Consider the following 144,179-nt stretch of genomic DNA (forward strand, 5'->3'; position numbering starts at 1 on the left):
TGAGAAGAAGTAGACTTACCACGATTGCCTCGAATGCCAACCTTCCGCCTACACCAAAGTGCGAAGTACTTATGGCGTCTTGTTGTCTCCTCATAGCCCTCCTCTGACTCTCGAACATTTCGGGATGGTTCCTGTTCTGCTTCTTAAAAAACTTCCAATCAGCTTTGTCTACACAGCTGGGTTTAGCCCTCCTCTTTGCGATGGAGGTACGCAAGGTTGACCTACTATGCTTCAAGACCAAACCCATGCGCTCTCGTATGTAATTATCATTGAACTCCCAATTGGGGGGGTTAGGGTATTTTGCTTTCAATTCATCAACGACCACTTGCTTCTTTTGATCATCTTGATACCGCCAGTCAGTAGCTATGCCGCTCTTGAAGTGGTGGCTCATCAATCGCCTCATGGTGGCCATCACTGCTACGCTCTTTTTATCTTCTATTATCTCTCCAGCAGCCGTGATTTGATAGGACAGGTCCTCAACCGAGTAAGAAGGACTCATGGTAGTAGCAGAGTCAGAGCGAGTGGTGTTTGTGCGAGCGCTTCCGGAGCGAGGAGTAGCAGTGGGACTAGGAGAGGGCAAGGGACCTAACTGGTACTGGGTCTCGGGACCAAGTGGAGACCTGTAGGGATGTGAGTGTGCTGACTCGTCTACATCTCCCAAGTCATCACAACATAAGCGACCCCTTCTACTCTTCCTTCCCTTACGATGGGCACGCCCAGATGATGACCCCTTAGTCGAAGGGACTAGAGGGGACAGTTGGGCAGTAGTTCCAGCCGTCGGTATAGGGAGGGAATTGTTGAGGTCCTCTGGGATAGCAGAGAGAAGAATCTCACTACCTTCTTATCGGTCATCTGTGCCACAATCTCGTTGAGACTCCTGACAAAGCCATGGGCTGCTAGCAAAGGAGTTCCCCTAGGGGTAGTCACAGTGCTATGTCCGAGAGGAGCCGGGCCAGGGGTAGTCGCAGGGGTAGGCCCTTGAGGTGCCACCTGAGGGGAATCAAAGTCCTCTGGAGAATAGAGATCATGATGTCTCCTCCTACGAGGGTTTCCATACTCGTCGGACATGTGACGTGATCCCATGTCTAACGTAGACACAAACACAAAAACAAAAAACAAAAAACAAGAGCGGGTAAGAAGCAGAAAGCATATGAGGGAAAGCATAAGAAGCATAAGAGGAGGAGAGGGGAAAAGAAGAGAAAGAAAAGGGTAAAAGAGATTGAAAGAGGGTAAAGAACCAAATATGCATAAGAGAAAAAAGAGAATATAAAAATGCATAAGAGAATACATTAAGAAAGCATATGCTTATGCTTATGCATAAGCATATGAGCATATGCTCATGCATAAGCATAAGCATAGGCATAGGCATAGGCATATGCTTATGAAAAGAAGAGAAAGCATATGCTTATGCTTATGCATAAGCATATGAGCATATGCTCATGCATAAGCATAAGCATAGGCATATGCTTATGAAAAGAAGAGAAAAAGAGAGGGAAAAAGAAGAGAAGGAAAGGAGAAAGAGAAGGAGAAGGAGAAGGACATGCATAAGCATAAGCATAAGCATAAGCATAGGCATAGACATATGCTTATGAAAAGAAGAGGAAAAGAGAGGGAAAAAGAAGAGAAGGAAAGGAGCAGGAGAAGGAGACATATGCTCATGCATAAGCATAAGCATAAGAGAAGGAAGAGGGAAAAAGAGCATAAGCATAAGAAAAAAGGAAAGAAAGCATATGCTTATGCTTATGCATGAGCATATGAGCATAAAAGAAAAAGAGAGAAAGCTTAAGCATAGGCAAATACATATGCTTATGAAAAGAGATTGAAAGAGGGGAAAGAGCGGGGGAAAGAGAGAGGAAAAGAGGAAAAGAGGAGAAGGAGAAGGAGACATATGCTCATGCAAGAGCATAAGCATAAGAGAAGGAAGAGGGAAAAAGAGCATAAGCATAAGATAAAAGGAAAGAAACCATATGCTTATGCTTATGCATGAGCATATGAGCATAAAAGAAAAAGAGAGAAAGCATAAGCTTGTGCTTATGCATGAGCATATGAGCATATGCTCATGCATAAGCATAAGCATAGGCAAATACATATGCTTATAAAAAGAGATTGAAAGAGGAGAAAGAGAGGGGGAAAGAGAGAGGAAAAGAGGAAAAGAGATTGAAAGAGGGGAAAAAGTGGAGGGGAAAAGAGCATAAACATAAGAGAAGGAAGAGGGGAAAAGAGCATAAACATAAGAGAAGGAAGAGGGGAAAAGAGATTGAAAGAGGGGAAAAAGAAGAGAAGGAAGAGGGGAAAAGAGATTGAAAGAGGGGAAAAGAGCATTAACATAAGAGAAGGAAGAGGGGAAAAAGAAGAGAAGGGAAGTAGGGAAAAGAGATTGAAAGAGGGGAAAAAGAAGAGGAAAAAAGAGCATAAACATAAGAGGAGGAAGAGGGGAAAAGAGATTGAAAGAGGGGAAAAAGAAGAGAAGGAAAGGAGGGAAAAAGAGATTGAAAGAGGGAAAAAGAGGTTGAAAGAGGGGAAAAAGAAGAGAAGGAAAGGAGGGAAAAAGAGATTGAAAGAGGAGGAAAAAGAAGAGGGGGAAAGAGATTGAAAGAGGGGGAAAAAGAAGAGGGGAAAAGAGATTGAAAGAGGGGAAAAAGAAGAGGGGAAAAGAGGTAAAGAAGAGGAAATAAGAGAAGAGAGGGGAAGAGAGGGTTCCTACGCCCGTCACTACAGCTAGTACTTAAAACGCTAGCTACAGGCCAATGCAAATAACAGAAATAACAAAAGGGAAAAAGAGGAAGCACTTTCTTACCTGGAACACTCCCACTCGGTGTTATGTGGACTGGCCCTAGAAAAGAGAGGAAACATACCATTTTTCAAATAACTAATAAGAGAAAGGAGGAGTTTAGAGAATCAACTTCTCAAGGGGATTGGATTGAGGAGACAAGCATAAGCCTACAAACAAGGAGAAAGAGGAGGAAGAGAAATACCAAAAAGAGAAGAGGTGAGTCTTCTTTCTTTTACCAAATCTTGTTTTTTGTCCTTAACCTCTAAAAATCATAGCAATACAAGGAGAAACATGCTTCAACACTCACAAAATGAAATCTCACAAAAAATGAACCTACATTGCTTAAAGAGACTCACCTTCTTGAAAAACTTCTTTTCACACAAGTAGAGAGGGAGAAGGGTGGAGAGGGAGCATGTGTTAGGAGAGGGGTTGGGTAGGGGTGAGGAGTGGAGAATAGAGAGGAGGAAAGTGAGGTCGTTGAATATAAGGTGGGAGGAGAGATTTTTGCTTTTCTTATAACAGAGATGTCAAAGATAGCATCACACAGTGTTTTGGGTTTAAGCCCCCAGTGTCACTATATAGCGACATTTATATCCCAAAAGCGTCACTATATAGCGACAAAACAAGGCAAAGCGTCGCTATATAGTGACAGAATAGGACAAAGTGTCGCTATATAGCGACGATTCAGGGCATTTATTGTTAAAAGAGAGAAAAGAAGCTCATGGGTGGCTATTTTTTGGATCTTAATAGATTTCCTTACAGCTGATGTTGTGATTTTGGAAGTGTGTAGATGGAAGGAATGAGTGGAAGCTCGCCAGATGATGCGCCAATGCCCGGGAGCATAGAGTGGCTTATAGAGAGGTTGTATTATCATTGCACTCATTGCAAGCGAGAAGTACGACATCAACGTCATATTATCATGCACCACTTGCAAATGTATGGGGAGGAGCCCGAACCAGCAGTACCCACCATTGGTGTTGCACGTGGTGATGGATCATCGGTAAGTCAATGCTATTTGAGTGGACGGTTAATATTGGATACCATTATGACACGAAACCTTGAGACAAGATCTCATATTTACACAAAATCTTGAAACAGGATGAGGAGGGTGATGAGGGTGCACATAACAATAAAGAAGGGACACCTCATGCTTGCACTACTTGTGCCAGGGAAGTATAAGGCTAAAAATATGGACGTGTACATTGCACCTTTGATAGAGGAGTTACAGATCTTATGGAGAGGAGTGCGGGTCTTTGATATTTCCAGAGCTCCTAGACATACCAATGATATTTTGGTCAAGGGTATCTTGATGTGGACCATGCATGACTACCCAAGATATGGAGAGTGTGTAGGTACATGGTTGTGTCTTTACATGTATAATATAGGATTATGCTTTTATGACTCTCTTTTGCACACATGTCTTATACTAACACATTCATGTACGCGTGCAGGACTTGTTACAAGTGGGTACCATGCTTGTCCTGTTTGTGGACCGGGTTTGAAATTGCTTGCATGATACTCCAAACATATGAGGAAAAATGTTTATGAAGGTCATGCTCGATACCTTCTGCTAGACCATCTCATGCGTGGAGGTCAACTTGATCCACCACCACCATATTTAAAGGCAAGTGATTGGCTTAGAGGGGGAATGGAAAGGAACCTCCTCGTGGTATGAAGAGGCTATCGATCTTTCATGAGCTTCCTTATTGGGGTCAGTTACAAATCAATCATCTCTTGGATCCCATGCATATCTTCAAGAATGTGGGGGCTACTATTTAGGCACACTTGGTTGGTTCCAAAGACTAGAGAGGAGTGTGAGAAGACTTGCGTGCTATGAATATGATGTCTCATTTGTGGCCCCAAGTGCGTGCTTCAAGAAAAGTTATCCTCCCAAAAGCAACATGGCTCCTCTCTATGAGAGAGGAGGCAGCGGTCAAGGCAGACATTGCCTCTTTTCAAACACCCACAGGGTACATGCATTGCTTGAAAGGAGCATTTTCAAAGGACAATAAGCTTAGTGGGCTCAAGTCCCATGATTGGCACAAGGTCTTATAGGTATTCTAAGCTGTAGGATTAGTGTACCAATAATCGTGATGCATTAGTGTAATTATAATTATGTTATATTGTTGACATGACTTTTTTGTTGCTTTGATAGTTCATTCTCCCAATTACAATAAAAGGGTGCTTACAAGAAGATGTTAGAAATGCTATATTCAAGATCAGTGATACTATGAAGTATGCTTACTATCAAATCCCATTGATTGCATTTTCTTCAATTTAAGTTGGATAATCTGTAGAGTGATTATGAATATATCTTACATGCGCATATGAAATAGGTGGCTATCTCAAAAAGAGATCTCCATATCGAGCATCGAGAAGGCTAGGGTGGAATCCATCAAAGCCGTATGCTTGCTTGAGAAGCACTTTCCCTTGAGCATTATGACAACTCAAGTGCACTTGCTTGTGCACATAATTGATGAGGTGGCCATTGCAGGTACTGTTCATAGTCGGTGGATGTTTTTTCTCGAGCGGTTTATGAAAACTTTCAAGGAATTTGTAAGACAAAAAGCAAGACCAGAAGCAAGCATGGCAGAGGGATGGCTTGAGCAAGAGTCATTAGTATATATCACGGAGTTTCTTGCATCCATGGACCCCGATATGCCGCAAGCTTGGCATAACAAGGATGATGATCGCATCGTTGGCGAGGTTCCCCAAGGAAAAGGGATTGAAAGAAAGATGAGCGAAGAGCAAATGGAGAAATTCAATAATTTTTATATCCTCAATAGCAAGGAGATGCAGAAGTGAATTGAGAGATATTAAGCGGCCAAACCAGAAAGAATAAATGCAAGGATGAGATTTAGAGTAATGTACAGGCGATCACAACCATATCCACGGAACCTCCCCTTCTCCCCACTCACATGTCACTTAATTGGCTGCAACTGGCTCTACGTAAAGCCGAATGCGATGGAGAGACAATAAACGAGCGCGAGCGAGAGTTATCATCTGGATGTATGATGCATGTAAGTTTCTTACCTCTTGACGTAATTAAGTAATTATTTGTGACAATATACGCGATAAAATAGATGCATTTTCATTGTTTTAATGATGATCTTTTACAGTACAAAAAGTACAGTGCATTATGGTCATATGGACGATATTTTCATATGGAACGCATCGATTTAAAGAGAGTCACATATGATTGTGGAGTCATAGCTAACTTCACACAAGATAGCCGAGCAAGTGCTTCGGATACCAATCTTCTCTCCTCACAGTTGGATTATTGTGGAACCATATACGAAATCTATGAGATTGATTTTAGACGATTTAGTATTTTCATTCTTGATGTAAAATGGTTTAGAACTATTTACAAAGGTCCCCATGCGATAATGAGAAAAGACAGTAGCGGTTTCTTTGCAATAGACTCTACCAAAATTTGGACCGATGAAAGTGATACTTTTGTTCTTCTCGAGCACTGTGAGTAGGTGCATACTAATGACTTAATTAATCAAAGATTTCATTTTTAAAGATCCATTGATACATGTACTTAAGCATAATATCATATATATAATTGATGGCATTTGACACCCATCTTCAATATAGGTGGTTTTTCATCCGGATCGTTTTGATCCAAGATGATGGTACATGATCCAAGTTGCACCACGAAGTAAGCAAATTTTTGAAGATAGAGATGTGGATATGGAGATGCCACTACTAATGCCAAATCCAATTGATCCAGATGGATCTAGTGAAGAAGATGAAGATCACAATATGAGCCAAGAGGAAGATGCGCATAATGACACCGTACGGAGATTCGGTAGAGATCACGATATTGAGGAAGAAGATGACGATCATCAAGAATCACCACACTTTATTGAAGAAGATAATCAAGTACTCTTAGGTGAATGTACGATGCTAGAGTACGATGATGATATAGGAGATCAACTCAGTATAGAGTTAGAGATAGACTTGTTTGGTGCATTAGACTTGGCTCAGAATGAAGCCGTTGATATAAATGCTCTTCATTGATTTTTTTCATCTCAAACTTGGACTTGGACATGAATATATGAGCTTCAAAGGCTTGATGTACATGCTCTTGTACTTTTATTCTCTCAAATGATCAAACATGTATGAAAATGAAAAAAAAATTATCATTGGGAAAAACTATCTTTTAAGGTCAGTATGGGAAAAAAAACTCTATGTAAAATGTCGCTATAGGAAAGTGTCTTAGTGTCGCTATATAACGACCATTACCAATCTAACAAGGGTTGCTATATAACGACTTTAGGCAAGCGTTGCTATATAGCAATGTTTGCCTAAAGTCGCTATATAGTGACCCTTAACGAAGCTCGCTTCCAATACTGACGATTAGCACCCCGCGCACGCTAAACGTCGATACTTAAGCATCGCAATAGGGTCCATGTGTAGTATTGTAGTGGGAAAAGAAGTCAACGAAGGATGCTTATTCATAATGCTAGCTATAATACAAGATTTGCATGCCATGTCAGCTCATCCACAACAGATTCGACTATCCACAAAATGGCACAAGAGATATGGACATGTCAATTTTAAGAGATCGATAGATCTCAAGAATCAGAATATGGCAATTGGGATTCCTAAGCTACAGTTTCTTGGAAAAGTTTGTGAATCATGCTCCTTCGGCAAATAAAAGCAAACCAACTTTCATCAAAGCACCTCTCAAGCAAGAGGTGTCCTTGATTTGATACATACACTTGAATTGAGAACTTTCACATTGGTATTTGGTCAACATCTATGCACAAGAATGTAATGGCAATCATTGAGTGTCTACAACATCGTGTAGGAAAGAAATTACCTTTTTTTATGGTGTGAATCTAGAAACAATGCTGTGTACGTCCAAGAGGAGATATCAATAAACGTAGGCGAAACCGTTAAATGTTACCAGCCATAAAAAGGCTACATTTTTTAGTCATAAAAAGGGTTAGAAATAAACAAAGGTGTAATAGAAGTAGAGAGGTGTGTGAGTAGAGGTGGGGGGGGAAAGGATGTGTCAATAGAGGGTGAGGGGGGTTGGGGGTTGTTTGGCACAATTGGAGAGGGGAAAGTTTTTAAAACGTGTGTGTGTGTGTGTGTGTGTGTGTGTGTGTGTGTGTGTGTGTTCTAGGTTAGAGGGGTTTTCAAAGTTAGGGGGGAGAACCAAGATAGCAGGGTTATCAAAGTCAGGCGAGAGAACTAGGCTAGGGAGGTTATCAAATAATGAAGTTACCAAGAGGGGAGAAAACTAAGTTAGGAAGGTTATCAAAGATAAGAAAATGTGAGGAAGGGAGTCTGTGTGTATATGTGTGTGTGCATGTGTGTGTATGTAAAGTATAGAGAATGTGTGTGTGTGTGTGTGTGTGTGTAATATTAATGTCCAAGACAAAATATTTAACTTTTCTTAGGTTTTGTTGGGACAAAGCCATGGTTGGTCTTGAGGGGGCTAGGTCAGTTTGCCACGTGGACTTCTTCATGCATGGACACTATATGCAGAGATTAGGGCAACTTCTAGAGGTTGTTAGTGGCGATGTTTTCTTCATGCATGGACACCTACATGTAGAGATCAGGGCAACTTCTAGAGGTTTTTGGCATGGACACCTACATGCCAAAAACCCCTGCTAGGGATGGGCATCGGCTTGCCTGCAAATGTCAACATTGGGAAGAAGTTGGCCAAGGCATAATTGTGTACAATGTTGATATTAAAATTTTGGGCATGAGAGGGGAAAGAGGAGCATGTACATATGGGACATGGAATGTAGAGATGGAGACATCAAGGGAAGAGAGTCATGCTTTATTTGAAAGGAAGGAAGGATGGGGGAAATCAAAGTACTAGCATGGTGGCTTTACAAGAATGAGCGTGTCACATCAAGGAATAGCCCCCTCCTTTTATAGCCAAGAGACGGGGTCTCTCCCAATAAATGCATCCTCCCACATGCATGGTGTGTGTGGAGGAATCTCCCATGTGGGCTAGGTGGGTATGCACTCTCAATTGTGTGCGACAACCCTTTGCCTTATTTTTCCACATAAATCAAACCCCATAGCCCAAGTCTAAGATACTCCCTTGGTCTCTTCTTAATTTTATAATACATTCAAACATCTAGGAGGACAAGTGGAGGGTTGGCACAAGGAATCTTACCACCTCATCCTACTTTCCCCATTATTTAACTTGCATTCTTGGACTATCTACACCCCCCCACATGGGCCTTTCCTACATGGAGGGAATAATCCAATATAATATCCATCTCCACCTATTTTATATTACTTCTCCCATGGTCTTTGGGCCATGTCTCACTAAATGGAGGCATGGAACCGCCTAGGTGGAGGGGTGGGACATGGAGGAACCATGCCACCTTAACATTTTATAATATTACTACCATGGATTATGTACAACACACCTATGGGTCCTCTTATGTGGAAGGGTGGCACATGGTCATGCCCTTCCACCTCAACCCTAGGCCCTATGCACACCATATTTTATTATACTATTGCCACACATACAAGCACACACACATATTTATGCCTTTTACCTTGGTCAAATTTATCCATAACAATTCCCCCCCCAGGCAGGGAATGCACACCATTTCCATGCCTTGGACCATCACACACAAAGAAGGGCTTGAGATAACGCTTGTTGATCACCTTCTTGCCATATGGCTCATGCAGCTCCTGAACTTGTATAGACCCATTGCTATGTTCCTTGATGACTTTGTATGGGGACCGGTCCATAGTGGAAGGAACTTTTTATCCATTTGGTGGTCCAATCTGTTATCAAAGCATAGCACAACATCCCCCTCAGCAAAGTGTCTTTCCCATCCCTTGCGAATCTGAGCATCCAAGCGGGCCTTTTGTCAATTCTTTTGAATCTCTGTTTGATGTAGTGCAAGGCATCGGGTTTCATCTGAATTCTCAAGTTGTACCAACCTGGCCTCTACATGTTCATCTTCTGTCATCCTCTATTCTTGTGCCAATCTCAAGGCTCGAATCTCTATCTCTAGTGGTAAAATTGCCTCAGTACTGTACACCAACTCAAATGGAGTGTGACTTGTAGATGTTTTATGGGTGATGTTGTAAGCCCACACAGCTTCAGTGACCTTCTAATCCCACTGGCTCTTGTACCCTATGGCCACTTTTCCCATGGATTTACAAAGGAGGCCATTGGTCCACTCCGTTTGTCCCATGGATGCTGGATAATAGATGCTAGAAGTGCAATGATCAATACCCATGTTATCCATGAGCAACTCCACTACTTCATTTAAGAATAGACTCCCATGGTCAGATACTATTTCCATGGGTGTCCCAAACCTTGTGCAGATATGTTCAAATATGAAATTTGAAACTGCCTTACCATTTGCAATGAGGAGGGTGATAGCTTCAGCCCACTTAGTGACATACTGAGTGGCTACCAAAAGATACTTCTTTTTGTAGGCAGTCATGGGCAGGGGCCTAACAAAATCTAGGGCCCCACTTCTGAAACAGATGGATGGACATCACTGGATGATGTTGCCCAGGATGCAAATCCTTCCTACCAAAGAATTGGCATGGTTCACAAGTTTTGCAATACATAGTGACATCCTTGAACAAGGTCGGCCAATAGTACCCACATGTAAAGTCTTCTTAGATGTATAGTCACCGGCATAGTGGCCTCCACAAAATCCATCATGATAATGCTTCAATACCTTAGGTACTTCATCTGCATCAATGGCATGTCTTAGTACCCCATCCATGCCTTGACGGTACAACACCCCATCAAAGAGAGTGTAGCACCTACTATCTCTATGGATCTTCTCTCTCTCATAGCTAGTACTTTCTAGAGGAAAGGAGAAAGCGGTCGAAAACCTGTAAATACCACCATACCATGGATCCCCAACTTCTATGGCCCCTACAAGGGTTACATCGAGGCACTCCTCTAAATCAATCAAAGCATTCTTCAAGTTGGAACAACCCCCTTTTACAATTTTGAAAGAAAAATCATATTCTTATAGAACTGCCAACCATTTGGCCAACCGGCCCATGGGATTTGATGATTGAAGAACCCGCTTTGCAAGACCATTGCTAGAGATTATAATGAAGGACTTTCCAGCCACGTAATGCTTAAATTTCTCAATGCAGAACACTAAGGACAAGGCATGCTTGTCAACCTCAGAGTAGCGTCGTTCAATTTTGAGCAATTATTGAGAAGCAAATCAAAGGGGATACATGAACCAATCCTCCCCTTGCTAGAGAAGAATACCCGCCAGAGTGTGCTCACCAAACCCAAGATTGATATAGAAAGTCTTTGACCAATCAGGATTGCATAGAATGGGTTTTGAAGCCAGAGCACTCTTGATTTGTACAAACCCATGATCACAATCCTCATCCCAAGAGAAATCAACCCCATCTTTTAATAGTGTAGTCATAAGTTACGTCAAAGCAGCATATTAATCAATGAAGCGGCAATAGTATCCTACTAGATTGACAAATGAGCGTACCTAATGTTTGGTTGTTGGCGAGGAGAACTTGAGGGTAGCTTCTACCTTCTCGGGGTCAGGCTTGATGCCCTCGGATGAGACAATATATCCCAGTAACCTCCCTTGAGTGCTCCAATGGTGCATTTATCAGGGTTGAGACTACCATTCGCATCATTGACCCTTTGGAAGGCCAACCTAACCTTCATGATGTGCTTCTTACATGCCGAGAATATACAAAAATCATCTAAAAACACCTCCAAGAAAACCCCCAAATAAGGAGCAAACACCATCTGCATAAATCTTTGAAAGGTAGCAGGAGCATTGGTGAGGCCAAATGGCATTACTTTGAATGCAAACGTCCCCTAGGGTGTGGTAAATGTGGTTTTAAGCAGATCCTCCTCGGCAATTCTGATTTGATAAAACCCAGAGTAACCATCGCAGAAAGTATACATCTCATGACCACTTACCTTCTCAAGGATGAGGTCTTGAAAGGGTAGAGGATGATGGTCCCTCTTGGTGGCCGCATTGAGTTTCTTATAATCGATGCAGACCTGCCACTTGTTGTTTTTCTTTGGGGTGACTACCACTGGTGAAACCCATTCAGTATTATGAACCGAAATAATAAACCCAGCTTCTACAAGCTTCTACAACTCTGAGCACAAAGCATTGGTTTGTAGGGGCCCTAATCTCCGATACTTCTGAGCCATTGGCTTAGAAGTAGGCTTCAGCTCTATCTTGTGTTCTATGGCAGTCACATGGTGAAGGTGGTGGTAGCTAGTTGCGAAGAGGTCATGGAAACCTTTGAACATTTCTAGGAACTCATCTTTCTCTCTTGGAGTGAGGTCTGGAGAAAGCATAGATTCAAGCTGTTGGGGACTAGCTGTTACCTTTTTTGTGGGTGGCGGGGTCGGAGACACCCCCATCATGTAAACTTCTTTCTCTGAGAACTCCTCCCCCCCGTCTAAATCTTCCATTGACTCAGACACCGAGGATGAGAGAGTATCACTGTCTTGCTCCTCTTCTTCTTCTGGCTCAGTGGCACCTGGTTGCACCGGGATATTTTCCTTTGAAGCACCAAAAGACATGTGTCCCATCTTCAATAACTGACTGCATCACTCTTTCTTAACCACGGTCTCCCGAGTATGGCTGGGTAACTCTTGCCTATATTTTCAATGTCCACTACATAGAAATTAACGGTGGTGGTCAACCCATTGATAGTGACGGGCAAATCCTCAATGAATCCTAGGGTGGTGAGTCATCGACCATCTACTACTTTGATTCAAGTGGAGGAATGCCTTGTGCATTTTAAATTCAACTTCGTCATGATACAGGGCACCATGATATTACATGCAGCTCCCCCATTAGCACACACACTTTTGATATGGCAATTATCTATGATGACATCTACTGTATGTGGGTGCCGATCAACATCTTCAAAGATAGAAGAAATCTCTCTTCAAAGTTTTGACAAAGTTGAGTAGCCTATTGATGGTGTCCTGTCAAGGCTTCACTTCTCACTTTCCACTCACCACTCACTTGTCGGCATACCAATTGTGAGTCACCTCGTACCTCTAGTTGAGTGATTTGATGTTCTTTGGCTTTTTGTAAGCAAAAAATGAGTGTGGAGTATTCGGCCTAATTACAAGTGTCTACTGCCACAAGGCTGCCATACAAAAACTTTTCTCCGTCAAGTGAAGTCAAGGTCACTCCTACCCCCACTACTTTTTTCGAAGGTCTATAAGCACCATCAAAGTGTAAGACCCAAGCCGACATCATATGAGCAACAAGACACGTACATCCCAAGTCTCCCGATAATCTAGGATTGGGAGGATGAGTGGATGAGGAGATGCCAAAACCTCAGCAAGGCATTCTGCCCCAAATAAGCTCACAATTTTCTGTTGAAAATTCACTTTGTGTCCAAACAAAATTACCACATGAAGTTCATGATGCGGAACAAAAGGTTGATTAGGAACAAACGGGTTCCGAGGATGGAACATCTTAACCATATAAATGCATGTTATTACATAAGAACTCGGAGAACCCTAGCTCCTCGGCGTAATCATAGTAATAGCTCCTTGGCTTTTCTTGGACCTTGACCTTTTTCTTGAACACTCTTTTCTTCTTGACCTTAAAAGCGACATAGTTGGATGAACAACTAGATTCTGGCATTTTGTTGGCCACTTGAGAGAATTCTCTAGAAGGTGTAAGCATGAATAAGTGGACCAAAAAGCACTGTCCATGGACACTGCTATGAGGGACTAATTTAGGGTGCCCACTAGAAGCACTATTCTTTTTGCCAATGGAATTTCTAAAAGCAATATTAGGAGTGCTTTTTGAATACTAGCAAAGCAGTAAAAGTGTACCAACCAATCATGCTTATAGCCTAATATATCAATCAATCTTTTAGTGCTTAAACATCATGACTCTTAGATTCCTCACACATGCAAAAGGTAAAATCAGTCATGATTCTTAAGTGTCTAGATCCTATGATATATAATTGTATATATAATATTAATATCCAATGCAAAATATCCAACTTTTCTACCTCAAGAAAGGCTTTGTTTGAACTAAACCATGGCTGGCCTTGAGGCGGCGGGTTGGTCAGTTTGCCACATGGAATTCTTCATACATGGCCACCTACATGCATTACATTCCATCACACCCCTTTAATGGGAATGTCCTTCCTTTGCATCAAACCAAGATCTTGTTGGTGCTTTTAAAAAATCTCTTTACCGAGTCGTTTGGTAAAGATGTGTGCAACATTCTCTTTGCTATCACAATGCTACAGTGTGATGTCACCAAGTAACAGTCTTTCTCTGATGAAGTGCTCTCTAATATCAATGTGCTTTGTCTTGGAGTGATAAACTGGCCAATGCTTGAGCCGATTGATCATCACAGTATAGTGTGATGATCAAAGTAATTTGCTTCTGAAAATAGTCTTCTAAGCCATATAGCCTCACATGAACTTGTAGTGAGAGCTCTATATTCTGCTTCAGTTGAAGACAAAGAGATAGTTGGTTGTTTGTTTGACAACCATGATATAGCACCTTTGCATATCCCTATGCCAATCTCCTGATCTCATGATCTCTGATTGACTTCCTCAGTATTCTATTCCAAATTGTCTTGTACCTCTGATGTATCTCAAGACTCTTTTGGCTACATTCCAGTGAGGCTGTTTTGGATTTGTCTACGTCAAACCAAGAGCTTGTCAGTGTTTCTCGAAAAGCTCTTTATCAAGTGGTTTGGTAAAGATGTTTGCAACATTCTCTTTCCTATCACAATGATACAATGTGACGTCACCAAGTAACATTGTTTCTCTAATGAACTGCTCTCTAACATCAATGTGCTTTGTCTTGGAGTGATATTCTAGATTATTGGCCAATGTTTGAGCCGATTGATTATCATAGTATATTGTTGTTGGCTTTGATTCATCAAAGTAATCTATTTTTTACAATAGTCTTCTAAACCATATAGCCTCACATGCACCTGTAGTGAGTGCCCTATATTCTTCTTCAGTTGAATACAAAGAAATAGTTGGTTGTTTATTTGACAACCATGATATAGCACCTTGACCAAGGAAAAATGCATATCCCTGTGTCGATCTCAAGGTCTCATGATCTCCAGCATAGTCACTATCACACTATCCATGCAACCTTGGATGACTTCCTTGTATTCTATTCCAAACTGTCTTGTACCTCTGATGTATCTCAAGACTCTTTTGGCTGCATTCTAGTAAGACTGTTTTGGATTTTCCATAAATTGTGCTAGTGAACTTACTGTCATTGACCATCTATTTTTTTAAACCTTTTGTAGGTTTCAAACTTTGTTCCATGGGAGTGGTTGCAATCTTGCAATCTACCATATGAAACTTCTTCAAGATACTATCAACATATTTGAGCTGACTCATAAAGGTGCCACCTGAATCTCTCCAAAACTCAATTCCAAGACAATAGTGCATAAGTCCAAGATCTTTCATGTTGAACTCTGCACATAAAATTTGTTTTAACTTTTTAATGACACTATCCTTGCTTCTGGTCACAATCAAATCATCTATGTAGAAAAGTGCAATAGTAATGTCTTCCCCTTGAACTTTGTGGGTCTAAGCATGGTTATGTGACATGCTTTTTGTGCTTTATGAAAGCGCATAGCACATTACTTATAGCACAAATTATGTACCTTAATATATGAAAATTTCTTAATATCAATATTATTTAATGAACTTACAATATTGTAAGAGTCAAAAAGCACATTTTATCATTGCAATAATTTTTTAAGATTTGAAATAGGTGTTCTATACCACTAAAAGCAGTAGATGTCCCGGACAGTGCTTTTTGTCACCTTCCCATGCTAAGACCCTTGTAGTAGAGAGTATGATCTGCATTGGATTTCAAGTATCCTAGATCAGCAAAATACTTGTCGATTCTATTGTACCAACTTTTGGGTGCTTGCTTTAAGCCGTAGAAACTTTTCTTGAGATGGCAAACATGATTCTCCTTTCCTGGTTCAACATAACCTACTATTTGTTGCATGTATACTTCCTCGTCTAGATAACCATTGAGAAATGCATTCTTGACATCAAGCTGATACACATTCCATGTGCTGAGTGTCACTAGTGATCTCAAGAACTGTATGGAATCCATCTTTGCTACTAGATCATAAGTCTCATCATAATCTTGACCATATTGCTATGCAAATCCTTTTGCAACTAGTCTAGCTTTGCATCTTTGAATGCTTCCATCTGGATTGTACTTCACTTTGTATACCCATTTGTTTGCTATGGCCTTCTTTCCTGGTGGAAGGTTGCATAATTCCCAAGTATTATTCTTGTACAAAGCATCCTTTTCTTCATTCATAGCACTTTGCCATTCTGGCTTGTCAACTACGTCTTCAAAGTACACTGGCTCTTCTGTAGCCATGATGGTAGTCATAAGAGCATAGTTGGTGGTTTCAACGTAAATTGCTTTGCCTTTTGGAGCATATGTCAATTTTGTTGTTGGTCCACCTTCCCTAGTAGACCATCTGAGTTGATGTGGCTCTACTTAGGGTGCTTATGGCAATTCTTGCTCTTCTTCATCAACCTTTTCTATAGATGACTGCAAAATCGGTGTGTCTATCTCCTGTGTGTTTGATGTTTTCCATTCTAATTTCTCATTCAAGATTACATCTCTAGAGATAATGACCTTGTGATTGATGGGATCATACAACTTGTATGCTTTGTTTTCTTCACTGTAGCCAACCGTGATGCATTTATGTGACTCCGCATCTAATTTCCTACGATGGTCATCATGTATGTGGGCATATGCCATGCAACCAAATATGCGGAGATGTCCAATGCTTGTGTCCGGTGAATGCTTCATAAAGTGTCATACCCTAAATCGGTTCGAACAGTGTAACATCTAATTCGAGAACTATAACCTCAAAATGAGAACTCTAGGGGAATCTTTCAAAGATTCCCTTCTTTTCATGTATATTTTACATATTTTCTAAAAAGATGGCCATTTTGCACAATGTCTTTTGACAAAAGACATAAAAACCATCTTTTTTTGAAAAAATTTTGACAACGGTTTTTCATAAAATATGCATGAAAACCTTTACTTAGAATACAAAATCCACATAAAATACAATAATGTCTCAAAACCATTACAATATGGATCTATGCATCCAATGCAAATAAAAGGGCCATGGCATTACATATTTCAAAAGTCTAATATGCTAGAAATTACATTTCTTCACAAATATACATGCCATTGATTCTACAAAGAATAGTACTCATCCTCGGATCCTATACCTTCAAATGCACTAGAGCTAAGCTTTGTGGGGTAAAAGTTGTAAGAGCCTTCCTCCTCCAAACTATCCACTAGAACATTCTCTAAGTCAACCTAGCCAAGTTGAGATGCCACCCTCTTTCTTGCATGGTGTGTCTTGGCTTTAGCTTGTGCACTGCGTCCAATCAATGTTTTTGGAATCTTTCGAGATAATGTTATGTATTGCATCGCCTTTGGCAATTGCCCTGCTTGTCTCAATTGAAATGCATATACTAAAATATCAACCCAATTGCTCAGTCAATGATATCATCTACCAAGCTCTACCTTGCTTGCTTTATGCAATTAAGCTATATGCTTTGTCAATGATATCATTGACCGAGTGAGCCAAAACCTTTGAAAGATCTAAATTATTTGCAAAAAAATTTAAAGTTTTTTAGATATATATTTTGGTACTTTTGACATTAGAAATGAGCTTGAAAGACCCCAAAACCCTAAAAACAACTGCAAACATGGGTACCTTCTGATGATTTTTTTTTTAAGCCCAGAGGAAAAAGCATGCGCCCATGTGCTAGGTCGATATCATCGACTTGGCACACGTTTGGTTGATGATATCATCGACCAAACACGTGCCAAGTCGATGATATCATCGACAGAGAGCCGGGTGCATGCTTTCCCATATCGGATTTTCAAAAAATCATCGGAAGGTATCCATGTTTGCAACTATTTTCAGGGTTTTGGGGCCTTTTCAGATCATTTATAAAGTGAAAAGTACCAAAATATGAATCTTTAAAAAATTACTTGTTTTCCTTAAATAATTTAAAGGTTTTGGCTCACTCGAATAAAAGTTTTCCATTCTTTCTATATGTGATTTGAAAAGTGGGTGAAAAGTCTTGTTTGGACAATAATGAGTAGAACATGCTATTAGGTGCAACAAGTTAAGATAATAAAAGTTATTTTTTGATAAAAATACAAAGAGCACAGGAAGGTATAATCTTTAAGACTTTGAGAATATAGAAAATCGAAAGATATTTTGCGATATAGTGGTGGCCCTTTTTAATTTATAGGCATGATGTTTGAAAAATGTATGAATTCTGTAAGTTTTTAGTTTTTGACTATGCAAAATATAGCTTTCTTCTTAAAAAGTTATAATTTTAATGAATTTTTTAGGGAATCTTAAAACGGGTATCAATGTTACGTAGCTAAAATAGATGTTACACTATTTTCGAAAGCTGTTTAAGCAAGTAGTTTGCAGTGGCTATTACTTCTACCCAATACTAATTCAGAAGATGCTTCTCATTGAGCATTGCTCTAGTACTATCTGCTAAAGTACCATTCTTCCTTTCAGCTCACACTCCATAATTTCGAGGACAAATCGATGATGACTCTAGAGATGAAGGGAAGACTAAAAGGCAGATTTTACTTGATTCTATTCAAGTAATAGAGGAATGGATAAGAAAGAAGCAAAGCGGACCACTGGCAATCCCCCTCCCTAAGAGCACAGGCTACGCAGGTTCAACCGATGGCATAAGTAGAGGGGCACCAACCCGAAGAGGCCCAGGAGGTCGACATGGCCAAATAGGATGACGCACTAAAAGGTGGAGCAAATGAACACTGGGGGGATATGATTATGAGTAGGGATGTTTGTAGCTTACATTGCCCCCTGACCATGATTAAGTTGGCAAGGTCTCTTTGTGGGATGGCCACCCATTCAATGTAAGCCGACAAGCACTGTTTTAACAAAAGAATGGATTTCAATTTTCATCAAACTGATTTTTCATTGCTGAATTTACAGGAAACCATGTTACATTTGCACTTAAAATTCTTCAAATCCACGACAAAAACTTTTCAATTAACTCTCATTATGTCTGGGTCGTCTCCATCACCCACTTCAAAGAGGTCGTAATACTGCGAATGCAGGTTCTAAAGATGTTATGTGCCAGTATAGGCAGCATAGTCTATTGAAAACCCAAGGAGATGTGAATAGAGAGTGGGAAAGAACTACAAAGCCCGGGGGATTCACAGGGGGAAACTTATGATATCACGTGAGTGTACAATAGGGGGTTTTTTTGAAATGAGGCATAAGCTTATACATTAGGGGTGGGGGGCCCTTTTTTTTCCCCAATATTGAATTTAAGCTAGGGGGACCATGTGATATTTAAGAAGGGGGGACATAATATAGGTTACCTTGGTTAACTAGTCCAAACAAGTTTGACTTTGTGTATGGTTTTAAATAGTCATAGGGAAAGTAACCTAAATTTGCTTATTGTGTAATCTAAATGCTTGAGAAAGAATGTAGATTTAAGGAAAGGGGGGGACATAATGGAATTTTGGTGGTATCTTATAAGCTTAAATAGGGGTGTCTTATCATCCTACGTGGATCTTAAATAGGGGGTTTTCTTGAAGTTCATGCACGCAGGTGACGTCCCCCTTTAATGAAGAGTGAATCCCCCGGGCTACAAAGCAGGCTGCCACTTTCTAAGATTTTTAATCACGGGACAATTGCGATAGCCTATCTAGTCAAGATGCATTTATGTGTGCTAAAACACGGGCAATCAACCCAATAGTCAAGTTGCAAGTTACCCGCAAATCTAGATTCACGAGTCTTGAGAGTGTGGTAGCATGAAAAGTAGTTTAAGAGCAATCGAGCATGTTTTGGTGCCCTCTATAAGTGTTTGGGATATCACATTGTATTGAAAGTGTACACTAATAGCTTTGAGGTGCGATTAGTCCTTTTACAAAAATTTCTAGTGTTGAAACTTGTGGGGGAGCACGTTAAGATTTGCAATGATGATGGCAAGTTTCCCCAAAAAGACAAGAATCTAGGGTGTCAATGGAGGCCAACCGCCACTAATCAGTAAACAACAAGATTTGGGAGTGCATGTGTTGGCATGGTGGTTTAGCTGCTCAACAGCAGTGAGCAGTGGAGGTGGTGGTGGACTAACCTTTTTAGAGGTTGGCACCAGTCAACCACCTTTTTTAGCACACGGCAGCACACCTATGCATGGTGCAATGCATGCTTGCTCATGTAGCTGTAACTCTGCATGAGAGTCTTGTTGATGACCTGCCTGCTCTGTTCCACCATATTTGCCTCCGACTTTTGCACTAGTTGTTCCACTGTATTTGGGCTCTAGCACATCATCACCGTATCTGGATTTCAAATCTTATGGCAGGTGTCTAATCGATCGATCGCCTTGCCAAAAGGTTGGTTAGCTAAATGTACTGGTCCCTTTTGGAAATCAATTGGACAGCTGAGCCGAATTTGAATTTTGAGTGGGAGCCTAGATACAGAAGCAGATACGGTGGAACAACACAGGAGAGGTGAGGTTGCTCTGTTGTAGTAGGGCAACAAGATAGGAGCTAGTGATCTGTTGATGCAAGGTAGCTCTCATGTAGAGCTAAATGATATGGTGGGAGGAGAGCTACATGCATGCATGGCACCATGCATAGGCTCACTAAAAGGGTAGGCAGGCCTCCAAAAGCACCACCGACCAGTGTTCGGTACCCGCAAAATGTCATCCATATCCTCGTGAGACAACTGGCACTAGTCGCATGCTCCGCCGCCTCCACCATGTTGCACTATCAAATCTTGATCATCTGAATTAGGAGGTCAGCGCATGATCCTAAGGGTGAGAGTGTGATAGTGTGTGGAAAGATTGCGAGCAATCAACTATGTTTTGGCAACCATTATGAATGCATCTTGGTTGTTGCGACTGAAAAAGCATATCGAGATTCAAATGCCTCCTCCAATCACCCATCGTTTGGAAACAACTCTTGGCTGTCTCAACTGGAAATACATGCCAAGGGTCAATTTCCCCGCTCAATCATGTCATTGATGTCCCATCATTTAGAAACCAAAGTGTGGCTAGTGGCCACTGCTCCTGTCACTTGTGGATGCATTTATATGGGTCGCAAGCATGCACCCACATAAGCATCCTCTCGTGTTTGAGTCATTTAGGGTAGGTTTTTTGCCTACCATAGATAGCCTTAATAAAGGTTCTACTTTGAGAATCCAAAAATAATTTTGAGCATTCTCCTCACACCGCGGCTACTGCTGCCCCTTGTCTACACAAGATATAACTTGAATTTTCAAGCAAACTCTCTGCACCTTTTTTAATGGCCAACAAGTATAGTGATTTGGATTAATTCCTTGGTTACCTTGACTCCCATATCGACTCGGAGCTGGCTGAGCATCTTCAAAACCTACACCAATAGTATTTTGATATACAAAATGGCTAGGATGTGGACCTCTATGACCTCCTTGCAGCAGCTCTTATTCCTATGAACAAAGGATAGCTTGACTTAAATCCATATGAAGAAGGCAAGACTAAGAGATAGATTTTGGACAACTCCATTGAAGACATGGCGGAGTTGATATTAGGTGAAGCAGGGACACTACTGTGAATCCCCCCCTCAGTAGCACAGGCTCCAAAAGAGCATCCCTCTATAAAATTGGCATGCAATAGCAAAGGAGGCTAACAAAGAGGCTAGAGATAAGGCCCCCAAAACTTCAAAGTGAGGAAGTAGAAGTTGAGTAGGAAATGTTGGTAGGTTCTCCTGCACCATGGGCACGGAGCAAGTTGTAACGTCTTTTTTGTGGGTTGACCACCCTTTTGATGTAAGCCGACTTTATTTGGGCATCTACGTAAACTTAAATCACTTTAAAATGTTTGAATAATATTTCCATGCGTGATTTTAGTAAGAATGTTTCAAAGATGGTATTCTTTAAGAAAGTGTCATAAGAAAATTTCTATTTTATAGAGGAACATGTACACTCGAACCAAAGAACAATCTATCAATAGATCTAAAGATAATTTTGTTTACAATAGCTAATGCACAAATGATCACATGCTTGCCAACCAAATTCACAAAGATGTCAGCAATCAGAGCTGCTCATGCACAAGGAATATCCTATAGGCAAAATCTCAAACTCTAGTTCTAGCCAAAGATGTCGCAAGTGATCACAGAAGCTCATGGTCAAGGCACATTGTGATGACAAAAGCTAGTGTAGTAACTATCATATTCTCAATCTTAAGTTTGAGCACGCTCCTTTGAGCATGCTTCTTTGAGAATGCACTTGTCCAGCCTCAAATTGAGCAAACATATATATACTTCTGTCACAAACACCCTCTCTAAATCATTCTTTGAATTCTCGAGAGTCTCGATTGTGTCACATGGATTCTTGACTTTTGTTTCTCTCATGTCATCTAATGATCACCTTTCTTTATCAACCTCGTAAACTTCATTGAACTTGATTTTAAAATGATGGCTTTCTTGCAAAAAGTTTGTCAAACCAAGAGTAGAGTACTTTTTGCATGAAAGTTGTCATTCTAAGAGTAAGCTCAGCGGTGAGGAGGAATCAAAGGAGTGAAGAGGGAAGGAGAAAAGGAGGAGTAGTGGGCATGTGGGAAGAGGAAGAGGAGGAGAGGGAAGGAGGAGGCAGAGGAAAAAAGGAGGAGTTGAAGGAAAGCAGATGAGCAATGTGCTCGAGTGGAAGCAATCATGCATTAATTGAAATTATCTCTTGGAAGATTCTCATAACATCCCACCTTTTTGCCTCAACGCTTTCTAGATAGAATAAGCACGAACTTAATTTCAAGCATGCCCTTATTGAGAATTCAGCTTGAGAATGGTTCAACTACTACGTTTCAACATCGCATGCAATGACAAAATTGCTACCATGTGGACTAAGAAAGGTCATGATCACAACACATGGGGGAGATAATATTGAGTTTGACAAACATAATTTGAAAAAAGATGTTGAATACTTAGGTAGTCTATGTTCCAAGGTCAGGGCCCACTCACATGCTCCCATCCAAACAAACTAGGTATTAGAACATCATAGTTACATTTGGGTCGACAAGTAATGCCTATTTTTCTCGGCTTGTTATCACTTTACCTAGGAATATAGACAACCATATGGATTCTTAAATAACTTAAAAAAATTTAAGTCACAAGTGGAGTAAGGAGCGAATGAGTGCATGGGTTGAGAAGGGATTAGAGGAGGTATGGGATGATTAGTGGGATTGGTGTGTGGAGTGGTTAAAAAGAGAGTGTAAAGGGGAGATCTCATGGGGGTACATAAAAGAATAATTCATAGTTGGGAAAGTATACATGTGTGTGTGTGTGTGTTTAAAAAATATAACCTTTTAACAACATGGCACACGAAGCTCAAATAAGGGTAAATTAAACATTGTATTAAGATATGGGTGTACATAAAGTAAAAATTGCTACAAAAGTGTTGAATCTATCAGGTAGTCTAGGCTCCGAGGTCACGGTCCACTTACCTACCACCATCCAAACCAACCATTTGTTAGAACAATATAGTTGAATTCCAATAGACAAGTAATGTGTGTATTCCCTGGCTTGTTATCGATTTACCTAAGAATTTGAACAAACCTTTCACATTCTAGAAGGAAAGTGAAACCACTTATAAGACTGCCAAAATTTTGTTTGAAGGTTTAAGATCAACAAAAAGGATTATTTTAGAGAGGGGAGTAAATTGTGAGGGTAATAAAATGTACCTAAATTAATTGAGAAAATACTTTAAAAGGGGGTTAGTCCATAGCCTTAACCAAATAATTAATTAAGAAAAAAGGAAAAGGCAGGTATTCCACACCCTTAGAAAAATCCATATACATTACCAAAATTATATGACAAAAGAAACCAATTAAATGATCATAAAAATTTGAATGAACTCCTAAGAAGTATTAAGTAAAAAAGGGGTTTTAGATACTTAAGAAATGTTTTTATTTATATAAAAAATTGGTGCTACAAAGAGTCTCCTATGTTTATGTATGTATGTATGTATGTATGTATGTATGTATGTATGTATATATATATATATATATATATATATATATATATATATATGTATGTATGTATGTATGTATATATATATATATATATACATATATATATATACATATATACATATATATATATATACATATATATATATATATACATATATATATATACATATATATATATATACATATATATATATATATATATATATATAAAGAATGAGAAATAAATAACTAGAGAGACATATATTACAATCAAATTTCTTTAAGAACAAGGGAGAATAAAATTAGCGAAGAGAATACCAAACAATTAAAGGATACATATATTTATTTATTTATTTATCTATTTATATATAGAAGTTTATATAAGAAAGTTACTTAGAGGGGAAAAAAAGGTAGTTAAGGCAAGAAAGATATTTTATAATATTCAAGAAAATCACAACTAAAATAAGGAATAACAAAACAAAATAGATTAAAGACTAATGTGTGCTAAAGGACTGACTAAAATACTTGTGTGTGTGTGTGTGTGTGTGTGTGTGTGTGTGTGTGTGTGTGTGTGTGTGTGTGTGTGTGTGTGTGTGTGTGTGTGTGTGTGAAAGAAAATATAGGAGATGATAGAGTGAGCACCATGACATATGGGTTTATAAGGGTGTTTTAACACTGAGTGGCTAAGGTGACACTACATCGGTGGGGTCAAGGGCAAAGGCAAGGTCTTTAAGTGGTGAAACAAGCATGAACAAAAAGGGATGATCACACCACAAAGGAAACTTAGGCTTAACAAATCAGAAGAACCATTATAGGCCCAAGAGAGATAAACTTACATATACGAGTCAAGAGAAATGGTGTAGGAGCACTATACGTAGTGTCAAAAAGTTTCAATGGCTATGAGCGATGTGGTAGAGTCACCAGAGAACCTGGTGAAGGGGTAGACCCATAACTTGCCATCTACTTTGTCACGGAGGGAATGGCATCCATGGCAACGTCAAGTATGAAGAAAAAGGCAGTCAAGAAGCAAAACTAGAGAGAGACATGAGAAGTAGAGAAGTAACACCAAGAAGTACGAGGACCCTGTAAAGAGCAGAGCTCGAAGGAAGGTATGGAGGCGGAAGATAAGGAAGGCAGCCCGACGAGCGAAATAGACACTAGTGAAGATATAATGGTTTCCAAGGGCAGCGAAGCCAACGCAGAAGCTAGCTCTAGAGGCTCTAGAGGCTCTAGAGGTTGGCTAGAATAAGGTGAGCAATGAAACGTAAAGCCAAGCAGAACTATAGCTCATAAAGCTTAGTGAGATCAAAGCCTCATGATCAGAAGAGAGGCGGGTGGTAGCATCAAAGGAAAGAAAAAAGAATGGAGAACCACCTTTTGTCGAGGCTATGAAGGAGGCGATCAAAGGAGCAGTGCCAAGTCCATAAGTGCTTCAGTTTTACGAGATCAAACATAGAGGCACAATTGCGACCCTCCAAAGCTTATGCAGCCATGAGTTAAACAAAAAACGTAGTATAGTTGAAACTACCTTGAGAACTTGAGAGCACACATTTTAATTGCAGAGAGGGAGAAACGAGGGAAATGAAAAAGTGAGAAATTAAGAGGTACCTTTGCTATAAGTAAAAGGGAGGCGAATATAAAGAAGGCAAGCAACGAGCTTATGGGTAGAGTAAGGGACGACTTGCCAACTTGATCTTCACATAGCTGGGAAGGGTAGTAGAGTAAGGTTGGGAGTTGTGAGGAAAGGCAAGCATAGGGAAATCGAATAGAGGCAAGGCAAGGGAGTTAAGCCACAAGTGAGAGGATGCGAGCACTTAAGGAGGAGAAGCAAGCACGTAAGGAGGAAATGTAAGCACGTTGAGAGCACTCACGACCAATAAGGTAGGGTGGCGGTGGGTAACAGAGCAAGTAGTAGGTGGGTATGTAAGACTAGGGTGCCGGTGGTGGGTAATGGAGCAAGTGGTAGGTGGGTAGGTAAGACTAGGGAGTGGTTAAGTAAAGGGGGTTAAGTTAGGGGGAGAAGAGTGATTCCTATAAGAAAAATATGAAGGGTAATAAGCATATAAGAAGGGAAGGAGGTATAAACAAGATCCTTTCCAAAATTCCTTGTTGAAAAATTAATGAAAATACTGCTCAAACCCATACAGCATATAATGCTCATACCAAAAACTAATTTTAAGCCAATACATCAACTTAGCATAAAATGGTAAAGCATAAGAAAATAAATAAAAAGGGGGGTGGGAAAAAAAAGGGGGGAACATTTGTGTAACATTTGACAAGGGTGTGGGAGGGGTTCGGGGGAACAATAAAATTAATAATTTACTTTCAAAAAACTTTGAACCAAGAACCAAACATAGATGCGGAAAAAAAAGGGGGGAAAGGGGGTGAAAATTTTTGAACTAAGTCAATAAAAGCCTTCAATAAAGCCAAAAAAACTCTACTAAGCAAATATTACCAATTATAGGTGTCGTACAGGGGGTATATTAGGAGCTTAAATAAGAGGGAAAATAGAGAGCAATTTAAGAACACTTAATTATATGAAAAAAGAGGGGAGGAGGGATGTGAAAAAAGAGGGAAGGAAGTGTTGGATTTATTATTTAATGGGGGGATAATAATTTCAGGGGGGGTTTTTTGTGTGTGTGTGTGTGAAGAGATGATCAAGTGAAAATGTGTGTGTGTGTGTGTGTGTAGATTAAAAAGTCCCATCAATAATTATAAGCATACAATTAATCCCATCAATTGGATAAAAAGTACAAAAAGAAAAATATATAAGGAAAAAAACTTTGAGACGTCTAAGTTGAAAATCTAGAGTTTGCAAAAATTTCGAACAAAATTTAAGAATTTTTAATAATATTGAGTTTGACAAACTCAATATTGAAAAAAGATGCCGAATCCTCAGGTACTCCAGGTTCTGAGGTGGGGGTCCACTTACTTGCCACCATCCAAACAAACTAGGTGTTAGAACATCATAGTTATGTTTGGGTAGACATGTAATGCATGTTTTCCCCGGCTTGTTATCGCTTTACCTAGGAATATAGACAACCATATGAATTCTTAGATAATTTAAAAAATTTAAAGTCACAAGTGGAGTAAGGAGCAAATGAGTGCATGGGTTAAGAGGGGATTAGAGGAGGTATGGGATGATTAGTGGGCTTGGTGTATGGGGCGGTTAAAAAGAGAGTGTAAAGGGGAGATTTCATTTGGGGTACATAAAAGAATAATTCATGGTTGGGGAAGTGTGTGTGTGTGTGTGTGTGTGTGTGTGTGTGTGTGTGTGTGTGTGTGTGTGTGTGTGTGTGTGTGTGTGTGTGTGTGTGATACATTTACTAATCAAAATTGTTGTGTGTGTGTGTGTGTGGCCCACCCCCAACCTAGAGGGTAAGACCACATTGTGGGAAGTAAGCCCACCATGTGGAGCTTCCTCCCCACCTACTGATAATAAGTGAATAAAAGTGGATCTGTATGATATTTGTCAACATGAAAAAATGATGCCAATAGTAAATGCATAAACCAATTCTGTGAAAAATATATAAAAGTTAGTAAAACATAATGCGGATCACAAAATGACTAGGGATTATCCATGCTAGTAAAGAATTATCCAATGGATGCCAATTAATTGTATGGCACTAATCCGACCAAATGCTAGTTGGGAAATCAATATGTGTGTTTAGATTTAAAAGTACCATCAATAATTGAGCCATACAATTAATTCCAACATTGGATAAAAAGTTTTAAAAAGGAAAAAAATACAAGAAAAAAATGTTTGAGACATCAAAGTTAAAAAATGCAACAATTACAGTTTGCAGAAATTGTGACCAAAATTAAGAATTTTTAATAATATTAAGTTTGACAAACATAATGTTGAAAAAATATGTCGAATCCTCAGGCAATCCAGCTTCTGAGGTCGAGGCCCACTTACCGACCACCATCTAAATAAACTAGGTGTTAGAGCATCAAAGCGCAAGGGTTAAGATATGAATCCCTGTTTTCCCCAGTTTATTATCACTTTACCTAGGAATATAGACAACCAAGTGGATTCTTAGATAACTAACAAAATTTTAAGTCACTGGTGGAATAAGGAACCATGTGCGCACGTGCACGTGTGTGTGTGTGTGTGTGTGTGTGTATGTGTGTGTAGATTTAAAAATCCCATCGATAATAGAGCCATACAATTTTAATTCCATCAACTGGATAAAAAGTTAAAAATGTGAAACATATATGGAAAAAATGTTTGAGACATCTAAGTTGAAAAAAGCAACTAGAGTTTGCAAAAATTTTGATCAAAATTAAGAAGTTTTAATAATATTCAGTTTGATAAACATAATATTGAAAAAAGATGTCGAATCCTCAAGCAGCCCAAAATTTGAGGTGGGGGTCCACTTACCTACCACCATCCAAACAAACTAGGTGTTAGAACGTCATAGTTGGGTTTGTGTAGATAGGTAATGCCTATTTTCCCCAACTTGTTATCACTTTACCTAGGAATATAGACAACCATATGGATTCTTAGATTAAAATTTTTATAATAAAAATAGCCACAAGTGAAGTTTAAGTCACAAGTGGAGAAAGGAGCAAATGAGTGCATGGTTTGAGAAGGGATTAGAGGAGGTATTAGTGGGCTTGGTATGTGGGGTGGTTAAAAAGAAAGTATAAAGGGAAGATTTCATGGGGGTACATAAAACAATAATTCATAGTTGGGGAAGTATTCATATGTGTGTGCTCGTGTGTAAAGAAATAAGTGTATGTGTGTGTGAAATACATTCTCGATACATTTGCTAATCAAATTTATTTTATTTTTATTTGTGTGTGTGTGTGTGTGTGTGTGTGTGTGTGTAAATGCACCAAACACTTGGACATGCTTGAGTCGAAGTATGCAACTTATTGAAGTGCCATTTGAGCATTTTAAGCCTCTTACAATGCTTGGTATGGTATGAGACATCTATCAAGAATCATTTTTTTCCTCTATAAAGAACTTACTTGGACATCATCATGACTCCTTTTGCCAAGCACTCAATGATTCCTTATATGTTTCTTGAACCTTTCTTTACCCTCTCACATCTCTCTTGTGGCTCTCTCCGACTTTACCTTCTCCTTGCTCTCTTTTCCTCTTACCCTCTCTTAACCTCTTGCCCTCTCTACAACCTTACTTAGCCCACACTTAGCCCTCTATCACACCTTTCCCACTTTCATCCTTCTTTTTTATCCTTGTCTTGCCCTTTCTCGGTTCATTCTTACCCCTCCCTCTTAGTCCTCTCTCACCAAGATACACACACATCCATCTCTCCCACTCCTTAAGGATATCGATTAGGAAATTGCGTGTTTCATCACACTGACTTCGCAATAAGAGTTGACAGGTTGAGTATGTGCATACGTACAAAGGACCGTACCTATAGTTAATGCGATCAATAAGAGATTTAGTCAGAGGAGCATTGCGCTTTTCGATGCCCTCTATACTATGAGATATGAGGTCACTATCAATGTCTCTTCAGGGATGACCTTGAACCCCTGTCTAATTTCTTGTCCTACACCGACCAGAGATGCCTAGCAATTTCTTCCATGAGGTGGTCCCACATCAGGAGCATTTTTTTAGAACACATAAGCAAGCTCAGGATGTACATCCAGACTCCACTTAGAGCATGATCACTGAGTTATTCCAGCCAAAAGCCACTAACCAACAAAGGTCAGGGAGACGGTGGATCTGAGGACCAAAGAAAAAGACACGATTGACTCGCCAAAAAAGGTTGAGGCACAGCTCAAACTAGCAGACCTTCTCTCCATATCAACAAATCAAAGGCACGGTTGACGAGAGTGATAGTGGTACTTGTTCACTGTGTAGGTCCATAGCTAGGAGACCATAGAAGACGACATATACCAATAGCCGTCAGTGATCACCACCACAGCTCACACATCGTCGAACCCCCTCTTAGACTTAACCTTTCTGGCAGTTTCCCAATGATCATCAAACTATTGCCAGCCTCCAACTTCTCCATGAGCTTAGAGATTGCTTCTTGTGTATTGGCATATTTACGATTATGGCTTTTTGTGCTCATCATGGATGTTGATGCCTGCATAGAGGCTCCACCCTTTCATCTAATTTTATCATGTTCTTTCAGTCTCATAGACCCTTCAGTCTTTCACAGAATTTTAATAAACTCTCTTTCTTTCTTTCTCTTACCCCCTTTGAACCCGTTCATCCCTTTCTTGATAATCTATTTTTGAATCCTCTCTTAGCCCCCCTACCTTGTTAGACCTCCCTCTTTACCCTCCCTCTTAACCCTGTTTCCCCTCAACCCTCTAAGTTCTCAACATCCCAACCTCTCTCTTAACCCTCTTTCCCCTCAAATTTTTAAGTTCTCAACATCCCAACCTCTCTATCTCAACCTAGTCCTCTCAAAATTCACCATGCCTACACCATCTAGTCCCTATGAAGATTTATACCCCACCTATGTCAACCGCTACATTGTCAACTTTGATGGTAGAAAACAAAGTGCTTTTACAACAGAGGGGAATATCTCTATCAGTTAACTCCTTTGTCGTCTTTTCACATTAGGAGGTAAGGTTGTAGAGACTTGTGAGTTCTCACCAAAAGAAGTAGCTAATAAGATATTGTGAGAGAAGTTTGATCTTCTAGTAATCCCAGTAGCATGTGCTCATAGGCCTTCAACAAAGGTAGAGGAGATGCATTAGATTCCCCAAATATAGGGAGTGATAGAAAGTGTCACCCTACCAAAGAGGGGCCATGGCCCATCCCCATTTGTATCCTCATCAAAAATTCCCAATCATCTACCTCCCTTGCATAGGCCATGTGGTTTATATTAAGCACATATTGCTCTATCTTGAAGGAAAGTGCACATGAAAGTGGCTGAGATGCAAGTATGGAGAAAATGAACTTAGTACATCTTTATGTCCATGTCATGAACACTCATCAATGTCAAAGGATGTTCCCTGTGCCTCTCATTTTCTTGATCTTCTCAAGGAGGATATAGGAAATCTCCCTCGGGTGAGTATAATAGTTGATATTGCCACATGCACCATGAAGTTCTTCAAGACGAAACCCAAGGCTCTAAAAATTTGGAGTGCATAAATCAGAGCTAGTACATTATACGACCCATAAAAAGCAAATTTGCATACATTTCTCTCAACCTAGAGTGTTGCTTCATACATAATAATCATCATAGGAGTATTGTATGATGGAAGCGAATAACATTGGGATAAGTCCTCTTTCCCAAAGAGTAGAACTATGGAATGCCTTTTCCTATAAGAAAATTTTTGGAATAGATGCATTTCATCATCTCACAACTATGGCTCCACTATCTACCTACTTTCAAGATTGACATGGTGGGTTGCCCCCTAAGCTTAGTGCTTCGCTATATTGGCAATGCATGTACGTAGATTGACAACACCACAAGCTTCATCACTATGACATTAAATTCATCACTATCACATACATTCAATTTCTTTTAAGCTCTAAATAATATATTCTAAAAGGGCACTCTTTTAGTCGTGCCACCTTTAAGAGGTAGGAGGCTTGTGCCCAACCATCTCATGGCAAGATACATATGGCTATTCTACCTCTCACCTATGACCACCGACATTGAGGGTTCTCTCATTGGTACTTGGTTTTAGTACCTAGAATCCTACATGAAATGATAAATGATTATTTACATGATGTGTTAATTTCTTATTCGAGCAAAATGAAGGCACGAAGCGACCAATTTGCTTTTTCTTAAGGGGTCCTCCTTCTTGGTTTTACTCTTTTTTTTCTTCCCTATATCCATATTTATTTCTTCCTTACCCTCTTTCTCCATTCCTTCCTTTCAGGGTTAAGAAAGAGAGAAAGCTTGATGGGAAATAGACAACAATCTTCAGAATTTTTGACAACATGCCCTCCAAAAAGGAGTGCATGCTTTCACCTTTGCCCTTTCGTTGTTCTCCGATATTTATGGTAATTGTTTTATTTCTTGCAATTTCATGATATAATGCATAATAGAGTTGCTCTACTTGTGAGAAAAATTAAAGTTCATTTAAATGAAGATTCACAACAAATTGAACACTTGACAATTGGAGAGATTTATCTCCCATGTCATTGCTAAAGAAGCTAAAAAGGCCTCCACAAGACAAAGATGAGAAAGCCTTGTATACTCAGCTTGCTTGGGAGCTACAGCCTATTGGCCTTCATGTGACATGATATTCTTGAAGTCATGCTAGCCATGTCAATCATAGTTCGACCAAAGGAGTTCATGTCTATCAAGCAAGGCGATCGCGGTGGACATGCAACTACTATTGGTAAAGTTAATACATGTAGAGGCATATCTCAAGAGCAAATGAATATGGAAGGTAGATCCCTTCTAACCCTCAGTACAGATCCAAAGGTAGAGATACAGCTAAAGGAGACGAAGTTGAGTCAAAGCAGATTACCGACTATAAGCTTGACGACGAGGGCAATGATGTAGATCACACAGTAATCACAAAAGCCGATGACGAGAGAGATAAGGGCAATACTGAGTCACCTTTTTAAATAGTAGTGAGGACTTTGTGGCTTGCTATGGAAATTTGAGAATCCAATCTTTTTTTATATAATGGACTTCGAGAGTTTTGACAGATCATGTGACATGTACTTGATTTGTGGCACATGCCCATTGCCATGTATGAGGTTGTAGGTCACACTGCACAAGACGTATTTAGTGACTAGAGTCTAGTATTTGTTGCTTTTATGATGGATTCTCTCATCATAATTCATGTATATATACAAATGGGTGCTCATAAGGGTTTGTAAGCTCTTGACTACTATTTATAATTGACCTCTTCCAATCACTGCTAATATTAATCCTCCATCTACTTGAGTGAAAATACTCTAATTTACTTGCATGGATCTCCTATTTGTCTAACCTATCAGAATAGAGTTTGATAGCTTAGATATGGTCGATAATTTTGAACAAACCAAACTTCCTTTTGTTCATAATAATACTTATCAAAACCTCACAACATGTAAAATCTCAAATAATTATTTAAAGCAATAATGGTTTCTCTACATGCACTCAGAACTTCTACAAAATCATAACTTTTTCTCCTCTTGCGATGTCAACCGAAGGGGAAATGTCAATACCTACCTATGTGTAAACTCTTCAATGAGTAATCCATGGTTTGGCCATTGAATGCACATTGTTCCACCAACATTTGGATCTAACAGTTGACCCACAAATGGTACTCCAATATCTTGGAACTACTCATATAACAACTGAAATACACATCTCTAGCATTCAAGGTCAATCAGAGTGAAAGACAATGTGGTTATAAAGAATGCTACAAGGCTAGTTAGACTTGGAAACTATATGTAGGAATTAAAACCTACACGCAAGAATCAACAACCCATCAACTCAAAGGAGTAGCTCAAGGCTACTCCTTTGAGTTCAAGGTCAATCAGAGTGAAAGACAATGTGGTTATAAAGAATGCTACAAGGCTAGTTAGACTTGGAAACTATATGTAGGAATTAAAACCTACACGCAAGAATCAACAACCCATCAACTCAAAGGAGTAGCTCCAAGCAAGCTTGCAATGTCCACTAATCAATCCCTCTTAAGCCAAAACAAGGCTAATCTCAATTAATGTGCCATGGGTAAAAATTTCCCAATGTCTTGCTAATTGGTGATGTTATCACATAGCAACCTTCATGTCTTGAGCTAGGGTCAACCTAATTGAAATCTAAAAATGCACCTGACCCTCTTTTACCATTCCTTTTCTTAACCATATTTATAACTAGGTCAAGGTTCTAACTCAACTCCCAATCAAGGCCTTGCAACATTTTTAGGTTCATTGTCTTGAAGAAGAGCAAACATCTACCATGCAAAGCCTAGTGACTTGGTCTAAAATGAACCTATTAATGAAATTCATTAAAAACCTTGGAACAAATAAATTTTCCTAAACAAGATATACACACAAACAACTCAACAACAAAGTGCACATTCCATGCAATCTAGTAACAATGTACAATATCTTCAAGTGGCCAAGGAACGAGTTAACAATTTATTTGTGTTCTTATCTCACAACTTTATAATCTTGTACGATGATTTGAGTAGCTTAAACTTGTATTGTATGGTTTTTGCTTACACATATATTAGATCTGCGACCCATGCCAATTTTTACAATTATAACAAGCGAGGATCCCACTAAGGCCCTCTCTCTCGGAATGTTATTGTAGGTGTAAGTATTAGTGTGCATAAAATGGAAAGGTATGTCCAGTATGCGAATGAGGTACGTGCTTTGGGTTGTCAAGGTTGCTCCATATATGATCTACATGAGTCGTAAGTTGTTGGTTCTCTATTGAAGTGAGGTAGTCTATCATGGTTTGTAGATTTGTTGATTCTGGAATTCTTTGAGAGGTATCTATGCTCAAGTCACTACTATGGACTTGCTTTCAACAAGGCGGAACAATCACTAAGTCCCCTTTTAGAGAAAATGTAAAGTAGCTTGAATACATATTGCCAAGAAAAAAAATCCAATACCCTTGTAGAAGGTGTAAATTGGAAGGAAATGAAAAGAGAAAATGTAAGTGAAAGTAAATGAATATGGGTAAAAACCTAGATGACTGAAAAGAGAGGAGAGAGGAGATGAAAGAGGAGATGGAACATTCAATATGAGTGGGAACGTGGCAATTTTGGCAAGAGATCCTCCTTTAAATAGTATCACGCGCTTTTAATAAACGTGGTGTGATACAAGCTAAATGACAAAATAATTCACTACCCCTCATGTAAGGTCAGAAACTTGATTCAACAAAGTCATTTAGAATCTCCCAAAAGAGAGAACAAGTAAAAGAAATGAATGACTTTTGTCATTCATAAGGCCTGCCCAAAATGTAAAACAAAGGAGGTAGTGAATGGAGAGAGAGACGGAATGACAATAAAAACGAGCCCTAAGTCTTGAATGCTCACTACCAAACTCGTCTCAAAGCCACTAGTGTACTTAACTCCCACTTGACGACAGCCAATCAAAGCATCACACCTATTTCAAAAGCAAATTAATCCTAAAAATTTTAAATTTCTGCTTTACAAAATAAGAACGATTGCTAAGGCTACCCAAGGGGGGAGGCCAAAAAGCCTCTTAGAGCTTGTTCTCACTCGTCGCTCACCAATGCTCAAGTAACATGTTTGAGCGACAGTGGTGAGCAATTTTCCAACAACTATTCCCATGCTAAAGTAGCACTGTCCTCATTGTCAAACTCTGACAGAAGTGAGACAGAACCCTGCAAATTTTCAAAAAATCTAGAACGACATTGGCTAGGAGGATGCTGGCCCCGGATGCTCGCTTGGAGAGGGTTTTTTCCCATCTCCAATGGTGCGGTGGAATGCCAGAGTCTGACGCCTGAATATGCGAAGTGATAAGCAGGAACGTAGCCAACCTTAGACCTTGACGCCACTTTGTGGCGTCAACGCTAAAGCGAGAACCCATCTCCATCTGCCAATAAAGCTCAACATCTGCCCATGCTTTATTGCTGGGAAGCTTTGTCAAGGAAAGAAACAAGAAGAATTTCATTCATGTACCTTGCCGAGAGAGAGAGAGAGAGAGAGAGAGAGAGAGAGAGAGACTTACCCAAAGTGTGTGTGTGAGTGTGTGAGAGGTGTGTGTGAGTGTGTGAGAGAGAGAAATGGAAGAGGAGAGAGAGGGAGTGAATGCACGTCCAAAAAAGCACACCCAAATTTGAAAGACATGTTCTAAAGTCAACACAACAACCAATCATGGAATTTGCAAAAAAAACGAGTCTTGGAAAATGCTAGAAATCGTTTTTGGCATCTCAAAGGTGAACCTTCACTAAGGCTACCTAAAGGCAAGCCAAAAACTTGAACCTAAATCTCATTACAATGGCCCAAACTATCAACTTGAACCTAAATCTCATTACAATGGCCCAAACTATCACTAATCCTAACATTACACAATAAATAAGCTAGTCACCTTGCCCAAATGCATTGCAAAAAGTGGGATGGACCTAATTAGCACAGACTAATTAAGTTCATCCCTTAGACCCTTGTAGGACAAAAAATACTTTGCTTTGATGAAAAAAAAGAATGATTGTAACTCAATAAAGAGCACTTGTGTGATGAAAGTTCAAAATTGTAGTTAGGCACCATGTTGAGTCGAAATATTTGTCATTGGTGGATATATTTGGTGCAATTCTACTTCAAGGCACAATTTCCAAAACCCCTTAAACTTGCCGAGTTGTGAGAATGTAGAAGTTCACTGCCACTTTTGCGCCTAACCTTTCAAGTGTTTTAATTTAGTGTTTGACTAGTTGTATGGTTTTCCCTTGTGCATCCAGGGGCTCTGTATAACACTAGAGTACAGCAAGCTAGTCTTTAGTTGAATATTTTCCAGTGGCTCTACTAGTCGCTCCAATCCCACATCAAAATCAACTTCTAAAAGCCATGGGACCCATTAACCTTGGTCAATGTATCTGCTCAATCCCATCATTTCAGATTTTATGGGATGAACACTAGCAGTTAAATCTGTAAAACTGTTCATTTGAATCCTGTTCCTAATCTTAAACCAAAAGTGGCTGTGGGATCGAAGGACTTCAAAACAAAGGAAAATATTCGTACTGAGTGTATGTATATCTATAAATGCCTGCACCGAAGAAGCTTCTTGCTTTGAGGAAGATGAGCTATTAAGAATGACTCCGCAATATTATCATCATGAGAATTAATTAAAGGGCACACAATGACTATTAAAAAGCAGCAGGCCAACTCCGTAAGGCCGAAAAAAATAAACTCCTCACCCCTTCCAATATTGCAAACAATAATTATACAGATGATATGGGCAACTCTCGCAGCGTTTTTGGAGAAGAAGCACCACTCAAAGGTTGTGAACATGAAGCTTAATTGCAAACAGAAGCTGAAATACAAACTTCCATGATTGAAATTTGTACTGACAGGAAGCCAAATCATGACCTGTTGAATCCAATGAGAATATTGCTTTTCAATGAGAAATTATTCTTGGTCTACCTTGATGCCTTTCCCTGCTCAAAGTTTCCATCAAAAGAATGTGTTTTCAGACTAGAGTAGTCATCCTAATTCTTGCAACATCAGTTCTTTTTCAAGGATGTTTATGTTTGAAATACGAACAGTATCAATGTAGCTCTGGATATGTTATTTGCACGATTAATGTAGCATACCTTTAATAGATACTTCTTGTGAATCGTCAATGCCTCCTTGCAGGCTTTCCTCGCATCCAACTTGCCAGTTATTTCATTCAAGGTCTGTTGAGGTACAAATCTCACAGTATAACCAAAGATTCCATGAGTTTAACATAAAGATTCTGAGAATAGTTTATTGTTTTCTGTTTTCTGAGTCATCTTCAAGGTATCATGCATATAAGAATGCTACAAGCTGGAAACTTGCATTAAATATGGACAGAATAGCATAACCTCATAAAAACTTTCAAAAGCAAGATCAGAAGATATCAAACAATACCTTCACAACCTCATCAAGGCCCGGTGCTTCTTGAAGCCGTGACCGTTGTGATTCAAAGATACTAGCAGCACAGAACACCACAAAAGGTATCTCATGAGAGTTTCCCTGCCCATATTTGATAATTTGGCGTTCGAATTTCCCCCATCTATACAAGGATTTTCCTTTTCTTACAATCCAACCATTTCCAAGGTCTCGCTTTGAAACTTGAATCTGTCGTTGCTGAAAGCTAGCCTCAGGAAGTTCCAAACCAGGGTCGTACTCTAAAGCCCACATTATCTGCACATAATTCAGAACCAACAGGAGATTTATAACTAGAAAATGAAGCTAGTTGAAAGCCCTCTAATTTGTAGGGAGCTATTTCAATCACCCACAGGAGTTTGCTAGAAGACATGATGGGGTTTCTTTTTTTTTCCTTTTTTCCTTTTTTCTTTTTTTTCTTTTTTTTTTTGGGGGGGGGGGGGGGGGGGGAGGGGTGCAGCAGGGGGGCAGAGAGAGGGGCGGGGAGAGGCAGGGAACGACATCATCATCACAACTTTTTATGCTGAGCATTCTTCTTTGTTGTGGGAGACTTTGACTATTGTGTGCTGCGAAATTTGTGTATTTCATAACAAAAACTTATGCAACATCCCTCTATGATGCCCTGTCTCAGACACCATCTGATATGTCTGCCCTCCCCAAGGCCACCACATGCAGGTTGTTCACCACATAGAATGTGCAAGCCGCATTACGCCGGCTCTCCCACTGGAGAGCCCATAACCATGAGGGGCTACACATTGAGCACTACGCACATGGACGGGAGGTCTTGGCCCTGATCCTAGCAAAGATGTTCAATCACGCTGTGTGCCTAATGCACAAAGCAGGAGACCCCATGGATACTAGGAACTACCCCTCATAGCTATATTCGGGGGGATTGCCTGATCAAAGGTGTCACTATCAACATGGCCCGCCGAATATAGAGATCACGAAGACCATGCCCCCCTGCTGCAAAGAGAGCGACCCGGAAAAACAAATACAAGACATTTTCGCAGCTCAAACGAGAGCCACCCTGGCACGGGGTTATGTATTTGACTTTGAGATTGAGTACTAGGTTTGACTCTTGTATTTTGAGTTTGGTTTAGCATAGTACTCAGCAAAGGGCCTTAGCGAGCCCTGTACTTCAGCCCACAGCGGCGTGTATGGGTTATCTTTGTGATCGTACTTTGTCTCATAGGCCCGCGAGCCCTCCCAAAGATGGTAATACATCTCTCTCTCTCTCTCTCTCTCTCTCTCTCTCTCTATATATATATATATATAAAGAGAGAGAGAGAGAGAGAGACCTATGCCCACGTGCAGATGTATATATGTACATGTAAATGTATATCTATATGTGTGTGTGCCTGCATGCACCCACCATGTCATCAGAACTCAATTAAGGGTCATATTCTAAAGATTTAAGATATGCTCTCATAGCCGTATATGTATGCATTTGAAAACACACAAGCCTACATAGATACAAGGGTCTTCAGATTTGTCATTCAAACGCCTCTGCAAAATCTGTTGTCTGAATTGATAGAAAGCACCGAGTAGTTTACAAGATTGATCTTCCATAAGAGCTCTAGAGGGGAAAATCATATCACTTTTTGTACGAAGATCTTGTTTCCTCTAATACAGTATTTAGACCAAAGCCCTCTCAAACAAGTTCAGTTATTGCTAAGAACTCTTTAAACTTGAAACTTACCCAACAGTGTTACATACTAGATACATTATTTCATAGAATTTATTCTATATGAGCAAAGCTAGGAGAAACTACCAAAAAATCTTTAACACAAGCATGACGTCAAAAACTGAGGCAAAGTTATTTGCTCCTATCCGGTCACAGTAGTGCCAGACCATTCTTAAACACAATCCATTCTTACCCTGGACCTTTGAAATTTGAAGGCTACATGGCAGCTTTATGTGAAAACGAAAAACTTTCACATCATTCAGAAAGGACATAATCATCACAGGTTGACACCTCAAAGTATGATACACTTATTCACAGAAATGTTGGTCTCACTTAAACAGAACATTGCATAATTGTCCTGTATAGAAAAAATCCCCTAAATTGATTATCATAATTAGACGAGGACTATTTGAAACAGTTTAGTATTGTTAAGAGTCAATAACTTCAAGGTCAAGCTTTCATATTCGAGTAATACAGAAGCAACATATCAACTAGGCCAGTCGTAGGGACTATGAGCCACACAATATTAGCATAGTCAGTTGTTCACACAATCTACAAAAGAATGCTTAATAATATCCCTATGCATATACAGGACACTGGTGGGCAGAAAATCTTCAATTCTGATGTTTCCTTCATCATCATAGCATCAAAGGATTTTGAAAGACCAAGACAACATGCAAATTTAAGCATTTTTAAGGTTGTGTCATAAGAATATGTACCGACCTCCCATAGATACAGAGAATCGGCAAAAGAAAACTCTCGGCGAAATAGAACCATCAACATTCGAAATGCAAATATATAGCTGCCACCACCAAGCTCATCTGCAAATTTTGAATTCCAACAAAAAGAGAAACATGCCATGAGTGAAGGTCGGCCCTATCAACTATCAGATGCAGCAGATCCAGCTATGTAAGAGAAAAACATCTATGTAAGGAAAAAACTGCATGGCTTGCTCATGGAAAAAGCCTATGTTACCCTACCCATACCACCAGTTATTCAGAAAAGGATATCTTTCAAAATGCCATTGCATTGCTGCATGTTAGTTAGTCAGCGCTATGCTACTCTCCTTCCAAAGCACTTTTCCATATCTAATAAGAATCCTCATCGAATTCAAAATATTTGAATGGTCCACTACCTTAATTTAGTCCTGATGAATTATTTCCTTTTCTTTTCTTGAGAAAAGTGATGTCTATTAAATGCTTTGAAAACAATACAATGAGTCCATTGTACGTGAGGCCCTAAAGGAGAATCGTGGCTTCCTTGGCCTGCTTCTCCATGATCTGGCTCACTGCCTATGGTAACCTAAGGAGCAGGTGCCAACAACCAATTGGTGTGATTCCTCGATTCGTGAAAATATTGAATATACATGTAGGTAATGCCTTGCACAAGTGCTCACACTGCTCGATGATACCTTGCTCCGAAACAGCAGGCAACATGTAGATAATATCCAGCCATATGTTGACAAGGTGGCAGCAAGATGGACCTAGAGCCCCCCACGCTGCATCGAGCTAGACAAAGCTGGATGTTGGCAACTGTACTGTATTCCAGAGAGAACTCGGGACATTTCCTATAGGGTGGGTGGAATAGCATCATGAATCCTCTAGCTCATAATGGTCTCCCCATCCATCAGATAGGTGAGGAATATAATCTCTATAAGGAGGGTGTCGCCCCTCGATCAACCAGGCTTTAGACCTCGCCAAATGCACCAAATCCCCACAAAGGCCGTGGGTAAGCAACTCTATACATAGTAGGAAATCATCGTCTCCTGGGCACTTGCATGCAACAATGGCATATACCATTTGCTCCAACAAGGATCTGATAGGGAGGTTATCAATCAAAGAAGTAGGAGATCTTCCATGGTCAAAGGTCATTCCAAAGCCAAGACCGAAACCTACTCTCATGTGGCCCTTGCTACTGCAACCAATGTCTCTATAGTGAAGAGATCCAAGGAGAGGCAGATAATTTCCCTTTGTAACACAAAACTCAGAGTGCCAAATGAATGCTCCCGCTCAATCTCCTCTCCAACCCCTGGGAAAACACTTGGCAAAAGATGCCTCCAAACCCTCAACCACAGACTGGTCAGCCAGTCTGTGACACATCTGTCACAAATTGTTTGGTCAATTCCCAAAGGTGGAGGGCTATAAAAGCATAGCCTTCCCTCATTCAGTAGGATCTCCAACGGTGGCTCCACTACCACCTCCAGCAACAATTGATGCAGCACCTGCAACAGCTCCAATCGATGCAAGCACACCAGACAACGCTGCAGTAGTTCAAAGAGCCCATAGCTCCGAATAGCAACAGTCACAGCACTCCTTTCAGTGACAGACCCCATGGACAACTATGGCCAGCAGGCCCTCACGGGTTCTATATGGCAAGCAGCCCTATCTCTTGTTGCTACCTATAATGCATGTCTACAGCACCTAGGACCGAATGGACATCTCTGTTGCTAATTGTACGACTCCGTACTGCTGACATTATTAGATGCCTTTTGTTCTATTTTTTTTGTTACGTCAGTTCTAGCTTCTTCCAATGAGAAAGAAAAATTAGTAGGTTCTGCTCCAAGTCACAATTTAAGGGGAAAGCAGGACCTTTTAGCTTGTTCTATGACAAAGCCAGGTCCTCTTACTTGCCCATGTCTCAAAACACAAGGACTAACCATTTATTAGACAAGAATAATCCAGCTCAACAGACCTGCAGCCTCATTCAATGTTCATGCAAAACATTTCCAAGGAAGAGAGTTCCGAGGCGAGGCAAACTCTATTCAAATTGGAGCGGCAAACCTACACATCAATGCCTTTGGAGAGGCTCATGCCTCTATGCTCTCTACTCGAGTAATTGGTTGTGATCTAACATCTCCACCATCTTTATCATGTCTCTTGTATGTTCTGGAAGCATTTTTGTATGGACAGAGAGAAGACAGGTGGCCCATTGTGCAGGATCGGGTGGAACAAGTCTCTTTATGAATTAAATGAAACCTTTTGGTCTATCAGCTGCATCGTTCAAGAATTGGAAGCTCCTGTTATATTGAAGACATGAACTCTCCCTCCGAATTGAGAGAGAGCAGGGGGAGACACTTATGCCCTCCCTTTTGATTCGACACTTGAACTCTCTTGTTGATTGAGAGAAGGTAGAGGAAGGCAAACGATAAGCAGTGAAAGCACACTTTTTTTTTGGTGAGGTTTTTTATGCTTTATATTACACAGAAGCTTCCCTTGAGAGGGGAGCTCAACATTATATCAATAGAAGATCTCAGTATATGACAAGTATACATTGTAGTCTATGTAATGAGTTTGCAAACAATCAAAGAAAGATTGCTGTAGAGAGCGTCGGATAAAAGGGAAAGTGGAAAAAGCAGGATCACCAAAGACGTTCCGACATCCAAATATCCAGAACATTCTTGTTCCCTGGTAACTATGCTGTTGGCAGGTCAGCAACAACTTTATATCGGCATAGGACAAGATATCCAGTGGTGGCTCCACCTCCCCTCATTCAGCAGGATCTCCAGTGGTGGCTTCACCTACACCCCCACCCCCACCTACTGCAGCAGTTGACGCAGCACTCTAGCAGCTCCACTCAATGCAGCAGTATCAGACAGCCTCGCAGCAGTTCTAGGAGCCCATACAGCTCCAGCAGCAGCAGTCATAGCAGTTTTTTCAACAAGAGTCTCTAGAGGAACCCTGCAGTTCTCCCATATCCTCTACAACATAGCCTCGGATAGTCTCGGTCACGGACAGTCTTACACCTTCAGCATACCCCTTCAGTGGGGACTCAGACATGCCCTCTTGAATGAGGGAGACCAACAATTTGGGGGTGAAGGGCTATGCCGAAGCTATGAGAGTGCCCATGTTTGGGGCTATGTAGTATGGATGAGGCTATGCTGTAGAGGCTATGAGAGAAAATGCCCCCACGAGAGGAGAATTCCTGTAGAGACCATGGGGTCTGTCACTGAAAGGAGTGCTGTGACTGTTGCTATTCGGAGCTATGGGCTCTTTGAACTACTGCGGCGTTGTCTGGTGTGCTTGCATCGATTGGAGCTGTTGCAGGTGCTGCATCAATTGTTGCTGGAGGTGGCAGTGGAGCCACCGTTGGAGATCCTACTGAAGGAGGGAAGGCTATGCTTTTATAGCCCTCCACCTTTGGGAATTGACCAAACAATTTGTGACAGATGTGTCACAGACTGGCTGACCAGTCTGTGGTTGAGGGTTTGGAGGCATCTTTTGCCAAGTGTTTTCCCAGGGGTTGGAGAGGAGATAGAGTCCAGAGCGCCCAATAACGAATCCAAGTGAAAAACATATCAAACCCCTATCTGCATGGGTGAATTCCCAAAAGCCAAACATGCTTCCCAAAGGTAACAGTAGGAAATCTAGCTCTCAAAAGCTGCCAAAGGAGATCCAAGAAATCGCGAGTGTGTGGACAATGCCAAAGGAGATGAGGCACAAATTCCATTGGAGCCAAACATCGGTGACAAATAGCCAGAGCAATGTCTTTGTGCCAAGAGCTGCCCAGACGTCTTGCCCTAATCTGCCATTTGTGCAATTTCCTCTGATCATTAACAGTCAATTTAATCTGAGCATGTGATCGGGTATCGTTTTCTAAATCAGAGAGAGGCCTTAACTGAGAAAATTCAGTCAATTGTTGTGCCGTCCTTTTTGCCCATTTGACCTCATTCCTCCATTCAGTCATATGCCATTTGCCATACTCCCTAATGACATTCTGCATACGAGAGACAAAACTGTCCCAAGCATAATTCATGTCCTCCTGGGCATGCAAAGGCAAGGGATGAATTGCAAGTCTGATCATTTGCTGGTCGCACTTCTAGGAAGAGCCTTTTTGCATCCCTGCATGCACCACCTACTAAAAAGAAGATGACGTGTGCAATGTGTGGAGTGGGTGACATCATACTCACATCCACGGATGACACAGATTTCAGAATTAGAGATGTTCTTTATGTGCCGGGTATAAAGAAGAATTTGCTTTCAGTTTCCTCTCTCAATCGAGGAGGATTTCATGTTATATTCGATGATGCTAAGTGTGCAATGAGAAAAGATCCGATCTTGCACTTTCAGTGAGCACTCCCACTGCTGCGATGCAGAATGCGGAGTTATGGCATACCAGATATGGGCACATGAGCTATGGCAGCTTGATGACACTTCAGAAGCATGCTATGATTGATGCATTGCCTCCTTTGAAGTCACCTCCTCCTCATGCATGTGAGATTGCATCCTTGGCAAGATGCATAGATGGTGCAGTAAGAGCTACTCGTAAATTACAGCTCATACACAGTGATGTCTGAGTCTCATGAGAACACCTGCATTTGGTGGTTATCTCTACTATGTTACATTCATAGATGACTACACCAATTATACTTGGGTCTATGGTCTGAAGAAAAAATCAAATGTGTTTATGCATTTTAAACACTTTGTGGCCATGGTTGAAAATGAGATAGGACTCAAGGTGCAGACACTTCGCGCTCACAGAGGGGGGGCGTATATGTCTCATGAATTTGAGGCATTTTTGAAGGAGAAAGGCATCACGCATCAGGTTACAGTGAGGCTTACACCTCAGCAAAATGGCAAAGCTGAGCACAAATATCGTACTCTCATGGAGGTGGATGGATGCATGCTTACTAGTAAGAAGTTGCCTCACAGATTTTGGCTAGAAGGCCTCATGTGTGCCAATTATGTTTTGAATCGAGCTCCCACAAAGGCTTTGAAGACAATCACCCCCTATGAGGCTTGGCATGGGAGAAAGCCTTCAATGGATGACTTCAGAGTTTTTGGTTGTGTTGCATATGCCCATGTGCCTGTGGGGTTTCGACATAAGTTGTCAGATGTCATCCTGCTTCAACATGTATCCACTTGCTTGGTACTATTTCTTTTTGTTTTTCAATAGTATGCTTATTAAGAAATGAAATGTTTTCCTTCTGTTCAGTTACGGACAATGGGGACTAGGTCTAGCATTTGAGGGTGGACCCCCTTGCTTGGGGTTATGGGCATTAGTGACCCACAAGAGTGATGGCCTCTCTTTGAGAGGGACATCTAGAAACCACACCCCACCTGAGTACCCAAACATGGGACCAATCAAATGCACAGATTGCATACCGACCTAGGAACCATTCAAGAGAATGTTCCCTGAGCTTTGGGTGTGGGCCTGGCAGCATGCCAAGAGTAATGGAGATACAAGATAAGACGACAAACAAATGAGCTCAATATGGCTCAATTATGACCTTAGAGTACGTCAATAGATAGTCTAAGCTGTTAGGAACCGGTGTGTGCGATCAGAATTAAATTCTGACAACTTTGAAATTTTAGGGTTTTTGGGAGTGACGTGGCAGCTGACACGTGGCAGACTGCCACTTGGAATCTGAGCTGGCAGGTCAGTCCACCTGTCCCACACATGTGGCAGCATGCATGGCAAGTGGCAGGGCATGCAGGCCAAGTGTTTGGCCCCAAATCTGGTAGATTTATGTTTGGCCCCAAATCTGGTAGATTTAGGGCAAGTGGTGGGCTGTCCTCTTTGGGACTGCAGCCCACCAAAAATCTGGGACAAGTGTCCACCTTCCACTCTAGGCCTAGGAGGGGGGCTGAGCCTATAAAAGAAGACCTCTCCCCTTCATTCCACACATGAAAATTTCGTCACTTTTCTTCTCCCTCCTTTTTGATGATGCAGCAGAACCTCTCCAGCTCCTTGGGTGCAGCCAGCTTCTCCCCAGGCCATTCTCTCACCTCAGCAGCACTTTCTCTCTCTACAACAGCACATTCTCTCTCTACAGTTCCAGCCCCTCCTCTCCAGAAATCTGCCCCCTCTCAGCTCTTCTGGAACAACAGCAGCATCCTCTCTCCTTCACCTAGCTTGGAGCAGCCACAGCCCCTTTCTCTCTCCTGCTGCAGTCTTTCTCTCTCTACTGCAAAATTTCTCTCTCTACTGTTCCAGCCCATTTCCCTTGCAGAAATCTGCCTTTCTGTGCACCTCTGGAACAGCAGCAGCTCCTCTCTTACATCTCCTCCCTTGGGATCAGCATAGGCACTCTCTCTCTCCAGCTATCACTCCATAAAAGCTTTCTCTCTCTAGCCTACAGGCTGTTTTTCTAAGCTGTTCTCATTCCAGCCCCAGTTCCACACTCTCCTCACCCAAGGTAGCTTCAGAGGCATCAAGGACTTCATCTACAAAAGGGCCAAGTCACGAAGGGAGCCTGTACTGTCAAGTTTATCTCATTTACAGCACTATTTCATGTTGTTTCTACTATCTTTCTAGAAACTAGTGTTTGTCTCTAATGTTGGATGTAAGTGGTGATTGTTGCAGGCTTCTTCCTTGTGGATTGGGCAAGCCAAGAGCTGAAATCTGAGCTTGGAGTCCTCCTTTTTGTTGTCTACCTTGTACATATGCTCTTGAGTCTTGTATCTAGGTCCTAGGTTTTCACTGAGTTCATCAGTTTGGAAGGTGCATTGCACCTTGGTCTTGTATCTCCATTTTCAAGAATAAAGTGAGCCTGGATAAGGGGGGGGGCCCGTCTTGGCCCCTCAATCATATTGCATTCTCCAATGATGTCACTTTGTGTTTAAGCTGTATAAGTCTTAATTCCAGCTTAATTGCAAACTCTTAAGTTCAAGTATATGTGTTTGGCAACTCGCAATCAACTCATTCAAATGCCTCTGCAAAATCCGTTGTTTGAATTGATAGAAAGCACCGAGTAGTTTACATTGGTATCAGAGCTTAGGCAGTGGTCCTGTACTCTGTGCTTTCTCTTGTTGAGTCTCTCCTTCATTGAGTTATCTTGTCATCATGGCAGCTAATGGACCTGACCCTCCTCCTAACCTGCATGAGTTGAGTGCTCTCTTGGCAAACATTGCTCAACAGGTTCAAGTGCTGGAAAGCAGCCAAGCAGGATGACATCAGATAAGGCACTTAAGTGTATCTTTGTTGGGTATAGTGCACAAAGCAAAGGCTATCATCTCTACAATCCTACCTCTCGCAAGATTTTTGTGAGTAGAGATGTTATTTTTTCATAGAATTCAGCACATACACATGCTGAATTTACTATTCCAGCTTCTTCAGATGATGTTTTTGAGGGGATGCTTCCTAACGCTTTTGGTTCCCCAACTGAGGCTCATGCTAAAAATCAGAATTTACAGCAACCTCCTCCTGATCCACATGCCCCCATTCAGCCACATGCTGATTTTGTTCCTCCACAGGGTGTGGATCAAGTTGTCAAGCAAGAGATTCAACAGATACATGCAGCCAAAACAATTCCGAATTGGTTGCTAAAAGACTCTCAGGGAGAGTAGGCTTGAGGCACCTTTGCCTGGCAAGAGTGCAGTAAGGCACGCAGGGGGGCTCTTTCTGTTAAGATAGCTTATGCAGGTACTCTTCTTGATGAAGAAGAACCTGACTCTTTGAAGAAGCCAAGGATAATGTGCACAATGGATTGCAATCCATTGAGAAAAATCAAACTTGGGATGTTGTGGATTTGCCACCAGGGAAACATGCCATTGGTACCAAATGGGTTTTCAAAGTGAAAAGGAAGCCAGATGGGTCTATTGATAGGTACAAGGCAAGGCTATGCTCAAAAAAAGAGCATAGATTATAAGGAGACTTTTGCTCCTACATCCCAGACGACCACCATAAGATCAGTTATTGCCATGGCTGCAAATTTTGTTTGGAATGTCCATCAATTGGACATAAAAACAGCTTTCCTTAATGGGGACTTGCAAGAAGAGGTTTATGTCAAACAACCTCCTAGATTTGAACTTTCTGGCAATGCACTTCAAGTTTGCAAGCTGAATAAAGCTTTATATGGACTGAAACAAGCCCCACGTGCATGGTATGCGAAGATTGATGCCTCCCTGGCAAGTAAGGGGTTACACAATAGCCCCACGGAAAGCACCCTCTACATCAAGAAAGATGGGGGGGATATTTTAGTCATCATTCTTTATGTAGAAGAACAGATTTGGGCATGTTAAATTTCTATTTGGGAATCCAGTTCATACAAGACGAGCATGGCATCGTTATGTCTCAATCCAAGTGTGTGCAAAAGCTCTTGGATAGGTTCAACATGCAAGATTGTAAGCCTATAGCCACTCTCATGGAGCCGGGGCTGAAGCTTACTATGTATGATGCAGGTGAATCAGTGGATGTCACACTTTACAGCCAGGCTGTTGGATGCCTCATTTATTTGTGCAATACAAATCCCTGATATTCAATATGCAGTATTCAGGTGAGCAGGTATATATGCACAGCCCAAAGACAACACATTGGCAAGCTGTAAAACACATCTTCCGTCATTTGCAAGGCACAAAGTCTTATGGCTTAATGTTTCCCAGGGGGGGTGACTTGCAGATGCATGCTTACAATGACTTAGATTGCGCTGGAGACTATGATACCAAACAGTCCACTAGTGGTAATTGTTTCTTTTTTGGCAAAGCTTGCATTTCTTGGCTGTGTTTGGCTGCATCGTTTGTTTGTTGATCTTCATCTCTTATTGGAGGGTCCTTCCACAATTCTCACTGATAGTCAGAGTGCTATAGCAGTGGCAAAGAATAATGTGTTTCATGCTCGCATGAAGCACATCGAGGTTCATTATCATTATGTCTCAGAGAAGTTACATGCAGGGGAGATCAGTAGGATCTATGTGTCAACACAAGACAATGTTACAGACATCTTCATCAAAGCACTTCCACGTGAGAAGTTTGAGGCATTTCGCAGTGCCCTGAACTTATCTCCTTTTGGTGATTGATCACTACCACATTGGCACTGCAGGGGGGTGTTAGAATGATTGGTATATTCTAGGCAGGGGCCAATGTAATGTAATAGGTAGGTTAGGGGCACTTTTCCCTCATTGAGGTTTTGCCCCCTAACCACAGTTAGTGGATAGGATAAGGTTTTGTCACTTAGACAAAACCTCTCACTCTCTTGTACTTTCATACTCATCTATTCAAACGTTTTGCTCACTCTTGCTCTCACTCTTGCACTCTGGTCCCTCTTATCTCACAGGAACATCACAACTAATTAGAGAAAGTGAACTACCAGCAGAGAAAGTTTTCGCATCAATCGTTCCAAATCTACAAGTGTTGACACCTCAGAAATAAATACTTACCTAAATGTTTGTGTAATTTAGGATCAATAACCTGCAGGACCAATCCCAGATTTGCAAGCTGCTTTTGCACTCCTACTGCTTGTTCTGTACACCTGAAATTTTCACGCTTACCAAAAAACATAAAATTTCACCACTTTCAGTAATCTAGCAGCTTTAATGCTTGAAATATTAGCAGCGTACCCCCACAAAATACTTAAAAGGAGGAAATTTTATGAGGAAAATAACATGTGTTAACACCTTCTTCAGATAGAAAATACCTTCAGATACCCTTTTTAAATATAATTTCCTCCAAATCAACTTCAAAAGACGTCAATGTTCCATAAGGTGGGTAATTTCAAACAAACCATGTTGAGAATCATATTCAATTCTAGAAAAATGTTAGTGTCCATAAATGGCTATGCTGAAGCAACAAGCACTTAAGCACTACCTGCAGATATAGACAAACACCCCCTTGCTGTGTCAGATTCCCGTTTCTTTTAGAACCTTGACAAACTGCCCCCTTGCCGTCTCACCCCTTGCTGTCTCAGCTTCCCGTTCGTTTTAGATATAAGTGAATAGCATACAAGCATGAATTTTGCAAAGTGAGTAGGTATATCATATTATCATGGTCTAGGTCATGTACATAAAATAGATAAAGAATGATTTAAATATAGATAATAACGAACTTTACCACAAGTATGGGTTTCCCTTCCATGCCACTGTTGGCTTAACATAATTTTACCTGAGTTCAGTGCTATTACAAAACACTCAATAAGAAGAAGAGAGCACATTTTCCTGGTCTTATTCTTATGCACCAGGAACACTATCAAACTAATGGCATTTTGGAACAAATGAATTTGAATTGTCTTGGAAGCAGACATCAGTAGAGTGGCTAGATCCATCTGGTATCTGTGCTAAAGGGCTAGCCAGATTCCCAAGGGACTACTGTTTGAAGATCCTTTCATCACTCTGAGAAGAGCCGTCATTTTGAAGGCCAGATTTCACAAACAAAACCCTTCACTCATGTTTCATATTATTCAACTATCAAGTTATTGACGCTGGAAAACTAAGCAAGCCAAATCGCCTTTGGTCAAATCACACATCTACAGGGTAGGATATACACTAAAGGGATGGCCAGATTCTCAAGAATCTAATCTTGTGTGAGCCAAGACTCATGTCAAGCAAGTCAATGAAAAGGCCAAATTTGCCTGAAGACAAATATACCCATTTCTGGTTTAATTTATGTTCAATCGGGGGAAGAATTAGAGGAGAATGGTACAGCGACAAAGGAATAGGCTCCACAAAAGACTCACATCACAACAAGGTCTAATCTTCTTGTTGCATGAAGATGAAAAAGACTCAACTCTAATCTCCCAAATCTTCTTGCACATTGACTACATGCTCTGGGTTGTACCAAAAAGGTGGCCATGGCTTCATATAAGTATATCATGGCAACAATATTTTTTGACTTGGCACCAGGGAAGAGCTTCACAAGTGGACCGACAGTAGCATGCCTGGTCTTCCAAGAGGTGGCCACAAGAGAGCAAATCACCGCTTCAAACACCTGTCTTGCTTTTGCATCCTCGACTTTGTCTATTAGGTTTTTTCCATGGACTTATCCTTGGCCACTCTCGATGCATCCTCAATCTAGGCCCATTCCACACAAAACTTTTCATACAAAACTTTCCTAGTGGACTGGTCACATTCTCCATAGTCCTACTGCCCTTGATTTTGAGGAACTTGTTGCATCTATGGCTTGCTACCTCAAAGGTCTCTTGAATGACCTTCTCAACTATAATCAAAACATGTACAACTATACTCAGAAAATAATTGTATATGACAGCCCTATGTTGTCTCATGGTATCTATATCTATTTTCTATATTTTATTATCATTTATGTGGACATGCTACTAATTTCTTTATGCAAGTTCTTTTTACAAAACAAACAAATCCAATGCATTGTTCATAAAAACTTCAGACATACATCTCTTGGCATGGTTTTCACCATGTCTTGCTACACCGTCTTGGCTATGGTGGTCGCAACCTTCACAAGGGTAGCCAAAACCAACACTTTTTATATTGATTACACCGTTACCCTAGGCCATTGGATGATTTGGAGCGAGCACATATGGTAGATTTCACTCCCTGACTTATAAGCCTTTCTCCTCCTCTTAACTTTGCAGGCTATTACTGGATCACCTCCACCTAATCAACTATCATAGATCAACATACTCATGTACTACAAAAGGAGCCTATCTTTACGTTTGTTTCATCTCACAATTAGTTCCACTTCATTTATATACTTGTGATTTCACCATTAGGCTATTCCTACTGCTCCTAGTTGTCGGAAAATTGTTTCAACCTGCCTATCATTTTCTCCTTGCTGCGATTTTATCCCAAGTTCTCATCTAACCTAATTTTTGCAATGATTGTTCACCAAAGCAAACCCTCACATGACCATGAAGTTACCAAACTAAGCATACTTGTTTGAGGAATTCAAATCCTTGATCATCTATCATCATTTCAATGTGCTTCCTTAACCACAATAGTGTATTAGGAGTACAAATTGCTTTCATGGATCCTTTTGGTTGTGGACTTTGTGCATTTCTAATATATTTACTAAAGAACCTTTATGCTATTGGATTGATTAAGGATGTTCTATAGTGTGTTTCACTTTCCAACTGTGGGGCATTGGAATACTAATCATGGACGTGGCCTATGGCAATGTTCTCGAAGGAGATTGATCTAAGTGGATTGAAGGATCTAACATCAGCCTTTCCTTTTGCAAAGTTGTTAGAGACTCTATGTTTTAGTTCTCTGCTGGCATCTTTTTGGAGAACCCATAAGGTAACTCTATTTAAAACTTTGTATTTGTGGAGATTCCACTGTATTGTCATACACCGTTGTTATATGCGATAGGATTTCTAAAAGGTCGTTCCAAACTGAGGATATCATTGTATTGCAATCATATATCATTGAAATAAGGAATGTCTCACGGTTTGATACCCTAGAAGAGGATCGTTACATTCACATTGCATGCTGCGTTGTATTTCTTTTTTCAGTTCTTTTAAACCCTATCTCATTTTCCTGTTTATAACTTGGAAGTTTTGATCATTCTAAGTTCCAAGTTCCAATTTCACTTGTTGCTATTTCAAATCGTCTAGTAATTAATTTAATTGTTAATTGGAAACCATGCTCATGCAAGCATGAGCCAAAAAGAATCAAAGCCTCTGCTTCTTTCAAATTAAACAATTGATTAATATTGAGTTATAGTAGCAAGTAAGCTTAAGGAACCCTGTGTTCGTGATTGAGTGACTTTGAGCATCAGTGATACCCTATACCTTTATCAATCAATATGGCACATATAAGGCAAAGTGGAAAAGTTGCAAAGAGAGACAGACTTGCAGCCAAAGGAGGAATCAAAAAGAAAAAAGTTCAACCTAAGAAGTTTGTGGATATAGATACATTGGCTCCACTTGGAGAGCATCGTACTACCATCCAATATGCTGACCAATGAGGATAGCCTTTCAAGAATTCCAAAATTCCCTTTGTTCTTATTTGATGTATGTTTGTCAATCCAATATGCTGAGCAAATGAGGATAGCCTTTCAACCAAGGAGGAGAGACTTTCAAAAATTCTTTGTTCTTATTTGATTTCTGTTTGTCAAATCCAATACGCTGGGTAATAAGGATTACCTTTCAATAATTCTCTTTGTTCTTAGTTGATTCATGTTTGTCAATCCAATATGCTAAGCAATGAGGATAGCCTTTCCACTGAGAGGAGAGAGTTTTAGAAGTGTTTCCTCCAAGACCTACCAAAGAGCCTTCCACCGAAAGGCTTAAGATCCTACAATGAATCTTACTCTTGAAAGCACTCCTACAAATATATCCATGTGGTGTGAGAAGGCTGTAGCACGCATAGTCACAATGAAATGTTTCCCCAAAATGGTTTCACATTTGAAAAATTTCCACTACCATGTCGCCTAGGTAATATTATATTTATGGCACTTGGAGCCTAGGGGATGGTTGAAATGAACATTGTTGGTGTCAAAAATGTTTTGCAATAATTCTAAAAAAAGGACTTGACTAAAAACTTGAATGTTTAAAGTTTTGATGAGATAGCTATTTACAATGAACATCATAAATGTTGCATACGGCATATTGACAGGAGAAGAAGGCAAAAACGAGCAAAAGGGAGCGACAGCATGAGAGGAAGCAACTAGAAGTAAGGCCAGCAAAAAAGAAGAAAAGAATTGACACTTGAAACGCTTTTACAGGCCACATTCAATACGTGTGGAAACCCCCAAGTTTGAGGTGTTTCAATGAAACAGTTCAAGGGACTAACACAATTCAAGATTTCTAGCCCTTGAAAGGTGTTTCCCAGTGACTATCTAGTAGGAGATTCAAAAGTGGGTTATTAAAGAATGGTTGATTCAACCAAAAAGTTCACCTTTTCTTTGCGAGTGTTACTTTCTTTAGATAAGGATGAATCTTGGAGAATGTGTGTACATTATAAGGAATTTAACAGAGATGACAATCAGCCAACATCTTTAGCCATATTGAACATGAGATTGGGTACCATCCAACTAAAATAGCACCACAAGACAGCTCTTTACAAGTATTTAGAGACCCTTTTGGGTTAAGTAATGGCATAGAAATCTTTAAGCAGATGATTAGCAAAATATTAAAGCATTAGTTGGGACTTTCTTCAATGGCATCATTGGCTTCAGTAAGTGTGAACAATGAACATTTAAAGATAGTGTTTGATTTGAAGAACAAAAAAAGTGAGTCCTTTCTTTGTAGATCAACTTTCAAGGTCTCTATGTCACTGTTAAAGTTAGTCATCTCCTGTATGTACACTAGGCAGTGAGGGCTTCTATGCAGGAGTGCCTGCATGAGAAAGGTGTAGTTTAGGCAGTTAGTTTGGGGGCTTTTACCAAGGCCCATTACCAGGTTTAAGGCCTGGTAGGGGGCAGGGTTTACAGCCTGTTTTAGGCTGGCTGGGGCTAACCAGGCCAGCAAACCTGGTAGACCAACTAGGCCAGCAAACCTGCATCAGGTCAACCAACCTGACTAGGTCCAGTCAGGCAGACAAGCCAACCAGACCCAGTCAGGTCAGGTTGGCTGTCTGCAGCCCTTTCCCCCCTAGTATAAATAGGGTCATTGGCCCTGCCTCTGCACATTGATTTGACGCAGTCAACAGCCTATCTTTGGAGCTCTCAAAGGTGTTGTTCTACTTCAAAACTCAGTGATCCAGAGGGCAGTTTGGCCCTTGGATTGCACCAAGTTTGTGGAGATTTTCAGTCAAAAGGCAGAGTTTTAGCTGACATTTTCTGCCCAGTTCCATCTCTTTTGCATTTGCATTTCTTGCTGTCTCAGTTCACATATCTGCTCTTTCTTCTATGTTCGAATATTCCGCTGCACTTTGACCTCGCATCAGACCACAAGGCTGTGTAAAGCTTTGGACCAGGAGAGCGTATGGGGCAGAAGGAGGTTGCTGCTGATTTCTGAAGCAGTGGACAGTTCGGGCAGAAGGAGAAAACACAAACACCACATGAGCAGCTTTGTTGAAAGGTTATTGTGCTATTGTTGAAACATAAACATTCTTAATCATTAGCAAGCATCACAAAAAAGAAGTGCATCACATTGAAAGGTTATAGTGCTATTGTTGAAACATAAAACATTCTAACCATTAGCAAGCATCACAAAAAAGACGTGCATCAAAAAAATAAGGTTATCTCAGCATATAACTTGGGCTCACAAAATTCCCTACAGATGTTCAGAGTCATTCTACAACTGGATCCTTGTCAAAGTAGTTTTTCTTTCAGCAAAATCAGAACTATTCACTAACTGTGGAAGATTGAAACCAAGAAGTACATCATCCAATATTAGCTGTGCTTCAAGGCATATAGATGAAAACCAAACACCAGATGAGCAGCTTACATGAAAAGGTTATTGCGCTATTGTTGAAACATACAACATTCTTAATCATTAGCAAGCATTACAAAACAGAAGTACATCAAAAAAATAAGGTTATCTCTGCATATAACTTGGGCTCACAAAATTCCCTACAGAAGTTCAGAGTAATTCTACAATTGGATCCTTGTCAAAGTAGTTTTACTTTCAACAAAATCAGAACTATTCGCTAACTATGGAAACCAAGAGGTACATCATGTGCTTCAAGGCATACCAATCGATTCATCAAACGCTCAAAGCTCCAAAAAGCATCTGCTTCATTCTGAAAGAGCAGCACCATTGGGGAGCAAAGATCGCTCATACCTATGGAAGGAAAACAAAGAAATTTTGAGAAGCCCTTCCAAAAACGATGCTGAGATAATTTAAGTAGACAATCCACATGCAAAATCATTTAGCAAAGGCTAAAAATATCATCAACTGGACCACTGCCACTAATGTGGCCACCCTTGACTGTGCCTTCAACTGGCAAACTATCATTGAGGAGGTTAAACACAATTTTTAAAAAAATTTACTGCTTTTGTGAAATTCCTAAAGGAATTTAACTCAACATTAGTTGTATGCATTTCACTTTCAATAGACTGACATTTCTGTGAAATTCTCAGTCCATAATGACAAAACGAGGGACAAAGAGAGTTCTAAATTTTGAGGATGAAGATTTAAGTACTCCTTCAAAAAAAGTCAAGTTCCAACCATTGAATTTCCTAAACATGATGGAGCAGGGGAGGCTGATAAAATCATGGTTGGATTTGCCATTTTCAGCTGTACTTTGCCCACAAAGACAAGACCGATTAAGAGAAGCCTGCTCTTGCGACAATGCATCTACCAAAATATGCTTTAATGTGGTGGTCGTTGTTACAAACCAAGAGCCTATCCTTGAATTGGCTAAGTTTGTGGGACAATCGAAAGTCAATTTCATGCCACCAAGGCATGAAGAGAACTTGTTAAAAAGTTCAGGCAATTTGATAATAAGAGTATTGCTGAATTTACAACCAAGTTTTGGAAACTCTCGTGAGAGTTACCTAAAAAGACAGAAGAGAAAGAAAGATTTACAAACCTAAACCCAGAAGTGAGTATGAGTTGAAATGTTCAACCCTACCACTCTTAAAAACCTCACTGAACTGGTTTAAATAGCTGAAAGAAAGTCAAATCGTAAACCCTTCAATAAGGGAAGGGGAAAGGCTCTTGTTTAGAATATAAACAGACAATACGTCCCAGATGGGTGCCATTTCCTTCCACGATTGATGAAGAGAAGAAAAGGCTAGTTAAGGAAGCTAAATGTTTTGGTTGTAAGAAACATAGGCCAAGGCATGTATGGCAATATCTTGTTTTTTGGCTAAAATTGCCAAGACAAATTCAATCAAAGAGAAAGCTAAGGCATCCAAGCAGGAGGGTGAGGCTTCTATGTCCCCATCCCACAAATCTACCTTGACTCTCGAGCCCATAGTGAAGGCTGTCCATTTAGCCAAGGCCTTTTGGGCCTCATGACCTTTCAAGATGTATAAATTTGTGAATGGATAAAGAATAAGTATATTCCTTATAGGATGAAATGGTAAAGTTAAAAAATTTGATTGATGATCTATCGAAGAAAATACTAATTCATCTACATAGTTCTCCATTTGAAAATCATCTATGGCCAATCTTTACCCACTTCAATAACACATTTGGATCTTTTTGTTATTGATGAGAATGTGTCACAAGTTATTGGGCAGGCCTTATTGAGTATTGATAAAAGAAGAATCAAGTCAGTGAGGGGAAGTACGAATCATGTCAAGCGGTGAAGATGATGTCGTTAAACTATGTAGCATTGGCCAATGATTATTGATAAAGACGTGTACCCATGTGTCTAGGTCCTAGGGCTAATAGGAAAGTAAAGGGTGCATTAGAGTGCATTAAATGGGTCATAGGCAAAGGGTAGGTCTAAATGGGAAGTTCATGGATCATAGGCAAAGGGTAGGTCTAAATGGGAAGATGGACCTTGAGTGATCTCAAGGGACATTAATGGAAGGGGTATCCCCCTTCATTGTGATCATACATTTCATTCTCTCTAGCACCTTGCTATGTATGTGCAAGCTCCTCTCTCACCTTGCATATATGTTAATCTCTCTCTCTCTCTCTCTCTCTCTCTCTCGTTGTGTCTATCTATATATATATATATATAAAACGGGTCTCTCACGGACATTTATACAAGCATTCCATTTCATTTTATTTCTCGCAATTCAAGATGCATGTAAAGACATGACAAGAACTTCCGACACATGGACTCCTTCATGTAGTTCCTAGGATCACGAATATTTTCTTTTATCTTTACTTTTGGAAGCAGGATAGACACCTCCAATTCCTCCCACTGAGGGTGTATTTTCATGTTGACTTCAGTCTCTTGGTCTCATAGGCTCTCTCTCTCTCTCTCTCTCTCTCTCTCATGCACAAAAAATAGTCCAGCACAGACTCACAACACAGACTCACAATGTAGAAAGATTTGGGAGACTTTAATTTCAATGGTCGTAATGGACCACTATTTAATTTAATAGTGGTCATCAGTCCCATAGATCCTGAGGGTCTCAAAAGGACATTAATACAATTATATCCTCTCTCTCTCTCTCTCTCTCTCTCTCTCTCTCTCTCTCTCTCTCTCTTATGCAAGGCACATGTGGGTACGATTTCAATCCCCCTGAGGCACGACAATCTTCATTGCAATATGTTACTTCCCCTTGGACACATTATCATATGGTCACTGCAAAGAGTCATAGCCCATATGAGATTATGTTGAGGATATCATAGAGTTCTCCAGATTAGGAGAGTTGCTCCTACTGGGAGATTTCAATTCACGCACGGGGGATGAGCAAGTAGGGCTGCTGCATTTTGAGTCAGATCATCTCAAAGTGCCAGAGATAGATTCTATGGATATCGGGATAATGAGACATTCAAGGGATGCCCCACATGGGACAGTGTATGGGAGATACTTGCTAGAGCTAGGAGTAGTGCATGACCTGAGTATATACATCGGCCTTCAGCGATGGCCACTATCTGAAAATCTCACTTACTTCCCACATGGAGGAAGTACGGATTACCTATAGGGCTCCCTGGCTTTTGTGACACTCGTACATAACTTCATGGTCCCCCAGACATGGGACCTAACCCTCTAGCCTCCACCCATGTCCGAGTTCACTTCGATCATGCCCTCAATGCAATGTACATGAGCCACCTATCCCATGGTCTCGCTGCCCCCCTTGGAGCTGATGTAGACCTCGCCCATGCCGCTGACACACTTGTCTCAGTGATTCATGATGCAGCCATTAGTTCTTTTCCCATGATCCGCAAAATCCATGGTATGGCGATGAGTGCTAAAAATGCAATCTCAGCTCACACATGAGCAAGCCTTGGGACACTTGACGAGATCTGAGGCACAGTGGATCTTCAAACGCCTGACATCACATAAGAGGCGGGTTTTCCTATCGTGTAGGATGGATGAGGTGATCCGATCTTTTCGAGGAGATGACCCCGCCTTTGCATGGGGCTCCTATTTGAGGGGAAACCACCCATTCTTATCAAGGGTCCAGATACATGGCACACCTATTGTAACCGGCCTTTGATCGACAAAGGGCAGTGTAACTGACTCTACTATCTCACAAAACTGAAATACAACCAACTTGAAACATTGCCATTGTCCACAAACAAAACTCAGAGCATATAACGTCACTGCATAGCATCATTGAACCACTTAAGACAAGGGAGGCTAGAATGCCCCTACTCAAAAGCATGAAGAGTGACACATGTTGGCCCCAACACTTGGCGCCCATTGCCGTACTTATTTAATTATTGGTTAGCTCAAAATACAAAGGGACTCCCTTCAAGAGCTGACCCGCAGGTGCAACCCAATACAATGCCAACCTGTGGCTGTGCTAGTGACCAACTCCCAGTGCTATTCCATTGGTTCCTTTCAGCAGTCATGCGCAACATAAATAGAACAACCTGACAGCATGCCAAGCAATGCATTCACACATGTCCAAGCCATTACTGAGCCCAAGGCTAGCCACTGCACCCCCAGGAAGAGAGTATCACAACCAGTGCCCCAATCGTCTTCCGGGCCAACAGCAAGGCATCCAACCTTGCAGAAACTGAGAAAGAATGGCAGTAGCATAGAGTAGGAAGAGAAGATGAGAATCCAGCCAACAAAAAGAGCTTGTTTCAGCCCGGAACAGCTCTAGAAGTAGGTTGAATAGCCATACACTGACCAAGATCTATGAATCAGTAATAGAGAGAGAGCTTAGTTCCCACGCAGAGATGCGTGGACAGTGGGCACTGGGACATGCTAGATTCCAAAAACAGCACTCCATTCTACATCACATCTTTACTCTGTGGGCTATCATCAAGGAGGCGAGATCTAGATCCCATAAAGTCTATGCCTATTTCGTAGACTTTCAAAAGGCCTTCAACACAGTCCTACGGTCTCGCATGATTGCATGGCTTTTGGAGATGTAGATCCTAGGAGATATGATTTGGGTGGAGGCTTATCATACTAGATCTAGAGTACGATAGGAGTGAAATAGGGATGGCCCCTTTCACCAACACTGCTTGGGCTTTATATTGATGAGATTACAACTTTCATTGACCGCTGGGGAGGGGAAGGATCGATGTTGGCCGACCTACTGGTGCCGATATTGTTGCATGCAGATGACATACTCCTTCTATCCTCATCAGCAGCAGGTCTACAGAGACACCTGGAGGCCCTGAGGTGTTTTGCAGAGAGAGAGAGACCTCACAATCAACCTTGATAAGACCAAGGTTATGATCTTCAACACCTCACGAGCAGTGCTCCACCGACATCCCTTCCCTTACCGAGGGGAGCTACTTGAGATTGTATAGTCATACACCTATCTAGGTACTATCTTTACGGGACCAGTTTTCACGATGTCCCATGCAGCTAGAGCATGTCTCCCACGAGGGAAAGGAGCCTTAGCCGGACTTGAGCAGCATTGCTTCCAGGCACACTTCCAGAATCCCTGACGAAAGAGTGACTCTTTGACACGCTTGTGAGACTTGCTGCCATGTATGTGGCACCCTTATATCTAGGTAACCATGGGATCCAGGATGATCAAGAGCAAACCATAAGTCCCACATCAAATTATTCAGGCAAAGTTCGCTATGACACCAGTCCAGATTGATGCTACATTACAGACAGTCACCTACTTCCACAAAGTCTAGGCCTTACCCAAGGGGAGATTACCAAGGCTAGCATTGGAGTCTTCTATACAGCTAGCAGAGAGAGGAGTCAGGCTAGCATGGTATGCCCATATATCTAGATGTTTAAGAGAGAACGTTTTCAGGTGGACCGTCTCCCTCCCTTTTAGTATAGCTTGGATGCCCCTGATCATTTGTTTCCGCGATAGGAGATCAACTGTATCATACGGTTAGACCTACTTCAGCTCTACACTTCACGGACTAGGGGGGGGGGGGGGGGGGGGGGCTCCCCACCAAGACACAGTTCTACCGAGACCATTTCTTGAGAGTGTCAACGGAAGGAGACCCCGGTACTTGGAGGAGAGACAAGTTTCACATGTCCTGAGGATTTCTATCAGATAATGCGGATCTCATTCCATCAGCTTTGGATCGAGACTAGGAAAGCTGCAGGTACGCCTCGCGAGCAGCGGACTTGCACGCTATGTAGGCTATGGCAGGCAATGGAAGCTCAAAAATGGAGGGGAGGAGAGAAGACAGAAAACGAGATGCTGTAAGGAATTGCTGCAAAACTGAGAGTGGAGGCTCAAGAGAGAGCCAACATAACAAAACCCTACAGCTAAATGCCCTAACTGGACTAAGTGTCCTAACTATCCTAAGTGGTACATATACTAACTATACCAACTGACCTAACTGATTGTAACTAGGCCTACAAGGCACATACCAACGAATGAGTGGCACCTATGGATAGCCCATAGAATGGCCTACAAACCTCCCTCCATGGTATGGGCTGATATGACTGAGGATACCTGAATATCTAATGTCATGGTTGCACATGTTCATCCTTTAGAGATATAGCAATCTATGACTGTACAAAGTACAACAAATCAAGTCACAAAAGGTACTAAGTTTAAAGCTTGCCGAAAAGCTTCAATCTTAGGTTGAGGTAGAGCCTTCGTAAAAAGATCTGCCAAGTTGTCTTCAGTGGGAACATAAGACAGCTGAATATCACCTGCTGATAATCTCTCTTTGACATAGTGATAGTGAACCTCAATATGCTTTATGTGAGCATGGAAAATAGGATTCCATGCAGCAGCCAAAGCGCTCTAACTATCAGTGAAGATGACGGTCGGAGCAATCTGACAAGCATAAAGATCTGCAAGTAACTTGCAGAGCCAAACACACTCCACTGTAGCTGTAAAAGCTGCTCTATACTCAGCTTCACAGCTAGAGGTAGCAATTGTACTCTGCTTCTTGCTGAACCAAGAAATGCATGAAGTACCAAGCATGAAACAGTTGCCACTATGTGACACACAAGGGTGCCCGAACAGCCAGCCCAATCACTATCAGTGAAGCCATGCATAACAAGTGAAGAATCAGCCTCATAAAGGAGGCCCAAATGCAGAGTGCCTTTGAGTTACTTGAAGACACGCTTCACGGCATGCCAATGGTGCGTAGAGGGGCTGTGCATATATCTGCTCAACTGTCAGACAGCATACTGTAGATCCGGTCTCGTATGGCATAAGTAAACCGAACAACCAACTACCTGCTGATAGAGACTGACATCACATGCACCGCCGCCATCCTCAAAAGAAAGTAAAACCAAGCTCTAATGGTGTGGATACTGGCTTGCAATCCTCAAACTGAAAACGTTGCGAAATCTGTCCAATATACTTGGATTGTGACATCAAAATGCCCCCCTACACTCCTAGCAAATTGAATGCCAAGATAGTAATGCAAAAGACCAAGATCAGACATAGCAAATGTCTTCTACAAGTCAAGCTTAAAAGCTGCAATTTGCTCACACTTGGACCATTAACACTATCTCACCCATCCACAAGGCAGGGGATCCCATGAGCCCGGAGAACTACAGGACCATTATGATTGGACATGTCATGTCCAAGATTTATGCATCAGTACTTGACTCCGAGGTTAGCAGACTTGCAGAGTGTCGAGGACTTAGAGCAGCACGACAGGCCGGATTCTGGCGTGATCATGGAACCATGGACCACATTCTCATGCTCAGATGTATCATCGAGGAGGCGAGGTCACGAAAGCAGAGGGTTTATTGTTGCTTTGTGGATTTCCGCAAGGCATTTGACACGGTCCTGTAGGCGCCTCATACGGCGCCTACAGGACTTGGGTTATGACCAGGAGATCATTTGGGCTGTCATGGTACTTTACGAGAGAGTTTCTGGCAGAGTTCGAGCAGGATCCGGGTGGACATACGAGATCATGAGTACCATCGGGGTCAAACAAGGGTGTCCTTTGTCGCCTACCTTGTTTGGCCTCTACATTGACGAGCTTGAGACAATGATGCAGACACAGAGGGGTGTAGGTTGCTCTCTTGCGGGCATGCTGATCTAGATTTTGCTCTATGCAGATGACGTGGCTCTCTTGTCTTCCTCAGCAGAGGGGCTTCAGAGACACCTCGACACACTACAGTCCTTTTGTGAGTCTCATGATTTGAAGGTCAACCTGGGTAAAACCAAGGTCATGATCTTCAATACATCTCGAGCCATCATGCGTCAGGAGCAGTTCACATTTGCGGGGTCATCTGTTGAGATAGTTTCATCATACACTTATCTTGGGGTTATCTTCTCCGGACCGAGCTTCACTATGAGACCCACGATGCAGGCACGCTTGAGTAGAGGGTATGCCTCATTGGCCAGGCTAGAGAGGCAGTGCTTCCGCTCACACTTTCAGGATCCACACACCAAGGGGTTGCTTTTTGACTCCTTGGCTCGCCCAACGGGGATGTACGGCAGCCCTTGTTGGGGGCTAGACTTGTCGGATAGATAGTGGGCCCGTGTGGAGCAGCTACAGGTTCTCATGTTATCACGGATGATTCGTGGTAAGTCATCCGTTCCTCACCAGATCATTCATGCTGAGTTTAGGTCACCCCCTTTACAGCTAGATGCTGCATTTCAGGTCATCACATATCTATACCGAGTTAGGGAATATGGGGATTATACCTCGGGGCGTAGCAGGCTACCATGGATAGCTCTATCCTCTTCTATGGCACTTGCAGCTGGAGGAGATCAGAGGTGCTGGTATGCACGTACGGAGAGATGGTTTGAGCGACTGGGGCTCCACATGGATAGACTACCTCCCTTCCAGTATAGCATGGATGCTCCGTTCTCTCCCCTCTTATCACACGAGGTCAACCAGGTTATCCATGAGAATCTACTACAGCTACACACTTTTCGGACCTGGTTGGAACCGAGTGAACTCCCAGTGAAGCTTGGCTCAGAGATCACTTCTTACATATCACAACGGAGGGTTTCATTGACCCACCAGGATACACAGATTCACCTACCCCACTCGCTGAGGATCTCTCTTGGGCAGTTCTGGGTCTCTTCACACAGAATTCGCATCGAGAGCGGCAGAGCAGAGCGACTATCTAGGGAGCGGCGCATATGCACACTGTGTGACATACAGGAGGTTGAGACATAGGAGCATTTCATCTTCAGGTGTCCTGTGTACTATGAGATCCGAGGACGTTTCCACTGCCTCTTCAGGGATAGTTATGGGATTTTAGCCCGTTTCCTCTCCTATCCAGACCAGCGGTGTTTGACAGGTTTCAGTCATGAGGCACTTAGACACCGCGAGAGGATACTCCGAGCATGCAGACAGGAGCGGACTTCTTCCTCGGTTGATCCCTCTCAGAGCTCTATCACGGAGTTCTTTCAGCTCGATCACATGGACCCCAACGAGACGAGGCCTCGACATGACCGTGACCCGGAGCCCGTGACCCGACAGCTCAGACAGAGGGTCGACACACAGATCACAACTTGGAGACATCCCCTCCTTGTTTAGAGTCAGAGCCCGACCGACGGGGGTCACAGTAGCCCTGGTTAGACGCAGAGCTACGGCCAAGAGACGTGCCAGGACCGCACCTCTGAGTGGCCGACAGCACTCTATTGCCGACTTCATGCCTCCACTGCCTCATCCATCCTGATATCTTGCTGTTGCTGGGGATGATGATGATATTGATGATGATGCTGAGATTGATATATAGTCGACCATCGACATGACTATGTTGTACTTAGGACTTACTACCATTCTGCATTTTTGCATTTTTTGCATTTTGCATTTTGCATTGGTATGGATGCTCGTTTAGTAGCTCCACTACCACAGCTCGTTGTATCAGGATTTTCACAGTCTCATAGACCCATCGGTCTTCCGAAGACTTTAATAAACTTTCTTTTTGTCTTTCTTTCAGCATGTGTCTCAATCACAAGCATGCCATCCACATAGAGCACTAAAATAAGCAAATCTGTCCCACTCTAGCATATGTGCTCGCTGGCGGAGCGATAGGTGCATGAACTCTGGGCTGGGTCTCTCTGCCAAATGCATCTCTCCGAAAAGATGGCATACCAAAGGGCTGAGAAGAGGACTGACCTCTCTCCCAAGGGTGTGGGCTGCCATATAAACCCAAGCCAACTCCAGGCATACTCGCTGGTGCGGTGAAAGGAGCACTAGCCGGATGCACACCAACGGGTCGGCCCAAAAGAGACGGCTCAGCTTGCATAGATGCAGAAAGCTGAGAGCCAAAAGATGGCCTGACATCCTGCAAGAAGGTTCTCTGTGGCACAGAAAATGCATCATCTATGTCCAGATAATCCCCAAGCTGGGGTACATGCAATGGTCCATAAGACTGATGCTCATAGGCATGACGGGCATCTGCCATAAAACCCCTGCATGGAGCACACAAAACATCCTGGCTGTCTGAATGGTCCCCCAACTGGGGTGCGGGCTGCTTACCCTTATCCTGCATAGCAATGGCAGATGTGATCTGCTGTCCCATCTGGACAAGAGCCGTATCCTGCATAGCCATGGTTGTGGTAAGCCGTTGGCTGAACTCCTGTCCTATCTGGCCGAAAGCACCTTGGAGCATAGAGGAAAGGGCATCCAGGAACTGCGTCTGCGCTGCTTTCACTTCCCGGAATGCAGGAGAGAGAGGCTGAGTGGAAGGAACCTCTGCGCCACCAGTGGATGCAGCCACTGTGGTAGGCACTTGCTCATACTGAGCAGCCTCATTAGAGTCATGTGATATATCACGAGGAGCATGCTTCGGTGCCATTGTGACTGGTCCTGGAGAGAGAGCTCGAATGTAAGCAAAGAGAAATGGATAACAAAAACCCTGCTGTAATGAGCCCTTGAGATAGTGTGTGGAAAACACGAAAATGACGATGGAGAGGCTCAAAAGAAAGGTCGTCGAAGAAGCTTCAAAACAGAGCCAAAATGGCTCCAAACGGGCTCTGAAAGGCCCCTAAGAAGAGGCTGAAAGTGAACTGTTTTTTTTTTTTTCGTCCCTAAGTCACCTAGGACAGTTAGTACAGCAATAACCTAAGACTCCTAAGACAGTTAGGACTGTTGGTTAGGCTGAAAGTGAACTGTTTTTTTTTTTTGGTCCCTAAGTCACCTAGGACAGTTCGTACAGCAATAACCTAAGACTCCTAAGACAGTTAGGACTGTTGGTTAGGCTAACCTAACCAACCCATGAGGTACTCAACCCTAGTTAGTTTGACCCAACCTAACCAGACCAAACTAACTAAACCTAAACAAGGTAACTCAACCCACTAACTAGCTAGACCTAAACTAACCTAACCAACCAACTAACCTAGCTAACTGAACATTAGGAAACTAAGGCTTTGTTGCAGGCGTTGCTTGGCGATAGGGCAGCGCGACGCGGCGATGGCGATGGAGCGAGACGTGGCTTGGATGGCGTGAGGCAAGCAGGAACGACGGGGCGGGGCGTGGGCTGACTGGCTGAGGCACGGGATGGCTAAGGCTTGGCTAAGGCAAGCGGGGATGACGGGGGAGCAGGGACGCGGGTGCTCCGTCGGAATAGCAAGAATTTGCAGCATCAAGGGGATTCATGAGTGTCATGCGGGATTCATGGCGTCGAGGGGATTCATGGCAAATCTGCTGTACGCGCCGGCAATGGCAATCTCCTACGCCTTTTTTTTTTTTGGAGCTGGTGGCTGGCCTCGCTATCCATAGTGTGCTTGTTTGCTCCATGACCGCGTGAATGATCAGCTGGGCTGGCTATCCCTGGTGCACAGTGGAGAGACTATCCCTGGCGCACAGCTTTTGGAAGATTTCATTCGTTCATTCTTGTCCATGGCGCACAGCTTTTTTTTTTAGGTTTCATCTTCGTTTCAGTCTGGTTCTCTAGGCCGGTCTGCTGTTCAGCATTGGTTTCTCCACTTAGGCAACCTACTAGACCATAATTGTTCTCTGTCGCTTAAAGATTGAAGTGAACGGTGAGAGGGGAAGCAAGGGTGCCAGAGTTGGTGCTCTGATACCAATGTAGAGAAGGGGGTAGGGACAGATTTGGAGAAAGGGGGATAGAGGAGCAGGAGGGAGAGAGAGAGAGAGAGAGAGAGAGAGAGAGAGAGAGAGGGGAAGAGGGAGAGGAAGGGTAGGAGAGAGAGAATGAGGTAGGAAGAGAGGGAGAGATTGAGAGGGAGTAGGGAAGAGAGAGGAAGAGTGAGTGAGCGTAGGCAGGAAGGAGGAAGGGAGAGTAGATAGGATTAGATGTCACATCAAAAAGTACATAGTAGTGGGTGGATGGAGACTTATATAGTCCCTCCACATTTTCCACCTAAAGGGCCTCTAACTTGGCCTCTTTTTCCCCTTCATTACATATGTTTTGTTATGTACTTGATCTATTGAGCTTTTTATTTCAGCACAGCACTCAGCAAGGGTCTTAGCGTGCCCTTTGCTCCAGCCCTTTGTGGCTTGTATGAGTTCTTTTCCCTTTTGGTGTATTTTGTACTTTGTCCCATAGGCCCACGAGGCCTCCCGCGGACGTTAATATCTCTCTCTCTCTCTCTCTCCACCCTGCCATTATATGCCTCTTCTTTCCCTTCTAGCTAAGCTCTTTTCTACACCATATCTGTCAAACGGTTGCTTATAGATACTCTAGTAGATAGTGGAAGGCCCATAGTGCGTTCCCAATACAATTCCATCATTTAAAGACCAAGAACACTAGAAGCAACAATGTATCTACACGCACAAGAGCTTTGATCATGATTATGTGAACTGAAAAGCATCCTTGAAGATAGTAGCGAGATCAAGTAAAACACTACCTAGATGATCCAACAGTTCTATGCCCCCTTTCTTTCCTTTGTAAATATGTTCTGAGAGTGCCCCCTTGTTTGCTCTCAACATTGCCCTTTCCTCCCCAATTTAAGCATTCCTCCCCTCCCACTCTCGGTACCTACACTGGGTTGTAAAAGTAAAAGCAAAAGGAAAATCATGATAATCGCATGTTTCCCACCCTCGAGTATTTCCTGATCACAAGAAAGAATGTGGGCGAATTCACAAAATCAGAACCCTCACAATCCTAGGCATGGTGGGTTTCATAGGAATATATACAACAAAATAACAGCAAGAGCAGTTTATTATGCTGATATTTTTTTATTATTATTTATTAGAATTATCATCATTGCCCTCATCATCATCTTTATTATGAAAATTGATGTGAAAACGTTTGATAGAGCACCAGAGCACCATCTGGTGAACTAGAAAGATTTCTTCACTTGGAATCTTAAAAAAAATCTACCAATTTTGCTAAACCTAAAATGACCACCACGAAAAAAAAATTACAGTGAGAGCATCTAAAAAGATGAATTGTTTGATGTTACTTATAGAAAGAGTCCTATATAGGAAGTTTCAGTAAAACGATAATTCCTATGTAAATATTTGTAAACAACGAACTTGCACAAACCTTGACAATATCCAATATCAGGATCTGTCCAAGAGTATACAGCCAAAATGTCCCAAAGCTTCGCAAGATTTGAAGGCTTCTCATAAAATTGGAGCGTTCTATCAGTACGTACAACATCTAAGCCTGAAAATTAAGACAATTTTAAACTTCATAAGCACCTTTGCTTTAGAAACAACGTGGTTTAAAAAAACAAGCTCTCTCTCTCTCTCTATAAACAGGAAATTAATCCAACGGATAGCTATGGGATGCAAAAATACCTTGGAGAAGACACAAAAGGTATCTAATATGCAAAATGCGAACCAGCTCACATGACCTAGAAGTGGAAAAGGGAAGGTGGACAAGACCGAGGGTCCCAAGAGAAGAAAGAATATGAAAAATCTGCCCCACGGGAGAGGTAGACAATGAGCAGCATGTATTCCTAAGATGCCGGGCCTATGCACATATCGGAGAAAGGTATGAGCACAATAGAGACATACACCTAGATGAATCCAAGAACATTCCCAAACTCATCCTCTTAAAACACAACATAGTGCAGTTTCAATCTCACGAGAGTCACTCATAAGATTGAAAACCATAAACTCCATCACGCATAGCAAGGACTAGCTACTATGACATCCCCACTGACGTCATCAGCGCCCAACAGTGGGTGTAGACCATAGTATAAAAGTATGCTCTCACACATACAAATCCACACACCCACACATACTTGAGCATCCATTTATACAAAGTCTTCGTACTGAGTTTCTGTCGGCACTCCAGAGGTGAAGGGCAAACTCAGCCATGACGAAGGTTATGCCATCTCCTCTCAACTTGCCAAGACAGTGGGGTGCACCTTAGTGCCTCACGGGCTTGCAGGGGATGCACACCCGGCTTACGCACACACATCACGCATAAGGCCATCCATTTCACTTTTCAGTTTAGAAGGCCATGTTTAGGCGGGATTTTATTTTGACTCCTTTGATGGGGTGCGACATGATCCTCGGGATTCAGTGGTTCCGTCACCCGTGAACATGTACCGACACCTGATTGGCGACAATACACCTTCACTATTATCGAAGGTTTACCTGAGCCCGCCGTGATACGCGGCGATCAGAGCATACCAGGGATTCCGTTAAATCTCGCATATTCAAGCAGGTCGCGCCGCCTGCAAGGGTGCCATGTGTGCACTTGTCTACATCTAGTGCTAAAACACTGTAGTTCAAGCTGCTCCTCTGATGGGGCAAGCAATGGTGGATCTACTCCAAGAGTTCCAAGACACCATGCTCCAGGATGATCTGCCACCGCAGCTTCCTCCCAACCGATCAGAAGACCATCGCATTGATCTACTTCTGAACTCGACACCTCCAAGTAAGTTCCCGTATCGACTTTCCAAGTCTATGGAGGGGGAGTTAGCATAGCAATTGTCTCAATTACTGCGCGTAGGATTTATTAGACCATCTTCTTCACCTTTTGTTGCACCCATTCTATTTGTGGCAAAGAATGATAAGTCCGCACGACTATGTGTCGACTACCGAGCACTCAACAAGCTTACAATAAGCAGCAAGTTTCCTATGCCCCGCATAGAGTACATCTTGGAACGACTCAATGGTGCAAAATTTTTCTCAAAGATTGATCTCAAGAGTGGCTACCATCAAGTACGGATTTTTGAAGCTGACATCCCAAAGACAGCTTTCCGAACAGAGCGAGCTCATTACGAGTTTGTCGTCATGCCCTTTGGTCTCAAGAATGCACCACCAACATTCAACAAGATGATGTCATGGGTATTTGCAGAGTATATTGGGAAGTGCACATTCATCTTTCTTGATGATATCCTTATCTTTTCCGCTACAACTGAGCAGCATATATGTGCGATGTGCCCTACACAGTTATTACGTGATAATCAGCTATACCTCAACGCAAAGAAAAGTGAATTCGGCTTGCTGAACATTCAGTATTTGGGCTACATCAGTAGAGCTCAAGGGATTCGATTGGACCTAGAGAAGATCCAAGCTATCACAACTTGGGCTGTCCCCACGACTGTTCAGGAGATTCGATCCTTTGTGGGTTTGTGTCAAGCATACAACTCGCACATGGAGGGTTTCTCAACATAAGCAGCCCCTCTTACAGATTTACTCAAGGGGGTAAAGACACGCAGACAAAAAGTTCAAGTCACGCAAAGCTTTGCATGCCTTCCATGACTTGCAACGGCTGGCCACGACAGCACTAGTTATGAAGATCGCCTCTTGGGATGATCCATTTCTGGTAATCACAGACGCTAGCAATGTCGCCATCAGAGCAGTTTTTTAGCAAGAAGATAGGCCCATGGCATATTACAGTAGAAAGCTTAACAATGCCAAAAAGAACTATTCAGTTTATGAAAGCTTAACAATGCCAAAAAGAACTATTCAGTTTATGATAGAGAGCTCCTCGATGTAGTGACTTCGGACAATGCCTAGTGCGCAATGGAGTGATCGGCAACAACGCTGGAGCCAGATATTCCAGCAGTTTGGGGGAATGATCGAGTACGTTCCCGACAAAAACAACCCCGTTGCCGATGCTCTCAGTCGAAAAGGTTTCATCCAGACCATTGAGCAAGCCACTATGCTCGAAATCAAAGGAAAGGATCTTGATAGCATGAAGGCACACTACGCGGAATCAGCAGAGTTTGACATGCAGTTCCAGTTAGCCACGACGCTTGCTCCAGGCCATTACTCATTAGAGGACGGTTGGCTTTTCTATAAGAAAAAATTATGTGTACTCAAAGATAAACAGCAGTTTCTTCTTCACGATGCCCATGACGCCCTTACCAATGGTCACAGAGGTGTCAATGGGACTTTGGAGAAGTTAGAGCGCTATTTCTATTGGCCAAAGATATAGAAGGACGTAGATGGCTATGCTCAGAATTGTTGGATATGCCAAAAGGTCAAGGCTTCCCACAATAAAGCGGTAGGCTTACTTACGCCATTGCCAATCCCCGACGGTTCTTTTCAGGACATAGGTATGGATTTCGTGGGACCACTTCCAGCATCCGTAGGTACGCGTAATACTCAATGTCTTACTATTATTTGTCGCTTTAGTAAATATTGTGTGCTTATTCCCTGCAAACAAACGGCCAACGCTGAAGATGTAGCTCGCTTGTTTATCAAGTATTGGTGTCCCATTGGAGGGTTGCCAAAGACCATCACATCCGACAGGGACTCCAAGTTTACATCTAACTTTTAGCAAGCCTTGTTTGATAATTTGGGTACTAACTTCTAAGCTACAGATGTCCAACGCTTTCCATCCGCAAATCGAACGACGAGACAGAAAAGTATAATGATATGGCGCTTGATATTTTGAAAACATATTGTCATGATGCTCAGGGAAAGTGGGCGCAGTTTCTTGAATCTTCCCCTAGTGCAGGCCATTCTGAACGATATCTATTCTTCGAGTATTGGTCGCACACCTTATGAAGCGGCGTTTGGACAGCGGTTTACATCACTTCTCACCCGGATGGTGTCTCCATCTCTTGAAGCCAACAAAATCACTGAATCAATGGCAGAGATTATAGAGTCCATGAAAAGCCGCATCGCCAAAGCTCGAGCATAGTATATGCACCAGGCTAACAAATCCAAACGAGATGTCCAATATAAAGAGGGGCAATAAGTGTATTTAGCATTATCAAGCAAAGATTGAAGTAGGTGGGCAAGCAATGCCCTAAACTGTCCTTCAGAAGCTTTGGACCATTTCCTATTAGTCAAAAGATCAACGATGTCTCAATAAAGTTATGCCTTCCAAACAGTTAGACTATGCATTTCATGTAGCTTCGTTGAAGCCATATTTTGGACCTCCTCTTTCAGAGATTTCCGACGAGCAACAACTTGAAATTCTTGATGAAGCCAAAGTTTTGCAGCCAGAACAGATCCTTCTTCATAAATTCAAGCATGGGTCAGGACGCAGGATCCGGGAGTTTTACACCAAGTTCCATGATCGAGGTACCCAAGAAGTAGTGTGGTTGGACGAAGATTTCCCTAGGTCCCATAAATGGCAGCCCTAGGCCCCATAAAGGCAACCTAGGGAGGGGTGCATGGTAGCCTATAAAGGCAGCCCTTCCCCTGCCATTCTCTTCACTTGTTCCAGCCCTGAGGGGGCCTAGAAGGGCTCCTATCCTAGGCTAGACCTAATCCTATCCCTAAACCTAAGACGGAAACACTACCCTACGGTTCTCCAGTGGGTACTAGTGAACAAGAACTGATCTTCCAACTGTTGGGGTAAAGGCACATTGCCTACCCTTATATTAAAGAATTAAAGTTAGGACACCTATGACTGTCTTAAGACAGTCATAGGGTAAACCTAATCCTAATAAAAACTTAAGTGAGTTTGTGGTGTGGCTCACTCATCACTTCACACCCGCACTTGTGTCTCTCTCACTCTCACTCTCTCTTCTGCTCCCCTTTCAACTCGACTTCCCCCTCTCAACTGGTATCAGAGCCTAACCTCTCTTCACTCCCTAGCCTACCCTTCCTTCCTAGCCTACCCTCAACTGCACCCACCGTACGGACAGATCCGTACGGCTGTACGGCGTCCGTACAACCGTACGGACGGAGCTCGAGCAGCTAACTGTGGTGCAGGGCGGCATCACGAAGACAGTACGGCGGCGCAGGCTGCAGGGCGGCATCGCGAAGGCAGTAAGGCGGCGGTGAGCTGCTAGGGCATCAAGGCGGCGAGCTTCGAGGGCATCAGAGCGGCGCATTTCGAGATCTGCAGGTCAAGGCGGTGCAGGCGAGCGCATTTCAGCACAGATCTGCAGGTCCTTTTCGGAGCAGGTCGCTGGTCGCGGGTCTTTTGGCACAGCAGCTGCTAGCTGCTAGCCTGCGCAGGGTCAGCGCAGGCTGTGCGGGATCAGAGCGCGCATCGCGCTCTCAGGTACGGACATCCGTACCTGTTGTACGGATTCCGTACCATAGCCATACAGGTGTCCGTCAGTACGGACGACGCCGTACTGCTTCCTTGGACACTGCGACAGGGAGGAGTTCGTTTTTTTTGGGAGCTGCGTCAGGCATCTAGGCACGCAGGCCTAGGTAGCATTCGAGGAGGAAGCAGAATATAATCTCGTTTTTCGAAGCAGATATCAGGTTATGTATCTGACAGTGGATATATGCTTTTACTGGGATTGAATCTCAGTTTTCGGGTGAGCAGATCATAGGGCTTTTGCCTGGCAGTTGGTGCTTTGTATGCCTTGAGGCAGTGTGTAGCCAGGGAGCACACATCTGTTTTGTTTCCGCAGTGCATTTGGTGACATTTGTTGCAGATCACATTCTTTGTACACACTCTGAAAATCTCAGTTGAGCCACGCTTGGTCAGGGCGCATCGAGTTTACTCGGTCCCTAACTGCCCATCGTTGACAGTGCTCAAAAGATTTTCTTCTGGGTGTTTGTACTTTGTGGTTTGTGTTGTTACTGAGTACACAGAGGCAGTCTATGCTTTGCACATTGTCAGGTACAAGAGTCAGAGAGATTTTCATTTTGCATGCTACCTCATTGTTGAGGTGTTCTCCACTTGATTCAGGTGTCAGATCAAGGGGCTTTTGCCCAGACTTTGTTTTATTGCACTTGGGTTACCAACAGAGATCTTCAGATGCATTTTCTCCCCTTGGTATAAGGGTGATTGCTTGGGATTTATCCCATTTACTGTTGCAGGTTTTGTAACAGGCTGAAGAGTCATTTACTGTTTTTTTTTTGGGGTGTTAGTCAAGTATTTTCTGCAATTTGAGACAGTGACATACCTCATCTGAGGTGGGAGAAGTGATCAGTACAGTCAGTACAGTCAGTACAGCAGTGTTTACAGCAGTCTGAGTGGTTTTGTCAGATAATTATGCACTGTTAAGCTCTTGTTGAGCAGCAGCAGCAGTCTGAAATTACTGTTTTTTATGCCTCTTTGAGCTCAGAACAGTTTGTCAGAAGGTACAGTACTTGCAGGGACATTTACTGTTTTGCTGCAGATTTACTGACAGTAAAAACAGCACTTTTGAGAGTGCTACTGGCTCTTGAATAGAGCAGACTTTTCTGAGAAATCAGAACTTTATTATTCAGTCCTTTTTACTTCCAGGGAGTCAGGTACTTTCCTCATCTGATATGGCATCAGGAGGAGGTGATTCTTCAATTCTGAACATAAAGAAACTGGAAGGAGCACATAACTATGCATTATGGGCAGAACAGTGCTTGAATGTTCTTCTGTTAAAGAAGATTGCTAAGCCCATAAGGGTAAAGGGTGTCAAGCCATCTGATATGGCAGCTGATGATTGGGAAGAGCTTGATTTGTCTGCGAGGGCAGCTATTATGCTCACTATTTCAGACACTCTTGTGTTCAATGTACAGGCTGAAAAGACCTCTTATGGTCTATGGCAGAGACTAGAGGAATTGTATGCCCAAAAGAGCTCAGCCAGTAAGGTTTATTGGCTGAAGAAGCTGGTCGATCTTCGCATGAAGGAAGGTACAGCTATGACCTCACACTTGAGTGAGTTCAATGCTATCTTTACACAGCTGATTGCACAGGGGTTGAATCTTGATGAGGAGTTCAAGGCCACTTTCTTGTTGTGTACCCTCCCTGAGAGTTGGGACACTTTCAAGACCACCCTGTCTAATTCGAATATTACTCTTATGTATGCTGATGTAGAGAGCTCTCTTCTTATGGAGGAGATGAGCAGGAAGAATAATGCGGGCAGCAAGTCTTCAAATGCTTTGCAGGTACAGGATAGAGGCAGGACTCAGCAGAAGGGGAAATCTGCTAATAAGTCCAAATCCCGTAGTCAGTCCCGTGGTAAAAAGGACATTGAATGCTTTTATTGTGGCAAGAAGGGACATGTGAAGTCGAAGTGCTTCAAGTTCATACGGGATCAGAAAGCCAAGAAGGCTGAAACACAGGATGCAGGAAATGCAAGCAAAGGCAAAGGCAAGGCCACGCTAGTTGAATTGGATGCAGTGAATATTGCAGCAGAGGACAGTGACAGTGACATACATGATGTTTTATGCTCTTCTGCTGTAATAGCACATGCTGTGGTTATTGATGGCCATGACATGCACACCTGGCTCTTAGATTCAGGTGCCTCTTTTCATGTTACACCTCACAGGGAGTGGTTTACTTCCTATACAGGTACTCATGGAGTTGTTCATCTTGGGAACAACTATGCATGTCAGATTGCAGGGATTGGCAGTATTCAGATAGTATTTCCTGATGGACAGTCATTTATGCTTGATGGTGTTCGCCATGTGCCGGAAATCAAGAAAAATCTGATTAGCACTGGCTTATTGGATGACAGTGGTTACCACACCACATTTGGGGATTCCAAATGGGTGATTACTGATGGCCAGACAGTAGTGGCTGAGGGTTTTAAGAGTGATACCTTGTACCCTCTTTATGTTTCCAGCGTGGGTAATCATGTTGTTGCCATAACCGAGCTGCCAAAGGTTTCATTGTGGCATAGCCGGTTGGGACACATGTCTGTTAAAGGAATGAAAGAACTGTCACGTTTGGGTTATCTGCCGTCTCTTTCATTTTCAGATTTGCCTACTTGTGATCATTGTATTTTTGGCAAGCATTCTGTGACTCCTCATAAAAGGAGAACTCCTCAGAATAGAGCACCACTTGATCTAGTGCACACTGATTTGTGTGAGATGCCACAGTTATCACTAGGGGGTGCCAAATATTTTATCACTTTCATTGATGATGCCACACGCAAGGTGTGGGTCTCTTTCTTGAAGCATAAGGGAGATGCCCTAGATGCTTTCAAGAGGTTTGTCGCTCAGGTTGAAAATCGGACAGGTCGTAGGCTGAAATGCCTCAGATCCGATAATGGGGGTGAGTATGTGTCACATGCTTTTGTGCAGTTTTGCCAAGCTAAGGGCATCAAACAGGAACTCACAGCCCCTCATAATGCATCTCAAAATGGTGCAAGTGAGCGGATGAATCGAACTGTTCAGGAAAAGGTTCGATGTATGTTGTCTTATGCTGCATTACCCCATGGCTTTTGGGCAGAAGCCGTGCAAACAGCAGTTCACATTATTAACAGGTCACCAAATAAGGCTTTGGAATTGAAAGTGCCAGAGGAGGTGTGGTCTGGCAAGCCACCCTCATATAAACACTTACGGGTATTTGGCTGCGAGTGCTTTGCTCATGTACGCAAAGATCTCCGCACCAAACTGGATCCAAAGTCTATCAGATGCATCTTTATGGGATATGGTGATGAAGGTGAAATGGGGTACAGATTATGGGATCCCGTTAAACGGAAAATTATACGCAGCAATGATGTCATCTTTAAAGAAGATTGTGTACACAAGGAACCCGTGCAACCTGTGGAATACAGGCGGGTTATTTATGATGATGTTGGACAGCAAAGAATGCCTATATATATGCAGCAGCAGGCTGCTGCAGATCACCCTGTTCAAGAGGGTATACAGGCTGATATTCAGCCAGAAAATTTTGCCAATAATGCACCACTGGATGTGCCAACAGATGGGGCTGTAGAACAGCCAGGTACGGTGGTACAGCCACCTGTTATGCATGAAGAACAGGCTGGACAGCAGCCTAATCCGGAACAGTTTGTTAGGAGGAGCACCCGTGCACAACGGCCTCCTGCCAGGTTTGTTCCCGGAGCCAATAATGTGGCTGATTTTGTCATGCTGACAGATTGTGGTGAGCCTTCCAGCTTCAAGGAAGCTATGGGAAGAACAGAGAAAAAGAAGTGGGAGAAAGCCATGCAGTCAGAAATGGACTCTCTACTTCAGAATGATACATGGGACTTGGTGCAGTTACCTGCAGGCAGGAAAGTTTTGCCATGTAAGTGGGTTTACAAAGTCAAAGTGGATTCAAATGCTTTACCGAGGTATAAGGCCAGATTGGTTGCCAAGGGATTCAAGCAGGAGAAGGGCATTGACTTTGATGAGATCTTTTCCCCTGTAGTCAAGATGACTACTTTGAGAGCAGTGTTGGCTCTTGTTGCTCATGCTGACATGGATTTATGTCAGATGGATGTGAAGACAGCTTTTCTTCACGGAGATCTCCATGATGAGATCTATATGAGTCAGCCAGAGGGATATGCTGTTAAAGGGAAAGAGCAGCTTGTGTGTAAGCTCAAAAGGAGCTTGTATGGACTCAAGCAGGCGCCAAGAGAATGGTACAAGAAGTTTGATGCATTCATGCAGTCCCAAGGGTATCATAGGTGTGAGACCGATCATTGCTTGTACACCAAACGGGCCAAGGATGGCAGTTTGATGCTACTCATTCTATATGTGGATGACATGCTTATTGCCAGTAAATCTCAGCATGAGATTAGTGCTTTGAAGAAACAACTGCATAAGTCTTTTGACATGAAAGACTTGGGTGATGCAAATCATATTCTTGGCATGCGTATTACTCGTGACAGGTCCAAGGGACTTTTGTTTCTGTCACAGAGAGAGTACATTGACAAAGTACTGCAGAGGTTTAAAATGGAAGGGGGGAAGTCCATTAGTACCCCGTTGCCTCCACATTTAAAACTCAGCAGTAAGGACAGCCCCAGATCACATGATGATAAGGCTGAAATGGCCAAGGTTCCGTATGCATCTGCAGTTGGATCTTTGATGTATGCCATGGTTGCCACTCGTCCGGATATTGCTTTTGCGGTGGGAGTCATCAGCAGGTATATGGCAAATCCAGGCAAGCGGCATTGGGAAGCAGTGAAAGGTGTCTTGAGGTACCTCAAAGGTACCAAAGACTTGTGCATATGCTATGGTAGGCAGGATGCATTGGTGCATGGTTTTACAGATTCAGACTATGCAGGGAATGCAGATAACCGGAAGTCTACTACCGGTTATATTTTCACATTTGCAGGAGGTGCTATATCATGGGTATCTCGGTTGCAGAAATGCGTTGCACTGTCAACCACAGAAGCTGAATATGTTGCAGCCACTGAGGCTTGCAAGGAAGCAATATGGCTTACTCGGCTGGTGGGAGATTTGGGCATTACAGGAGATATGCCAGTTTTGCATTGTGATAGTCAGAGTGCTATCATGTTGGCAAAGAATCCGGTCTTTCATCAAAAGACCAAGCACATAGAAGTGAAATATCATTTCATCAGGGAGGTACTGGAAGACAAGCGTCTTGAGCTTGTGAAAGTACATACTGATGATAATCCTGCAGATTTGCTCACTAAGAGCTTGCCTACAGAGCGGTTTGCCCATTGCCGCCACATCATGGGATTAGGATGAGACCATTCTTATTTTATGGTCCTGTATACAGTAACTGTATATTGCTGTATTTTTATTCTTTACTCCCCTTTAGGCACATTGGCCTTTAGGTGGGAGGTTGTTGGGGTAAAGGCACATTGCCTACCCTTATATTAAAGAATTAAAGTTAGGACACCTATGACTGTCTTAAGACAGTCATAGGGTAAACCTAATCCTAATAAAAACTTAAGTGAGTTTGTGGTGTGGCTCACTCATCACTTCACACCCGCACTTGTGTCTCTCTCACTCTCACTCTCTCTTCTGCTCCCCTTTCAACTCGACTTCCCCCTCTCACCAACTTGACCTAAGACTGAGAGACTGACTTACGTAGCTTGTGCCTGATTGTCGCTGGACAAGGGCTCACAAAGAGATCACAGCATACGACCAAATCTCCTATTAGGGAACTATTACGCACTTGGCCAATGTGTCACTTTGCACGCAAGTGCAGGGGTGCATGTGACATTCCCTCCTTAACTTGGCAGTAGGTTCATTGCTTCCAAGTAGTCCGCCGTATGGGACCTAGTGCTGCCTTTATGGGGCCTAGGGCTGCCATTAATGGCTGCCTTTATGGGGCCAAGGGACCAGCCAACCAGCCCCAAAAGCCCTATAAATAGGGGGCTTCCAAGCCCTCTTTCCTCATTCAGTTCTCCCAGCACTTCAGCCTCCTACAGCTCCTCCTCAGCCCCCTCTGAACAGCCTGACACTCACCCCTACTGGCCCTCTGACCAGCCTCAGCTTTTGGCATTCAGCCCTTTGGGAAGGCTTTCACGCAGCGCATCAGACGGGGAGTCGGGACAGGGAACGGAGTAAGGTTTGGGGTCTGTTTCAGCAGCTCTTTTCAGTTATCTCTTACAGTTTTACACAGCTCATTCTCAGCTCTTTATTTCAGTCATCTCTCAGCTCTCTTATAGGATCTCTCACTCCTAGCTTTCACTCTCTCACTCACACAGTAACCCTGCATTCCGGTGGACAGCACAGCCTCTCGCTTGCCTTGTAGAAGCGTCCTACATCGTCGGTGTGGACAGCCTCAAGGTCTCGGTATTGGTCGTTGTTGCCTCTCAGGTCTTTGGGTTTGCTCTGCGTGTGCACAGTGAGCTCTTCACAAGCATGTTCCGTGCTCGTTCGAAGAGTGTTCTTTGTATTTCTCAGTTCTCCAAGTATAAAGCAAATTCTCCCCTGATTGGGGGAGGGGGCCCTCAGTGGGTATAGGGACCCAATCGGTTGTCGACTCTACTCTCTCTCTACCCTCATCTCCTTTCTCTCTTTATGGTGTACAACGTTAATTCCTCGCTAAAGGTTTAAAGAAAATCTTGCTGTGAATTACACGATCAGATTACCGTTGCATGTTACACGGGATGTGCTGCCCACATAGCAGCCCATGTGCTGTCCATGTGGCAGCCCTGTTTTTTTTGTTAGTCATGTCCATGTGGCAGGCTCAAACACTGCCCACATGTCAACCAACCTACACTGGTCCAGCTCCCCCTTCCACTCCTCATTCAGAGGCTCACAAATGAGGAAGTGACCATCTATACTCCAACAAGGGCTCACCTCATCACACAGAGCTCCAAGCCCTAGGTATTGCACACAAGGTTATTTGGGCAAGCATGGCTTTGTAGGAGCATCCACAGGAAGATTGTGCACCATACAAGCATGGATCCTCATACCCATCTTGCTTTACAGTGATAACATGATGTTGATCTCAGAGTCCCATCCTATTTTATGCCGATGATGTGGTGCTGAACTCCGATACAACAAAGGACTTGCAGGGACACCTCTCAACTCCACAGACATTTTATGATAATTGAGACGTGGAAGTCAACCTTGGCAAAACAAAAGTGATGATATCCAATGGCACTGATGCCCACCTCCACATGAATCTTTCACTAGAACATGAGACCCGATTGAGAAAACTCAGCATCAAACCAGCAGCCCAGGCCCATCTGACCAGAGGACATGCATCATTGGCTGGACACAATGCTTCCAAGGTCGATTTCAGCATGTCAACAGAGGATGACCAATGGACCAAATTCAAACAATTGCAGCTCATGATGCTATCATGCACAATCTGAGGAAAATTACACTCCCCACGATATCATCACAAGAATTTGAAGCCACATTCTTCAATATATACAGGTTTACTGTGAACATGCACACAGCAAACGAGGAGCTCACTTTGAATAGATTAGTAGGTGGCTTGGAGCCTCACTTTAGAGGAAAAATATTAAATCTTTTTCCTAACAGCACAACAGAGATAGAAAAAGAGAGATCCTTCGCAAGTTATTACCTCTATTAAGCACAGATAGACCAAGACAAGGGTATGCAGATTTTAGGCTAGAAAAGAATGCAGCAGGCATCTTTCGACAAACATGGATTAACCAGTTACCAAGAGCAAAGACTCAAACCAGTAAGGCAGACCATTGTCACTAGTATCGGAATAGAGACACTCTGAGACAGCAGGTCCAGCATCTTTAGTGAAAAGATTCAAACATACCACAGCAATTCACCAAACATCATCACATGGAAAAGAAGCATTACCAATTTGATGCAGAGTAAGTTGCCACTGAATCACTTTTTTTTCTTGTAATGTTTTCCCAGCAGCCCCTCTTTTGTTCTCTTGGGAATCCAAAGTGTGACCCTTCACAGGTGCACTGCGGTGCAGTTTCCCTACTTGCCCTATGCCAACATGAGGACCTTCCAGTTCTCTGACAGGCCCCTCAACAGCTGATTGTATCTGCTGAACAGTATCATTATCTCCCCTCAGCTCATCCTGTCGTAATAGAGACAAAAGTGACCTAGGTAGCACATCTCGTTTACTAAAGTCATCCCTGACAACTTGGGTGCCAAGGCTTGGCTCATTCCAATCTCCCTGCCTTTGTTGATGATTGTCAATTGCACTACCATTTTCATTGATTCGAGGCACTGTTACCACCACTCCACTGCCAACAGAGGAGTCCAAGGCTTGGCATTTTGCCTTAAGTTGAAAATATCTCTCTCTGCATCAAGAAGAGAATGTAGTTAGCATGTAGCTCAACTTGCCGTGTCTTATAACCAACCATTTATGCTGATCTACAGTTCCTGACATCAGTACAACTTGACTAATAAACAAAGACATGTCATAAATTGAATCTATACTATGACTTATGTTTATGTTTGATCTAATTGTCATATGTATACAAAACAAAGCAAAATAGCATTTACATAATATGGTCACCTGGGAAATCTGAGATTGTTTTACTTTTTGTAATTTTTTTAACAAGAACAAAGCACAATCTTTCAAATCAGTATATTCCGTAATGCCTTCCAGACACATCAACAAGTTAGATCCGGGAAGAATCGCATTACACATTCCACTTCCCATGCTCATTAGGCCTCTTAAAGGACAAGACATTGCATGTCAAACTTTTGCCTTTAGTGGGAAGGAACCCTTGAGTGCTTCCCTTGAATCAAAGGATTGGCAAGTGCCAAGAATCCAAAGATGCTTGGAATTCCAACACAACATTGTCTTTAACCACAACGTTGTGTTTACACAGATGCTAGACAACTCCAAGAAAATGAACTAGATCACAGGATGCAACATTGTCAAGCGGATTTTTCAAATGAAAATCAATGTGAAACTAGACATACAACTGCAAATATCTAATATCATCTTTTGTAGATTGCCTGTAGCCCTTGTTGCTACCATGTGTGCCTTGTCAAGTATTTTTTAGCAATGTTCCAAAATTTCCTTGATGTAGGTACTTGCTTTGCTTGTTGCTCAAAAAGGCATTGGATATTTTGAGGTGTTAAACTTTGTACAATGTATTTCTCTCTAACTTTTGAGGGAGAGAGAGAAAGAGAGAGAGAGAGAGAGAGAGAGAGAGAGAGAGAGGCTTGAAGAAGGAGATCAAAGTAGATTGTGGATAAGGAGTCAAAAAATACATGCCTACGAAATGAGTAGGAGTGGGGCTTTTATAGTCCTTCCCCAAATCCTCCTAATTAGCCCTGCTCTTTAAGGAAAGAAAAAAGAGGGTGGAAGGCGGGGGGGGGGGGGGGGGGGGAGAAGGGGATGGAGTGAGCTGGGGTGTGCAGCCCTCTGGCTCCCCTACTGCCAACCCCACTAACTCAGCATAAATTGCCATACAGCCATCCCTTCCCAAGGAATTTCGCACTCAAAATTACATGTGGTGGCTGTCCAAATGAGGATGTAAGACCGCAAAGCTGCTCATCAATCCATCAAGAGTGGGATGCTCTAGCAAAAGGCTTTCCGAAAACACATAACATGCACCAAAATGTAGAGGATGTGGCCCTCCTCATCCATAATTCATAGTTTAAACAAGACTTGCACACATTGGCCCACAAGTTGTTTCAACAGTGAAACATGAACGATGCCATGGATTTTTTAAAGTGGGTGGTAGCTCGAACTAGTAGGCAACTTCCCCAATTCTACAATAACCCTGCCAAGGCCATGTTAAGCCAGGCAATCTCCAATTCTCGAGTACAGGATAAACAGGTACAAACACCACTGGTGACTCTCCGAACCTTGTCAAAGAAACCCCGGATCGGAGGCAAAAATCCACAAACAAAGATCTGTCAAAAGCCCCGGTTCAGAGGTCAAACAAAATAAAAAAATTATTGAAAAAGTTTTTTTTGGACTGACCAAATCTGGCCGACCAGATTGACCTGGTCGGTCAAATCTGACCAGGTCGGTCAACCTGTTGGTTGACCGACTCAAAGCCCCTTCCTATTTAAAGGGAGGGGGGGGGCAAGGTATTCAGGCATCTCCTCTCTTCCAGCTCCAGAGGTACCTGCACACCCTGAGCCACTTCTCCCTCCTGGCTGCCTCCTCTGCTGCCCCTCCTTTCTGTTCCAGATCTGCCCTCCTTTCTGCTCCAGATCTGCCCTCTTTTCTGCTCCAGATCTGCCCCTCCTTTCTGCTCCAGATCTGCCCTCTTTTCTGCTCCAGATCTGCCTTCCTTTCTGCTTCAGTTCTGCCCTCCTTTCTGCATCAGATCTGCTCCAATTTCTGCTCCAGATCTGCCTTCTTTTAGCTTCAGATCTGTCCCAACTCCTGCTCCAGATCTGCCCTCAACTTCTGCTCCAGATCTACCTCCAACTTCCGCTCCAGATTATGTTCTTTCTATTCCAAATCTGCAGCAACCCCTGCATCAGTTTGCTGTCTCAGATTTGGTTCAGTTCCAACTTGTGGAGCTAGTGCAGAAGTCCACTACAGTTGTCAAGACTGACGTTTGCTTCCTCCAGAGCTTCTCTCATATCTTCACTTGTACTGAGTTCCGTTTGTGATATATATATCTTCTTCAGCCATTAATTGTCTTCAGTATTTTTTTATTTGTCTCCAAGTATTTTCTTTATATGGTATCAGAGCCAGGTGTGCCAATCGACACCTAAGCCTTGATCTGGAAAGCTTGGAAGATAAATCATCACCTGAAGATGTCTTCTCCCTCTTCCCCGAAGCGATCTCAGCCTGAATCAACCTCTATTCAATCACCACCTTCAACATATGTTGAGAGAGAGTCTGCAAGGATTGAAGGTGATGAATACCTCTCCAGAAATGGAAGGAACTTGAAGCAGGTACCCGCACACCGCGTGCCTCTACCTCTCCACGGTTCTCTCCAATACGTCAACAAGGACCTCTATTCAACTCAAAAGAAGCTGAGCAACATCTCAAGTTCGGTGCCAACGAAGAACAAGTATCCCCTGACGAAAGAGGACAGGCCGGCATGAGAACATTGGATTATTCGACAGTGCCTATTCCACAAGAATCAGTGCAAGGTATGTTGCCCTATTCCCTTAGTGCAACTCCATCTGTTATGCAAGGCATAGGAACAAGTAATCACGAGGACACAGATCCATACATGCATGTGAACACTCGCAGACGAGAAAGGAGAAATGCGTCTGACAATGAGTTTGCTTTCGGTTCACATTCTTCCCTCCCTCCCATCCCTGTCATCTCTTCCGCTGCCATCTTTCCTCCAGTGGCTTCTCATCCTCCTCCTTCTCCCATGCCACTGGATTCCTATAGTTTATTTCCCTCTATCTCTCCCGCTGCCTCTTTTTCACCTCTCATGTCTTATCCCGCCTCTCATATTCATCCCTCCCCCTCAGGACCTTTTCCAAATTCTTTTATTCCTCCGGTGATGCCGCCTCTCCCTTCTTCTCACTCTGCTTCTATTCCAAATTCTCTTCTGCCTCCACAAGTTGCTTCTCCCTATCATTCTCTTTCTTCCCCTCACCCTGTCTCTGCAACAGCCAAACATGCTTTCACTGATATGACTCGTTTTAACGGGTCTAATTATACCACATGGTCAAATCTCATGCGCCATGTGCTTGATTCTCAAGACCTATGGGAACTCGTTCAAGGTACCGAATCGCCACCTGATCCTCATGTTTATCCTCCTCAGTTAGTTCGTTCGTGGCGACATCGTAATACCACTGCCATTGTTGAAATTATGCAAGGACTTTTACCTGAATTTCACTCTCAATTACAGCATTTTGATCTTGCCTCTGAGCGATGGGCACATCTCACTGACCGCTGTGCAGCTCGAGATCGTACTCGTCGCATCAATCTTGACCATGATCTCCAACAATTCCAGATTCTTGCTGACGATGATCTCAAGGTTAAACTAGCAGAGTACCGGCGGTTAGTTGCTGAATTTGCGACAACTGGTCCTTCCAAATCCGAGGATGACCAAGTTATTTTCCTTTTAAATAAACTTCCGCCCAAGTATTTCAGTTTTATGCAACAAATCATTTCTCAACCTTCTCTTCCTACTTTTCATGAGTTTGAATGTCAACTTTTGCGTTATGCTCGTCTTTACTCTTAGGTCCACCAAAAACATAGCATTCTTGCTTCAGAGGGGGCTCTTCTCTCCGGGATTCCAAAAGATCAACCTAGCTCAGGAAAGCCCTCTCCTACTCCTAACCCCTCTAGTAGTAAACCCGCCTGGCACTCCCTTCCCAAAAAGAATAGGTTTTGTCAGCATTGCCAGAGAGTTGGACATATTGACGATGAATGTCGCTCCAAAGCCAAAGGTCTTCTTCCTCAGCCCCCCACCACGACTCCTCAACTCCCTACCACGACTCCTCAACCACCCCGTTGGACTCCACGGCCCCCTACCAGCCACCTCGTTGGCGTCCTAGGGGTGGTCCTCCTCCTCCTCCTTCGAAATCTCTGGAGACCCCAGGGCCATGTCACTAATCACTTCACTCCATCTCCTCCCTTTATAACTCCTGAAGGTCTGTCTGACTGGTCCACCGGAGATTCTCTAGACTTCACTTCTCAAGCCTTGATCCATATCACCGAGCTTGACTCCTCCTCTCCCTTATCTGGGTCAGCTTTTCATACTCTTCCATGTGGCTCTAAATCTTCTTGGATTGTGGATAGTGGAGCCACTCATCATATGACCCCTCATCCTGATCTCTTCATTTCTCGCCAACCGGCGACAGGGGGAGTCCATTGTGGCAATAACTCTGTTGCTACTATTCATGGTGTTGGTTCAATAACTTTTGATACTGACAAAGGTCCCAATCTTGCTCAATTGGATCAAGTGTTTTATGTCCCCCAGGGGTCATCTTCTTTCTGTTCATCAACTTTGCCTCCTTGGTCGCACAATGCTATTTACAAAGATGCATGTTGACATCATAGATGAGTCCTCGGGACGCCTTCTAGCTCGAGGTGATGCTCAACCTAATGGTCTGTACTTTATAACTCAATTTCTTGCGACTCCCTCCTATTGCGGTTCTGAGTTTCATCGGCTTTATGGTAATCCTACCCTGAAAGATCCAACTGACACAGAACGATTATGGCATTATCGTCTGGGACATTTGTCTTATGACTCTTTATATGAAATGTCTCGAGATCATCTAGTTGATGGCCTACCTAAATTATCGCGCGCTAAAGATATTTGTCATCCCTGTCAATTGGTAAACAAAGCCGAACTCCTTTTCCTTCTCATTCCACTTCTCGAGCCAGTGAGATTTTGCGTCTAAGTCACCTCGATATTAGTGGCAAATCTCCTGTTCCTTCCCTCAATGGTTCACATTATTTCTTCTTAATTGTGGATGATTACTCTCGCTATCAATGGGTGTTTTTCATGAAAGAGAAATCCGACACTTTTTCTTTCTTTGCTACTTGGGCTCGCTTGGTTATGAACCAAACGGGAAAGTCTATTGGGATTGCTCGTAGTGATAATGGTGGTGAATTCATTTCCCATGAATTCACTCAATTCCTTCAAGAGCATGGTATCCAACGCCATCTTACATCTCCAAATTCGCCTTCCCAAAATACTCGTGTCGAACGGAGACAACGTACTGTCATGAACATGGCCCATTCCATGCTTTTTGCAGCCGAGTTGCCTGAACGTCTCTGGCCAGAAGCCGTCAATACTTCTGTCTATATCCTTAATCGTTGTCCTACTCAACCCATCCTGAACATGACGCCTTTTGAGGCCTTCTATGGCTATCGTCCTTCTATTTCTCATCTTCGCATCTTTGGCTGCCGCGCGTACACTCATACTCCCAATGATACTCGCAGTAAACTCGAACCTCGTGCTGAACTTTTTCTTCTAGTTGGCTACTCGGCAAAAGCCAAAGCTTATCGATTATTTGATCCTCGTACAAACAAAGTTTTGGTTCGCCGAGATGTGGTCTTCGATGAAAGAGAAGTGCTAAAAAATTCCTTATTCTCTCTCCTGATGACGTATCTACTCCAGTTCCCTCCGATAATTCTCCACCTGAAATTCCTTCCTCTCCTCCCGAAACATCTCTCTCCCCACCCATTGCTTCTCCTCACGACCCGCTACCACGCTGGTATCGCCAAACTATGAAGGATTCCGGGATTATTCCTATCGAACTTCCTCCTTCTGGTCCTCGCCGCTCTACTCAAATAACTTCTTCTACTACCACTGCCTCTTTTTTTACAACGGCCTATATCATACATTCTGAACCTGCCACTTGGCAGGAAGCAGTTAAAAATCCTGCGTGCCATCGTGCTATGAAACAGGAGCTTGAAAGTATTGATCGCAATCAAACCTGGATCTTGGTCAATCGACCCACTCACAAAAAGGTCATCGGAACCAAGTGGATCTTCCGAACAAAACTCAAAGCCGATGGAACATTGGACAAATACAAAGCCCGCTTAGTAGTGCAAGGATTCCGCCAAAAACATGGTATCGATTATGAGAAAACCTTTGCCCCTACTGCTCGGTTAACTTCCTTTCGTCTTCTTCTCGCTCTAGCTGCTCATCACCACTGGACTATCTATCAAATGGATGTCAAGAGTGCCTTTCTCAATGGCTACCTTGATGAAGAAGTCTATGTGACTCCCCCACCACGTTTTTCTCCTCCTGGCCATGAAAATAAGATTTTCCGTCTCCGCAAATCTCTTTATGGGCTTAAACAAGCACCTCGATCATGGTTCCACCGGATAGACACCTTCCTCAAAACTAATGGTTTTCATTCTACTCCCTTTGATCCAAATTTATATATCCATCATTCGTCAGAGGGGGTCTGCTTTATTTTACTCTATGTCGATGATCTTTTGCTTTTAGGCTCCACTCCCACTACACTTCAATACATTAAAACTCAACTCAGCATCACTTTTGAAATGACTAATCTCGGTCGGCTCTCCTATTTCTTAGGCATGGAAGTTGTACAACATTCTAGTGGTATTTTTGTTTCTCAACAGAAATATGCTCTTCAACTCCTTGATCAAATCATTCCTCATGAGCCTAAGCTGGCTGCCACTCCCTTAGATCCCACCGTAAAGCTCTCAAAAGACTTGGAGTCTCCTCCCTTTGATGAACATCTCTATCGCCAGGTTGTTGGCAAACTCCTCTGGCTCCTTCACACTCGTCCTGATCTTGCTTACTCCGTCTCTATTCTCAGTCAGTATTTTAATGAACCCAAGCTCACTCATTGGCATGCGTGTATTCGTATCTTGCGGTTCATTCGTGGTACTTACTCTTATGGTTTACATTTCAGACCAGGACTAACCCTACAGGGATACACTGATTCCGACTGGGCTGGTGACCCAGACAATCGTCGTTCTCATGGCGGCTATATTTTCTCGTTTGGCTCGGCACCTGTTTCTTGGTCTAGCCGTAAACAAGAAACTGTTGCTGGTTCTTCTACTGAGGCTGAATACCGGGCCTTGTATGATTGTACCACAGAGGCCATATATCTCCAACAGTTTTTGGCAGAGCTACACTTTCCTTGTACTGAACCCACGATCCTCTACGTCGACAACAAAAGTGCCATTGCTCTCGCAGGCAATCCCATTTTTTCCAACCGCACCAAACATGTCGGTGTTCACTTTCATTTTACTCGCGAGCAAGTGGAATTAGGTACTATTCGGTTGATCTATGTTCCAGCTGCCGATAATCATGCTGATATTCTTACCAAGCCGGTGAATCGCCCTACTCTTCAGCATCTCTGCCCACGGTTGGGGATTGGTTTACCTCCTCCTTCTTCTTAGCAGTTTTTTTTTTTCTTTTTGTGTACTTAAGGAAGTGAACAAATCCCCTGCGAGGGCACTCCTTCAAGTCTTTCTTTTTTTTGTACCATCATCTGGGCATTTAGTGAAGATGAAAACCTACTTTGTAGGCATCTCCATCTAAATGAAAACCCTTTATTCCCAAAAAAAAAAAAAAAAAAGAAAAAAGGCTGATGAAGATGATAGATCACTCATGGAACGCCTCTTTGCTTCTCCTGTCTACATTGGACATTGAGAGGGGGTGTTAAGCCAGGCAATCTCCAATTCTCGAGGACATGATAAACAGGTACAAACACCACTGGTGACTCTCCGAACCCTGTCAAAGAAACCCCGGATCGGAGGCAAAAATCCACAAATAAAGATCTGTCAAAAGCCCCGGTTCAGAGGTCAAACAAAATAAAAAAATTATTAAAAAAGTTTTTTTTGGACTGACCAAATCTGGCCGACCAGATTGACCTGGTCGGTCAAATCTGACCAGGTCGGTCAACCTGTTGGTTGACCGACTCAAAGCCCCTTCCTATTTAAAGGGGGGGGGGGCGGGGGGGGCAAGGTATTCAGGCATCTCCTCTCTTCCAGCTCCAGAGGTACCTGCACACCCTGAGCCACTTCTGCCTCCTGGCTGCCTCCTCTGCTGCCTCAACTTCTGCCTCCTGGCTGCCTCCTCTGCTGCCCCTCCTTTCTGCTCCAGATCTGCCCTCCTTTCTGCTCCAGATCTGCCCTCTTTTCTGCTCCAGATCTGCCCCTCCTTTCTGCTCCAGATCTGCCCTCTTTTCTGCTCCAGATCTGCCTTCCTTTCTGCTTCAGTTCTGCCCTCCTTTCTGCATCAGATCTGCTCCAATTTCTGCTCCAGATCTGCCTTCTTTTAGCTTCAGATCTGTCCCAACTCCTGCTCCAGATCTGCCCTCAACTTCTGCTCCAGATCTACCTCCAACTTCCGCTCCAGATTATGTTCTTTCTATTCCAAATCTGCAGCAACCCCTGCATCAGTTTGCTGTCTCAGATTTGGTTCAGTTCCAACTTGTGGAGCTAGTGCAGAAGTCCACTACAGTTGTCAGGACTGACGTTTGCTTCCTCCAGAGCTTCTCTCATATCTTCACTTGTACTGAGTTCCGTTTGTGATATATATATCTTCTTCAGCCATTAATTGTCTTCAGTATTTTTTTATTTGTCTCCAAGTATTTTCTTTATAGGCCATAATAGCTATGAGCCAATCTAGTGTTGGTGTTTCCCTTCAAGAAAGCATATCTATTCTTGAGGAATCATAAGTCAACACAACCCCCTTTTAAACTTCCGATACCTCCTACTTTCATTCGCATACTTCTTTTGCTTTGACTGGGCATCTGGAATGTTCTTTTTGGCCCATTACAAAGAGCATCCAAAAAGTACTACAGGCTGTCGTCAAAGACAGCATATAATGGAGTCGCTTCAATGGCAACATGACAGCATGAAAGAGAACCCCTCCTTTTAAAATGAAGGCCTTCCAACACCTACTTAATACAATGTTGAAGATGGAGGCTAGATAGGGTGCTTCAAGAAGTGACTTAGAAATGGCAAGAAGCAGGAAAGAGGGAGAAGAGCTTAGTGGCTCTAATACCATGGTGAGAATTAGATGAGAGTGCTCAACAAGGAGAAGAATGCTCGCAAGGGGAAAGGAGAGGACCACACAAGAGGAGATAGAGTCAACATATCAAGATCATATTGAGTGTCAGCCTTATCAAATGGAAGGCTACTATGTGATCCACACAAACCACAAAGGTACCACCTATTCTATAGGCTACAAAGTCCTCCACATCCTCATCCAAATCATATCTAATAGTTACATCCATGTAGATTAACACACTCCAATCATCTTGATATACAAATATCATACCCATACAAGGTCCAACATCCCCCTCTTCCCGCTCTCTCTCTCTAAGAAGTCCTCCAAAACCTCCAACCCTCTAGATAATTCCCTCTATCTCATTTACACAAAATCTTAATTTCTTAAACATAACCGCTCTTACCCCCCCCCCGGGCGAAATGCGACCCTGCACAAACACAAGTGATTTCGTAGCTCGAGCTCCCATAACCCGATTGACATGAAACAGGTCACCTTAAGAGGCTTTTGTGACACCCCAACTCCCTCTAGGCTCCATAGCAAAGGTGGATTTATTAAATTTCATGGCACGGCATCACACACTAGTGTATTAAAAAAGTGTTTCTAGATGGTCTTTACTTAATTTTTCACCTAGCAGTAGTTTCATCCATAAAGAGGAGAAGATCCTAACCCAAGGAGATGAAGATGTCCTTCCCATTCAGCTTATCAGCCCCACTCAAGTGAAGCAAGCCTTAAAAGGGACATGACTTGCCATTTTATCTATCTAAAGCATGGGGAGCAAAATTCAACTTGAAGAAAAGAAAAGGCATAAATTCCTTCAAACATATGATGATCATTTGTTGATAATTCTACCTTTGTTAAGCCCATTGGTTCATTCCATTGAGCTAGGACACCTCCATGTAGAGCTCCTAACCGGAAGAATTGCCTTGAGAATAGGCTCGCGGCTGTCACGCCCTAGCCTTGCATCCTAGCTTCGTTGCTTCATCGCCATTCGAGTGGGGCGGTCCTTGAGCTTCCTGTTCAACATCGCCCCCCTGGCCCCCCCCTCCAACACTTTTCCTTTTATTCACTCTGCCTAGCCCTGCTTTCAAGTATTTTTGAAGCTGCTTCTTTCTTTTTCTCGCCGATCAAACCCCTAGGCAGCCGACGACGGAGGGCCTTCCACTCCTGTCGAGTCCCATAGTTCCCAAGAGTTTCGGAAATGGGGAAACAAAAACGGGCGGGAAACGGTGTTTCGGAGTTTTGGGCACCTAAAGAAACGGTGGAAACGGAGTTTTGGTTTTTAAGGTTAATAAAATATATATTATATATGTAATTATAATTAATACATATGTCATACAACAAGGCCCGAGAGGAGAGCTGAGAGCAAGGGCTGAGGAGAGCAAGGAGAAGAGGGCAACGGCTGAAGAGAGCAAGGAGGAGAGGAGAGCATGAAGGAGAGGTTGGAGAGGAGAGCAAAAGGAGAGGAGAGGGCAAGGGCTGAGGAGAGCAAGGAGGATATGCTAGAGAGGAGAGCAAGGAGGAGGGGCAGCAAGCTGAGAGAGGGGTTGTAGGATGAGAGGAGAGGCTAGAGAGGGAGAGCAAAAACTGCCCTACCTGCCGATTGTTGGAATCGGAGTCCTAGTGTGTGTGGTCCTAGAGTCCTAGGAGTGTCCTACAGTTGTGTGAGTGTGAAGAGTCTTGAGGCCACTTGTGCCACCTCATGTGGTAGGTGTGATTCCTCCCCTAGATTATAGGATCTAGATTCTCTTGTGTGTGACCTCATCTATGAGGTGTCTGTGTGGGAAGATAAGGCTTGCCCGGCCTATAAAAGAGGCTATGTACTTGCTGTGATTAATCAATCAATCAACATCAGTTCGTGCCTCAGCTCTTTGTCTCTAATCATGTGTCTCTCACCCTCTCCCCATTTTCAACAGTTGGTATCAGAGCAGGTCTTCCCTGACTGAGCCTTGCCTCACCCACGGCCAATCCTTTAGTCAGCTCCGAAGCCTCTTCATCGACCTACAAGAAGATCGTACAACCCATTGCAAATCAGCCGTATAGCCTATACGGCTTGACTGCCGTATGTTTTGTCCTGCTTGCCTACCGTTCGTACTGATGGGCCATACTGTCACAGCTGCTGCATGAAGGAGCCGATCTACATCGACATGTGCTACTAATACTCACGCTGGATGTGCTGCCCATTATCTTCCTGAAGATGTTGCGCACCATTATCTCTAGTTACTGCCCGACATATCCTTTGAAGTTGCATCGCTTATCTACAGCTGTTCATCGTGTATCTCTTGGGCTGATCTCCTGAGTACAGGTAGCGAGGTAGGCAAAGGTTTTCTACGTGGCTGCTCTGCATTTGCATTCTTCCCACGCTTTCCTCTGCAAACTACCCAATTCGTGATTACCTAATTTGCAAGCTGGAGTCTAGATTCTGATCTAATGGGGTTCCTCTTTCTCTATTTGGAGCTACGCTGTTGATTTTCTTCAAACGCCTCACTCGCAATCTGCTCACGCCTTCTGCAAACAGTCCGTCTGAGATATTCTGCCTACTCTCATGCTCACACTTTTCCTGCTGCATATCTGAGCCCAAAACCCAAAATTGCGCTTTTCAAGAATTTTGCCTCATTTTGGGTGAATTTGTTGGGGCTTTTATGGTCTGAAGCTTCCCTAGTATTGCTAGAACACTATGCTTTAGGAAATTTTGAAAAGCCCCAATTTTCTGCAAACCCTAATTTTGCAGCAACCCTAACCCAAAAATTTAGGGCTTTTCTGTCCTGTGTCTTCCTTTGGCATAATTGAAGCTTCTACCATGTAAAATTTGGGCCTTTTTTGAAATTTGAGTAAACATTGTAAGGGATTTAGACACTGGCTGTAATAACAACTAAGACCTTCCCACCAATGGATAGCATAAAAAACTCCTTGTTCATCGAGAAATTCTCAGGGAGCAATTTCCCAACTTGGCAGACGAAACTCCGGCTTCTTCTTATGCGAGAAGGCATATGGAATATCACCAATGGCAAGGAGCCAAAACCCCAAAGTGATGATGCTAGAATCAGTTGGTGGGAGAACCAAAATGATAAAGCAATGGCTATCATTGGCCTAGCTTTAGCTGACAACCTTATCCACCATGTGGATTTTGATAAGACTGCAAATGACGTTTGGGAAAAATTAGAGAATTTGTTTGGAAATAAGATCAATAATTCCAAAGTATTTCTCAAACAAAAACTCTTCAAGCTCAAGATGAAGGAAACTGAAACCCTCAATGAACACTTGAGCAATCTTGGGTCAATTCTCCAACAATTATCCGCCATCCGAGCCATTGTTGAAGATGATGATCAAGTTGCTGTACTTCTCTCAAGTATTGAAGACATTTCCAAGTACAATGAGATCCTTGCTATCCTAAGAGTCAGCCGCAATATGAGCTTTAAGGATATGGTAGCTCATCTCATTGATGAGGACCGTAGGCTTACAGAGAAAGCAGAATCTTCCTTTGAATCTGGCAAAGCATTCTTTCTCAAGAATAAGCCCAAGAAGAAAGGAAAACCTCTTAAATGTAATTACTGTCAGAAACTTGGCCATCTAGAGGATCGTTGCTTCAAGAAGATGGCAAAGGTACAAGCCAAAGAACATGCCAATCTGGTTGCGGAGCAGAGCGAGGACGAAGACGATGAAGCTACACCTTCTGGACCTGAGGAACAAGCCTGCACTGCTGCTGTTTCTGGTCTATCCCTCCATGAGGTGATAGATGAAGAGTGGGCTTTCTAGAGTCATGTGTGTTAGGTACTCTGCCTTGGGTAGTCCCCCTAAAATGATGTAATAATTTGTCATTTTGTGTGCCTTGTCCTATAAAAGGCTCCACTTATTTCCATGTACCCAGTTAGGAGACAGGGGGGTTGTTATGTCTTTCCTTTATCAGGCCTGGCCGAGTTCCAAGATGTTGGTGTACTCCCTAGACCTATGAGTTGGTCATGCATCCATGCTCAGATTTGAGTCTCTGATCACGTTGACACCTAAGCCATGAGAGTGCTTGGTTCAACCTCTGAATTATGCTCAGCTGTTAGCCTCTGAAATTGCCTGGGATGCACAGTCTGGAAGATGTCATAGTTTCTCACCCTAGCTCCGAAGGGGGGTTTGTTGGAATCGGAGTCCTAGTGTGTGTGGTCCTAGAGTCCTAGGAGTGTCCTACAGTTGTGTGAGTGTGAAGAGTCTTGAGGCCACTTGTGCCACCTCATGTGGTAGGTGTGATTCCTCCCCTAGATTATAGGATCTAGATTCTCTTGTGTGTGACCTCATCTATGAGGTGTCTGTGTGGGAAGATAAGGCTTGCCCAACCTATAAAAGAGGCTATGTACTTGCTGTGATTAATCAATCAATCAACATCAGTTCGTGCCTCAGCTCTTTGTCTCCAATCATGTGTCTCTCACCCTCTCCCCATTTTCAACACCGATGGGGTTGTAACTTCTTACTCGGTGGTTGAGGCGGGTGTGTGTGTGTGTGTGTGTGCTGGTACTTTTGCTTCTATAGCTGAGCATTGGTGTCTACAAGCTCTTACATTGCTGCTCTACATACGTTTCAGTTGGAGAAGTGAAAGGAAAGCATGGAGCTGAACACAAAACAAGAGAATGCTTATAGAATGAAGAAGGGTGAGGTCCATATGTAGGCACCTCTACATGAGCCACCAAGCTCCACAATCATCTCTTCAATCAGCTCCTAGAATCTCTCAATCAGCCTATGTGGCATCTACCACCACCTAACAGTGCTTATGGGCACCTAACTGTGCCTCTAGCACACACACATAGAACCCAAGGTGTGCTTGGGGCATATACCTTGAGATATCCCATCAGTTTCCTTGGATAAATTCCAAAGGCACTGCAAAAGCACAAAACCCACACACACACACACACACACACACAAAAAGGCCTGTCCGAAACGCCGTTTTGGGTTTCAGAAATGGCGAACCGTTTCGGGTGCCCATAAATGCTGTTTCTGGGCACTATGTTGTCGACACATTGGTTCAAGGTTTTTTTGGGAGCACTTCTATCGAATCCAGTTCGCATACAGCTTTCAACGCATGCCAAGGATTAATTTTTGCCTTTCCCTTTTCTCACTCCAAGCGGTTTAAGCTTTCTCTTCACATTTTGCTCCCTCGACGGTACGAGCTTTCACTAGTTTGCTCCCTCGTAGTTTGGCACTTGTTCTTCACACTCGAGGAAAGTGGGTAGGGGGTGGGAGCGGGCAGGGCGGGGGGACCTTGGCCCCGTAGGCGCATCTTGCTCGAGGAAAATCAGGTTCACCCTATGCAAGTCTGAGTGGTTTTTTTTTTTTTTTGGGGGGGGGGGGGGGGGGGGGGTTCCATTGAATTGTAGTGAGGGTTTGGATCGACTTCATCTCCCACCTTATGTGCAGGGTTTTGTTGGGGGTTTTCTATGGAGGCTTGGGATGGAGAACACTCTCCCTCCTTTGCTATAATGCTTGTACTTCGGTACTGCATCATTTTGAAAAAAAGATTTGCCTTAAAATTTATCAACAAAGTTGCAAAGCCTTTGAATAAGCGATTGATTCAAAGCCTAGGACTTCTTGGTTTGGAGCTTGTAAGCACCGTTCTATTAGAATGTGCATCAATTATAGAGCTCTTAATCAATTGCCTCTTAAGAACCACTCTCTGATTCCAAGGGTGGGTGATCTACTTGATATGCTGGAAGGACTGCTCAACAACTTAGATCTTGAATCTAGGTATGATCAACTAAGACTAACAGAAGAAGACAGAGGATTACCAAAAAGCGAGTGAGGAAAAGTGAGCAAACCAAAAAAAGCGGGCGACCAAAAAAAACAATCAAAACAAAACAATAATAGATTGCAAATCCCCTATTTTAGTAGCAAAAATATCTAAGTTCTTCAAGACTCCATGAGAGAGTTGGACCTATGTCATTGCCAAGGCATCATTAGTAAAGACACACCCTTTCTTTGCTCACTTTTTCTCGTTAACTTTTTTGTAATCCTCCATAATCAAGTTCTCTCTCCCCACCAACATAAGTGAGATCATCAATGTCAAAAGTTTCCTAGGACTCCTTCAATGGAATAGACCACATTACATCATGTGCAAATGCTTGGTTTTTAAAATTCTATTCACTCTTGGAACAAAACCCATGTTTTTGTGTTTCCAAAAACATCCCTTCCTAATGACTCACTCTTATATCCCACCACTCCAACAAAATCTAAAAAGTACATCCCTTTCTTTAAAATTAATTAAATTCCAAAACAAATCAATCTTTGCTTATAGAAATCAATAGTAGAGGCCAATATAGACAACATATTGACATAGTCCCGATTAGGTAAGCTTTGTTGCAAACAACCTGAGTTTTGTACCTTCTCATCAACAAATGGAAAACACCTACATTCGTGCAACTGCAAATTTAAAAAACTCTTCACACCCCTGCAAGGATTGAACTAAATTGCAGGTATCTTCTCTCAGAACAATTTAACAGATAGTTAATGATGATTGACATCAGAAAATGAAATCAAGACAGTTCCAAAGGTATGTATGACCAAGGATATAAAACTTACAAAACAAGCTTCTCTGAAATACATTGGAGTTAATTGGGATATGATACATCTGAGTATACACATTAAAATAAAAATGTCAAGTATTACAGATCCAGTCATAAACAAGGTTGGATGAACCAAAACCATGAAAGCACGGGCCATTTCTCCAATGGGCGCCTTAGGAATAATGAAAAATCACAGCAATTTAAACTCTAGCAGAATACTTTAGTACTGTTAAGCTAGTAAGCCTTCCATTAAAGAATTGACCTTGTCACCTGCGAGATTTGCGCAGAGCTGCACGTTCGGCATAATTGCTATCAGCAGCAAAGCACCCAAGAAGAAACTCCCATACTTCTCCCCTTATTGATGGATGAACACCCTGGTTTTACAACATGTTGCAATATTTTTAAAAAGGGACCTCCTGTTAATATAAAATTTAAGTATTCTAACAAAGTAGCTGAATCTCTTCCAAAGTCTCTCTTAGAAACAAAACTGGAACTCGGGTTTTAAAACTCATGCATTGAGATGCATATTTGACTAGAAAGCAGGTAAAATCAAGTGTTGAAGATATATAAAACTGACATTTACAAACTTGATAGACTGAGGCCTACCTGGCACCAGGCACGGTTCATCCTAAGGTTGGTTGGCTGAAGCTAGAGAGGATTATTGGAAGTTGCCTGATGACCTCAATTTTACATATTCATACCTTACAACACATGGTGATAATTAACAGTAGAAGAGAATGTCATTTCATGGGTAGGGTATGTACATTACATCCCTGCCCTTCTTGCAAAATTCTGATGTTATGCGGAAATAAGGTGAGCTACCAGGAACTCCAGGTTGGTTTAAAACTATGCCAATCATAATGGCTCTTTTTCTTACCAGCCCAGCAGTTAATGATTTAACAAGCCATTATGATGTTATTAAAGTCAATTGAAGACCCACTAAGAAGTAGAGTCACCATAAACCTTTCGGTTTCAAAATACCTTTCAGGCGTTTTGTCTAAAATGCCTTAATATTTTTCCCAACGGTTTGCCTAAAATGCATTTACATGCACACGCACCATTTGATACAGACTGGCTATTAGATTGCACTGACCTCAAGTCCATTTCGATAAAACATCGGCCTCCTCAAGCTCATCCCACAAATCATCAAACCTAAGGATTGGAACTTAGTTTCTTGTTGCCTTATTGAGATCTTTGTACTCCATCACATCCTATATGATCCATCCTTCCTATTCACCAAAATAGCTAGGGAAACTAACGAAATGAAATCCCTCAAGCAAGCGCTACTTCCTGTCTCTCCACCCTAGAGAGTCCATATAGGGCTTTTTTGACTGGCTCGCTGCCAGGCTCCTTATTTTAATGTCTTAAACATAGTGTCAAGGTGCTGCCACATTTACTCCTCCTCTCTTGTCTATCATCCCAAGACAACCAGCAGGCAAAGCAGTTATTCTGTTGCAAATAATGGCTGGGTCAACAGCTCTCTTTGGAGTTAACTCACAAGGCATATCCACAAAAATAGTTGCTTATTCTGAAAATAGGTTTTGCACATTGATGATGAACACCCTCAACATAGGTATACTACTTATTCGTGACTGGCCAATTGTAGTGGTATAAAGTATTTTGTTCTCGGCCAATTGCATTTCACACCTTGCAACAAGTGATTCTTTAATGTGACACGTTGATAGTCGTGACATTCAAATTCCTAGATACCACAGCCACATCAATCGGTCTTATGGGTTAGGGTCATTGTCCAAGACCCTACTATTTCAGATGACCACATCATGCTACAACGACCCGATGGGTCCTTCCTTCGCCAGAGATTTGAGGTTGCAGGTTGGCAGGACCAGTGCAGGATTTGCAGATCCTCGGGGCACTTCGCCAGAGATTGCCCAGAGAAGAAAAAGAGGCCCAGAAAGCAACCAGCTCATACTAGCTTACGACAGAGAGCAAGAGCAGGACTTACTGCTCAACAGGCACTGCCTCAGACATGCCCCCCCCCCCTCCAAGGGCTACTCGAGTCCCTCCTGCACCCCGCACCACCTCTAGCCCACGGTGGGTTCCGGTCGCGGTTAGGCCCTCTACTTCAGATCACACATCCACCGCTTCAGAGGCTACCCCCTTGGAGCCTCGGGAGGAGACTAGTTTCAAGGAGACAGAGAATCCTACCCCACCATTAAAGCTCGTATGCTACCCGTCAACAACTTCAACTCTGAATATGTAGTCAACCTCTATGGTTGCAAACCAAACATCACATTGATAAACAAATGGCTCCATGCACTGTCGACCAATATGAAAATAAGTCTGATATTTATCTTGTCTTTGACACTGAGTGTCCAAGTGTAAGAATCCTAGATTTACTATATTTAGAAATGTGCTAAGGAACAGAAAGATCCCTAACTTGCAGTAGAATGTCTTGCATTTCTTGAACCAGTTGATCAGCTAGGGCCACTTGATGTTGAAGTACAAAATTCGTTGGTACAATCGGAGTGTGTCCATAAGCTGCTTGAAATGGAGTCATGCTGATGGCACTATGGAAAGAGTTATTATAAGCAAACTCAAGGAGTGGTAGATACTCTTCCCAAGCTGCTAGACGTGACTCAATATAATGTCGAAGCGTTTCTTCCAGAACTTGGTTGACTCTTTCGGTCTGGCCATTTGATTCTGGGTGGTAGGCTGAACTGAACAGTAGAGTTGTACCCAAAGATTCGAACAGTGAAATCCAATAGTGACTGGTTAACTTAGGATCTCTGTCAGATACGATATTCTTGAGCAATCCATGGTGTCAAAGGATGTGTTGTATGAAGAGTTTGGCGATGTCTGAAGCCTGTGCACTTCTTTTGCAAGCAACAAAGTATGCCATTTTGGACAATCGATCAACAATGACCATAATCTGAGTGTTACCTCTAGAGGATCGTGGTAGTGTTGTAATGAAATCCATGGAAATACTTTCCCACCTTTCAGTTGGGACTGGAAGAGGCTGGAGAAGTCCTGCTGGAAGTCGTCGGCTTGCTTTCATTTGTTGACAAGATAAGCAAGATGTAACCATTTTGATGACGTCGCTTTTCATCTAAGTCTTGTTGATGCCTCGATGGAGAGCATAAGGAACTACATGATGCTCTTTTAACAAAAGACGTCGAACATCCTTGTCATGTGGTACATAGACGCGATCTTGATAATAAAGAAGGTCGTCCGTATAAGAATAGGATGAGAAAATCTTCTGTTCGGAAGTCGAAGGTTGATCTTTTGAAAGAACTTGTACTGCTGTGCCGAAGTCTTTATCATTGAAATACTTTCCTTTGAATGAATTCGAAACATCCACAGATAATGTAGAGATTACCATAGCTAATGCTAGAGTTAACCTGCTAAGAGCATTTGCAACTACATTGCGTAGTCCTGGAATGTACTCAATGGTCATCTGAAAGTTGGCCAGAAACTCAACCCAGCGTGCTTGTCGAGCGTTCATGACTGGCTGAGTAAAGATATACTTTAGAGAGTGATGGTCTGTCTTGACCACCGAGTCGGCTCCCATGAGATAATGTTTCCAAGAGCGATGAGCATGTACAACGGCAAGAAACTCCTTATCATAAACCGGGTATCGGGTTTAGATATCAAATGTTTATGGCTGTCAAAAGCAATAACTCTGCCTTCTTGCATCAAGACTGCTCCTGTAGCGATGTCGGAAGCGTCGGTCATGACCTCAAATGGAAGGTTTGGGTCAGCAATAGCCATAACTAGTGTGGTAGTGAGTGCTTGCTTGAGTTGTTGGAAACTATACTCTGTTTCGGGAAGCCACTGAAAAACTGCTGTGCTTTTCAATAATTCGGACATAGGAGCTGCGATTTCGGAAAACTGATAGACCTTTGTATGGTAGAAGTTTGCCAATCCGAGAAAAGAGCGGACATCATGAACATTCTTAGGAGTAGGCCAGTTTCGGATTACCTCGACCTTCTTGGGATCCACATAGATGCCTTGAGCTGAAATAACATGTCCCAAATATTCGAGTTGGGTCTTGAAGAACTCACTCTTCTCAACGTTGATGTAGAGAGAATTTGTGTGGAGAACTTCAAAAACTTGGTGAAGATGTTGTTTGTGCTCATGTAGGGATCTGCTGAAAACGAGGATGTCATCAAGGTAAACGATGACAAACTTATCGAGGAAAGGCCTGAAGATGTCGTTCATTAGTGTCATGAATGTGGCCGGGGCATTGTTTAACCCAAAAGGCATGACCAAACATTCATAGTGTCCATACTTTGTTCGAAAAGTTGTCTTGTACTCATCGCCTTCTCGTATGCGAATTTGATGATAACCTGAACGAAGATCAATCTTTGAGAATTGTGCTGCGTGTAGAAGTTGATCGAAGAGGTCATCAATGCGACGCAATGGATACTTATTTTTGATAGTGAGCTTGTTGAGGGCTCGGTAGTCGATGCAGAGGCGCATTGACTTATTCTTTTTTTCCACAAGTAGTACAGGAGATCCGAAAGGGCTGCGACTGGGCCGAATGTAACCTTTGTTGAGTAGTTCGGTCACCTGTCTTTGGATTTCTTCATTTTGAGTGTAAGAAACCCGATAAGGAGGTTTCGATGGTGGATTACTGCCGGGAATAAGTTCGATTGGGTGATCCACTGGTCGTCGAGGTGGTAACTGCTTTGGCAATTCCTGTGGAAAAATATCCAGGTAGGGCTGAAAAAGGTTGGTTGAGGTATTCAGGAGGATCCTTTGTTGGTGTCTCCTCTGCTACCGTAACCAACAGAAGTGAAGTCTTTACTTGACGTTTACGAACCCACTTCTTTACTTGTAGGGCATAGGCAACTCGGGTTGAAGGAGAGTCCCTAGAACCAGTTAACTCAATAAGTTTTCCCTGGTGGACAAACTGGATAGTATGGCTACAAAAACTGATCGATGGATCATAGTTGTAGAGCCACTGTTGTCCGAGTATGACATCGTACCGAGAAAGAGGCATGATGTCGAAGTTCAACTTGTCCGTATAATGTTGGATGCGAAAAGACAAGTTTTTGATCCTGGTGTTGCACAAGAAGGTAGTTCCATTTGCGAGTTCAATCTGATAGTCCATGGGACTAGGACGGGTGGTCAGCCGAAGTTTGTCGACCATAGAACTAGCTAGGAAGTTATGAGAGCAGCCACTGTCGATGAGGATAGTGACAGTTGTTCCACGAATCGATCCTTGGACACAAAGTACTTGAGTGGCCAGGGAAGGTTTGGGGTTGCTGGCAAGGCTCATGTGGATGGTATTTGCCATTCAAACAGCTTTTCCTTTCTTGTCTTGTGCTGGGGTAGCATCTTCTGTTTTGGAAGTACTAGGTTCCATATTGGAATTTTGCTTTGGTCGCTTGGGACAATCGAACCATCTATGGTCGCCTATATAGATGGTACAAAGTCCTTTTGTGCCGGAGTTGTTCTTCTTGACAGTGGCCGCATCTTTATGTTGGGGATGACGGTAATGACTTTGTGAAGAAGAAGAGGCGCGATCCTTGGAGGAGTGCTTCTGTTGGAATCCAACATACGATTTCTGAGACTTGTGGGGATCTTGAGACTGTCGCTGACCTTGATAACCCGAGTTTTTTCTAAACTTGGGGTTATCTTGAGGGCGAGCACCTTTGGCCATAGTAGAGTTCTGTGTTCTATTAGCACTCTGCTTCCCTGTGTTTTGGAAATCAGTAATGCGCTCTGCGTAAGCAATAGCGCCAGCTGTGGTGGTGATGTTTGCTTTGAGGACATCAATGCGTAACGAGGGATTTAGGCCTGAGATGAAAGCATGAAGGCGATCATCATCAGTTAAACCATCAATCTCCAGCACCAATGTGGTGAACTGAGAGATGTAGGAAGACAGGGAGCATGTTTGCTCCAACTGTCTGAGTTTTGAACCATAGTTAGGGGAAACGAAAACGGGGAAACGGGGAACGGAAACGTTTCGGGATTTCTAGGAGGGCTGAAACGGGGAAACGCCACGTCAGCAAGGGAGAGGAGTAGATGATGATGGAGAGCTGAAGCAGGCTGCAGGAGAGAAAGGAGAGGAAATGGAGTGAATGGGGCTGAAGGAGGGCTGGAAAACCTTGAGGATGGAGAGAGTATGAGGCTGAAGGAGTGGAAGGAGCCTAGAGACCAAAATCAAAAGCAAAAAGACAAAAAATGTGATTTTGGAGACCTAGCAGCCTGTGTTGTCTGAAACGGCACGTTTCAAAACTCTGAAACGGCACGTTTCAGAACTCTGAAACGCGTTTCAGACTGGCTGAAACGTTTCAGACTGGCTGAAACGTTTCAAGGTCCTGAAACGTTTCAGATCCTGAAACGCGTTTCAGGAAACGGGGCTTCTCTGAAACGGCGTTTCAGGCCTGGCTGGGCTCTGAAACGCGTTTCAGCGTAACTGTGTTTTGAACGTGCTTGGAAGTCCGCATTGGCAGGTATGAACTACTTACGGAGCACGTGTTCAAAACGTTCCTAAGTTAACACACTTTTGCCGTCCTTTAAGCGTCGTTGCCACCATAGGAAAGCTGTATCCTTGAGGAGGGAGGCTTCCAAGGCAATCTTTTTGCCTTCAGTGAGGTCAACAGTATCAAAGTACATGCACAGTTTTGCGAGCCATTAATCAACTGTTCGGCGATTTCGTTGACCAGTGTAGGCTTCCGTAAGTTTAATGTCAAGTCTTTTAGTTTTGGAAGCTTGGAGTAAGCGGTAGAGGGCACGGAGTTCAGTGTTTTCTACCTCAGGTGGGAACGAGTCCACATAGTCGTCCGGTTGTGTCACGTCATCCTCTGTATGTCTGGTACTGCGAGAATCTTGGAGTTGTTGGACTTTCTAGACCAAGTCCGAGATGCTGTCTTGAAGCTGAGAAATTTGAAATTGAAGTAGTGCTTTGCCTTGTAAGTTGACTTCAAGGGTCTTTTTTGGACTTGAGTCGCTTATCTCCGGAGAGGCTGCACGTGAGCGTTGCGACATATCTGAGATCCCTGTGAGAAAAGCACGAACCTGCAGGCTGCGCTCTAGTTTGTACCATTCCTGGAAGAAGATCCGGGCTGCTCCTTGAGGTTGCGCATGTTGGAGGGGGCAGGAGAAGCAAGATGGAACCAGCCGTGGAAATCTGATAAAGGAGGTCATGTCTGAGGTAACACTGGTGATGCCGAAATGGGTGTTACTGCTCGTGAGAGTACAGGGGTAGGTTGCAGAGTCCACGGATCTGAGAAGGGATAAGGAGCTGCTGTCGGGAGTGGAGGATATCCAAGAGATGGAATGCCTTCAGAGTGTGAATACTGTCTTGGGGAAGGTACAACCTGTGCAGGAGGATATCTGGGAGCTGAAGGAGGTGGAGAGTACCCTGGAGATGCTGAAGCTGAGGGGTAAAAGTCTCTCCAAAGATGGACAGCAAACTCGTGAGGAATATTAGGTTCTGGGTATCTACGTGTCTCGTGGAACACAACCTGGACTGTGCTGAGGAAGTAATGTAATTGAGGTGCCTCACGCAGAAGGTATAGGATGTGGTCCAAGTCACTGGAAGGGCACGTGACACAGAAGACCCACGATGCAAAAGCTCCGAAATGGGCTGGTTGTGCAATCTGAACACGATATTGTGTGGTAGATGATGCCTGAGGTGTCCTTGAAGCGACTGGGGAATTACCACGGGTTCCATGCTTTAAGGAGGAGGCTTTCATTTGCTGTAATTTGATAATGAGCGTCAAATAACAATATGAAAGAGAATCCTTAGAAATAGAATGGAAAGAATCCACCTGGCATAGATTAGATTTGCCAATTAGCTGCATAGAAAAGGCCTGCAGATCTCTGTCCGGAAGCTCATGTTGCTGTCTTTGCAAGTCCACATGGATGTGTGAACAAGCAACAAGTACTTGGCGAGACTTTCGAGGCAGAAGGGACGTTGGCAGAGGCGTGGTGCAGAAAAGGGCAGATTGCGTGGAACCAGACACGCTTTTTCCTGCGTTGAATTCAAAGGCAAGTACCTGTGGGGGGGCTGGGCCTGGCTGGTCGGAATTGGAAGGCAGCAAAAGGCCGCTGTTCACAAGCTAAGGTGGCGAGAAGAGCCAGCAAGAACCAGGCTGGTCTGAATCGCGATAGAGGGGCAGCAAGGGCTGCTGGTCACAGGTAGTTATGGTGGCGATGCTCTAGCGAGGGCCGGCTGCCAAAAACGATCCAGTAGATTGTAGGATGGAAGCCTGACAAAGGGCGCAGCCTGCTTGCATCTGGCGCTGCTTGTTGCTTGCTTCCAGGGCTGATTTGCGGTAGAAGAAGATGGCGAATTTCTGGCACCTTGGCGAATTTCTGGCACCTACGCTGTTTGCAGAAATCGGGGCAGCAAGATGACGATAGAGGCTGCATAAGGGGATCTGTTCGATCACAAGGTCGTGTAGGCAGGTATGCAAAAGAGCCGGCTGATGCAGGCCATTGAGAACTACGCAAGATGGAGGCCTGACGAAGGGCACGGCTTGCTGCAAGGATATGGCGCAAACACGTACGGCTGTTTTGGAGCAAAGAAAAATCACGATTGGATTTCGCTTTTTTTTTTCTTGCTGGTTGGTGGTTGCCAAAAATAAAAACGTGGGTTTGGAGAACCCTTGGGTAGTGTAGGGTTAGGTCTTGGGTATAGGGCTGGTTCCCCTTTTTAGGCCCTCTAGGTACCCTTTTGGTAGGGTGCTTGGTGCCAAAAGGTGTGCCTATTCTAAGGGGTGTGACCCTTGGAATAGGTGTACCTTTTCATGAAGGGATGTGACCCTGTTTTAAAAAGGGGTGTCCCCACACGAAAAGATGTGTCCTTTTTTCCATGATGGGGTGTGTCCCTTGGGTGAGGAGTCAAAACCCTTCATCAAAAGGTATGTCCGATGGTGAAAAAGGTGCGTCCCTTGGTTTTGGGACAACCCAAGCACATCAAAAGACACGATTTTTGTCGTGTCCATTCACATCAACTCGTGATGTGGGGGAGATGGAGAGGCCATTGATGACTTTAGGTGGGGTTGGCGCTAAAAATTTTTACGCTTCTCTTCCATGCACAATGTGCGCGGATATCCTTCTAGCGGAAAAAGATGTATCAGAAGGCGCTAGAAGGTGAGGGGCATTTCCTACAGGCAGGAGCGAAATTTGCTCTGATACCACTGTAAGAAATCCTAGATTTACTATATTTAGAAATGTGCTAAGGAACAGAAAGAAGACTGAAATAGCAAAGAACAAGGATCTGCTAACCTCGAAGGCCAAACAAGGTAGGTGATAATGGACACCCTTGTTTGATCCTGATAGTGCTCATGATCTCTCCTCTTTTGACTGCTATATTTCCCTATGCTTAAGGGAGTAGAGAGTACTATTAAATTTTCCTATCACTTGGCCTTGATTATAATTGGGAAGAATCCATTCAAAGGGAGTAGAGAGTACTATTAAATTTTCCTATCACTTGGCCTTGATTATAACTGGGAAGAATCCATTCAAAGGCTCATCAATTCTAGCATGATAACAGAGAAGTAACTAGGAGGCAAAAGTTTAGTCCCATCTATGGCTCTTGTGTATTTGGATTGCATTATCTGCCATGTAATGAGACTAGCAATAATCTCCTAGGCCAAATCTATAGATGGGAGAATGAGGCCCAAACATAGAGCCAAAGACTGTTTTGTTTTCCTCCAAACCACAAGTGTCCATTCATCAAACCATCCATAAGTCTAAGATATAGAGAAAGGAATACGTCACAGATCGTGACACCAAGCATTATTAGCACAAATCAAGGCATCTGGAAAAGAGACTGCATTCTAGCCTGTGCGTCCCAGGACAACTGGTGCTGCTCACAAGGAGTGTTACCTTGAGCACCAGTTAATCTAAGTGCATGAAAATCCTACTATGGGTCAAATTGTTGGACCTGCATGTCTAGGACAAGGCATAACACTGCAGCAAATCCTAGCCCAATATGAGCAGAGAGACAAGGATCGACACCAACAGGTTTTTACTCACCAAATTACAGGGCCTGTATAATTTCTTTGCCCAGGGGTGATAATAATCATGCACATGCATGCTCACATAAGTGGCATTACCATCATCACCACTCGGATACAAGGTGTGGTACTCGTCCAATTGTGGGATCTCCCCTTTTGAACGTAAAGCAATTTGAGTTTGTCTTTCATTTATATTGCAATATGATTCCTATGAAGTTCGAATCACTAGCAGTCTAGCAACCTAATATTGTAGTTCTAAAGTTTAAGACAGGCCCCTTCTTCAAAACATCACATAGGCACCTTGATTTTATTCTCGTATGAATGTCCATACAAGGTTAGCTGTCCGCAAGGGCCCTGACAGGAAGGGGGGACCAGGCACCTTGACTTCCTTAAGTACTTAAAGACGCTTTTATCTTTCCGAACAGTATGGCTGACGGAAGATCAGTGAATCCAAACATTGATTGTTTTGAGCACAACAGCCAGCTTGTTCCCTACCTTACACGAGGTACAAGCTCAGGGATAAGCTGTGGAAATGTTCCATGACTCTTGAACTCCCCAACAGAAAAAGAAGAAAGTAGAATCCTCACCCCTTGTTGTATTCGTATCAACACTTTTGATATGTCAAGCCGACCTTGCTTGTCAAATGCAGCTCTCCATTTCTTTTCAGTCAAAGTCTTGCCAACCTGTTAAGTCACACAGCTCCATTAGACAGAGACTTCATAGAATGAAACAAGTTAATTAGGCTGGAAAGTTTCTAGAAACTTCTTTGTTACAACATATGCATGTTTCGCACTTCCAGAACCAACGGATGTGTGAAACGGCAGAATAAATTTGCAAAGAAGACAAGTCCCAAACAATTACCTTTGGATGGAACCTAGAAGGAGTAACTTCTGTGCTACCAATCCGAATCTTGTAGTAAAGATCTGGATCATCCATCTCTAAGAAGAGAAGACTCTATATAGCTTGTGGGAGATCTGTTTGCAGCAAGAACGGTTGTAGCCGAGTTACACGGATTTCCAGATTATCAACTAAGTCACTATCTTTATAAAAATACTAGGCAAGGCTCCACTTTCCAAAAAAGGATGAAGTTTGATTTTCATCTACCAGAAAATACTTATAAAAAGTGACTGAAGGAATGTACAAATGACCTGAGTTCCTTTGCTCTTAGTGCTCGGAAGCCAGCTAAGGTTCTCAAAAACTTACCATAGTATTAAACGCCTTCTGAAAAAATCGTCCACCGGATAAAATGATCATCGCGTGAAAAACGGCCAAGGTACGTCTACCTTTCTGGTCATATAACGCAGCTGCAATAAACAAGCAATCAAAATGTAGCGCATATCTGGTGTAGTGTCAAGTAATGCTCACGAATGCAACGACGATGTAGGCATTTACGATTCCAGTTTACTTCGAAGAATTCGATGCATACATTACATTGCAGACGTTTCTGATTGCAAGAGCCAAAAAATAAATTCAAACGCCACCAGGTACAGAAATCGGCACTAATAGTGGACCTGCGAAATCAGATACAGCCAGAAGACGGCTCAAGACGACGGGAGGTGCAAAGGAATCCGATCTGCGAAAGGGAATTTTGGAGGAAGGCTGGAATGGTGTGGAAGATTACCTGGCGAAACAGATCTATCGATTATCGGAGGAACGAAAGTAGCAGAAATCTTCAAGGAAGGACTCGGATTGCTGAAGGGATGTGGTAGCTTGCAAAGCTTTGATAAGATTCTCAAAAGACAAGTGTTTTTTTATTTGGCTTTGAGTTGGATGTTACTGAGTTGCCTACCCAAAAGATACATTCTAAGATTTTGTAGTCTCCCATGCCAAGTCAAGTCAATATAGCCTTGGGCTTCATATACCCTTCACATGTTGCAAATCCCAAGGCCTTATTAGCTCACATTCACCCCCTCCATGCCTCGCATCAAAGCGTGGCTTCACACCACCCTCCCACCCTCGGAGGAGGACATAGAATTGGAGGTTGGCTGGCGGTTGCAGTGTTTCCCACCAACCAACGGTCATCAGGTTGATAATTTATGGCACAGACGTGGATGGGCCAATCATCTAGCAGTTGGAGGAGTTAGCCAAATGGGGCGGCCTTCTTGGGCCAGACACAACCCGTTTGTGTCAATGCCCAGGCCCATCCCTCCTATTGGGCCAACAGGATGGCATCCCTTCACACCACCTTCTAGAGGATGGCCGCCAGGCGGTGTGAACCTAGCTTAATCCTAAACTCTCTCCCCATAGCTCGAGCATCCAGTTATCGCACAGATGCCTTCACTTCTTTGAATCCTGTATATACGAGCTCGAGGCATTCACAAAGCTCCCTCTCAATGTTAAACGCAATTAATTAGTTCCATTTTGAAACCCCTGTTGGGAACCCTTACTTGCTCTTGTTGTATGCCTTAGGGGAGGGGCAAAGGATATACGCCACACCTCTCTCTCCAATAGGAATAGTTTACAATGCTATGATGTAAGTTGCAACTCTCAAGAGGCCTATTATCTAAGATGAGCTATAGGCCCAAGAGGGGTCGTAACATTGGAAGGTTATTAAAGGTGGACTCATAGGCAATAGTGCTAAACAATGTAAGTCCATTATTGTAAATGTAAATAACATGAAGCAATGGGAGAGCACCCATTACCTTGATAGAGTTTAGTACTAAAGAGTACCTCCCTTGAGGGTGTTATTTTGCAAATCTTAATTTATCGATGAGTGCACTTAGCCACACCCAAGAAGTTAGAAAAAGTGTAACATTCACGTACAGGAGGCTTACACTTGTTTCACATTAGTGTGAGAGAATGATTAAGCACTTAATTTTGTATGAACATCACCCTCTTTGATTTAGTACATCCATGCATGCATTCATTTGTGCATGCATGCACATGTGCACATGTGTATCGAGGTGCATGCAAGCAAAGCTAAAACCCCTTTATTCTAAAGAGATGTTAGCTTGCCCTCTTACAATCCAATCCACACATATAAATGGTGAGTGTATGACCATCAATAAATAGGCCGATTGAGCTGTAATAAATCTTCAAGTCTTAAAAATAAAAGATTCATAAACCCATGAGGTTTCTTGTACTTTTGGATTCATGTACCTCTATTTGGACACTTCGATGCCCTAAACCCAAAAAATTTGGGGAGAAAGACAAAGTTTGATTGATGAGAAGGGAGCACCTCTAGCATAGATGGGAGGTGCAAGGATTTCACTCACGAAGCCATGGGGTAAAGATCGTTCTTAGGTAATCAGAACCAAAGCAAGAGGTGACGTATGAAATGCAGCAAGAAAGCAAGAGGCAACAATTGAAACAAGGCATTGGAAGCAAACTTGGTCACACTTAGTAAATAACACCTAACTATTAATCCATGAGGTTTCTTACACTTTGGGATTCATGTAGTGCTATATGCACACAATACTAGACATACCTAGTCACACTTACTAGATTAGCACCTTTCTATCAACCCATGAGGTCTCTTACACTTTGGGATCATGCAACTCTATTTGGACACTGGATACACATACTCGGTCGCACTTACTGAACAACACCTACCATGCTAAAGACCATGCGTTGAGAATTCCTATTCACATGAGGAAGACTTAAATCTATGAATGGGAGCATTGTGTTAGCACCACTTTTTTTTTTCATGAAACACTTGCTAGTTAAGAGATCTCCCCAAGTTTTGATGACCTTTGGAGGAAAATATATGAGTATATACATGAGCTCTTTAAGGGGTACATGTGTATAATTGATGTTTGTGTACTCATAGGTCATTAAGTCTTTGATTTGAAATATCCAAGTTTGTTTAAGGGTTGCATGAAATATTGTGTGGCTTTCCACTCAAGCCTTTGATAGTTGTCGATTTGTAGTGCATCCAACATGTATATGGACAATGATGATTCTTGATGTTAGCATATGCCTTATCTATATGGGACTATAACGCCTAAATTTTATAAAAAGCTTAGCATTAATTCATTCAAAGTTTCATGTTGTCGAAGATAGTGGGTCAAAAGTGAAGCTAAATGAAATATCAAATGATAAGCTTCCTAGCACAACATTAAAGAAATAATCAATAGTGTTCCACAATAGTTAATATTGAGCTCACAATTTCAACGCAAGTCTTCCCATGTATGTGGACATTGCAAGTTCCATAGCAAAACTACAATTTCAACGCAAGTCTTCCCATGTATGTGGACATTGCAAGTTCCATAGCAAAACTAAATATGTCATTCAAGGTAACATAAACAGCTACTTTCAATGCATGTTCATTTTTATTTTTAATGTATATTACTAAAGTGATCACTTTTATTATTTAAATTGGAATTCACAAAACATGTGATGGCCTGATCATTGGAAATATTTTCTCAAACTTGATGAATGATTTCACAAGCACTTTGGCAATTATAACAAAAACGAACGTAAGTGATTTGATGTATTGTGATGTAAACATTTCATTCAAGGTAACATAAACAAGTCTAATTTCAAGGTAACTTAAATAGCTAATTTCAATGCATGTTCATCTTTAGTTTTAATGTATATTACTGAAGGAGGCACTTTTATTATTTAAATTGGAATTCACAAAACATGTGATGGGCTGACCATTGGAAATATTTTCTCAAACTTGATTAATAATTTCAAAAGCACTTTGGCCACTATGAACACAAGCAATTTGATGTATTGTGATGATAAAAATTTCCCACTCTCTCTCTCTCTCTCTCTCTCTCTCAATCCCATTAAATTGAATAGTATCGAATCATAATCTTAGTGAATGATATAGAAAGAAGAAAACGTTCCCTCATTAGTAAAGTTACTTTATTATGTGAAGGAAAAATAAGGAAAAATAAGGGAAAATAAACCATGAAGATTAAATTTGTTTCATATTTCTCAGTGTTGACTTTTAAATTGTTGTTTATTTTCCTTGAAGTAGGTGGAAGGTCTAACTGCATTCGTATGGTAGGAAACACACATGCTCCTAATTGATTTACTATATTGTTTTGGTTTTGGACTATAGGTTGTGGAATAACAATTACGTAACCCATAATGTGTTAGCATAATTTTCAATGAGATAACAAAATCAAGCACAACCTACCACGTTGATGGATGCATTAAATGGCACAAAAGTTGAAGACATGACTCAAGAATTTGCATTTTCTTCATTTTTGTGTACAAGTTGGCAAATAAATTATTTGAGAATGGGACATGCTTGAAAACACCTTCTTTTTAATCAAACTAAAGAGAATCTACAAAAGTATCTCGTACTTCATCAGTTATTATAATCACTCAATTCTTAACTACTAGCACTAGTAAATTGCCATTAATGCATAGTTATGAAACATTTCTTATAGTCATATAATTTAGAACCGATGGGTTTCTTTAAGTCAAAGTAATTGATGGATTCCACTCATATGATATCTTTATTTAGTTTTTGTCTCCTCCCTCTAAGACCTTCTAGTTCAAGATCATTATTTAAGTTCCTTAAAGAGCTATAAGGGATTATATAGGGTGGATCCACACTTTAATGGGTTTCTCGTCATGATGAGAATGGCTTGTTGGTTGTCTTCTCCTTTCAACATTTTGTACTCTTATTCGTTCCCTTTTTTAATTTTGTCAGGTCCCATGAAAGGATTTCAGCTTTTAATTATTTTTTGAGTGGGGTTTTTGTGCTTTGTTCTTGTTTAGAACCTACCTTTAGTAATGGCTTTAAGTAGTGTTTATTGGATCCTTTTTGACCCCTTGTTGGGTTCTTTGTTGCTTTCATTAATTACTTACACTATTTACTATCTTTGTATGTATTTACCATGAGCACAAAAGGGACATCTTATCCAAACAAAGTATGTAAACCTACTTAGGCAATTTCCATTCACCTCAACATGTTTTGAGATCACTCATATGGAGAGTTTTAGCGTTCATCATGTTCAAGGTGCCCTACCAAGGGCAAACAAGTTATTGGGCCAAAATCACATCATTTTAGAACACTCTGTACTAAACCCAATACAATAAGGGACCGTACTCTTAAAAAAATTTTGTGGTTATCCATTGATCTAGCCATTTCTACATATGGTATACATATGTAGTACATGATTTTGGTTAGGAAATGTGGTGAGAAGCTTACCCCCTCTCCCTGGCAACACATCTTCAAGTAAATAAGCAACATGATTTGTAGCATCACAAAAAATTGAGCCCTCAAGGTGGCAAAGTGCAACATGTATGAAACTAAAACACATAAAAGCCCAAAAATAGCTCAAAGATTCATTGTGACTTCAAATCCCTTAGCATGGAAATCCTTCCAAAGCCATAAATAGCCTTGTAGCACCCCTTATGAAGTAAGGAAAAAGACCTTAGGTGAGGCTAGAGTTGGTGCACGTCGCAATGTGGTGGTCTATTAAAGCTCAAGCAAGGCTTATTTAGAGGTAATGGAGGCTCTATTGGTAGCAAAATCAATAGTAACATCATGCAAGTAATGTAGTGATGGCAACTCAATAAAGGGTTTATAAAAGTATGAAAAGATTTTGGGGTGGATCAAATTAACATGACATTGTTGGGTGGGCTATATTAACATAACATTAGAGCTACCTAGTAGTACATGTGGTTCATTGATTGGTACTACAGCCAATGAGGCATTCACTACTCCATTTACCTCTCCCTTGAACATGACCTCCTTTGGGGTTTGAGGCTCTTGATTTGGACCTCCACTACCATTCCTTTACGCTCTTGCTTCCTTGCTATCACCTTCCCTTATGACAAGTGGGCCCTCGTGGTTACATCCATTAGCCTCATTTTGCATTGGAAAAACCAAGACAAAGTATGTCAAGGCTCACTGATCAAAAGACTTGATTGTGGTTGAGCTTGTATCAATTGCTCAATCAAGTGGAAGGCCAGTTGGGGGACCTTGAATGTAGCTCCAATGCAAGCATCCACTAAGTCAATCTAAGCAACACGATCAAGTAGGGATCAAGCTAGATGCTTGCATGTAGCAAATCAAAGTGCAATGGGTAGGCAAAAGAGCCTAAGGAATCTATAGCCTCCTTAAAAAGGAGTGCAAATTATTGGCACTCTCAAGCATATTATGCACTCTAAAAATTATATATGCACCATACAAGGTAAGCTTCCTAAAAATGAAGGCCATAAACAGAGAAAGCAATAATTGGAGTAGAGGCTAGCAACAGCTCTAGTAAGCTTTATAATCCCATTAATACTTAGAAAGGCTCATGCTACTCATTGACACTACAATAAGTGCATCTTAAAGGCATAAGTGCATGAAAAAATATAGTTCATGAGAGCTACTCACCTCTTATGAATGCCATAGTTAAATTACAGCTAGTTCTAAAATTTTCACTAGAAGTAGAAGTCAAAGTGGGAAAACATTAAAAAGATAGAAACAAAACTAATGGAAAACTATAAAAATGCTTGATATAAATCCAATATTATTATCTACAATTGAAAAGGTACACTAGTAAAAACAAAATAATTACTCATCCAATTCTAGGAAATGCCACACTTAAAGAAGCTACTACTAGCTAATGCTACAAATTTCACTAGTAGTAGTTGTAATATTGATGTTAATAAGGGCCCTAAACTTCAACTACCATTATGTTTCTTGATTTTACAAGTTTCTCACTATGTTACCTTTATCTAGACAATATATCCATCATGCTTATAAATTATTATGAAATGTCCAAAATCTAACTATATGAAACACATGGATAAATCATACAAAGATAATCAAATTGTATATGAAGAGAATAGTCCCTTAACTTTGATTGTATGCTTTGTCAATCTAAGCTTACTACATTCTAAATAATCACCAATACAATGCATAAAAAGCTATACATTGAAGTCGATGACATGATTCCTTTAATAGTTTAGATTACGAGTTCAAATTGTGTTCCATGTGGAGCTTGTACAATTTTAATTCCTTGTTTGTAAACAATAATTCGTAGTGTCTAAGCATGATAGAGCAAAAGACAAAAACTTGTAGTGTCTAAGCATGGCAAAGTAATCAAAAGATACACATCTTCTAACATCACCTATACAATATTAGCTATCCAGTCTCTATTTCTCTTATAATTCTAAAACTTTGCTATCAATAGGCTAATCAACCTAACCTACATCCAACTCCACCTATTTTGAGTTAGGTCAATTCGGTTCAAGGGTCAACCTTTACATTAAGGAATCTAAGTCCTTAAGGGCTATCCATAGGTCTTTTTTAACCTAACTTTGGAAAATAGTAACTTGTCCATGACAATAGTTATGATTATTGTATTTTCAATATTCTTGGACCAAACTAGTAAATTTGATTCATGGAAATTGGAATCTAAAATCAAGCTATTGTGGAATTTGGTCATGGATGATGAGAAGAGACCAAAAACTTCTCCCTTAGTACATCTTGTAACAATTAAACTTGATCAAGCACAATAATTGCAAGAAAATAAAATTTTATGGTATGAAAAGTCAGGTTTGGCACCGACAATCAATTTCACCATTAAAGATGGCATGATCTCAATAACCAAGGAGAAACAATCTACATTACCTGCGTGGAAATAGATTCAATGCAAAGGTGATGTTCAAAATAATTTTACTTGAGAATCGACTCAACACTATAAAGAAAATTCAATCAAACAAAGGTCTAGATTACCTTGTTCGGATAAAGCACATCGTGGTCTACTACTAACATCCATTGATCAAGAAATTAAGCTATATGATTGGTATAGATTTGCTATGAATGGTCTGGGTAAAGGTTATGAACAATTTGTGACATCAATGGCTTATACAAGAGCAAAGGTTACTTACATCCAGCTCTGAATCTAGAAACCATGATTAAGATTTCTGATTTCTTGGAAGAATTCACAAAGAGGAAGAGGTATATGTGTCCTCATCACATTCCCATCAAAGTCCTGGCATTAACAGGAGGGCATGGAAGTCAAGAGGGAGTGGGAAACCTTGGCAGAGAAACAATGCACTAAAAAAGGACAATCAACATATGCAATGATTGTGGCATGTCAAGGTAGTCGCAAACTTCAACAAGCAAAGAGACATTACCAATGGCAAATCACATAGAATCATTAATCACAATTGACAAGCATCATATTATGTGCATGGTCAATATCCATCCTAGACTAGTCATGTTCTTCTTTCTCCAAGTATAGCAACCCAAAACTCCATTTCATCTAATCAGTTTGGTGGTTTTCTTCTTATTTGAACAACTATACAACACATAAGAAAGACCCAAGGATTTTATTAAGCAATATGTAGGATAGCATGTGAGTTCAATACAAGGGGTTTTATTGTCTTATGGAGTTACAAAAGTATACATACATAAGGGGTATGTAAAACCACTAATGTAGGGGGGTTTTACGTAGTGAATTCCCTCGGGAGGAAGATTAATTTTTAAAAATGTATCCAAATAGAAATTCCAAAAAATAGTTTATATAGGGGATAACACCCCCTGGTAGAATCATTGTAGGTGGGACAATCCCACTTCAAAGCAACAACGATTCTACCACTAGTATTGGTGATGCATTTTTGTGCCTCTAGTAGCTCAAAATTCCCATCAATTAGTCAAATGATAGAAGGAAATGAAACTTGGTTGCACAGTTGGAGAACTATATAACCGTGAAAATTCATAATACAAGGTGCTAAAGTTGGTAGAATGATTAACCTTACATCATTCATTCCAATTTAAAGGGGGTTTTCATTTTCTGAGCAAAAACCCCCGAGCAACGAGTGGACAAAAGGTGGGAGGGGTCTAAATATATAGGCTCAAGTCATTTTTGGGGAGCAAAAAATTCCAAATTATTTCAAGGAATATGTAAGTAAATATGAAATATTGATAATTAGATATAGATATAAATATACCTTTATATAATATACATATATAATGTCCAAGTGGTGACTTATTTTATGACTTTCAAAATCCTTTCTTTTCCTTTCACCATTGGTTGGATCATGAGATTTTGAGCAAATATCCTCTTTACAGTTCCTCAGGATGACCTAAGGAAAATATATAGTACCTTTTTAATAGACCCTCTAAGTGTATTTTGCCAGAGGAATATGGTTTGAAGAGCTTGCCCCAACCCTATTCCATCGGCGGGATACCCTTAGAGAGCCTACACGCCTACGCAAAAGGGGTCATAACTTTTGCTCCTTAGCTCAGATTGAGGAGCTGTAAAAAGGAAAAATGTTTAAAATTTCATGACCTATGCAATGGTAGGCTTAAAATTATACTTTTTATAGTTATAAAAGAGAAAAATTAAAAATTTCAAGATGTATATGAGAGTTACAACTTCTCCCTAATTCATATTATGGTAGGAAGGAGTTCAGTAGAGACCACATTTCCTTAAAAGTACTTAGGTTTGGAGAATTGGGAATATTTTGAAAATCCCTCTTTCCCATATTTGATAATGTATTAGAGACTAATTTATGATCGATTATAATAGCTTTAAGTATGAGGTTTCCAATATCTTTTTCCTACTCATCTAAGGAATATGGTATACATTGTTATATGAGAGCTTCAAATATGGGATTGCTAAAGATTAGGGAAACTCTTTTACATTGATTGAATTGCCATAATCCTCAAAAGAGAGTATGTTAGGGAAGTATTTATAGAAGTTTCTAAAGTGTTCACTATTTGTTCATATATAGATGATATTATCTACAATGAGGGTTATAATGAAAAATTGCTAAGTATATGGTTCCATAAATGAGAAATTAAGAAAGAATTGTATATTCCTTTGAGAAATATACAAGCATGGTTGGTGTCAAAAATTATCGCTCGGACTTTTCTACTTGTAGGTTTTTGCTCGAAAACTATGCACATCCCAATTTAAATTGCACTTTCAATCTCAAATTTAAATTTCATACTTATTTGATTGAAATTCAGGCATAAGTTTGGTTTCTCTCGAGTATACAAACATGATACAAGGGCCTCCATAGCTCCACATTTTAAAGGATGTGCATGAATCATGTTGCATCAATGAACAGATTACCCCTAATAGCCATTTCCTATAGTCTAGGAGTTTATACATCCTTCACCCATTCTGAGATGTTGGTTGATGTGACAAGCGCGTAAAGCAAGAAAAAGCACAAAACATAGCTACGTGTCATGAATGATGTCCAGAAGGTGGGGTCCCAACTGCAAGCTCAAGACCTTGGGCATGATCTTGTATGTGGTATCTAGAAACGTGATCGGTCTTCATTGATGAATGTCCGACATATCTCCCCCTTTTGGGATCAAGCATATAGTTCAACCACACAATTCAAGAGGCATTGCAATGAGCTCGTCTACTAGATTGCCATTTCCAAGATATTATAAAGAATCAAATAATTCACAAAACCACTCAAAATTTGAGTTAGAGATGAAGATTCAAGAGAAATGGATTCAATGGGTAATGGTTATACAACTGGGAAATGTAAGATAGTATTAACCAAGAAACTATGTGAGTGAAGAGGTGATGAATATTGACACCGATTCTAGAACCCAAGAGACATGTAATGTTATCTGAGGACAACATGGAAAGGACTTATGCAAGTTTATTTCAAGAAACTTTGCATTAGAAAATTTACAAAAGATGATTGTGCGGCCATACGTCTCAGTATTTGGAGTAAGATAGGGCCTTATAGAAGTACGTATTAAAACATGTAATTACTTGTTTACAAGACTTTTCAAATATTAAAACTCACATAAGAGGCTTTTGGACTATAAAGTCATTGATATTGAGCATTTAACTAATGTAAAGAAATCTACAAATAGAAAACTAACACCCTAAGGCAAGTGACATAAATCCATTCAAGTCAACAACTTAGTGCATGGAATCAACATAAGTTCGTGTAGCTTACTTATATGTATACAAGCATGTATCATGGCTGGAATCATTTGAGTGATGATCACATACCAAATCACACAAGAAACAACACATAAATAAATGGTACATGCACTTCCATGCATGTAATCACTTGGACCTTGCTAGCACCGTATGATGAATCAGACCAATGAGAAAACCATTTTGGTGCCATAAATTCTTACTTGTGTAGTGCTAGCATCACTTAAATTCTTGTACATGTAATCATCTAGGTGATGCTAGCATCTCCTACCTAAAGGAAGAAAATGCTAGCATCAATCACAAGGTTAATGCTAGCATTAATCTACTATCATGCAAAAGAGAAAGGATTTTTAAATCTCTAGGTCAATGCTAGCATCAACTAAGACACTAAAAGCCCCCAAAAGTCTTTCTCCCTCCAACACTTCTATTTTCTTATAGTTTACAATTTTAATGCCATATATTCTTTTAGGTGATACTAGCATTGCCCAGCCCAATTTCATGTAAAGCATAATTTTACTGCCATGTACTCTCTTGGGCAACGCTAGAAGCCCAAAAAAAAGGAGACAAAAAAGGCCATGGGCTAAGAGAATAAAGAAAACAAATGGTTTTTTAGGGCTATTTTGGCAATCATCAATGCTACAAGTACATGGCCGTTAAAAAATAAACAAAGAAAAAAGAATTATATTTTCCCTGTTATCAATGCTAGCATCAACTGAGTGCTAAAATAGCTATGAAAAACCCTTTTCATTCTTTGTTCTCTTTACCCATGATCTTTTCTTCTTCTCCTTTTTGGTTTGTACTCCCTAGGGCAATGCTTGCTAGCATCACCCAAGAGAATACAAAGAAATAAAAATTGTGCTCTACATAAAATTGGCTGATGTAGAGGATCTCTAATCCACTCCTAAGTTGGAGCATCTCCCTGCCTCATATATCTTCTTAGCACTAGTTTTGATGTTTCCCACTTCTAGTCAATGGTTTTTTTGTATGCAATCATTCGTCTCTAGAGGAGAACATTTTGTCAAAGTTTGACACCATTGTACAAAACAAATGATTATAATATAGTCTATAGTCAACTTTTCTTTGCCCAAAATAAAAATAAAAATTGGTTGATGTTAGTTGCTACTCCTATCTTGCAAAGCTAGAACTTTGGCCTTTTATATCATCATTTTTAATCAATGGTCAATGCTAGCATTGTTCGACCTCTACATTCGTTATATACTACTTGCAAGAAGAAGCTCCAAATGACTAGTAGTTTTAAAACTACAAGGTTTTAAAACAAAAGAAAGTCTTTGGTTCAGATGGAAGAAAGCGGATTTCAAGGTTTTGGTTAACAGCCCAAATAGAGGTAGTGGGGGTGTAGCTCTGTTAGTTCATTCTTCGTTGAGCTCCTCAAAAGTTTATAGAGATGAAAAAGGCAATATAATAGCCGTTAGTGCAAAGGTTGATGGTGCAAGGTTTGGGGTGGCTTCTGTATACACTCCTAATGCCTCTTTTGAATGAATGGGATGTTGGAAGTTTCTAGACGCCAAGCTCTCAGAGCAGCGCTGGATTTTAGCGGGAGACTGGAACTTTACTGAACTAGTCTCTAATAGGTCGCACTCCATAGCCTCTCAATTAGTGGATGAAAGAAACACATGGGATGCCTTGGTAGTCAATAAGGACCTTGTTGATTACATAGAGTTCGATAGGGATGGGCTAGTTGGGTTCACTTAGTGTAACCGCAGGCGAGGGGGAGATTTTTGCGCAGCTAGATTGGATTGGATATATCTGTCAGATGATGGTTGGTGGACGAGAGGTCCTCTTAAAAGTGAACGGATAGTTTCATATAGCATTTTGGACTACTGTCCATTGCTATGGACATTTGGATTACCGATGGTGTGTCGAAGATCTACAGACGTCCCATACAAGTGTAGCAAGTGGATGCTAAGCTCCAAGACCATTTGTGATGAAATCAAGGAGTTATGGAGGATGACAGGAGTAGGCATAGTGGATCTATGCATCAAGTGGGATGTGAGTTATGTTTTCAAGAGTTGGCTCTATGTGATGGCATGGGAGGTATAGAAGACATAGCTCTCTATAGTAATCTTTTTAATTGGTTGTAGTTGTTGAATCTAATGATTTTTTTCTTTTTTCTTTTTTTTGTTGTGTTTGCAAAAATAGTGTAATTGCTAACGAAAGAAGCCAAGCAAATGTCTTGCAGATCTTAGGGCGCTTCAAATATTTTGCAATAATGTCGTCAAAGAAAATGTTTGTGCTTTCAGGGTGTAGATTTTGTAGTTGTTCTCTACACTTGAGCAATAATTTTCTTCTTTTTGGTGTATTTGTGTTAATGTATTGAAATTGTCTTGTTGATGTTGAAAGTGGCAATGATAGTGCTAGATATACTGCTTGTTGTGAACTTATATGCTGAGTATTTAAGATTGCATTACCTAGTCTTTTTATGCATTCATTAGGTGGGGCGTTAGAGTCTATGCATTGTGATAGAGCTTGCTTAACTGCAAGAGTTGTTTCTTTGTCCACTTTTGTCATGTAAGTAAGATGTACAATAAGCAGCAGCACCATGAGGATTAGGTATGAATTGGATGTCAGTGTTTGCACCCCATAATCTTGAGAGATTATGTAAAGTTCTTAGTGTAAATGTCTTTTGGTTGTCTTTCTCAAGAATATAGTTGGCTGTGAAATAGATGATTGTAGAGCACACATATACTCTTCTTATGTCATATTTAAAGAGGCCAAGAATGCATTATAGTCTAATGATTGTGTATCTCATTTAGCAAGTTGAATTAATCACAAATTATATATTTTTTAAAGAGTAGTTGATCTTAACTCATGTTGTAATGGAAGCAAGACTTTTGTACAAGACATGGGTGGCCTAGGATAACCAAACTGACATTTATTCTTTTTCTTGAAGTGTGTCTTATGATGTTTGTGTACTTGAATGTCTTTTTTATCACATGGAAAAAGAGATATGTCTGTGGAAATGTATTTGTCAACAAAAGTTTCAATGTCATGATTGGAAGATATTCCAAAGGAAGGTGCATTGTCAATCCACAAAAGGCCATGGTCATGTTGACGCCCTCTATTTTGGAATTTTGTTAGAAAGTAGAAGTCGTTTAACTTTCCTAGAATGTTTTCATCTTTTCTCAATTAGATTTTTGAGCGCTTGGAATTTGTGCACATAGTATTGAGTTGTGGTGATGGGATCAGATCGAAGCAAATGACGTATTTTTCCTTGTGTGTTTGGGTATTCCATTGTTGTATTTTTGCTTAATTTTTGGATGGCTTGGATTAATGGTTTCCATAGTTTCTCCACTGCAGATAGCGTCCCAAAGAAGGTCGGGGGGCATAGTTGCCTTAACATTGAGAAAAGGTTTTTTTTTAAGATAGTGTTTGTAATCTTCTGCAGATGTTCTTAGGTGTGAGACGTCACGATATCCTATGTTTAAATGAAGTATTTTCTCAATGTTAGTATCTAAGAGGGCATCCTTTGCTTGTAGTGGTATTCCCCTTGTTTGTGCTTTTCCCATTTGAACCAAGATGATGATAAAACCTATTTCACTAAAATTTTCATTGTTTTGAAGAAGAAGTTTCCTACACACAAAGCAAAGCAAAGATCCACATCCACTAATTCCCACCTTGCGATATCTTGGTACAAAATATGCTTTGGAATAATATAATGTCGTGCATTTCCAAAGAAAAGCTTGGGAAATGATAGTTCTTCACAAAATTTGTCTTAAAAAATGCTTAATGAGAATCCTTCTGAAGGTGCAATTTCAATAGTTTGTCCTTCAAAGTCTATGACTTGTTGAGTTGTGTAGATGCCATGAACTAAAGTATCTATGAAAAGTGGCTCCTCCATTGTTTCATCAACGTGTTCTTCTATTTTTTCATTTGTGTCTTCTGTAGCTTGTATGATTTGCACATGTTTTTCCCAAAGGTCATTTATACAAACATTGTTTTGGTGGTACAAAGGAGTTGAAAGCAATTCCTTTCAATGCAAGCATGGTATAAGTTGGACGTATGACCCCGCTCATGTAATTATGTTTGAAGGAAAGTTTTCGCTTGAGTGCCACAACAATTGTATCGGAACTACTTGAGAATCTTGGTACTACTCTTTGTGCTCTATCAATGTCGGCAAAAACATTGACGACACTACCATCCAATCCATATTGACCTTCATATGATAGTTCTTGAATCTGTGCAAATAGTATTCTAATTGATACCAAGTGTGCCTCAATATCATTTTGATTGTTTGTGAATTTTGTTTTTTAAGCCATTATCATGTTTTTCAAAGAAAGTGAAGGCATTTTTTCATTCTTAAGGTCTTTGTAGCATAGTGTACATAACAACTGGATTGTTGATTGTGTGGCGGACACATCTATTTCATTGGCTTAGAGGAATATTAAAATGTTTGGCTTCACTTTAATCAATTTGCTATGAAATTTCAAGGACCCACAACAAATGCATAGAAAATTTGGAGTGTCCAAAAGTTTTTTGAAATATTGTTGTTCATATGAGACATGTTTTCTTTTTCTTTTTTGGCCAACAACTTGTGCTTGACTTGTAGATGTTTCTATTGTTTGAGTTTTTATTATAGTGGAGGGCTATGGCTGTAAAACAATTGCGGAATTTGTAGATTTTGTTAATAATTGCTTGATTTTTGTGAGCGAACGTGGATGAATTATTTGTGAATAAAGTAGCTACTTCTTTAGCGGGCAATATTGGGTTTTGTTCAATAAGAGTTTTTAAAGCAAGTCATTAGTTGAAGACCATTTAGTGTAAGTACATTTACTTTCTAAGTGGGTTAATGGAGAAATTGTGCAAACATTGTTTGCTTCATTTATAAGCAAGGTGCATGGATTGGTTTGCTTGTTTGTTTTTTTTGTGGAAAAATGCGGGTTTATATTAATATGGTGATATCAAATATATACAACTTCAAAAAAGATCAACAGACTTCAAAAAGAAGTTTTGATAAGTGATGACAGTGTCTTCCTTAGAGATATCAATAATTGTCCGTTCAACTGAAATGCCAATAGCAGTAATAGAAAAACACATCAATCTAGGTTGTCGTCTCATGTGGCTCTTCTTCAGGTGATTGGTTTGTTTTTTTTTTGCCTATGATATGTTTTTTTGAGAGCTTTATACCATTATATATTAGTAGACTGAAAGACAACCCAAATATCAAGTGAAAGTGTTAAGAATGTCCACGACTAATACACGAGATGATGCAGAGTTAAGAGACCACATTTCCACATGCGCTTTTTTCCATAAACGAACATGCTGAAAGTGTAGGCGCCCCTACAACAAACTTGTACTGTAAAAAATGTGTACACAAAGAAAAATGGAAGTGAAAACATTAAAAAAAAAGGAAATGGAAGGGAAAACATTAACAAATTAATGTGTTTAATTAATGAAATTGCCAAAACAAACAATTTCAATCATGTATGATTCTAACAGAAGTAGGCGACGTGTGAATGCACATAGAATAGGCTACACATGCAATCCTATACATGCAAAAGAAGTAAATACATAGTGGGATAAATGGAATAGTAAAATGAAAGTGTTACGATCAGATACAATAGAAATCAGAGCGTGAGTTCGAAAAGGTCATGTTGGAGGAAGTACGTTTCATCTGCCATGAATTGCCTCAAAAGAAACCATCAAGTGTCCACTTGCTAAGGTAATCCTAACATTTCTAAGATAATCCTAAGACTTTGAAAGCCTCTGTTAGGAGTGGAAGAAGACTTGATTTGGCACTCTTGCTTCTACGCTCATGGATTCATTGTGTGTGACCTGAAGTACAAGGAATGGGGAGGCAAGTAAGAGAGATTCCAAACAATGGAAGCTCTCTAGGAACTTCAGTGAAGAAGGCGTTCAGAGGAAAAAGTACAAGTGGGAGGCAAAGTCTGAGGATGCAATGAAAATAGTGGGTATAGTAGAACTGCAGAGAGATAGTAGAGGAGAGGAGAGGAGAGGAGGGGTCTACAAAACAGGAAGAGGAGAAAAATGTTGACATTGGAGGGAATGCGTTTTATTACTTCACCCCTCTGCACTATCTGCATTCAACTATCAACCAACCATTGTGGAGGGGAGGCTACATTGGTACACAAGACGAAGGTCTTGCTCCAGCTAGACTGTGACCTTGAGGCTCTACAAAAGAGAGTGAACACATGCAGCAGCTTATCCATGCTGTCTTTATCCTCAATCGTGAACGAAACACTGTCATCCGCAAACAACTATAGGTTGAGATGCTCTCCATTAGGCAAGGTGATGCCCTTGATGGCACCTACTACCACTCCTTGCTTCATCGCATGAATAAGCGGGATGGAGCCTATCATGAACATAAGAGGAGCCAGGGGGTAGCCCTGGTGAATAGATCTCTTCAAATCAAAAGCTCCCACCACCCCCTCATTCAAACAAAGAATAGCTAATGCCTGACCAAAAAGAGTAGAGACCATTCTGATGAACTCATCACCAAAACCCAAATTTTCAAGCACTGCCATCAAGTAATCCCAGCGAATGCAATCATATGCCTTATCAAGATCTACCCCCATCAAGAGAACATTCTTCTTTGAGCATAAAGAATAATCTAGAGCTATTGATACATTGAAAATGTTATTAAAGATATCTCGCCCTTTAATGAAGCCGCACTATTCTCTGTCTACTATCTTGGAACACATGTCACTAATCCTCATGGAAAGAGCTTTGGCTATTAACTTGTAAGACATATTAAGCATGAAAATCGACCTCCAGTCCCCCACTCTGACTCTACAGGGTCTTTTTGGAAAGAGCTTTAGTAGCCCAACATTCACATCCGCTGAAAGGGAGCCCTTAGCAACCGAGGCATTGGCCATGTTGGTCAAGGAAACTCCAAAACATTATGAAAAACTCAGTAGTTAGCCCATCTGTGGACCAGGGGCTTGTCGTCCTCCAAGAAGAGTAAGCCTCCTCCAATTCCTTCCTTGTGAATGGACTGCTCAACCGCCTTCTGTTGTAATCAGAAATTCTGATGGCCAGCCTAGCTAGGAGGCGTTGCAGGCTGGCTCTCCATTCCTCATCTTGGACACCCCCTTCTGCTACTATAGCACTAAGCTCTTTCAAAAACACATTTGCCACATGCCAATATCCTTGGACCATATTCCCATTATCATCCATGACGCGGTCAATAAAATCCTTGTCATGTTTCTTCTTAAGGGATTGGAAAAAAACATGCGAAGGACAATCTCCCACCTTTAGACACAGTTGCCTTAACTTAACCTTGGCAGCTCCACTTTTCCCAATTCATATTTCTGCAAGGCCATATCCACCTCAACCATTAAAGTCGTGATAATCGGATCTTAAGGAGCAATCTCGACGGCCGCCAACAATACAGAGCCTTGGCATGATATGTACCACGACAACAAAGATATCATAGATCCTAACAAAGCACAATTCAACAAACTCATTCCAAAAAATCCATCAAATTCAACAAGTACAACTACAACATCATCGACTTATCTTCAAACAAGAAGAAATATTGAAACTTATGATATTGCAATGGACATGCCAAACCCTCCAAGGTAAAATCACTTTTTAAAAAACAATTTGTTAACATACAAAATCCAGTCCAATGACGACTATTACTTCAACTTTAGAAAGCTCAACAATGAACAATGGCTTATTGTTGAAGACATAATGCTAAAGAAAAGACGTTCCCCTGGAAAAGCGTTTCATTTGTTCTTAACAGGAAATGTAGGAACAGGAAAAACATTTACACTACTCATAATTGTGCAAGCACTACTATACAACTATTTGCACAAATAAACACATAATGTACAATATCCAAAAGTTCTCCTTTTAGCCTACACAGGTAAAGCCGCCTTCAACATTGGTGGAACAACTATCCATTCAGCAGCACATCTTCCACTCATGGCATCTCACTACATAAGCCTATCAGTAGAAAAATTGCAAGAACTATCACAATTCTATCATTGATTGCCATAGTACATTGGTTGCACCAGACCTTCGTTTAAGAGAAATCAAACACAACCACAATCAACCATTTAGAGGACTTGATGTTTTATTATGTGGAGACTTATGCCAAGCTAGCCCCACTAAAGATGCATGGATCTTCAACGACCAATCAACACAAGCATCTATGCAAACATCATTTTGGAAAGATAATGTCTTACAATATGAGCTCACAACACCAATGCGTCAAACCAACATGCAATTCATAGATATATTAAATAGAATACGAGCAGGAAAGCATGCACTACAAGACATCTCCTAGATTAATAGCAGCTATGTAAGACAACCATTATTGAAACAGAACATTCCACAGTTAATCTATACTATCGCATCAAAAGATATTCATAACAAAGAAGTGTTTCATTTGTTAGAACATAATCCTCATATTCTAGAAGCTACAGACAAGAGGCACAAGACATGCAGCAAGACCATAACAATCCCTTTCAATCCCAGCCAAACAGCAAGGCTACACAAAACTCTTCATTTGAAACTAGGAATGATAGTAGAAATATGTTCAGGAAATCTTGACATTGCAGATATATTGGTGAATGGAGCAGATGGAATATTCAAAGACTAAAAAATAACAAATGAGCAACAACATGTTTGGATATTATTCAACAATGCAAAAATAGGAAAACAAGCTTGCATTAAAAACTCCAGTCTTTACAACTTTGACATTCCAAAAACGTGGACGCCAATACAACCAATCAAAAAAGAGTTCCAAATAGGTAAAAAAAACTTAAACTCTATTTCTCGAAGACAATTCCCAATACAAGCAACTGCTGCTAGAACAATCCACCGTTTGTAAGGGCTATCAATAGATTGCCTAGCATTTGACCCATCCCTCATTAAATCAAATGGTCTAACATACACGGCACTATCACGTATACGAAACCCAGAAAACCTTTACCTCATCAAACCATTAGAACCTAAGCACATCAAGGTAGATACACATGTCTTAAAAGAAATGGAATGCCTCAAATCCGATAGACAATAGATTGTCCAACAACAAAACTTCTCATCAGTTCAGAATTACAACATCACATTGCAATCTCTAAACACACGTGCATTCTACTCTCATTCCTTAGACATACTCAATGACAAAAGCCTCCAAGCAGCCACGATTTTATGCCTTCAAGAGATACATATCAACACAGATCAACACAATTAACATTACTAGGATTCACAATATTTACTCACTATCTTCAAAACAAAAAATTTGCATCTATTGCCATCATAAATGTATACAACTCTCCATTGTCAACAATTACCACACTACTTGCATCACTTGAAAAACTTCTCCAAAATATAAGAAATGATACACCAACAATAATCATAGAAGATTTCAACATTAACTCTCCATTAACTTCAACTAACCAAACAATAATAACACCAAACTAACAACTTTCATGAAACACAAACAATTTACACAATTAATTCTTCAACCAACTATAGTTCATGGTTCAACTATAGACCACATTTGGACAAACGTACCAAATAAGCACATTTTAAACGGTACAAACTATATTTATTGGTCGGACCACTCACTCCTTTATGCAAACATTGATTTACCTTACGAATAAATTAAAAACTAGTCCGAACTTCAATCAATCATTTGGACAAACGCACCAAATAAGCACATTTTAAACGATAAAATATTTATTAGTCGACCAATCTCTTTTACACAAACATTGATTTACCTTTCCAATAAATTAATAACTATTCCGAACTCCAATCGAGTATATACTACTTTCCGATCAATTGAAAGTAGGCCTAATGAATGTAATTCACCTTGTTACTATATCGAGGGGCATGTCAAAAAACCCACCCACAACCTTGTGACCCTGTCGAGGGGCATGCGCCCTGAGCCTATGCGGCACTCAAAGGGATTCGAACACAAGCCATACCAAAAAAAAAGAGTATAGCATCTCTTAAGTATCACAAATGTTTTGACTAGGCACACACCCCTTCTCCAACACGCACATCAAGGCACAAGATGCCGATTCCCAATGAAAGTTCGCATCTACCGCTACTCTCAGCTCTAGCTTTGTCCTTGCCCTCGTGGTTTGTCTTTTATAAGCTGTGCTTTCTATCAGCGTCTAGTGAAAACGTGAACCATGGAGCTACCTAGATTCCAGACAATGTCGAGGATGTTTTTGCAAGACTGTTGTGGATGAACATTTGCTCTGATTCACAGATTCACAGCGACAGCGCGAGCGAGAGAGAGAGAGAAAATGTCGAGGATGTTTTTGAAAGAACGAATCGTTCGACAAGACTCTCGAAAGTAGCGATAAATTCTAGCGACAGAGCGAGCGAGAGAAGTGTTGTGGAGTGAAACATTGCTGTGAGAGAGAGAGAGAGAGAGAGCGAGCATGGAACCATTGATTATGTGGGTGTTTGGGGTCTGCCTCGTCGGAGCTTTCACCTTCCTGTTTTGGTTGCTCATCCGAGCTCCACGACCTTCGTCCAGCCTTACGGTGCCTCCCGGATCCATGGGTTGGCCTCTCATTGGCCACACCCTGGAATTCTTCTCGCGCTCTCCTGTTTCTAACCTCGAACCTTTCATCGCCAAGCGTATACGCAAGTAAGCGCACTCTCTTGTCACTGCATTTGATCATCGATTAAGCAGCTTTTGTTCCTCAATCTTTTTGCAATTCGCACAATATTTGGTCATCGACTTAGCAGAGTTCATGAAATTGTTCCTTGGCTTTGTTTCAGATACGGGAGCCTTTTTAAGGTCAACCTTCTGGGCAACCCCACAGTCATCTCGACGGATCTTGATACCATCAAATTCGTGCTGCAAAACGAGGATCGTTTGTTTCAATGTAAATTGCCCACATCCAACCGGATTCTCCTTGGCTCCCGTTCAATTCTCGCTCTCTCTGGGAATGAGCACAAACTTCATCGCGCCATGCTCGTGGATTTCCTCGGCGCGGGAAAGGCCAGGTTGTGGAAGCTTTTGCCTCATGTTGAAACAGCTGCACTCAGGAGACTGTCATTGTGGAAGGAAAATACAGAATTTCGTTTGCTTGACGAAACTACAAAAGTGCGTGCGCTACAATCTACATCCTAATTCTCAGCCTATGGTGTAAATAAGCACTTGTGAAAACCACTGACGGATAGTTTGTGCTCGCTTGCAGTTCGCTTTCGAAGTAATGACCGGAGCATTGACGAGCTTGACACCAAAGCAGACGACGGAACTCATGGAAATCTACAGAGAGTTTGCCTATGGCATACACTCATTGCCCATCAATTTTCCTGGCACAAATTTCAACAAAGGACTGAAGGTCAAGTTTCTTTCTCTGTTTCCGAATTGAGATGGCTACAAGTTAAGACTGCAGGTTTTACATGAGACCACACATGCATTTTGCTGTTATACTGAAAACGTCGATGAATTAATTTTTCTCAGGCGCGGGCAAAGCTGCTCAAATACTTCCAGGACTTGATTGATGCCCGAAGGCAAGAACCTTCAAAGCAGTCAGGAGACTTCCTGGACTTTCTGATAGCGGAGGAGGTGAAGCAAGGAGAGCAATTCTCCGACGCAGACATAAAGGACTTTTGCATCACAGTGATTATGGGTGGGCTTGAGTCGACGTCAAAACTGCTGGCAGCGATAATCAATCTAATCAAAAACTCGCCGGACACTTTGCAAGAGCTTTTGGTAAGAATTACAGTTTGGTTGCACATTCTTACTAGGAACCTTGTATGATTGATCAGGTTCTCATGAAAATTTCTGTCTGAACTTTTTCAGAAGGAGCATGAAGCCATTCGCAAAACAAAGCAAGGAAATGAAGGCCTCAACATGGAAGATGTTAGGAAGATGCACTTCACTTACAATGTTAGTGGCTACACTTTAATTCTAAACATGAAAGATGTTAATTAGAAGATGCATTTCTCTGACAATATTGTGAAAAGGTAGAATAAGGGTTTTTACACACTCAGCCCACCGTGCTCGGTCATGGAACGGGCAAGATTGCCCACCCATGTCCAACCCCATGGTCGAGATGTATTCAATGCACCACGAGCAAGCATGGGCGGACATAGTCTATAAACACCCTAAAAAAGGGTAGTTTGTTCCTTAATAAGCATCTCTTATTACTTTTCTCATTCACTCTAATCTAGTTTAATTTTCTTACTACTTACCTTCCCACAGGTCATTAACGAGGCCTTGCGGTTCCTAAATATAGGCATAGGTGTTGCTCGAGTTGCATTGGAGGATGTTCAAATTAAAGGTTCCATTTTTACACATAATCACTCCCTGCGCGGCAATTTCAACACAGCCACTCCCTTGATGTGTTTCAATATCACAACCATTAGATGAATTGTGAATCAGAAACCAATGTCTCACATACACAAGCTAACAACCAACTTGTGGTGTAGGATATGTTATTCCAAAGGGTTGGTCAATGTTTATAAGTCTCTCCTCAATCCATTTCAATCCAGAGATCTACCCAAATCCTACTGCTTTCAATCCCTTTCGATGGCAACAAGTAAGTGATGCATTATTCTAAGTTGTGAGGTATTTCCAATTTCGATTTACACATTGGTTGTGTGTTTGTTGTGAGAATGAACAGGCAAACTCCCCACCCACATCAAGCTTAGTTCCATTCGGTGGGGGTGGTAGGCTTTGTCCAGGAGCTGATCTTGCAAAATTGGAGAATGCGGTGTTTTTGCATTACTTCCTCACCCTATTCAAGTAAGTGCTTTGTCCCATCGCTTCCAATTTAGTTTTTCACCCAAGTATTTAAGTCTTTTCACAACGGCTATTAGGAAAGCACATACACAATCGAGGTGGTGAAGCTAGAGAATGGGAAACTCCCTTCCCTGCCTTAAGACACCAATGGAGAACTCCCTTCACTACCTTAGGTCACCAATGGGGCTCGGCTAATTCCTTTGTATGCCAACCAAGGACGGTTGCCAAAGGAAAATTCAACCATGAGGACAACCGTTGTTGATTTTCTGAAATCCACGATAGGAGATGCACCTAAGACGCTCAACAACACCTCTAGGCCAAGTCCCCCATTCATAGGGGTCGATCCCACATTATCCCATATGACACACAATATTTCTACTTTTTGCACCCATTAAAAGTCCTTAAAGGTGGAGAGCTTTAATTTAATCATTTGAGCTTCAATTCTTCAATTGAATAATATCAACTAACTATGCAGTGCAATGGTATTGTCGTGGTATCTTTGGGACCACTTCATACTGCATCATTGCACCTCTAAATTTACGTACTGTGTTCTCAACCAACAAGTTTAATCGATATGACACAAGAGACACCACTAAATATCGCATCATATATTGTATCTTGAGGGTACTATTCTAACTCCATTTAGTAGATTAGAGTATCTTTTCAGGTATAGTAATGGATTGTTTGTAAACTTGTGTAGATTTTCCAAAACAAAACAATACTTATGCATATTTCATTTGATTTTGTTAGAATTAATGATATGAATATTACAATCCACCCAATCAAAAGTGAATATTACAAAACACTACTTATGCACATTTAATTTGATTTCGTTAGAAGTGAGATAATTGAATTCAAGTGTAAAATTCTCAATGCCTTGGACTTTATCTACGACTACATTAATTGGAAGTTGGGCACTTGAATGGATTGTGTAATGCTATTTGTGAAATAATTGTCACTATTTACAAAGGGTTTGATCCATTCACTAATGGTCATGGTGCAGATGGGACGAAGTTGAGACTGATAAGTTTTTCCACAACCCTGGTTTTCGGCTTACAAAGGGTGTACCCATCCGAGTTTACCGCACGGATTACCAACATTAGCCAAAAATAGTAGTTGTTGGATTTATTTCCTATAATATAATTGCTTGTATGCTCATCCTTCTTGTAGAAAACTTCATACATGTTACTTTTTCATCTTTTCAAAAAGCCTAAGAATGGTCATTTTTACACAATCCAAGTTTTGCCTAACCAAAGGTATACATGTCTGACATATTCTTCATATTCATTGGCTACCAACCTCGGCTAAACCTAGGAGTTAGATCTATTATCTTAATAAGATAATTGCTTGCATGCTCATCGTTGATAAAGCTTCATATGCGTTATTTTTTCATCTTTTCAAAACATCCACAAGCGTTGTGTAAATCTTCAACCCTTAGCAACTTATATATATCTAGGCCAAAAGCATATTTTTGGATGTCCAATCCTAAAGATTTATGTATCCTAACCTCATCCTAACTCACAAATTATTGGTTTACCATGAGAGATGTGATTGAAAATTGCATCAAGATTGGAATTCTTACATCAAGTTCTTAAAGCCCATGTAGATCAAAGTTGTACCACATAATGATATGTGATCTCATTTTGTATCCTATTTATGATTAAGCAATTGACCAAAGATTAAAAGTAAGGCTAGAATGTCATCAATATGGGGTGATGCACAAGATCCATTATGGCCAAGTTTCTCTTGTAAATGTTAAGGGGAGTATGGACCTTTCTTATGTTTATTACTAAGTAAAGGAAGGCAAATTGGTAGCAATCATAATTGTATTCTTTAAAAACATATTATAGGTGGGACTTATGATAATGTACTTTTACTTCATATTGCCATTTAAGGATCATGTTGTTAAAGTCACAAGGAGAGAAACTTGATTGGAGGTGTAGATAGAGTAGATAGAGCACAAGAGTGAGCAACATAGCCACCACAAAAGGGCTAAGTGTAGATTACCTTGTTTACCAAAATTGAATCAAATGCAAAACCTTTTTGGAGCTTCACCCATCATGCTTTTTTGCATATGGAATATTTTTTCTAAGTGCATGCAACATTTTTTGTGTTCAGGTGTATACTACACAAATACATTTAAGTCTTACATCCTAATACCTTCCCTCAAGATCAACATCATGAAGTTGTCCTTCCCTCAACTTATGAATATGAGCTATAAAGAAAGATTACCCTTAATGCTTGTCACATCCCCATATTGGGAATGATTACCCTTATTGCTTTTCACACCCCCATATTGGGAATGACCCTCATTGCTTGTCACATCCCCAAATTGGGAATGCCCTTCATCATTGTTAAAATTTTGTTGATGTTTCTTTTAAAAAGTGTTCTTTAAGAAAAGTGTTCTTAAAAAGCGTTAAAATTTTGTTGAAAAAAGTGTTCTTAGACGCTTTGTGAACATTTTCTCAAGTAGAACTCTTCCGTTGAATAATGTATTCTCTTTGACATCAATGTGCTTGGTCCTTGGATGATATAGTATATTCTTTGCTAGTGCTTGTACTTTCGATTACCATATCATATTGTAGTTATCTTTCTCTCATCAATGTTTATCTTAAAATTTTCATCAATGGTTATCTTTGGATGTTTTTTTTCAAATGTTTATCTTTGAAGTTAACCTCATCAACCATATAGCTTCATCCTCGCTTCATCTCATCTTCATATGCTTCTATGGTTGGAGCTCTATCTTATACTTCCTTTTAAATAGATACTTGGCTTTTTTATAGCTAGGACGTTCCTCCTTATTCAAGAAAAAATGCATATCCATGTGTTCATCTCCTAAGGATGTCCATTTTTTACGTTCGGGGTGAATCTCATCTCTCTCTCTCTCTCTCTCTTTGCAAACTTAATTGTTGTTTGAAGGACCTTTTAATGTAGGATTTGGGGACTAACCTCCATACATATATCCCAAAAAAGACCCAAAGAATGTTGTCTTTTTATGGGGGTGCATGCATAAATGGCTCTAGACTTAGAGAAATGACCACATGCAAAGTAATTATTAAGGGCATGTGCTCCTAAATTTCCTAAAATAATATGCAAATTAGTATATTTATGTACTAGGTCTACAAGACATTTTTTTTAGTCTCATTAAGAATCCTTTGTAGAATAGTTTTGAAATTGGATGACTTTTCTTAAGAATAGTTTTGCTAGGTGAAAATGATCTTTGATGTAGCCATTTTTTGTGAGGTTTTGTGAATATATTGCATATGAGTAAATTTATATTTGTGAATATATTCCATATGAGTAAATTGTAAGAGCCTTAAATTTTCCCTTCTTTGGAAACATGGGGGGAAAATGTGACCAATCTAGTGTCTAAACTTACTAGAATTTAGTGTTAATCGGAACATCAATATAAGATTGGTATAAGTGTCAGTATTAATAGCAAAGTTTTGTACTTTTGGAACTACATGATATCCCAAAATGATAAGCCCTAAGAAAAACTATCTTATAGCTGTCCTTTCTTTATCACACTGTAGTTAGATCTCAAAGCAACTAGCCATTATGTGCACCAAAATTTGTTTGAAATCACCCATTTTTTAATGCTCTTGATTTTGAATGGACGCCATTATTCGAAATTGCAAAGGAAATAGTACAAGTTGAGTAAGTCATGATCACTACTATAATTCATAAACTTGAAGTCTTCAAGTGGAAGCATTGGATTGAAAAGCTTTGTCATTTCTTATCCATCCCATCATTTTTTATGTTTTCTTCCAAATACAATGCATTATAAAGCTAGCAAATCCATCTCCATCAAATGCACCATTGCATATATGTAAGCTGCAAATCTATCTCGAATGAACCTCAAAAATTGTATCAAAAAGATTGTGAAAGCAACTATTAATCAATCCCAAAAAATCTATTGGCAATTCATTTGTGTTATAATCGCCTTGGTACTGTCATTTTCCTCCTTTGGCTTCCTCTTTTGCAATGACCTCATGAGTGTCTCCCGCTTTCTCCTCCTCCCACCTCCCATCCTCTCATCCTTTTCCCTTCCCTTTTAACATCCCCTTTCCATCTACCCTTTCCCTTTAATATCCCCAATTTATATTAAATCCCCTTCCCCTCTCCCTTTTTCCTCTTTAATATACCGTTTTCCTCTCCCTTTTACCTCCCCGCAGTAAATTTCCCTTTCCCCTCCCATCGCCCTCTAACACCCCCTTTTATTCTCTTCCTATCTCGCTCCCCTTTCCTACAACCTCCTATTATCGCATACTCATTGAAATACTAAGAAACCAAGATGCCCATGAATATAGGGAAACCAACAATTGTGAGCTAAGGATAAAAATTCAAAGTAGGCAAAGTCAAGTGGCATACTTGCATCCCTCTTATCCATAATTAGCACCTACCTCACATCCCCATCCCATTATTTGACAATCCATTTTGTCATCCCCATGTCATCCTTTTTCCTTTCCCCTTTCCCTCTCTCCTCAAAGAAACCTTCTGCTTAGGAATTGCTTGGAACCAAGGGTTACCAAAAAACTGAAGTGTTGAGAAATGCAACAAAGGTATAAGGATCAATATAAGAGTTGATTAAAATTGTCATAAATTTAGTTATAATATCACTTATAGATTGCAAAAGAATAAAAGGACTTCTTAATTTTTGTTGTCCCTAACACATGCCGTCAACCTACAAAACCCTTCTTTCACTTATAAAACCTTGTTTTTACTTACCTACATAAAGGCAAGCAATGGGATAGAGTCATACTTCCCTTACTAATGTATCATAACTATTTTTCATTGGTTTAGCCAACTCGATTGGATAAAGGGCCTAGAGGCATGCATGCATGTACAAGGCCCTCATTGCTTGATAGTTTATCGCAAGCCACATAAGCTTACATTCCACTTGCCTAACTAATGCAACCATAAATGGGCTTTTTTACACATTCTATACCAAGGGAGACATTTTTCCCTAGATTCACCCACTTGAGCACGTAAAATGCCTTAAGTGTATTTCCACTTTATGTGATTGATCTTTTGGCAAGTGCACATGAGCATCAAATTCCGCTTGTCCCTCTAATTGAACCATAAATTATCTTACTATACCAAGGGAACCATTTTTCATCCATGTAGTAATTGAGTGCAAGGCCCTCATAATTAATGGGGTCGAGATGACTTTGTGGCAAGGCAACATAAGCATCAAATTCAACTTGACCATCTAAATGAACCATAAATCAAAAATTTTTCACACTTATTATACCAAGGGAGGTTCCAACTTTTAAGGGAACCATTTTGTGAAGATAGTGGGAGAGAGGGAAGGAGTCTCACTTGCGGCTTTCTCACATACACAATGGGGGAATACACACACAGGTGGAGGCTGAAAACAGTTTTCCTCTTCTTAGTTATGAAAGCCAAAAAGAACTCTAGTACAAAGAATATAGAAGAACCCTATATGTGGGTCTCAAACCAAACTCAACTAACTAAGGTGGCATACTAACTGAGCCACAAACTAGAGTAGATAAGGATAGCTGTCATCCAGCTATTATTCGTGGGCGGTGTACCAACCGCATCTGCAGCTAACAAGTCGGTGACATAAATACACAACGGTCACCCTGGCATATCGTGAGTGGAGCTCGATATCTCAACACTCCCCCTCGAGCTCAATCCCAATTCTTGCACACCAAGCAAGTCTCTGAACTTGTGCAGCTTCTCTGTGCCCAATGACTTTGTGAATATGTCAGCTACCTGATCCTCTGTGCTGACATAAACTAGATCAATAAGACCTAGTAAAACCTTCTCCCACACATAGTGATAATGCACCTCAATATGCTTTGTTCTAGCATGATAGACTGGGTTATTTGCCAAGTGTATACTGCTCATGTTGTCACAATAAATGACAACTGGCCCATCTGTAGACTGATGCATATCATAAAGTAGCTTATGCCACCAAGCTACCTCACATGCAGCCATTGCTGCACCTCTGTACTCAGCCTCTGTGCTCGACAAGGCAACTGTAGACTGTTTCTTGCTGCTCCAGGTGACTGCAGCACTCCCAAAAGAGAACACATATCCACTAGTAGACCGTCTATTAGAAATACTACCAGCCCAATCAGCGTCAGTGTATCCATGCAATTGTATCTAAACCCCAGCCTCATAAAATAGTCCATACTGCAATGTGGACTTCACATACCTGAGTATGCGTCTAGCCGCATCCAAATGCGGTTTCCTTGGAGCCTGCATAAACTGACTTACCAATCCAACAGCATAGTTTAAATCTGGCCTGGTAATAGTCATATAAATCAGACTTCCTACTATGCGTCTGTACATAGTAGGGTCTTCCAGAAGCTCACCTGCATCTGTGCTCAGCTTCACATTCTGCTCCAAAGGAACTGAAATAGGCTTACAGCCTGTCATCCCATATTTGGACAGCATGTCCAATCCATACTGCCTCTGCAAGAGCTGTATCCCACTTGGTGATCTAATCACCTCAATGCCCAGGAAATAACGCAGCTCCCAAATCCTTCATCTCAAACTTCTGCTTTAATAGCATTTTCACATGAAGGATATCTTCATCACTATCACCTGTGATGATCAAATCATCAACATAAATGACAAGCAGCATAATACCTTTCTCTGTTTTTCTCACATAGAGTGAGAAATCTGCCTTGGAAATCTGAAAGCCAATAGTGACAAGATACTGTCCTATCTTGTTAGACCATGCTTTAAGTGCTTACTTCAAGCCATACAAGGCTTTCTTCAACCTGCAAACAAACTCAGGATGAATAGCATGAACATAACCTGGTGGCTGCTCCATAAAGACCTCTTCTTGCAAATCACCATGCAAGAAGGCATTCTTTATATCCATCTGATGTAAAGACCATCCCTTTGATGTAGCCATAGCAATGACTACTCTTATAGTTGCCATCCTTGCAATCGAACTGAATGTTTCTTCATAATCAAAGCCATATGTCTGTGCATATCCCTTGACAACTAATCTTGCCTTGTATCTGTTCACAGAACCATCTGCATTGTGCTTGATCTTATAAACCCACTTACAGCCAATTGCATTCTTGTCTTTAGGCAAAGGCACCAATTCCCATGTAGCATTTGCTTCCAAGGCATCCATTTCTTCATCCATGGCTTTCTCCCATTTTTCATTTCCCATGGCTTGTTCAAAAGAAGTGGGTTCTGGTTTTTGTATCACTTTGACCATATAGGCATAGTGAATGGCTGTAAATCCATCATATTTCAGCCTATCCACAGGATACCTAGCTCTGGTAGACCTGCACAAAATAGGCTCACTTCCAGGTGCTCTCAAAACATCCCTGGTCTTCCTTACTCCAGGTGTAACAACAGATGGAATACCCAACTCATCATTAATGCTCTGTTCTGAGCCACTGGATTCACCATCCACATAAGAGTAACCTGCATTCACATCAAATATGGGCTGATCTACCTTCTCTTTTCCTTTTCGTGATACCTGCATACCACTATCTGCATTGCTTTGAGGAGAATCTCCTGATCTCAATCTACCTGTCCATGGCGAAGTATGTGATCCATTGCTAGAGGACACTGTAGGTCCACTAATATTTTGTGATTGCTGCTGTGAATTCTGTGCAGCATTACCATTTTGTGCATCTACATCAATCATCACATTTACTGGTTTATACCAGCTGCTCATCTCATCAAAAACAACATCTCTACTCACTGTAAACTTACGAGTAGAAGGGTTATAGCATCTATACCCTTTCTGCTGTAGAGAATAACCAATAAAGATGCACTTCTCAGCTTTTGGATCCAACTTGGACCTCAACTCATCTGGCACATGAACATAGGCAATGCAACAAAAAATTTTCAAATGAGAAATGTCTAGTTTCCTACCAGTATACATCTCCTCTGGCGTCATGCCATGTATTGCTACAATGGGAGTCCTGTTCATTATGTAAACTGCTGTAGCAACTGCTTCAGCCCAATAATAATCTCGTAGATCTTTTTCATTTAGCATGGCCTGAGATACCTCTCCAATATGCCTATTTTTCCTTTCTGCAAGTCCATTTTGATATGGGGTATGACTGCATGAATATTGCTGCTTTATGCCATGCTCCTACAGGAACCTTGCAAACTCATTTGAGAGGTACTCTCCCCCTCCATCTGACCTTAGGCATTTTATTTGCAGGCTTGTTTCTTTTTCAACCATAGCTTTAAAAGCTTTGAAGTGCCCAAACACTTCACTTTTCTTTTTCATAAAATACACCCAAACTTTTTTGCTGAAGTCATCAATAAAAGTGACAAAATAGTGACAGCCTCCAATAGATGTAGCTTTAGTAGTCCACACATCAGAGTGGATTAATTCCAATGGCTTTTTACTCTCTTGAACATGCCTAGGAAATGGTTTCCTTGCCTGTTTTCCAAATTGACAGGCTTCACAAACCTTATGCATTTCTGCAACCTTGAATTTCGGCAATCCTGCAACAATATTTTGGGCTTGCATTGATTTAAGTCGCTGTATATTAACATGACGAATGCGTTTATGCCAGATATCAATATCTGCAACTACACCAGTCCCATGTGCAAACATTGCTCCACTCAATTCAGGCATGTCCGCATCCAACGTAAACATCCTGCCCTTCTTCTTTCCTTTTGCTATCAAGCGACCGTTATTTTTCATATCCTAAACAAAGCATCCATGAGGATTAAATCTGACCTGCAAGCCCTGCTCAACCATTTGACCAATAGAAACCAGGTTCTTGGTGATGTTCGGGACATGAAATACATCAGACAGGTATTTCTATTTTCCATCCTGCATAGACAAAGGAATTTTACCAATCTACACAATAGGATGTGCAGTATCATCACCAGTCTCCACAAATCCTGGTTTTTCCATTTTCCTTGCATCTTGCATCCATTCTGCATGACCTGTCATGTGGTTTGACGCACCTGAGTCAACATACCACACATCATTTCGTTCTTATGCACTTGTCACAGAATTTGTCATATGCTGCACCATAAATAGATGCTCATTTCTGTCATCACCCTATCTACTAGAAGATGCATAATTGCCTTGCTGCAATTTTCCATTCATAATGTCATTCTGCTTTTTGTAGCAGTCCTTAGCCATATGACCCATTTTACCACAGTAGTAGCATTCAACATTGTTGTTTGCATTTTGGCCTCTCTGCCATCCACCATGGCCTCTGTGGCTCCCCCTACCTCTAGAGTTACCACATCCTCCTCCATAGGACTGGTTTTCTTGAGTTTGCTGCATATTCTGATTTCTACCACGGCCTGCAGATCGGCCTCCTCTACCTCTGCCTCTACCTCTTCTAGCATTTGAGTAGAAGACAGTTTCTTTTGAAGTTCCTCCTGAAGAAGATGCACCCCCATTTCTCTGCTCTTCAGAAATTAGAAGAGCAAACAACTCTTCAAAATTAGGAAATTTTTCATGGACGGCAATGGATGTCCAGAACTATGCATAATCCTTTCCTAGACCATTCAAGGTCACAAAAACTAGATCATCATCTTCCACTGGCGACCCAATGGAAGCAAGTGCATCTGCAATTTTCTACACCTTCATGTGGTAGTCATTTATGCTCAAATTTTCTCTTTGCACATTGTGCAACTCCTATTTGAGCTGCATTTTCCTGGCTTGCATATTTGTGCTGTACATTTTTACCAAAGTATCCCATGCCTCCTTTGGCATACTTGCATCCTGAATATGCATAATCATAGAATCTAAAATACTGATAGACAGCCAGTACATAACTTTTCTAGCTCTCTCATGCCATCCTTTAAATGCCTGCATTTCCTGTAATAAACTCCCAATAGCCTTTTCCCATAAGGAAATTCGTCATTCTAAATTTCCATGCTTGGAAATTGTTCTTGTCAAGCTTTTCTGTGACAATCTGTGAAAGAGAATCATACGCCATTACAGAACACTGCAAAATATTCTGTCACTACGAAAAACACAGCTTTTGCCTCACACGGGCAGATCTGCAAAACTGACAAAAGTGGTATTTGACCACACAATCACTTCCTAGTGACGATTTTGCATCAACAGGCAACAAGCATGATTCTGCAACTTCCAATATCTCTGCACACAGGCATACAATGCAATTTCTGCGGCAACTTTTCACTGACCAGCCGAGCAGTGGTCGCACAGCAAAAACAGGGCCTTTTTTTAAGTGCCTGCGAATAACTTACGCCTTCAAAACGGGCCCCGAAATGGCCTCGAATCAGAAAAACAAAGTCACCAAGGGCTTCGCCCCGTCTTGCAGCATATACTACCCTCTCGCCACACCGCGAAGGGCATCTCAATCTGAGACAGTGCACTCTTGCACTTCTGCCTGTGCTACCTGCAGAGATTTGCTCCCAAACTCGAAAAAGAAAAGCAACACTGGTCCTCTTACCAGGACACCGCAAGCTTGGTTTGATTTCTTGAGCTCCTTACCATGAACAAGGCTCTGATACCATGTGAAAATAGTGGGAGAGAGGGAAGGAGTCTCACTTGTGGCTTTCTCACATACACAATGGGGGAATACACACACAGGTGGAGGCTGAAAACAATTTTCCTCTTCTTAGTTATGAAAGCCAAAAAGAACTCTAGTACAAAGAATATAGAAGAACCCTATATGTGGGTCTCAAACCAAACTCAACTAACTAAGGTGGCATACTAACTGAGCCACAAACTAGAGTAGATAAGGATAACTATCATCTAGCTATTATTCGTGGGCAGTGTACCAACCGCATCTACAGCTAACAAGTTGGTGACATAAATACACAACGGTCACCTTGGCATATCGCGAGTGGAGCTCGATATCTCAACACATTTTTCATTGATTTGGGAGTACAAATTAGTTAAATGTGCACTTCCTCATCCTTTATACTAGAAGGAAGCCTTTTTTTGGTAATCTCAAGGAACAAGGTATGTCATTCTCTCTCTCTCTCTATCTCTCTCTTTCTCTCTCTCTTTCCCTCCCTTTTTCCATGTATCCCTCTCGCTCTCCCTCCCTTCTCCCTCTTTCCCCATTTCCCTCTCCCTTTCCTTTCCCTCTTTTGAAAATTTCCTTTGGGTTTAGAAAATGTTACCTCTCCCCCCCTTCTTTCATTTGCCCCTAAAACACACATCCACAGGTAAAGCACCTTTTGAAATAGTGGAAGGTGCCAGGAAGATACCTCCCATTTTGCATACAAAAGAGAAAATCTTCGAAGCTGATCGTTTTGTGGAAAGCCTTGAAGAGGCTTACAAGAAGATCAAATATGCCTTGCAAAGAAGTCAAGACAAGCAGAAAAGAGCAGCAGATAAGCACCGCAGGGAATTGGTATTCACAGAAGGTGATTGGGTTTTGCTGCGTTTTCAGAATGCGTTTTCAAAAGGCAAGGCTGAAAAATAAGAAAGGCAAGGAAAGGTTGTACACAAAGCTGAACATGCGTTACTATGGTCCTTTCCAGGTTTCTGAAAAGATAAACGAGTAGCTTATAGGGCGATTAAGAAAGGACATGTTATGTTATCCCTTCTAATTCCAAGAAAACATAAAGTCAAAATGAAATCAACTGTTATGTGTCTCTTGGTCAACATCAAGAAGTGAAATCCCACACCTTCTATGCCATTGGGTATGAAGTAAAAACATGTGGAAAAGTCTCAAGGTTGGTAGTACAAAACTCACAATGATGAGAAGCAATCCGTGGCCTGTGCAATTGGTCACCCATGGTGAGGCCACCCATGAGCATGCACTAAACAAACACCTTTCCTTGAGATGGAATCGGAGAGCACCATCCATGCAAAACAACATCCTTCAAAGACTTCCAAGATTTCTTGAGGTAGGTATGAGAATGATGAGTAATGGATTTTGGAAACATATGATGTGTGACATAGACTACTAAGACACACTCTTTCATTTCTTATAGCTAGGAGAACTGTTTAAATGAACAAAGCATAAAAGACATGATGCATGTGCGAAAATCATTTCACACACAAAAACCCATAAGATGCTAAGGATTGAGATAAGTTTATACTTCAATGCAAATTATATGGATGTTGCCCTACTCACTTGCATCCATCCACAAAAAAGATATGTAAGAACAAAAGCCCTTCTAGTATGGGACTATAGGCTTCAATGCAAAACCCACTTGTTATCGATGTGTCAAAATTAAATTCCATTACAAATTAAATCAGGTCAATAACGGCAACTTAGTATTTGAGTCACCAGCCTCTAAATCTTCATATCGAGGGAAGAAGCTCACACAATGTGAACTCATTCATACATTTCAAGAGTCTTGTATGAGCATTGACATGCATGTGGTTTTATGACCAATAGGAAGTATCATGAGCACCCCATCTAGCCTTGATTATGAATGAGCTCATAAAAGAATAGATATACCAGATACAGGCCATGAACCCTTGCTAAGAGAAAGTGGGGATATTGATGTTCCAAGATCATAGAGGAAGTTGTGCATCCTCAAAGAAAGTAATTGGTTGAATTAGCCCTTACACGTGTTGTCACACCATACAATTTGCTAGAAACACTTTCACACTAGCCTTGCATATGCGAGTAAAGGGGAAATTCGAGGATTAGCCGCATTCTTTGAAAAGGCAAATAAGTGAGAAAGTTGGCATATATATAAGTTTATAAGAAATTAAGATATTATTATATAGAGACCCATAAAGCATGCAATTCCCCACTCTTATTCCATTGGGTAAGAGTCATGCATAACCAATAAAGCCTTAAATGCAAGCTCATTGAATGATCATACAAAGTCACTTTTGGCTAGCCTTGTCTAAGGGGAGGTCCGATCACTTCCAGAGGTGTTCTTGGATGCCAAAGGCCACTAATGTAAGGCACAAGAAGTGTTGGTAGCATCGTACACTAAGGTGCAATTTATCACACAGTGATGGTGCAACTATAGAATGGTGATGGAGTGAACTATGGTGCCGATGATGGTGCAAGTGCAAGATAGGAAGTGTTCTAG

At 41.6% G+C, this 144,179-nt stretch overlaps 2 protein-coding genes across 4 annotated transcripts; one reads left to right on the forward strand and one right to left on the reverse strand.

The window, feature by feature from the left end:
* Window positions 1-36,539: 36,539 nt before the first annotated feature.
* Window positions 36,540-108,508, reverse strand: LOC147882668 (rab GTPase-activating protein 22-like). 3 transcript variants are annotated; one of them, XM_087400387.1, is made up of 14 exons: window positions 108,319-108,508; window positions 108,129-108,208; window positions 107,901-108,001; window positions 107,559-107,671; window positions 107,285-107,380; window positions 97,030-97,133; window positions 80,670-81,127; window positions 67,915-68,037; window positions 55,213-55,301; window positions 49,045-49,150; window positions 39,675-39,772; window positions 37,250-37,525; window positions 36,952-37,035; window positions 36,540-36,795 (listed from the first exon to the last, which is right to left on the reverse strand). In XM_087400387.1, the coding sequence occupies exons 4-14, from the start codon at window positions 107,631-107,633 to the stop codon at window positions 36,778-36,780; spliced, it is 1,527 nt and encodes a 508-aa protein (XP_087256513.1). In that variant the 5' UTR covers window positions 107,634-107,671; window positions 107,901-108,001; window positions 108,129-108,208; window positions 108,319-108,508; the 3' UTR covers window positions 36,540-36,777. The 3 variants fall into 3 exon arrangements, with proteins under 3 accessions (XP_087256513.1, XP_087256512.1, XP_087256514.1); XM_087400386.1 differs by having other exon boundaries at window positions 108,124-108,208; XM_087400388.1 differs by lacking the exon at window positions 108,129-108,208.
* A 20,089-nt stretch (window positions 108,509-128,597) lies between these two features.
* Window positions 128,598-132,322, forward strand: LOC147882669 (cholesterol 22-hydroxylase CYP90B27-like). Its single transcript, XM_087400471.1, has 9 exons — window positions 128,598-129,110; window positions 129,245-129,572; window positions 129,667-129,813; window positions 129,936-130,187; window positions 130,278-130,364; window positions 130,680-130,758; window positions 130,907-131,016; window positions 131,101-131,222; window positions 132,223-132,322. Exons 1-9 carry the CDS (start codon window positions 128,899-128,901, stop codon window positions 132,320-132,322), a joined length of 1,437 nt encoding a protein of 478 aa, XP_087256597.1. The 5' UTR covers window positions 128,598-128,898.
* The last annotated feature ends 11,857 nt before the right edge of the window (window positions 132,323-144,179 follow it).

The sequence above is a fragment of the Dipteris shenzhenensis genome, chromosome 29, assembly GCF_047967505.1.
Source record: "Dipteris shenzhenensis isolate YYH24624 ecotype China chromosome 29, Dip_SZ_1.0, whole genome shotgun sequence".
NCBI lineage: Eukaryota > Viridiplantae > Streptophyta > Polypodiopsida > Gleicheniales > Dipteridaceae > Dipteris > Dipteris shenzhenensis.

Coding starts and splice junctions, on each gene's coding strand:
- LOC147882668 (XM_087400388.1), bottom strand. CDS start 107,633: ATGGATGATCCAGATCTTTACTACAAGATTCGGATTGGTAGCACAGAA. Junction 81,128..97,029: donor GCTCTGCGCAAATCTCGCAG/GTGACAAGGTCA, acceptor TTCTTGATGCAG/AGAGAGATATTTTCAACTTA. Junction 55,302..67,914: donor TGATATTGGATATTGTCAAG/GTTTGTGCAAGT, acceptor TTCCTTCCATAG/GTATGAGCGATCTTTGCTCC.
- LOC147882669 (XM_087400471.1), top strand. CDS start 128,899: ATGGAACCATTGATTATGTGGGTGTTTGGGGTCTGCCTCGTCGGAGCT. Junction 129,111..129,244: donor ATCGCCAAGCGTATACGCAA/GTAAGCGCACTC, acceptor GCTTTGTTTCAG/ATACGGGAGCCTTTTTAAGG. Junction 131,017..131,100: donor ATCCCTTTCGATGGCAACAA/GTAAGTGATGCA, acceptor GAGAATGAACAG/GCAAACTCCCCACCCACATC.